Source organism: Centrocercus urophasianus, unplaced genomic scaffold, assembly GCF_019232065.1.
Source record: "Centrocercus urophasianus isolate 14NV4802_14NV808 unplaced genomic scaffold, USGS_Curo_1.0 seq_37, whole genome shotgun sequence".
Classification (NCBI taxonomy): Eukaryota; Metazoa; Chordata; class Aves; order Galliformes; family Phasianidae; genus Centrocercus; species Centrocercus urophasianus.
In genome coordinates, this window is record NW_024884944.1 from 822,638 (window position 1) to 965,688 (window position 143,051).

The following is a 143,051-nucleotide window of genomic DNA, read 5'->3' on the forward strand; positions in this document are numbered from 1 at the left end:
TTAAGAGGCAGCTAAGTGAACAAATCCCAGATTTGCAGTTAGCCAATGCATGCTAATAACCTGCTTTCCTGCTCTATCAGCACAGCAGGAAGCCCTGGCATATCTGCATGTCCAAGGGCACAGCCTTCCAGTGCCAAAAGTCACTGCTCTCTGCAGCACAAGATGCAAAACAGTTCTGCTAAGTTGTACCTATGTTGTTGGAAAAGCATCAAAACTGTTCTATAAATGGGTGCCCCTCTTCTAGCAAGCCAGAAGTTTCTGGGGCTGGAGATATGGAGGAGAAAGTGAAAAAAGGGTGGATTTTCAAAGTAAAGCAAAGAGTAATTTGAGATGTGGGTCTTTGGATGGTGGTGTGAAGGTGGACGGGGTGGTGCTATGACTGATGAACAGGGTTAGTGTTGGGCTGGGGGGGAGAGCTCATGTGTCAGTGAAGGGAAAGCTATTCCCACAGCTTTCCAATGTGTTATTACAGACAAAAGGAGGAAATCCTTCACCCTGATAGGGGAAATCAGTGGCTTTTGGTGATGGCTGTATGGAAAAGCCCGGTAGGGATTGTGATACATTCATTACACAGTGGATTTGTGGGTGGTAGCAAAAATGGAACAGGAGCCCCAGCCCTGAGCAGTGCAAAGCATTGCTGTCAAAGTGGCCAGAAGGGCTGCAAGGTGGGAGACCACAGACCAGCAGCAGAGCAAGCAAATGCAGCACTGCTGCCCATGTTGCTCCCCAACCTGCCGTGCGTACACCCAGCATCCTCCACACGTACACCATCCCTGAAGAATGACTTGCAGGCTGAGCACCCGCTGCAATGGGTTCGCTTCCCAGTGCTGAGGTGGGAGAGAGTGTAAGTTGCAATGCAGCTCACTCAAGTGATTTATTTTATTGCATGTGTGTAAAAGAGTCTTGGCACTTCACAGAGGGGTCACTGCCAACTTCAGGCTAGCCAAGCTATACCCTGGTGTAAAATGAGATGGATGAACAAGAACATTTTTCCATAATAACAGAGTGAGAGATGCAAGTGATACTCCTCAGACATCCATCCTTAATTCCTTGACCTCTGAGTTGTCTGGCAGACGGCCCCTGTGATGAGTTGAGGTGATAAAAGTGCTTGCCAAGCCCTCACATCCCAGCTCCATCTGGACTATCCAGCAGCAAGCACTTGTGTCCCCCTAGAGCCATGTTTCCAAGCCATTCCCAAATGCTTTGTTGAGACAAGCTGGGTGACACCTCTTGGATGAGGATCAAGTTGGGTCCAGCAAAAGTGATCCCCATGCTGAAGCATCCATTGCATCCTTCCTTCCTTGCTGGACACTCAGCTATTCTAAAAATAAAATACTGAATCTACTGAAAGCTATAGCTCTGAGCCTAGAACTCCTAAAACTCCTAAATTCCTACAGCTTACAAAATATCTGATGGATGAGACCAGCTGGGTCACCAAGGGGTTGCAGAAGAGCATACAAAGCCATGCATGCTGAGGTCTTCAAGGGCAAAGAGGAAATCTTCCATCACTGCACTGGCATGACAATCTGAGCTGTGTTGGCCAGAGAATGCCCATCCCCCTGTGGGGCTCCTCTGATTCCTTTTGTTTGCATCCCACAAATACTTTCAGGCTGTTCTCATGCCCTGGCATAGCCACTGCATCATCAGAGTGGAGGGGAGAAGCTCTGAGCAGTGGTGCTGTGTATGGGGCTGCTTGGGCTCTCCTGCTTCTGGTTCTTAGAAGCCTTGGGGTGAACAGTCAATGAGATTTAGCATCAAGGGAATGGAGGCTTCTGGGCAATACATGTTGTTTCCTGGTCTGCTTGAAGAGCACTTAGGGCATGGGTGTGTAATCTGGACCTAAGGTGCTGCTCCAGCTGGTGATAAACAGCCTGTTGATTTTCCATCCCCATTACACTGAGGTGAGCCCATCAGCAGCATTTTCTATCTGCAGTCCGCAGGTGCTGCAGAGCCCTTTACTACCTCCCTCTTTTCCTCTTTTCTGCCATTTTCTGCTGTGCATGGGTTACAAAAACTGCAAATGCTGGGTAACAGGGCAGGATGCATCCCCTGCTGCTGGCAACAATCCCATGGGTGGCATTGTCTTGCTGCACCCAGCCCTCATTTCATGCCACTGCCAATCTTAAGCAGCTTCAGGGCTGTAACTCTGTGTTAACAGGGCTAGAAGCTGGCAAGCACTTTCTCTTCTCTTTTTTTCTTTTTTGGCAAGATGCATCCATTCCCCTGGCCATGGGGCTGGGAGCAGCAGAAGGATCCTGCAAGTGGAGCCGAGCTCAGGGGAGGAAGGCATTAGGATGTGACAAGGTTATCTCTTTAACAGGTTTCTTCTGTCCTCCAAACATATGTGCAGTAACACATCTCTGGAAAATATGTGAGTGGGTGAGTTTGGACTTGTCTCTCTCCCAGATGGGACTTTACACAGCCCACATCACAAAACCATCAGACACAGTTTGACAGAGCTGCCAGCACACCCATCCCTTTATCAGAGGCCCAGAAATGTCCATATGATCCCTCTTCTCTCCCAAACCTCCTTTTTGCTCTCATTTACAAGCAGGAAACATGTTGGCAAAAGGGCTCGGCCAGGGCAGAAAAAAAAAAAAATAAATAAAGGAGAGGGAGGAACGAAGCTTCAAAGGGAGAATGGGGGTAAAAAGGAGAAAAGAGGGTAAATTACCACCGAGCATGCAGCACTGAAGCTGGTACCCCTGAAGGGCACAGCTATCTATGCTCACATCCAGGGCAACCAAAACCAGCTGGTTTTGCCCCATTTTCCAAGATCAGCTATGCACTGCAAGGCTGCTTGCAGCATTCTCCCAGTCCCCTCCTGCTGCAGACAGAGCACAGGGAGATGCTCATAGGTTGCACAGCCCCAGCAGGTCCCAACAGCATCCCCTAAGACAGGCAGGACTCCTGGCTCTCTCCATCACACAGCCCAGGCTCCTTAGGGCTGTTGCTTAATAAGAAGCACTCGACAGACTGAGCCCTTCTGCATCTGCTGTGCTGAGAGCAAAGTGACATCTGAATTCCACAGCCCACAGCTGGGAAGCATTTCACCAGCTCCAGAGATTGTTCTGGTGTAAAGAGCTATTTCCCTGCAAACAACCGAGCGTAATTCTTAGGAAAACCATCTGAGTCCTTGGCCTTCGCTCAAAACACATTAGAAAATCAAAAGCATTTATTTTATCCCATTTTTCTCCTGAGCTTTGTTCAATACTATCCAGAACGAGTAGGCTTAATAGACTTTGCCTTGTGACTGCAGACACCTTTCATAGCTTTGCTTTTTCATCACACATGAACTCTGATATTCATCATCTGAAATCTGGTTAGTAGCGTGTTCTCATTCACTAGTCCTCTATTTGTGTTTTGTCCACCGTTCCTTAATTAATTTAGTATGTCAGGGCTTATAAATCACTGAATTCATTAACTGTTCGAGTCTCACTTTGCCCCCCAAAACCTCTAAGTAGAAGTCCCACTGACGTCCTACCAGAGGTGGTGATGCACAGAACAGCCCCTCATGCTGAGGCTGGATGTGCTCTGAGATGCTCAGTTCCTCAAACACAGCAGGTTGTGTGGAGGTGGACGGGCTGCAGGAAGAAAACTGTTCACAGGCTCAGATCAAGCTTACAATTAGTCAAAACCTGGCAACAAAAAAAGAGTCCAGACCATCCATTCCATGTCATGCTGTTTTCCAAAAGAATGTTTGGGTTGTTTTTTTTTTTTTTTTGTCAACTTTCAAGGATATTTTGGTCTTAAAAATGGAGCCAGAACAGCAGGATTTACTCCTGCACCAAAAAAGTCCTCCTTAAAGTCAAAAGAACCATTTGCTAACTTCCAAAAACAAATTTATTTGGCCCATTGGCACCAGTTGTGTATGGTTTGACCTGAGCTGACCTCTTCTTGGCTCCTTCTCCCCTCACTGATGCTTTCCATCCTGTGGTTGGGTTCTCATCTCCCAGTGGCTGCAGGGACTTCGGCTGGCAGTGCTGGAGCACATCTCCAACGGGGGTTGGGAGCACCCAGATTTGAGGTGGGTGTGAAATCTGGCAGATTCACATCAATCTGAAGGCACACTTGGTCTTCTACACCTCAGAGATGCTGTCAGGGTGACAAGCATCTTCAAGGACTAAAAGCACCAGCAGCATTAAGCACAGCAGTCCATATCCAAGCTCCTAAAACCTCTTCTTCCCTATTCCCCTGTGTTTCTTAAAAAGCAGAATTGCACTGTTTTCCAAGAAGAGAGCAATTTTGGATTTCCAACCCCAATCTGAATAGGATAGATGCTGCTATTGCTGGCTTTTTCCTCCATAAACAACATCAAGTGAGTCCATCATAGATGTGATAGGAGCGTGATGGGATTTGTTCCATGTTTTGAGACACTGAACACCTTGGTGCTTCCCAAAGCAGGCAGGCTCCCTTACAGCCCCCTTCAGTCAAAAGCCCAAATTTGGAATTGAGCTCACAGGGATTTTTGGAGCATTCTTTGCTTTGGGGTTGGGTGGGGTATTTTTTCTACTCTTTCAGAAAATTATTAGTTTTTAACTAACTTGCCACCGATCAAAAGACAAATTTTCTTTGAATGTCAAAACAGGATGTTTTTGACAATTTCAGGACATTCTCAATGATTTTTTTTTTTTGTCTTTTTGAAACAGGAAGCCTATTTGAAAGCCCTTTCCTGCATGCAGTTTCAATTGTGACAAAACTAGCAGTTTTCTGACAAAGTTGTGCTGTTTTGGTTGCATGGTTTTTTTCCGAATAAAAGAAATTGCCACTCCCCAGAACGAAGAACTCTCTGCCAGGAGGCTCAGTACTACAGCTGGGTGTGGGTTTCTGCCCCTTTAACAGCCCAGAAATAGATAATATCAAATCTGAAGTACTGTGGCAGCTGGGTGGTGGGGAAAGGAAAGGTTGTCATGGGTGTATGGAGACCAAGACCATGGCAAGAAAGACATTAAATGTGCCCATGACATGTTGCTATCCAGACATCTCCATCGTGTTCCCCAAAGTGGGCAGGCAGCACCTTGTTGGGTGGAAGGTTCAGGAGGGAAAGGAGGTGGAGGTGGGTGGTGAGGAAGGCCCACTGTAACATGGTGCTGTTCAAAATGCTCAACTCTTGATGAGGAACTGAAACAGTATTTGCAAGTCAAATGCTTTCCTCTCTTTGCACACAGAGAAAAATGTGGCTTGGTGGATCAAGGAGGGCAGGGGGTGCTAAAAGAGTGGTTGGAGGGTTCCTGTGGCTAAACAATAGGTCTAGTACAGGAAGAAGAGAAATAGCCTGGTTTATGCATGGGCATATTAGTGCTAAGGCATCAGTCTTCTATTTGATCAGAAATGGGACCAACACATCCTGGCCTGGCTTCAAGCCACTGCCGCCTTGCTTGGTTCACATTTGCTCCTTGAGAGGACAAATGCTGAAAGCTTCAGCTGTGGAGGGCCATTTGTTTCCCTGAGATGTCCTTTCCAGAGGAGGTGTTACTGTTGAAGATGGCCTGGGCATGACATGCACAGGGCCATGGGAGGATGCTGTGAGCACCCAGATCTGTCCGACCCCAAGGTAACATACTGAGCACACATGAGCCTCTGTGGGGCAGAAAGACCTCAAAACTGATAGCAGTGAGCAAGGTAAAATTTCCACTGAATGTCAAGCATGTCTTCTGTATTTCTGGGTGGTCTGGAAGTTATGGTTTCAATACGATGCATACACAATACTTCGCATTCATCTTCTCTATTTTTGCCAGGCTTTTGTGGTGACTTGCAAGAGAAGTCTATGTCAGAAGGAATGCAGTGAAATACTCATTCCTTCTGTTAAGGAAACTCAGAGAAAGGCAGGAAGAAGGGACCAAATGTGTTCTCAAGACAGGAAGATATGCCCTGCTCATTGCATTTGTATTTCTGTGATCCAGCACAGAGAGGAGAGATCTGGCTCCTCACCATCAGTCTGAGACAGCAGAATTAGCAGAGCCCTAAAGGGCAGGGAGACACAAGAAACTCTACAAGGGAGAGAAATGTGTGGAATTTTGACAAAGGGAGAACATCACAACAAGAAATACATCGCTCAGACGGAGAGGTCGCAAAGTGGCACTGACTGACTGAATTAATGCTCCAATGCTCCCCATCAAAAATATCTATGGGAGTGCAAAGCACTAATAAAATTGTTCCCCAGATGGGATTTTCAGGCTCCTTTTTCCTTGTCTTTCATCTAATTTGATTAACTTAGCTCATTTCCTGTTCTCCCTGTGATCTCGCTTATGAGATGTGCAATCACAGGTTTTATTGCAGCCTGATTAGGATCAGTAAATGACAGGAGAGAGCTCTGCAAGCACGACCTCGGCCAGCTCAGTAGTGTGGTCAGCTGCTTCCATGTCTCCTCAATCCCCTAGCTATGTCTCTGCACCCCAGCTGGGAAATGAAGTGGCCCAGGTACCAGAAGCATCTCAGGGCTGCTACATACAGGCTATGGGCAGCTTACAGGATCATAGGCATTGAGGTTGGAAAGCACCTCTCAGATCCCCAGTCCAACCCCAGCCCACCCCACCGTGCCCAATGCCCACATCCCTCAATGCCACGTCCACAGGGATGAGCCCTCACTCCCTGGGCAGCTGTGCCAGAGTAGTACGACTCTTCCAGAGAAGAAATTGTTCCTAATATCCAACCAACTTGGCCATTGTAGGTGGGAATTCTGTCCCAAACAACACCCCAATGTGTTGGATACATCCCAAATTTCTTTCTCCCACTTTCTTTTTTGGGGTACCCATTTTACTCCATGCAGAGTATCAACGTGCAGAGGATGGAGATTGGGCACTGCTCCCAGCCTTGTTATCAGCTCTGACCTTACTGTTTAAACAACTTTAAGCCTTCAAAAAATAAATACACTAGGAGAGTTTGGCTTTATTCAGCTCCCTGCCTGGCAGCGCTCCTAAAACATCCAGGAGTTCTCACAGAGATATTTAGCATAATATTTGACACTTCTATCACTCCTTTCATCCTAAAGTGCTTCTCCAACACAAGACCACCATTGGAGTCAAACCTCTGGTGGGACAGCAGGGCTTTTCCCTAGAGACCAAATCCCACAACAACTTGGGAGCCCCAGCTTCTGAGCACCTCAGTGCCATAAAATCAATGACAGCTCAGCACACTGAACATTTGTGAGGACATGGCTAGGGTGATGCTACTAAAAAAAAAAAAGAAAGTGGTGCTGCTTTGGAGAGCAACTGGAGAGGTTCTAGAGCCTGGGACCATGGGCTTGAGGTTGGGTTTTTTCTGAAGGTGGCCTTTGTATTGAAAATGACTCAGGTTTTGTGCATTTCAGTCCTTTGGTTGTTTTTTCCAGGAGAACAGTGGCTTTAGGAATGGAAAAAATGTGTCACTGGGCAGAGTGAGCAGCCCACTCTATGGGCTTCAGGAGCAGTGTTAGCGCTGGAAGTGGCACCACGTGTTCAGGCAGAATCCTGAGATGCACATTTGCAAATTGAGGCAGGATTGTCAGAAAAAAATCAGGCAAATCTGTACAAGCTAAAGCTGGAGCTCTCTGCTGGAGCTCTTCTCCTCCTCCAGACATCCAGGTATTGCCCAGCCCTGGAAGCCATCAGGCATGTAGAAATGGGCTCTGGCTGATGTGAAGCCGGACAGAAGGGTTTTATGAGCAAAATGCAAACAGGATTGCAACTGGGATTGGAGCATGTGGAGTGGGAGAGCAGGACACAGAGGGGACAAGCCCTGAGGGTCTGGGGGAAAGAAATTCAGCACATTAATCCTTGCACCACTGAGTGGTGGAAGCACTGGAAGACCAAATTCCCCCCTTGCCCCATCAAGGCTCTCACTAGTTGGGTGCTAGAGGAGAAAGCAGTGTGCACGCAAAGCTATCTGTGCTGGAAGGTTCATTGGAGAAGGATGACAGCCCCGTGCTAATGGGATTGGGGATGGGGAACATGCAGTGCAGTCGTGAGCTGCCTGCACAGCCTGGGCTGAAGTTGAAGGGAAGACAATTATCTGATTATAGGCTAATGAAGGACAATTGAAATGGATAAGCCCTGCTGGAAAACCAAACAAGGCCGACCGTGGAGTTTCTAGGGAGAAAAATGAGAAGGACCAGGAGGAGAAAGGGAGGCTGCAGACCCCCACCACACCACAGAACCACAGAACAGTTGGGTTGGAAGTGGTCTTAATGCCCCCCCAGCCCCAATCCATGCCATGGGCTGGTTGTCCCACACCAGAACTGTCTGCCCAGGACTTCATCCAGTGCCTTGGGCACCTCCAGGGATGGGGCACCTTCACGCTTTGTGTACACACATGCTCACACACCTCTGACTCTTTTAACACAACACAACAAATTCTCACAGTCTGTGCAAAAAAATGGTGAATACAAATTGCTTTCTGCTCCCTTATATTTCACCTTCCCCCCCGTTGCATTTTTCCAGCCACAGCAACTCAGCCATAACGCTGAGATTTCTGAGCCCCCATGCAGAGCCACAAAATGATGCTTAATGTGTCTGACGTGGGAGCAGGTGATTAATTTGTCTGGGGGCACAGGGGTACAGCCTGCATTGCAACACAGCGCTGCTCCTTTCATTCTCAGCTGTGGAAGCAAATCCAACATGCCCTCAGAAGAAATGTTATCCACTTATTTGCTTTATTTAATAAATACGAATCATCCTTCAGCGTTGGCTGGCCCCACAGCCTAAGCTGACCTCCAGCATGAATAGATGTTATGTTTGGGAGAGGCCAGAGAGCTGTTCAAGCTCTGAATCCAACCCAGCAGCATTGCTACTTGCCTGCATTCTTCAGTGCAGGTGGAGATGCTGTGCAGTGCAAGGGGATGAGCTGGATGTCTGCTTGTGGGCAGAGGGATGGCTGAAAGCCTGGTCTGGGTTATCCATCCCCAGCCAGCAGCTGGGTTATTTCTGCTGCAGGGAGATAGAAAGCTGCAAACGTGTCCAAGCCAGGTGCACTGGAGATATATTTCCTGGAGACAGGTGAAATACTCACTGGTGGGAGCTGGACCTCACAGCCATCAAACACGGTGCTTGGAGCTGCTTGGGCTGCTCATTGCCACTAATTGGGTGGTTGACATGCAGAGGGGGAAATACTGCACTCCCATTTGCACCTTACAGCCATCCTTTTTTTCTGTCTTGAAGCCATTTCACCATTCCAAATGGAGGAAAGGTCCTCAGGGAGTATTTTGCCCCCCCCCCCGCCATGAGCATCCCTTTTCCCAACAGCAACACAAGCAGAAGAAGCAAACTTAGCACCCCAATGCAAAAGCTGGTGCAGCCGAGCCCTCGGGTGGGACACACAGCCAGGAGGGGGCTGTGTGGGGCTGATAACACTGCCGGAAACCCATCAGAGACACTCGGCCCCAGCCCTCTGCCTCTCATCAAAATTACCTGCCAAAGGAGGCTCCGCTCCAGCCCTGCACCTTGTCAGCTTTTATGGTAATAGGAAACAGCTGCTCGTGGGGGCTGGCGACACGCAAGTGAAAGCAGGGGGAGCCGGCGGGGGGAAGGAGCCATTCATAATTTTTGCTCCTTGCACAAGGCTGCAGCACGAGGCAGAGATGGAGAGGAGGTGGGGATGCTTCCCCCTGTCCTGGGGCTGGCTCTCACTGCTCATCCACCTGGTTGGAGGAAAAGGGTTCCCACCCAGCGTGGAGCTCCCCAGCAACAAGGTCATGTCCAGGAGATGGGCTTGAAGTTTTATTCTGCTCCAAAAAATAGGCTTTCCACACTCAAAACTTCCTACATCACCTCTCTACATGGGGTCTGAATGCCGAGGCTCATTTCTGGATGCTACAGCATCATCTACCTGCATCATCCTGAATCTCACCCCACAGCATCCCACATCCCAGTCCCACAGCATCCTGTATCCCAGCCACATAGCATCCAAAGTTTGTGAGTTCACAGAGGATTTACACTTGTGCCCAGAATGAGGTTCTGGGAAGAGCAGGACTGCTAAGGAAGCAGTTCCATAATCAGGTTAGCTGCGCTCATTTTCAGGAACAGGTTGCTGCTAACAAGTTTTAATTAAAACCATCTTCATGGTGTCAGCAAGTTGAAGTAAAGGGCAGCTATTAATATCAAAGGTTGCTCTGCCTGCTGCACCAGTGGATACAGAGAGGCCATCTTCAGGTATTTCAGCTTGGTGTGTAATCAAGCAAAATTTGAACGCAGGAGAGGATGGGCTGGAGTGTGTCGGGAAAGTGTGTCTCCCACAGCCATGGCTTAATGCTCCTCCAGGACTAAAAACCACTCATGGCAGTAAAAGGAGGAAGAGTTTTCCTGCCACAATCTCAAATTCACCTGGACAGAGTTCTTGGGCTTGCAAGCATGTTTTGGGTATGGAAAAAAGCCTCCATCTTCCTCCTCCTTGCAGCTGGATCAGGTTCAGGGGTTGTTTGAATAAGAGACACAGTTCACCAGCAAAGGAAATTCTGGTTCAGTCCACCAGTGGAAAATGAATATTGAACTCCAAGGGCTCTTTTTTGTGCCATTTTCCCACTTAACCCTGGATACAAAAAGAGCTTCAGTGCTGTGCTTCTCATTGTGGAAATGCAATGTTTCCATTTTTGCACCAAAACCATACTTCCAGATCTTTCTTCCTTTGCTCACAGATCTGTCTCCTTGCTTCTTCTGCAAGGCTGTGTGGAAAGAACTGCAGAGGCACAAATGCTGCCTGAAAGAACATAGGCATGAGCATCACTTGATGCCCAACGACATCACAGAATCATAGGGGTTGGAAGGGACCTCCAGAGATCGAGTCTAACCCCCCTGCCAAAGCAGGTTCCCTACACCAAGTAACACTTTGCTTTGTTATCAAGAGAAAAACCTGCTGGAATGATTTTCTTCACCCAAGAAGCTTTGGAACAGGGCAGGGGATGGGTTTTGTCCACACACGGTGCCTTTAAGACCCCGGACATCAACAAAAGCCCGGCTGTTCCCATCACTGGTGGGAGCAGCAGCAATTGGAAGCAGATGCTGGCGGCAGCAGCTCAGTGCCCGGGGCACCACAAGGGGTTCAAGAAGGAGGGGCCAAGCACACAGCCCCCCAGAATCCCAACCCAAACCAGATGGGAGGGGATGGCTTATATTTGGGCTTAGGCCATTAAAATGGATCATCTGCCGAAAGGGAGCTGAGATGTCCTGGGGAAGGAGGCTGGAATTGGAGCGAGAGCACCTGGAGATGGGGTTTGCAGCATCTCCTCTGCAGGGGTGTTCAGGCAGTGCTGAAAAACATGGGGCTGGCTCACAGGGTGCTGGCGTGCAGCTAAAACTCAGCAGGTTGAGCTGCTTCAAGGCCTTGCAGGAGGGATTTTGTCTGCAGCTGGATCACACCCAGCAGTGGGACTGCTCCAGGCATCTGTTTGGTCAGCAAGAATTGCAGGGCTGATTCCAGCCTGGGAATCAGAGCTAATCCACTCTTGTTTCCCAGCCCTGATGTATTGCAGGTTGATGGTAAGCAGGTCTGCCCGTGTGTTTGCCTCCCATTGCTCATCCAGGGAGCAATGCTCCTGCAGCATGAGCATCATCCTCCCTGCCTGCTGCAAGCTGTGATTACACATGGGAAAAAATGCAAGAAGTCCTGCTGCCCTCATCCTGGGGGAAAACTTTCGGGTTTTGTGGCTGGGATGGGAGGCAGCAGCCTTGCGAGCTCTGTGCCTTTTGTTTGGACACCCCAGGGAGGGTTCTGGGGCTGACAGATGTATTGCCACACAGGATGCTCCTATAGAAAGCTCCTCCAAAAACATGGTGTAATTTCCTCTTTTTACCTTTCTGTTCAGAAAAAGCAGAGGAAATGGTGTGTGTAACTACGTCACCACAGGGGCTGATCTCTATCTATGCCACACATGTTGCAGGCTATCTGTGGGAGAAGCTGCTGCTCTCACAGCGTGGCACGGTGCAGAAGCAGCAGCACACCTGTGCACAGTGGCTTTGTTGGAAACTTCATTTGGGGGCTCTGTGGTCCAAATCTGAAAATGCAACAAGAATGCAGTCTTCACGCAAGGTTTGTTTGTTTTGTTTGTTTGTTACTGACAGTCCTTTGGAAATAATAATAATGATTTTGCTTTGCCTGCACGAGGCTGGGACTCTGTTCCATGCATGCATGCATGCTTCCCGCGGCCCCCCCGCCCATCTCTTTCCAAACCAGTCTTGGAAAAGAACAAAATCATGGAATTAGCCAAGTTAATCAGGTGAGCTTCTGACGCACCTCATTTATCTTTCTTTCGAGGCTGAGCCTGGGAGACCCAAAAATGGGATTAAGTGCAGCGATAAACAAAAGATCCCAGACGGCCCAGAGATTTGTGGGTTTTCCCCTGGTCTGAACTCTGGGCTGTGCAGCCCAACATTTGCTTTTTATTTCTGAAGAAGAGGAAGTGACGGAATTGGGCTTTCTGCCACACTTCAGTGACCGATTGAAACAGCCTGGTTGAGAGGGGACGAAGGTCAGGCAAGGTGATGACTGCGGCTCTGCTCCGTGCTGGGAATAAAAGAAGGGTTTTATCCACTCTGCCTCTGCTCCTCCCTGTGTCCCCCTGACTGGCAAGGCAAGGAGCTCACAGCAGGCTTATACAGGGCTCAAGGTTGTGGGGAAAGCAGGGGAGGATGCTGCAGCTCTCACAGACTGCCTGCAGACACCGGTGGCCGCATCCATCCATCACCCCGGCCCCCGTGTGCAATCCATCACTTGCAGGAGCTCTCTCCACCAGCAGCATCCTCCTGATGCCTCGCAGACACACAGCTCACCCTTCTCCCCCCAACTCTGTGCCCTTAAATTCAGCCGAAACTGTGTTTGCTGCTAAAGAAAAGAATTCCTTTCCTTGCAAACTTTCCCACCAGCTTTTGGTATTGCTGTTCATTTGAGTGCTGCGGAGCTGCTGGCTGCACTGAACACAGCAGCAAGGCAAAGCTGATGCGTGTCTGGAGGTTGTCACATTTAATGGAAATGCATCCCCAGCCCTATCCTGCAGTCCTTATGGTTTGGGGATAAGTGAAAGTCCTCAGTGAGGATTATGAGACACAAAGACAGAGGGTTTCAAAGCCATCCAACTAAGTGAAAATATTCTAGCAGTTTTCTCTTCTTGCATTTGGCTTTTTTCCCCCCAGATGAAATATGGTCCTTCATCTGGAATTTCCTGAGAGGAGCACAGAAACCCATAGTCATGGTTTGAAAAATGACAATTAATCTCCTTAATTCCGTATTTTGAAGGAAAACCTGTTTTGCTGGATTTTTCAAATGATTCATTAAAAAAAAAAAAAAAAGAAGAAGAAGAAGAAAGGGAAAAATAAGGAAAGAAAGAAATTGCACATGGGCAGCAACAGCACCTCCCCACTTCTGGCAATCAGCTCCTGAGAGCTCCAGCCTTATCCCTGGGGTTCCTAAAGCAGCAGCCATGGGATTATGATTCTCCTTCTCCCTTGCTGAGGGTTTGGGCTTCACCTCTGGCAGTAGAGATGGGGCTGGAAGGCTTTCTGTGCTGTGCTGGCCCCAAAATCCATCTCGAAGGGCTTTGCTGTCAGCATGGATCCTCCACTTAGGCAAAACAAGCACAGAGCAGAGGAGAAAATCTTGGGGTCCTTTTTGGCATGGACACAGCTCTCCTTGCAGTCAGATCCCCTTCCTTCAGATTGACGTTTTCAACTTCAGCTTGTTTTAAAGGAGCCTTGGCTTGCACACCCAACCCAAAAGCAAGGAGAGGCATCTCCACCCCTGCAGCCACTAGATGGTGCCAAGAGAAAGAACGTGGGAGGAACAGGGGGGGAGGAAGAGAAGGGAACCCAAAAGTCCCCTGCCTCCTAAAAGCCACGGGGTGAGGAGCATCCTCAGCAGATGATGATGTGATGCATGGAAAGAGGGAGGTTTCTGCACCATCGCAAAGGAAAAGTGTGCAGGGATGGGACCTGGAGTTCGTGCATGGGAATAGGGTTGGGGTGTGGGATGTGTTTCTATGACATGGTACACTGGGTGGGCCTGCAGGTATCGCAGCCTCATTGCCTTGTGTGGAGTATAGAAAGATTCAGGGAGCATCTCAGTTGTATCTCCAGATCACAAGAAAATGTCATTTGGCTTTGTTTCAATGAAAGCTAGAACTTTGAAGAAAAAAAAAAAAACAACAACCTCCAAAGCTGAGTGAATTTTCTCTGTATCTGTCAGCCTGCCGAGTTTACCCATCTTTGCCAGGTCTTATGACTTTGGTTTGAGTCTCACGTTATTATTTCTTGTTCTTCTGACTGCCCTGATTCCCGGAATCCCACATGTGATAGAGATGAGACTCAGGGTTCTTTTCTTTATATCTTAATTTAGGAGGTTTCTAGACCTGTCCGATCTGGCTCCATCTCAAAAACATGACCTTGAGGCACCTCTGGGTCTCAGAAAACCATGGCTGTTCTGAGAGGATGCATAAAATGAGCTCATGATCTTTGGGTTTTCTCCGTGCCAGAAGGGCTCACAATAGGTTTGCATTTACTTTTCAGTGTTGATTTGCCCTAGGAGAGGCTCAGTACCCTGAGCTGTGCTTTTACATACAAAGACTCTGATTTCCAACCGGGCATGGGAAGAGCCCAGAAGAGCAGAAAAAAGCAGAAATATTGGATTTCCTGTGGTTCATCCCCTCCTGCACCTTAACAGAGGTCAACAAGCAACGTCACAGCACATATGAAGGTGGGGGATGGGATCCATACAATGTTCTCCTGTGGAAACTGAGGCACGGAGGGGTTGGGCTGCACTGAGTCACAGCTCCTGGATGAAAGCAAAGGGGGCAAAAACCATTTACCCACGTGTTTTCTACTTAATAGGGAAGAAAAAATTGCCTGCAACTTGAGCATTTCTCTGCTTCCTTTCCTCTTTATCACTTCCAGGTCTGAAAAAACAACACCAAAGCAGCACTGGGCCAGATTCTCCCCCTAAATATTTCCAGAATTCGAGAATTTGTTCCTTCTCCCTTTTTTTTTTCCCTCCCTTATCCTGTCAGTACCACGGGGGTGAAAGAGCAACACGTTTCCAGAGAAGAAACAACTTGCTCATCACGCCTAAGCGAAACCCTCATTCAGACAGAGCTCAACAAGGCATGGTGATGCACCACGGTTTGGCAGCTAAAGGAGCTCAAAGCCTATGTTAGGGCCTGACCTGAGGCGTGCTGCCGTGACCACGCTGAGCATCCTCCTCCTCCTCACCTCTCCATTACTGGGAGCCAGCTGCAGCGTGTAGGAAAAAATGCCCCTGTCACGGCTCTCTGCGCTGTGTTATTGTTAGTGTTACATTACAAATCCCGTTTCCATGCCGAGGTCCCGGGGGGGTCATAAACAGGGGAGGTCAGGACCTTGCCAATAAACAGGCCCCCAGCCCCAGGGCGGCCTCCCTGCCACACTGCAGGCAGCATTTACCTCCAGCACCCCAGCCCTGCATCCCAACCGTGCAGCACCCTTGCCATGAAGCCCAGAATCCTCCCAAATCCCCTTCAAGCACAGCACAAAAGCCATGCAGGATGGCTGGCATTGCTTCCAGCTCAATCTATAATTAACAACCTTGTGGAGATGCAGCTTTTAAAAATAGGCACGAGCAGGAATTGTTTCCCCTCTTCATTAGTGTATGTTTGGCTGGTGTTGCTTAGTGGCAGCTTCAGCCAAGCATTGTTGTCTAGAGCAGATTTGGTGCACAGCTTGGCGGTGAGTCGTAGGTGTGGAACGCACTCATGGGTGAAAAATATCCTTAAATAAAATCACTGGTGGATGGAAGCTCAGCACCAGTGCTCTGGGCTGGTCCTTCACACACACCACAGGGTTGGTTTGCTCTCCTGCTGGTACACGGGGTTTGGAGAACATCCCAATGGGAGCCAGGCTCCTCTTCCACCAAAGCATTTGCAACCCCAAGTAGCAGCCAGGAAAATGTTAACACAAAGATTTCTGGAGATGCAATGGAATAAGATCCCATCTGATCCCACCAGGAAGATGCACAACAGCGGATGGGGCAAATATTGGGAACTTTGTAGCCTGCAAATGCCTCCTCTCACTCTCCTCCCCAGCACTGCTGAGGATGTTTCTTATTAATGTAAATCTTTATTTTGCTGCACAGGGTGGGAAAAGACTGGAGAAGCAAAACTCACTCAAGTGAAGGATAAAACTTTGGCTCTGCTGCTTTTTATCCCCTTTTCCCACAGTCTGCTCCAGCATCTTCAGCCCTCCTGTGGTTTGGGAGTGCAGCTCTGGGTAGATATTGGCAAAATAGGGGTGGAGATAGAAAAGAAAGGGGACTGGAAAGGACTGCAGGAATGTCAGGCAGCTTTAAGCCGCTTGGGGAAAATGTAAGTGTAGGAGGGAGAGAAGACAGAAAACGATGCTATGAGAAGGCACAATTGTAATGACCACATTCAAGCTCCTGGAGGGAGCAGGAATAAAACCCCACAACAAATCACAGATTTCATGAAGACCGTATAGCACAAAGCATCAAGGTTTCAGGATGATTTAGGAGCTTGAACACCACTCAGAACTGTACCTCTGCTCCAAAGGCAATGAGGGCTTTTGCAAAATCTCCCACCCACGTGCCACGGGAGGGTTTTGGGAGGTGGTGGCACTCGGCTGCCCAGGTCCAAGAGGCTTTGATGGTGCCTCTGCAAACCCAGGGAGCAGCTTGCTGCAAGCCTGCAGACTGAAAGGCACTCCTGAGTCACACGTCCCGAAACCATGCTGCAGGTAACATGCTAACACACACACACAAAATAAAAGTGGAGAAAGAGAGAGAAGAAAGCAAAGCTCATCTGCATTGATGTACTCAGCTTGGGCTGGTGGTATCCTAGTGTGCAAGAGTGCCCTGAGCTCCAGCACCATTGCAATGTGGGGCTGTCTAAGAGCAAAGCTGGGGCCATTGCAAACTTCTGCTGCAGGCTGAATGTTTTCAGTCTGGTGCAACTCACCTGTGGCTCATCAATGTGCACCTAAAGGAACTGATCAGTCAGCAGGGAACTCACAGCTCTCAAAATATTGAGCCACCGCATTGTTGATGCTCAGCATCAAACCTCCCTCCTGCACTGTACCTCTCTGAAAGTCACACAGATGCAGCACAGAAATTTCTGTTGTCTGCCCAAGCCGGGGTTCTGAGTGTTGCCATGAACACCCAAAAAAACCAAGACAAACAGCACAGTGACTCAGAGTTACGTGTGAGGTTGGTTTCATGTCCACGTGAAAAGAGCTCCCCATCTCACTTCTGCTCATGGGGCGGGTTGAGAACGGCCCATGGTAAAGGCAGCAGCAGCATTTTGCTTCAGTTTGCTGGGTTTTGCTTTGTTGTGCAGGCAGCTCACCCAGAAGCTGAGCAGCACTCGAGATCAAGATAAAGGGCTGCAGAGCAATAGAGCCCCAGCAATAGGAAAAACTAAATAGGCAAGCAGAGCAGAGAACCGCAGCCGTTGGGTGGCAATACTCAGTGCTGGCTCTTGTAGCTGTTACACAGGGGCGGAAAACATGGAGCATGGCTCAACCCAAGGGCAGAAAATGACTTTACGGGCTCTAAGTCCTCCCTTCAAATCACGTTTGGAAATAAGGATGTGCCTTTGTGACAGATCAGGCTGAGAGGGGCCAAGGTCAGAGAAGAGAGCACCAGAGTCCCAGTGGCAATCTGCTTTCTGGAGGTGGATTTTAATCCATTTGTAGATCAAAGCCTTTAATTGCATCATTTTGCAGGACAGTAATAGCTAATGGGAAAGGGTAAATATTGTTTGCAGGTGTCAGGAGATAAAATAGAGGAAATCTCAGGCATTCCACCCATCAAGCCCCCACATCTCCCTCACCACAACTGGCAGCAGCAGGCATGGGAAAGGGGAGAGCAAAGTGTCTGAGACTAAATATTGTTTAAAACCAAGACCTGCTGCAATTAATCCACGTGCTCTTACATAAACAGTCTCCCTCCTGTCCGCATCTGCAATCCTTTTTTTTCCCCCCCTCCTCTTTTTTGGGGGAAGGCTGTGTATTTTGCTGCCCAGGGAAAACTATGCAGCATCCCTGATGGGTCCAAGCAGTGCTGCTGGTACAGGTGGCTGTAAACACAAATATAAAGCTGTTGCAAGCAGTCCTTGGCAACCATAAAAGTCAAGAGGTGCTTTGCAATGGTAAAAAAGCATCATTTACTTAAACAGAGAAACTGGGACATGGGGACACACCTGCTCATTGAACAGCAGCTGCAACATCTCACACCTACTGGGGGATTTGGGAGCTGTTCTCAAGGCTTCAGTGGACTGGGTGAGGGGTTGGTGAGTAAAATTAGTCAGAAAATGATTTTGTGTCCAGGGAAATTTTGAGTGAAAGTGAGGCGGGGAGGAAACATGCTGAAAAAGGTCAAATTCATCTCCAAAAATGCAGACAGCTCTATGCTTTGACAAAGTTACCCTTTTCAGAAGGAAGCTGATATTTTCCTGTGCATGATGGTGTGTCCTCCATTGAAGAGAAGCTGCCTTAGTGGAAACCATTCCAGCAGCCTAAAAAACATCACAGAGATGTTTGAGCAGACAGAAATCCTCTCAAATGCCAAATAGACAAAAGAAAAAAAAAAAAAAAGAGTTCTGTTAAAACCCAAAGATATCACAGACTTTCAGATGTGAAACAGCCAAAACAGGTGAACACTGACATCCCTGCTCCTCACCTGCCCCAATCAGACAGAGCCCTCCTGGGAGAACCTGAAGCCTCCACTGAAAACAAACTCTCCTTTTTTGGTTTGGTTCCCCAAATCAGCCTTCATTTTTTCTCTTCAGAAACCAAAAGCCTGCAGGATCAGATATGTAGAAGCCCTGTCTTCTGGTTTTGTTTGCTTTTAATGGGAAAACTTGGAAGGGAAGAAACCAATCCCAGCCACAATTTGCTCTCAATAAAATCCCCATTTTCCACTGATACATTATGGATTTCATACAGCCACAGAGGTTTTTCCCTCTATCAGAAAACATTCACAGCTACCGAAGACACAAGTGGCGCAGACTCACTTCCATTTAAATGCCAACAAAGAAGTAAAGCTCCTCTACCTTCCTCCACCCATTTCACTGGTGCTGAGCAGCCAGAGCATCCTGCTGGCTGGGATTTCACCTCCCTCCCACCACTGCACATAAAGCTGCAGTTTGTTAATGAAGCCCTTCTGTAATTGTATCCCCACCTCACGCTGCTGTAACCTTCACCAGTCTCTAAATGAACAGGCTCAGCTCTTTTGATCCCCATTTTGCCTCCAGCTCCATCCCCCAACCCCAAACTTCCTCCACGCTGCCTCGTAAAAGGATTTCTCCCCAAGAAACATGGTTGCTGTTTTACTGATAGGGTCAGGACCTTTCCTTTTTTTTGTTTTATAGCCCGCTGGGGAGCGAGGCTTTCCATCTGGGGAGATATGTAATGCAATCCCAAAATAACAGTGCAGTGCCCCATACACAGAGGAGGGACCAAAACATTCACCCCATGGTGCAGGACCAGCACCACACAAGACCTTCCAAGAGGAAGATTTATCTGTATGTGTGTGTATTTACTCCAAAGCCACTGTTCCTGTGTGCTGCACCTAACATGGAACTTCCCCCAGTTTCCTCCAGCTTATAAGAACCAATCTGTTCTTGCCCTTAAGGTGGGGGGCTGCTGGCATTGATGGAGCTCTAGCTCCCATCTCCCTTGTACATGGGAACACGACCTGCACCAGACATTCAAGGGCAGGCACTGGTTTTTCTCCTCTAGCTGCACGCCACAGGAGCACTGTGGAGAGGAATATAGAAGCACCAAAAGGAACCTCAGGTTACCAGGTCCATGGGCACACTCATCTAGGGAGCGCTGACTCAGCCTGAAATGCCAGCCCACAGAAGAAGTGGGTGTGCTGGCAAACCCACCCCAAGCACACCCTTTTTGACAGATCTTCCCTTTTTCTTGTCTTCCACTCATCCTCCCTTCCAAAAGAGAGGAAGCCTATAAAGGCACAATGCCCTTCAACACTTCAGCTATCTGCCTCTTGCTGTGCTTGGCACAGCCCAGCCACTTTTTCATTCACCTGTAATAATCATTACTACCACCATTACTCTTAGTATCACCCATTATTGTAATTAAAAAGACATCCCTCCATCCTCACACATCCAGGTCTTACTTTGTTACATTTTGACGTTGGCTGCTCTAGGTGGTTCCCAAGACTACAGTGCCTAAATCCAAATGCAACCAGGATGGTGATGTGAAGTTTCCGTGGCTGCCAGAGCAGCACAATCAGGCTGGTTTGCATTTGAAATCCATTAAAACCAGCAGGCTGTGTTGGTGAGGTAAAGGGTTTGGGACCCCTTATGCTTAGACCTATAGAGCAGTCAGCTGCAGCATCCAGACTTGGAAAAATTCAGCTGTGAACCCAAGGGGACATCTCAAGCATGGCTGCAACCTGAGCCATCCCAGGTAGGCCAACAGGTAAAGGAATGGGAGAGCATTGTTTAAGCTGAAAACTCAATATGGAGGGGGAGGTTTCCACTAAATCTATCCCAAGATCCCTGGAGATCCATCTTAACACCTTTGTTTTACCTACCGAACAAACCCACGAAGGTGTCAAAAATCCCAAAGAAAGGCTGGATGCCCAGGTAGTAAAGGGCAGAACCCACCCCAAGGCCTTTGCAGCTCATGCTGCCTCTGCCTACATCTGCTAAAGCCACCAGAAAGAGCCATTTCAGTCAAAACTCACAACCCTACTTGGCAGGGCACAAATCCCCAGGGCACACACAGCTAAGTGCTGGTGTATGGCAGGCAGGAAGGCTGAGGATGATGCTGTCAGCAATGGTGTACTCAACAAACAAAGCCCAAACACCTACAGAGGTCACTTTTCCAGCCACCTTTTCCCATCCTCCCCTTTGTTAAAATGTTTGCTGTTTCCAACATGGACAGGAAATCAAATTAAACGTTTTTCCTTCGCAACCAAATAAACATCAACTTATTTTAGAAACACAGCTTGGAAAGAAACACGTAAGCTCTTCCCAAATCCCCTGTCCCTTCCCAGCTCCCTGATAAGACCCCTGTGACATTATTTTCTTTACAAACCATAATGGGAGGAACAAATGGTAGAGAAAGGCACGCGTCCCCCATTACCCTGGTGTCCTCACCACGCATCAGCCCACCTTTGTTTTTTCAAAAGGGGTTTTCAGTTTTGAAATGAGTGTCTGTGTGCATTCGTTGGTTCTGAAGAGGCAGAGGGAGGGTTTTAACCAAACAGATGCACTGCTCCTTCCATAGCTGCGTTCTAAGAAGAATTTAAAAAAAAAAAAACAGACAGGGGGATTTGGGATTTTTCTCCTCATTTCGTGAGAAATAATGGGGTGTCTTGACTGGTTATTTTCGTGGGACAAAAGGATGGGTTTGGAGGCAGATCGGGCCCTCAGCACAGCACACCACTAGAGGGCCCAGAAAGTGCTTTTCGGTGATGCTGGAATCACCCTCCACAGTCACCTTAAAAACAGCATCGCCCACAGCCTCCAGAAAGTTATAGCTAAAAAAACCCAGCAAGAATAAACAGTCAGAATAGAGCCAGAATTAAAAAGGCACCAGTGGTTATTTGGTATTTCACTACAAGACTCCCTGAAGTTCATAACCTTGTAACACCAAATGCTCATGCACTCAACTGTCAGGGCATTTGCACCAATTTATGATGTGTGCTTCAGCTGTATTGGCACCCACCTACACTTGCTCTACTGGCACAAACGTTTTCAGCCATGGCAGCCCCAGGCTGAGCTCTGCCATGTGCGCCCCATCGGCTCCAGGCTGCCGTGGCTTTTGATAATTATTTCTCTTGGGCTTTTTAAATTGCTTTTCCACATTCCTCTCTGCAGCGTAAAGGGAGCAGCTTTTCCTGGAATTATGCAGTTTGTAATATTTAGCTGCCCATTCTCCTACAGAGAATAGACGATGATTTTCATGTTAAGGGGAAATAGAGGTAGAGAGACATTTTTCTTCCAAAAAAGGGGAAAAACTCCAAGTTCGGAATCATCCCACTGCCCACCTCTGCAGGGATCTGAGCAAATTCCTTGACTTCCATCTACAAGCATTTCCCCAGGGCACTGGTTCATTACTTGCCACAATTAAATCGCCTTCAGCCTGGGCTGTATTGATTGCAGCACACTGCAGGCCCTGAGCAGAATCTAAATCTCAATCTAAAATCTCCACATCCTTAGGGTAGGGAGGCTCTGAGATGTGACCCTTTCTCTGCATGCTCTTGTGTTTCTGCAAGACCAAATCGGTGCAGAGGACACTGTTTTGCCCCAAATCACTCCCAGGTTCCCGGGCCGTGGACAACCCCCTTAAACCATTCCTTGACACTACAGGAGCCAGGACCCATGTTTTTTTTATTTGCATTGAGGTCCTTAAGTGCTGTCTCCTGTTAATTGCCATCTCCTGGAACTGCACCTCCAGCCCCCTCTCAAATTAACCCCATCACTTGGCTAAGTCCTGAGGGAGCAGAGGCATTAACAGCAAGCAATGCCTCCTCAGAGACACCATCAAGACAGAGCTGGGAAATGAAATCTCTAATAGGGACAGTAATGAGGAGAGTGAGGGGTGGGGGGTGAGGACGGAGATCTCTGTCCTGGAGGAGAATGGCACATGGGCTCTGAGCTGAGCTGCTATCATGCAAAGCCCAGAGACCAAAGCAATGATCTCAGCCCAGCACCTCACATAAATAACATGATTCCAGCACCAAACTGAGTTCTCAACAGTGCTGCTCAAGCAAATAGAAGAGATTAGAGAGCAGAAGGACAGCAGATTGTTGGAGAGCACGCAGAGGAGGAGAGGGCTACAGAGATGGGGAGAAGCCTACAGGGCAAAGTACATGAGGGGCAGCTGAAGTCCTGTAGTTGGTTTGGCTCAGGTAAGAGAAGGCAGAAGGCAGGCATCACGGCAGCCCACAGCTCTTCACAGGGTTCACAGATGATGATGTTTCCTGCAATTCTGGCCATGACCTGACCTGGTTTTGCTATCAAATGAGGCTGTGGCTGCTGCTGACCTGCTCTGCACGCTGCCCGGCAGGCGGCCTCCCCTCCCTGCTTTGTCTGCCCATGGCGCTCACTTCCTTTGACGTCTTTAGAATGAGTGTGGAGCAGAGGTGGCTCCGTGGGGTGGGCCAGATGATTTTGCAGCCTCCTGAATCATAGCAGTGATTCCTTCAGGAACTGTGGCAACGCGTGGAGATAACCCAAGGAAATGCCGGATCAGGATGGAAACCTGCCTGCCTTCCTCCAGCACCGCCATGCTGAGATAACCGCATCACTCATCAGCAGCTCCAGTGCTGCCAAATGCACTTCTCTCATCACATGGATCTGAGATCCTGGCTCTCTGCACAACCAACCCCGCCAGGCACCCTGGAGATGCTCAACATGCAGCCAGCTTCCAAAAAAAAAATCTGTTACCAGAACTGGTTATGCGAGGGAGCAGCCTGTGCAGTGGGGCCGAATGCTGACTTTTGAACCTCAGTTTATCCCAATGCCCCAAACACCGTGTATAGGCTGTGTCCTTCCCATCCAGCCACAGGTATCTTAAATGATCGCTGTTCACTTTCTCCCATCCCACCACAGCAAGCCACCATTCCACCCACGTTTGAGAACGGGAGTGAAAACCCAGAGCTGGCAGTGGATGATCCTACTGCTAACCCTTAACTGCACTATGCCATGCTACAAAGAAAGCAGCTCAGCTGCTGCAGTTCCCCTCTCCACTCCACATACCTTACTCCCCCAAACCCCTGGAGCTGAGCTGCAGGGCAGTGTTAGCAGCCAGCTCTGTGGCCTTGGCTCATCCCTGCCGGCCTCTTCCCTGCTCCCTGTCCCTATTGTTCACAGAGCCTGGCCCTGACCCCATGTATTTATAACCCCCCCTTTCCGGCACGGCATTGTGTGCACCCCACGTCCTGGATGAGCCGGGGCTCAACTCCACGCTTCCTCGCCTTCCTGTTTACGGGGCTCAGGAGGATCCAGCCCTGCCCACTTCTCAGCTGCTTCCGTAAAACCCTCAGTATCCTTCCAGTAGAGAGAGATGGCTCTGGAAAACACTTCAGTTCCCTGAAATTTGGAGAGGGAGATAACATTGCCCAGTTGCAAACGTGGCATGCACACATCTGGCTTGCAAACCCTGATGGGTTTTTTCTGTCCCAAAACAGGGAAGAAAAAAAAGCAATGAGTCCTGCTAATAGCAGAGCATCTCCCACATTGCTTATCTATCTCCTGAATCAAGTTTTGTTGTGCTGTATTTCCTCCAGTACACACGTACTTCACACCAGGCAGCCTGGTCAGGGCTGTCTCAAGTTCTTTTACCTCCATGCAATGCTGTATAGCCCCAGCACAAAACCCAGACTCAGAATTGGACTCAATGTTGCCTTTTTCTTCCTTTCAAGATCCAACAAAGGGTGGAACCTTTTTGGTTCCAAATACATAGCCATGTCTAAACTAAGACAAGGTTTGTACTCATGGTTTGCTAGGAAAGAAAATCACCTACGCTCTTTGCTCTGATATCATCATCAAAGCCATTTATTACAACAGATGGGACTTTTTGCCCAAATACCTTTTGTTATTTAAAAGGCAAATCAGTAGCACTGGCAAAGAGATTATGCTTGCCAAGAGAGCAGGCAGGCGGTCCCCACAGTGACCTCCATGACAAAGCCAATCCCAAGCAAGACAGGGCTCAGACATCTCCTGTCCCCACTTCCATCCTCTCAGCACTGCACAAAGGGATGATTTATCCCAATTTTCCCCCTTTATTTTTTGCTAAACAGTAACCCCAGCACGTGTAAAGCTGATCCACCCTGTGCCTCACACAGCCACAACCGTCAGCAAGGTCCCCTCCTACCACGCAGTGGGAATTAAACAAAGCAAAACAAGAAACCTCCCAACCTTAATCTCACCCTTGCAAAAGCTGGGTGGAGCAAGCGCTCCAGGAAGCCCCCATTCAAAGCCATTCATTAGTCAAGAGCTGTACAAATAATTATCTTTACTGCTGGATGCCACTTCCCCAGCTCACAACCTCAGGGTCCAGGTGGGGACGTCACTCCCCACATCCAGTCATTGCTAGAGGAACACTGGGAGCTTTTTCCCTTCCAACATGCAAACAGCAGCATGCAAACAATAGCCTGGCGTCAGAAGACACAGCTGGGGCAGCCCCAGCCTCGCTGCCATTTGCAATGCTGCAAGGTTTGTTTTCTCCCCATCTCCCAGCCACCAGTGGATCATTCCCTCCTGTAATCCCACCTGGAGCCATCAGCTGGGAGAGGCTCATGGCCCCCCAGCTGTCACTTCACACTTATTCTTTCTCTGGCTTTGACAAAAGGCAAATATATTTCCAGATGTTTCCTACACAGAGCTGGGACCGTGGGCTTAGGCTCATGGGCTCTGGGCTGCCCATTCAGTCAATGGGCTTGACTGCCATGAAGCAGCAAACACCCATGGTTCTCATTCCTATACCTAGTAACCCAAAGCTTACAAGGTATACAAAAAGATTTCGTAAAGCTCTCAATGAAGGAGCAAGCAGATGGATACCACAAGCCATTAGAAATCCATGGCAAAGTTCTTTAGGATGGACAAGAAGTGCAAGCTGACAGAGAGCCCTTGCAGAGAGAAAAGGTTGTCTTCCAGCATTTCCTCCTATTTTCCAGTGCATTTTGAATATTGGATGGATACAAAGAGGACCTTGAAGTCCTTCCCTACTTCTGTTTATCCCTTCCAGTGATGGGAGTGTGTGTAGCACTGCACGACCTCCGCAGGTGGGAGATTTGATCTACCTAAATGGACAACAGCAGGTAATAAGAACAATTAATAAGAGCAAAAGATGCTCTGGAAAGAAAAAGTAGAAATTAGGAAATAGAGTCATACAATGCAATGCTCTGAATGGCTCCACAGGTTGGACTGTATCAGTACAAACCTCAGAAAGAAAGAGCCTAGATGGAAACAAGAGGTTAACTTGGGAGGCACAGGATGAATTTCCAAGGCAGGTCTCACTAGTGCACTGTATCCTCTAAAGCTTATAAATCTATTAACTCTGGACTGCTAAGCTAATTACAGCTGGTTACACTTCCAGCTAATAAAATATTTGTCATGTTTAAGGCACGTGGGAGTTTTTCTTCGGCTTAACCAAATCACCCTGACAATTCCTTGAACTAAAGAGATTCCCAGCAGCATTTTTGCCAGAGGTTGGAAAAAAAAAAAAAAATAAAATCAGATTATGTGCAATGATGAAAAGGAGCTCTCAGGCAGTTTTTCCAGCCATAGTGCACAGCAGCAATGCATGCACAACTCCAGCATCACTCCCCTCAACGACCCAACATCAGGAATAGAGGTGCATGGAAACTGTGGGTTTGAGCACAGTGTGACCCATCAGACACTTGGGTTCCAGAGGGTTCAATATTTTGGCATCGTCCCAACACCAATTTGGCATGATTTGTGCTCATGTCTTGGGGAGCCTGGGAGAATTCAAGTTCACCTTGCTGCTTCTTTGGTTCATCTCTTGGGACACTTCGCAGTACATGTTTAATTCAGCAAAGGAAAAAAAAGCCTTTTGAACACATTTCCTCATCTAAAGGCAGGTTTTTTCCTTCTATCTTTTTTTTTTTTTTTTTTTTCTTCTACCCCTTATTTTTTAATGGACTTAATAAAAGAGGAAATGTATTAGCCAAGTCCAGCCCATGTGCTTTTAATAACTCAATTTAATTAACATCCCCCAAACTGTCTTATTAAAACTAAATTAAATCCTTATTTGAGATCTTTAATAGATCACACAGACTTTGTGCAGAGACAACTGCAGCTGTGGGAGTGCCAGAAAAGAGAGCAGAGCTTTGCTTCACTCACCCTGCAGCCAGAAGAACCACTGCTAACTCACTGGGCAGAAATGGACAGTTGTCTGAAAAGAAGTAAAATTTGGTTCTGCAAGGGATTATGCAGTATAAAGCCTTTCCATGGTGCTTTACAATTATCTAAGGCATGGTTTTACACAATTAAATTGAGAGCATTTGGGTCTGTAACACCATAAAGCAGTGGAAAGCACAGCAGTGACAACAGTGCAGCAAAGTCACAGGCTGCAACAAGTAAGAATATGCTCAATGCAGCAGCTGTGGACACAGAAACAGGGGGGAGGGGGGTGGGAAACAATCTGCTTACCTTTAGAAGGCCTCAGGCATACAGGGATCTCCAGCATGATCCCCTCACCTCCATTGCAAACCCTTAAATGAGGGCTGGGAAGGGGTGGATCCTGGCTGCAGCCCTTCCATCACTCAGTGCATTGCATGCACCTGAGCTGCCCTGTGCTGGCCCTGCCTTCCCCCCATGACTCCTTCACCTCATCACTGCTTCAGGCTGTCACTCACCATTTCCACAACAGGTGCAAATTTCTGTCTCTCCCTTTTCCTGGGGATATCTTTGCTCTTTTACTTGAAAAATGAGGATGTTCATATTAAATAAGAATTGCCTTCAAAAATGCACCATTTTAAAGGCGCCCCACACAGGAAAGAAGTTTGGTTTTGGGTTTTGCTGGAACCAAGATATTCATTTTAACAGCTGATGTGGAGGAGCTGGTGCCATTTGGTGGGGGCTCCAAGGCTTCAGCACCTCACCCCCCATCTCATCTCTCTGTGCCTTTTTCTGTTTACCTTCATTTTTCTCTCGGTTTCCATTCCCTTTTCCATGTTTTTTGTCACTTTGTGTCTAGCTGCCTTTCCCCCTCACCTCACCCAGTTTAGATGCATGTTTGCATACCATGGAACTTCTGGGCCAGTGCTTCTCATCTCATTTTCCCAGCAGCACCTCCAGAGCCAGAGAGCCAATGGAGGCAGCGTCTGCTTTCCATCACACCTGCCAGGCAGGGCTTAGATCTCCTTCAGTTTAAGACATGTCAGTGCATTAAATATATCCAACCAGATTAAAACCATGTTCAGACAAGGCTGGCTTGTGGCCGCTGTGGCCCGGTGGGTTGGAGTTCAAAGGAGCTTGTTGGGGGCGATGGCCTGAGATTGCACAGCCCCTGCTGAGGATGCTTTGGGCAGACAGATGGGTTGAAATCATTCACTGGGGGTTTTAATGATGGGATTTTATTTGGCAACTACCAGCTCTTGTTGACCACTGAGGTGATGCTGAGCGCACATGCTCTGGATGGATGGGGTCGGTAGCAAGGCTCAGCTGCTGTGCTCACTGCAAGAATGTGGAGCTGCCCCAGGGCATCAGAAATGGTGGGAATGGGCTGCCCCAGTGTACAGTATCAGCCTGGGAGATGTCTCAACTAAATGTGGACAGCACTGTGTAAAACAATGGATGCAAAGAGCAGAGAGCTTGGGAGCAGTCAAGAAAGTGGGCTCAAATCCTTTAAATCCAGCTGGCCAAGAGGTCAGCACTCAGAAGGGCTGCAGATTCTCTCTCTGGGGCCAGCAGTGCTCAGTCACAGCCTGTATTCTCTGGGCAGCAGTGGGAAGAGGGTGATTCATCTGCTTGGGAGCCACAAAGACACCCTGTCCCATCAAAATCTGGAGCCTGGGGCACAAGAGGAAGGGCTGCCCACAGGGTTAAAGGCAGATCCAATACACATCTAATAAATGTGTGAGAAGCTCAATAACGTGAGTTAAAATGCCACCATTTCATCATTTTGCTGTAAGAAACAAAGAGCCGGCAGCTGGTCGTTTTGCAATTCTGTTGACCATGATTTTCCAACCCCAGATCCATTCCTGCTGACGTTAGTGGAGTTATATCACCTGGAAAACTGTTCCAAATGTGTCTCAAGCAGCACTGTTTACTGAAGCTTCCTTCATTAACAGTTTCTCTGGTGCAAATCCATGCTGAAACCAGAAAAGACATCTGTGGAAAAATTAAAATAATAATAATAATAATAATAATAATAATAAAAAACCAAAAATGTTTGTGAATGGAAGGGGAAGGAGATTTGAATCATCGGCTGCTGGAAAACTTCTCTCATCTATTTGTTCCTGGGCTTGACATCTCAGGAAAAAAATAAATAAATAAATAAAATACCACTTTCCAAACTCAGAGAAGGGTCTGAAAAGGTTAATCCCAGCAGAGCTCTACCATCAGCCCTTCTGGAAGCTGTGCTCCCGATGGAAAGTGTTCTCACTGGGGCTGGGATTGGAGGAGGGATTAGCCCAGCGCTGTGTTTGTGCTGTGACTCTTTAAAGATGGGAGATAAGGATCCTGTGATAATTGTCTCCGAGCAAGGAAAGACAAATGCTCGTGTCTTGTTTTCTGAATGCTCGTGCAACTTGCAGCAGGAAGTGCTTCAGCCTTTGGGAAAACCCATTTTTCTTATAAATCCATGAGAAGGGGAGGAGAAAACCAGCATGGCACCTCACAGGAGTGGCTCCAGGATAAAAGAAAACCACTGCCTGAAGTGCCGAGCGGCAGTGCAAAATGAATTCATGCAAAGAGCAAACTTCTGTGCAGTAGCTGACGATGTGCAAGTATCCTCATGGGTTTTATTTGTCTTTTCCCTTCCCCCTGTGCATTCCTTCACCCCGAGCATCCTTTTCATCGAGCCGGGTGTCCTCACACGGAGCTCTGCAGTCCTTTCCTCCACAGCAATGTGTGCACCTGGGGGAAAGCAGGGAGACATCAAAGCTGCAGGAGCCTGGCACACAGGAGCTGCGGGCTGCAGATGGCAAATGGCTGAACCCATCTCCAGCTCGAAGAGGAGAGGTTAATGTGGCCATTAATAGATGGGCTCAGGAGATGAGACATTGAAAGGGGAGGGGAGGAGGCACCAACACTGCGTTTGATCCCTCTCTGGCGTTCCCCAAAAGCCACCATATGCCCAGCACCTGATAAACTCTATTTATAAACCTGGAGGAGGAGAAGGCAGGTCGTAAATCTCCCTGCTTTTCTTTTCTCTGTGGATCAAGAGGAAAATTAAAACCACGTGCTCAGTTTCCCAGGGATGCCCCATCCTCCTGCCCACGTGCAGAGGTGGCCGTGGGATCAGCCCACGAGCTGAGGGGTCCACAGCTGGACTCTCCAGCCTTAATGATTCTGTAATTCTATGATTCTCTGATTTCACCCAGGTGAGACACTGAAGTCTCAGGGAGAAGAGATTGTGAACATGTTTTTGTGGGTTTTCATGAAAATCCAAGGCTCTGGGGCCATGAACTTGCTGCTGAAACTTCTTCTCATGGCTCCTATGAGGACCTAATTCCCTTATGTCGTTACCAAAGCTCTGTTACTGGGAAGCAGAAGGCTGATCACTTTTGGTAGGGAGCCAAACCCTGAACTGTAGCAGGCAGGAACAGCAGGAACCACAGTTACCAGCAGGCCTGTGTAACATGCAGTGGAGGTGCTCTCAGATCTGCTAAGGGGTTGAGCTTGCACTGCTCTCTACACTCGTGCCACATTTGGCTGCTGCATCTGAACTGCTGGGCATGAGGGCAGGCACCAGGCAGCCCCAGCAGGCCCAGCAATCAGTGCAGTGCTGTGCAGTACTGGAGCAATGGTGCTAATTCAGACAGAGTCGTCTGATGGGGAAAGCAATGTTCTTTGTGCCATAGCTGTAAGCGAAGGGTCAAAGGCCGCTGCCACCAAATGTGACCCACACGGTTGACCCCTCATGGAGGCTCAGAGCGCATCAAGATGCCAGAAGCCATTGCAGGGGCACTGAGGCGGTGATGCAGGGGATGGGGAGGGAGCAGTGCTCCTCGTCCCCACTGAGCAAGGCGGGGTGAAAGGCGAGCTGTGCCAGTGACCCAAAGGGCAGGGCAGAAGCAGGAGCAGATGTTAAACAGAAGCCTGCAGTGTGGCTGTGGCTAGCAGGAGCCTGCCCTGGAGGAAATGACCCCGCGTAAGATGCATTGTCACTGAGATTTCTTAACACGGGATGGCAGCTAAGTGATTAGGATGAGCTGAGCAGGGCCAGCAGCCGCTAAAAATGCCAACAGGCAGAAAAGATCTGCTCTCGGAACCACTCCACAGTTTGCATAGTATTGGAATTAATTTTTTCCCAATTTTTGCTTTTTTTTTCCCCCATTCCTCTGGCTTTTTGTACTGCGTTGTTCCCTGGGCTGGAAACAGAGAGTGGGAATGCCTCCTGCCAAAAATAAAAACAAAAAACAAAAATCCAACCTATTGATAAGCACTTTTCAATACAATTTTGAAAATGAGGAAACTGAGGCCTGGCATTTGCACTCCCCTTTGGATGAGATGGAGAATTGCAGGCTGGGCTGCTCTGTTCAATCCTGGCCAAAATAATCATGGCTCCCTGAGGACATGTGCAATGTGTGTCTGCCCAGAGCGATGCCACCCAGTGCTGTGCTGTCTGAACCCCTTCGTAACCCAAAGGGAAAACAACAACAGCAAAAAAAAAGAGAGAAATCAAACCAAACAAACCAAGTGGCCAAACTCCCTCCGAAGAGCCTCAGTTCTCACGGCCGGCAGTGACCGGCGGCAGCCAGGAGCCTCCATGCACTGCTCCCCCGCAGGGCTGTCCTGCAAAAAAAAACCTTGGGGTTTTATTTAGCATCATCAGAGCAAAGGAAAAAGGGCATATTTCAAAGCCACAAATCCCACAGGGAGGAGAAACCTGCACTGCCCAGCAGCCCTTCCAGCACGGCTCTAGGTAGCGTGGAGCTGGCGGCTCCCCGAAGGGAGGGAGCCCCACCATGACAGATGCATCCCCTGGGCACCATAAAAGCCAAAGCCGGATAGATTTACATTATCCAAACATCTCACTGCTCCCAAAGCCATCCGGGGGCAATGGAGGGAGGGAGGCTGCTCCGGTGCCCAACTTTTTCCAGCATTCTCCCCCAGTTAAACCCATTGATTACCCCAGGAGAGGGCATGTCATGGGCTCCATGCCCCAAGAAAGCTGCCTGCTTTGCCCAGAGAAATGAGCTCAACACAAGCCAGTGCCTGACTCCAGGGATTCTCCCACTGAATCTGCAGGAACCACACTTTTGGGATAGGATTGTGCATAAAAGGGAAAAAGTAGAAAGAAAAATAAAGAAGAAAAGCAGTAAAACGCAGCCCAGCACTGCACGTTTCCCAAGCTTCCAGCACCAACCATAGCGCAGGGAAACAGCGATCGCTCAATAAATGGGAGCACGATCTCAAGCATTGGGAAAAGCAACATCTGAAGTTTCCAGAAACATCCCACAGCACCTGCGTAATATTTTTTCTTGCTGCCTCCCCCTAATTGCATCCATCTGGGACAGAGGATCTCTTTCAGCGCCGCAGTGCGTGGGCAGGAACCATTGGTTTTTGCCCCATTTTTCTCACAGATCGCATATAAACATGACCTCTTCCCTCTGAGCGGCTCTTAGATGGCACGCTAATGCAAATAGGCTGTATTATTATTCGGGGTCTTTCAGCAGAGCCTTCAGTAAGGAAGTTTTTCTAAAATAGCTGCTTTCCATTCTTGTTTCTTCATTTCTTTTCAGGGGAAAAGAGGAAAGATGCTGGAAGTAGAAAGGAGGGGACGATGTCAGCCCTCCTCCCCCCACAAGAGCAGTGCTGGGGGAAATCACCACGCAACCCCATGCCTGTTTCCCTCCTTATTTCCAGGAGATGCTACAATCTTTGTCAGAAAAACATTTGAAGTTGTATTTCCATGTAATCATAGGGATTTTCCACGGTTCCATATGGATTTAGGTTGGGTTTTTGCCGGATTGCAATTTTCTTTTTGTGTAATTGGACCCCAAAGATACAAAATGTCCCAGTGACTCTGGCTCCTGAAACAGTTTCTAAAGCCGTCCTTTTGCATCTCAGCACCAGCTGATGAAACTGGGGAGAGATTTATCTCCCCACCACGACCCTGCATCGACCGCTTCCTCAACAGTGGGGAGAGGAGATCATTTAGCTGCCATTTCAGTGAAACCTCGTTAAGTGTTTAGAGGGTCCATCTCTCTTAAGTGCTTGCAGGGTCCCTGGGAATGCAATTAGTCATACAGCAATCCTTTGCTGAGCTCACCCTGCATAACAGAGCTGCAGGAGGAGGAAACCTTCCTCTCACCATGGGGTGATGCGACGTGTCCAGGGAACAAGGGCTTGGAGCTCACATCCTGGGTTACAGCTCTGCAGTTACAGCTGGGATGAGAAGTGTTAATGCAAAGTAAAGGGCAGTGGGGCTCATGGATGGTGCACCCATAGCCTCATCCTGACATCCTTTACTCCAGGGGGCCAAGGACCCAGCTGGACCTACTGAAACCACTTGCCAGATGGGGAGCATTTCTGTCACGGCCCTGAAGTCCTGCCCAAAGGTCCCCCAGCATAGCTGGACTTCGGTGTCACTGGTAGGAGTGGGACGGGGCAGGTGGAGACAGGAGGCTCGAGACCAGCAGGCCATTGGAGGACTGAGGTTTCTGCTGTTCGTGTTTCTATTTTTACTCCCTTTATGGTTTTCCAATTTTGAAATTCCACTGAAAAGAAGAAGAAAAAAGCCCTGTCTGGAATTTCTTTCATGCCCCGTTCTCAGCCTGCGTGCGTATTTCCCAACTCATTTGCAAGAGTTGCATTGACTCAGCGGGGACAAGAGCCAGCTCTGGTTTCCATTACCAGTGATTAATGCCAGGGAACATGTTTAGACTCCCAGGGCCTGCACGCTGGTCAGGGCTCGGGGAGTTTTGGTCCCAGCTCTGGTAAAATATCACCGGCTGACAGCAGGGCCTTAGGGCAGAGAACATCCCCTTGCCCTCAGCAAGCTGCAGCCAGCTTGAACCCATGCTTGAACCATTCTCTTCCAATAGGGTCATTCAATTCCATTTAGATTTTTTCATTATACTTTTCTATTTATTCAAATGGCAAAGGCCAGAACTGTTGGCCATTCTCAAATCCTATCTGATGGGGAGATTTTAAGGGAAATAGGGAAAGCTGGGAAATCTCCGGGGCCATGGGATGAAAGCAGCCCTTGCATCCCCTGCACACTGTGCTCTGGGGTATAGGAGCACAACCCTTGTTCCCTCCCACCCAAATTCACAGAGCACCTTGGTGGTGCCAACCATGCTCATAAAGCTATTCCCACATTGGGTTAATTGGATCAGCACCAGGAAGGACCACTGAATTCCTCTCCCAGCAGATGTTCAACTCAGGCTGCATTAAATAAAGAAGTCTCCTCCTGCAGGTAGCGCCGCTGTCAGCGAGGCAGAGCTGCCATTTATCTTCTTGCCGTTGATGGTATAAATCCTTCCCCGGGCTTCTGGCCAAGGCAGCTGCCATTGAGGAGCCTATAGCTGCTCATGGAGTTAATTCCTGCTGCTCTGCCAGCAGACAATGTGGGCTCAAAAGACCAAAGACCCACTGGGTTGCCCCATGTTCCTGGAATAAAACTTCTCTCAGACTCTAATGGAAGAATGAGGTGATCTCAGAGGTGCGTGAGTTATATGGGATGCTTCAGTGCAGGAAAGGTAGAAGAGAGAGCCCCTGTGCCATGCTGGGAGAGCTACGCAGGGTCCAGAGTCTGAATCTGGGAGATCTTTGGGAGGGAATGATGCTGAGGTTTTTCAGAGCTGGTCCAAACAAGTTTTGATTTAATTTGGTTCCCCCGATCCTCAGAAAATTGTTATTTTTCAGCTGAAAGTCAAAGTCCACGCAGTTTGTCTGCCACACAGTTTGTATTTCAGTGTAAGCCCGTGCTGACTTTTCTGTAATGCCAATCCCATAATTTCTATGGAAAACAGTCATCCTTAAGAAAAAAAAAAAAAAAAAAGAAAGAAAGAAAGAAAAAATGATTTATCAGAAATCACGTACTCCAACTAGAAACTTGACTTGAGGACTTGTTGCCTTTTTCAGGAATGCAATTAATGCCCTTCTCAGTCTTTCCTTTCATCCAGCAACTGCAGTGACCAAGGCTCCGAGCATCCTGCGGGGGAGAAGAGAGCATAGTGGGGATGCATTGGTCTGTTTCCCTCCACTTGAGGTCATGAGAACATCCTCCTCCAAACCTGGAAGGCAGTTGGATATTGTCTCCTCCATCTTGATTTTTGAGGCAAGCTTCTTGCTTCCAAGCCTGCCCCTTGTAACCCAAGCAACCAACTCAACCCCAGCACTGTTCTGCTTGTGACAGAGATGGAGTGCCAGCATTACTTCCTTCCAGCCAGGCTCCTAAATAATAACACATGCACATATAACCAGAACTTCCCACCAGCTTCGATGAGACCTCTTGTCTGCTTCCCCCCGTGTCCTTCATGGGGAGAGAGAAAGTGGTGGGAAAGTTTGTTCCCAGGGCACCCAGCTGGCTGCAGCAGCGCCTTCAGGCTTGGAACAATGCTTGGAAGGGAAGATGGGGAAAAAATAGACTGGGATGATAGAGTATGGACTTATCCAAGCAGCAGCAGTGCATAGTTTGCGGTGTCCTGGAGTTATTTCCTACAGAAATCTGGTTTAGGTTATGCAGCCCTACTAACGGACTGAATCTTCACAGTCCTGAGTTCCTTCACTGGACTTCCATTCATTTACCACCAGCTTTTCTGCTACAGGCTTTGCTTTTCCCAAAGGAAATCCGTTAGCCTCTCTCAGTGGTTTTCAAGGGATGTTCCCCAAACCACATTTGCTGGTGGATCTCATCCACTGGAGGACACCACGTCACACACAGATGCACCCCGAGACTGAGTTTTTGCTTTTGTCATCCATCATGGCCCTGTGCTGAGACTTCAAGGATGAGATGGGGACCATGCCTGCCAGACTGCATTTGGATGAGATGGACCTCGTGCAGAATGTGTTTGTCCAGCAGAAGTGGAGAGATGAGTGGTTTGGATCTCTGTGTGCCATCTGAGCATGAGACTGAAAGTAGAGGAACAGCTGAGTTGGGGTACTCCAGTGAGTCTCAGCATTTTGGGGGAAAACAGGGAAGGCAAGACCAGACCTGTCAGCACTTTCATACCTACCAGGACATGAACCACATCTACTGGGTGCTTTCTGAACAAGCTAACACTTGCAGGCCATCTTCATGGCTCATAAAAAGTGCAAACAGAACGCCACCAGCATTTTTTTGCATTCCATCTTCATGCATATCACTAACCCTAAACTCTTTCACACAGCTCCACCAGCACGTCCTCAGTTTTAGGATCCCACTTGGAGTGGCTTTAAGCAGCCTTGCTTTTCCCATATGATATCACCAGCATTCTTCTGTACTCTCAGAAGCATCTGGAAGTTGAGTGCACAGAAGTTGGTTGGTCAAAAACCACAAGTCATTTTTATCCACTACCAGAAAGTTCTGCGTTTATTTCTGTCGTTAGGGCAACTCAAAACGAAGATGTCTGTGGCTTAGAATGACTGAGAAAACTGTCAGCGTGTCTGAAAGTCCACCTGGGAGCAAAGAGAAATGGATGTGGATCCTCAGCAGCACAGGGCTGGAAAGCCATCACCCACCCTGTGCTGCTGCTTCTCCCGTTCCACCTCCTGCTGGTCACCATCAGGACAATATTTGGGGCTAAATGTATCAGATCTTTCTCCTACCCACTCTACTGATCTCATCCAGCCCTTATCTGCTGAGGGCCATGTCCATGCGTGCACACGAGCAGCGAGCTCTGGCTTGCAGTCCCATGCAAACCCATCCGGCGCGTGCATACCAGCTTACGACTGATTTGTATCGGCTTTGCCTGTGTGGTTGAGTGAGTTTGAATCATAAAGCAAATTGTTTATTAAACTAATTTAGCTAAAATGCGCAACTCCTGAAAGCAGCCCACTCTCTACTCCTTCCCCCCCCCCCTCCAAAGCCCATTGCTGATGGTGGGGGAACCAAGTCCTCCAGCTGCCGAGATTTCTAAATCCAGCCATAAAACTTTATTTGTCCTGTTTCTGTTTATCGTTTCCATAAGCTATCCCGGTAGGAATTGCACATTCCTTGTTGCTAATTTTAACAGAGAAGGACTGCACAGATCCCCAGGCTGCAGCTAGGAATGCTCCTATGGAATCACATTGCTTGCTGCCAACACGGGTGACTCTTCCCATCCGGCCCCTGGAGAAGGCACACAAATGGCTTCTTGCTGAGTTGCTGGGTTTGCCTCCTTTTTTGTTTTTCCTTTTTGCGGGTGATCAGGCAGTTGGCACAGCCCCGCCAGCCCTGAGGTTCCTGATGAAACACCACCAACTGCAATGGCAGCTGCGTTGCTCCAGCCTCACATTGCATGGCTGCTGCTGCTGCTCTGGGTGCGTGGGCAAGGACAGCTCAGTGCTCGCTTTGTGCAGCCCACAGAAGGGAAAAGGTGCAAAATGCCTCTTGTTCGTGCTGCAATGCTGCAGTACTGGGGTCTATGAGTGTCCCATTGGCACCAGGTTAAGTTTCCAGCCCAGCAAAACCTTCAGCTGAAAAGAAGCTCAAAAAGCCACACACAGACACACAGACACACACACACACACAAAAAAAAAAGCCCCCAAGTGGTGTGGCAGCCCCTCACATTCCTTTTTGGATTTATGCTGCATCCCCTCTGCCTTTCTCCTCTCCCCTTTGCTGGCACTCAGTGCCTACTTTCGTCAGTGGGGTTTGGATGTGACATGAAACCACTTGGACCTCACACAAGGAACACTGTGACCATAAACATGGGAATAGCAAAAAAATACATATACAGATCACCTGCACCAGGCTCTGAAAATGGGGTTTCTGATGGTGGGGGGAAGGCAAAAGGCCCTTCCTAGCCTCTGAGACCTGCAGCGCACTTAGCAAAGCTCAGCAGGGTTGGTGATGCCAACACCCGCACAGAGACTCCTACAGGAGCAGCTGGGATGGAGAAAAACACAGAAACCTCAAAGAAAATAAAAACAACAAAAAAAAATTGCTCATTGTGGGGATTTTTATATTTCTTTGCATTTCTTGGCATGCCTACCTTGAAGTGATACTGTTCCCCAAAGGAGCCCACTCCCAGCTCCACAACACCTCTGGGGCTGCTTGGGTTTGTGCTCACAGCCCTAGGACTGCTGGTGGTCTGCATGGTGCTGGCTGCCCCAGGTGCTTTCCAGCTGGTAAATGCCAGTGATGGAAACTGGAAACAGTTGGCAGAATTCCCGTGATGGGGCTGGAGCTGCAGCATCATTGGGATGCCAGGAGGGGTGAAAGAGAAGAGGATGGAAGGGAGAAAGGAATAAGACGGCGGCTGAGGAACAGCACAGGGCTGTGCTGGGAGTGCCTGTTCCCGCTGGGGATAATTCAAGCATGAGATGGATTAGAGCATCCCAGCATCACTCCATGAAATAAATCCAAGTCAGCACGACCATGGGCACAGTGGTGAACATCCTGCTCCCCCCCCCCATCCCCAAAAGGATGCTCTGAGCTCAGCGAGCATTCCCACGACACAGATGCAGAATCTGGGGAGCATCCCAGGTGCAGGGCATCCCCCAGAACCCCAGGAAGGTGTTTGGTGCTGGTGGGTGTGCGGCCCCTCCAGCTGCTGCCTCCCTCCAGGCACAATGGCTCATTGTGGGGCCGGCTTTCATGCAGGGCCAGGGAATGGCAGCGCAGGGGAAAGGCCGCCGGAGGAGCCGGAAAGTTGCTGTTGGACGGCGTTCAGAGGCCTCGGCGCAGTGGGAGGGAGCCGGGCGCGGAAAGCAAACAGCGGAAAGTGCTGACTGCAGGGGCGGCCCTGGCACCTCCAGCACCACCTGCAGCAATGCTCGGGGAGAGGGAGGACTGAGGTCCAAATGCTGTGAACTGGCCATAAATCCCCTGATATTCTGGGTGCGTCCCTTGCTGTCCCCAGCGGGCACTGCGGGCTTGGCTGAGCATCGCAGCGTGACTTTCGGGCTCCAGCTCTGCCCTTGCTCCCATCCTTCTCCATGACATTCTCTATATTCTCCCCTTCCATCACCTCCTTACATCTCTGTTTTCCTAGCTCAGAGATTTCTAGAGAGCCCTTCCCTTTGTTCAGTCCTCGCTGATTTCGGTTCCTCTTTCAGTCTCTCTTCTTTCCCTCAAGCACCCATTTCAGATGTCTCATTTCAAGTCAGACACCCAAACCAGGCCGCTTTGCTATTTGGCCTCTATTTCAAGCAGCATTCTCAATGCTTTGTATTTGCTTTTGAGTGCAAAGCTGCCTCCATCCCATCCATCCACAGTGCTGCTGGATGCAGCTCCAGCCAAACCCTGCATCTGAGCGCTGATGAAGAACAGAGTTGAAGTGTTGCTCCATCTGCCAGCCCCAGTGCTGCTGGGGGAGTAGGGGACATACATTGCCCTCTGCAGTTTCCATAGTGAGCAGCCCAGGTGCACAGGGGCTTCCCCAGCAGCCACCAGTGGGTATTTATAGTGCAAGCGCTGAAGTGTGGTCCCCAGGCTGTGCACACCATAGGGGGGACAAGCTTGCTGGGTCAGTGAGTGGCAGTGCTCACCCATCCATCCTTCAGCCCTTCCCCAGACTTCTTGCACGCCTGCAAGCCAAGGCTATAAATGGAGCTGTTATCAATATTCCTCCTCCTGGATTTGTTCACTTGCATCCTGATGCAATGCACACCGATGACTTGTCAGCTCCTCTTGGTGCTCAACCCATCTGATGCCTGCATTTGTGGATGCAATGTCTAATCAATCCACTTCGATGCTCATTTGCCTGAACTCGTGCCACAGCACTGTCCTTGGGGAACTCCCCATCACGTGATCTCAGCCCTATGGATAAGCAGCATCTGCTGGTGTGAAAAACCCCTCCAGTTCCCCAGCCCTGTTAATGAGCATCTTCAGCCCTCTACACCAGTCCCAAACTGACTGCATCGCTTTCCTGAGGACAGTGAGATCCTGAGCCAGAACCCACAGCAAAACCTCATTGGGAAAAAACCATCATGTGAACAAATGCACAATTTTTCAAGATTTAGTGGCGATTCGGGTTGTGAGAGTGCATTGAAATGGTGAATTTGCCCATTGGCCAACAGTGCTGAGCATCTGTGAGGAGAAGGAAGTCAACCCCACATGTCCCATCCTACAGCAGGAGGGAATGTTTGTGTCATCCCCAGGCACTGCTCCCATTTTCACCTGGCCTCGAAAAGCGAAGGCAACGTAAGAGCAAATTCACAAAGCAGCACACTGGGACTGAGCGCTATGAATTATTCTTCTTTTAATTTCACATGGTTTAAAATACAATATGAAATAAGGCTACAGTATATAAAAAACTCTCCAGCAAAATGATGTGCCAGCATCAGCAATTAAAACAAAACCAACCCCTTCCTTCTTTAAGTATTCAATGGAGGAGGGGCATTTTTTGTATCCTTTAAAGAAAACGACAACACAACACACGGACACACACACACATCGCTACATCTCTACGCTACCTCAGCTCAGTTTTTAAAAAGCACCTGCTTTTTCCTTGTTTGTTTTTTTTTGTTCTTTTTTTTTAAAATCTTGCTTTTAAAGTTTTTTTTTTTCCCACTTTTAAAAAATATAAATTATATGAAAATACACGTTGGAAAATAGTCGAACAGCACAATATAACAATCTCTCTCTTTCTTTTTTTTTTCTCTTCTCCTATGTTTATCAGCTTAAAAAAAAAAAAATTCCCATCTGTAAAAACAAAATGTAACAACAAAAAAAAACCCCATTTTTTTTTTTTTTTACAGTTGGGTTTTTTTTTTTTTTTATACTGAGGCAGTTAATTCCTGGAGATATTCCATTATAACATATATGCATACATAGATTTATCATTTATTTAGACCTCTTTGGAATGTAGACAACAGCTCACGGATGTTGGAAAGACCCCACCAGAGAGCAGAGCGCACTGAGGAACCCAACGTTTGTGATGCTCACAGCAACGTGGCAGCCAGGCCCCAAAGCTGTGCAGAAAAGCCCTCCAGAAGACAACGAGGCAGAAAGTGGAGATGCTTCCTGCAGCCTCTGCATTGTTTGGTGCCAACCAGGATTGCTTTGCGGATCCGGCGTTGGTTTGGGAATAGGGGAAGAGGTGAAACTGTGTGATATTTGCTGATTCTCACCGAACCGCTCTCTGGTTTGGTGGGCATGGTGAGGATGGGTTGGGGTTGGACATGGTGACCTCGTGGTCTTTTTGGATCTTAATGATTCTATCACTTCTCCGAAGTGACTTCATGTGTGATCGTGCCTGGAGCTGGATGGTCGTAGTGCGTAAATAAATGGATCTGCACTTGCACACACACGGCTCTGCACTGGTTATAGTCATCATACACAGAGATGGAGGATAGATCTAGGCAGATCTGCTTGCTTTTTTTCCAGCATTTTATATCTCTTACTGGGGCCTCTTTCCCCTGATCTTTGAAATGACTCTTTCTTTGGGAAACGCACCTTAAAAAACCTTTGGGAAAGGAAGGTCACAGCAGTGCAGAGAGCTGCACTCCTCTGGCTGGGGGACAAAGGGGACAAAAGGGACACAGCGGGTGAAGGGGATGTGCCCCAGTTGGTCAGACACCAAAAAACAGCAGATCAGAAGCAGGACAAAGAAAACACTCCAAATCACTGGAAATCTTCCAGAACAAGACAAACCCAAACACAATTCCTGAGTGCCACCTGGATCTGCCAAGGCTGGAGCTCACTGCCATGCAGAGCAGCCAGCAGAGGAGAGAGTCCCATCCCTGGCAGCTCCCTCTCAAACACATCCTGCTGGTTCAGCTTGTGTGTGAGTTCACCAAATTTTCATGGCCGAAAGTCAATGCGCAATTACAAAAGTGGGAGAAAAAAGAAAAAGAAACAAAAACAAATCCTCACATTTCCAGTGTATAAACAGCACACAGCCCTCTCTGGGATGGTCTCTAGAATGGGAATAAAGAGTTGAAGAAAACAGCAAACTGGGAGATGAGGGATTTGGCCTGGTGGAATGATGGAGTTGGTACCCAAAACTCTGACTCCTTCCATCAGAGTGGAATGTTATCCCTGTTTTCTGCTTGAAAAAGGCACTTCAGCTGCAGCAGGGCCAAGCAGGAGGCATTTCCTAAGGCATGGTGTGATGCCACAGGCAGGAGCTCAGCCACGTAGCAGCACGTGGGGCTGGAAGGGGGATTCTGTAAGCAAAGCACGCTTTGCAGTTGCATGCAAGAGAGCAACACCAAAAGCCTAAGAAAATCCTACCGAGTGCTGAAAACCCTACAAAGCTACCATGTCCTGCTGGGATGCCCTTTCACTAATCCACTGCCACCTGGTTCTGTGCCATTTCCTTGCCCCTTTGCCCAGCAGCTGCAGCAACCCTTGGCTCTGCCCCTCGGTGAGCCAGTCCCTGCTGGGTAAAGCTGTCGTGCCTGTTCCCACCCAGGCTCCCCAGTGCCCACATTGCCCTCCCTCCCCTCCAGCTCAGAGCTGCTTTCCCCACCTGCCTTTCACCTCCCAGCAGGCAGTTAGTGAAGGAGTGGGCCACCCCTCCTTTGGTGCACGCACCTTTCACTGTCCTTGCATCCTATTTTCCTTCCTTTCCATCTGTCCCACTACTTTTTGCACATGCTCAGTGGGACAACATGTAGCCCCAACGCTGTGAGCGTACCCAACATCCTCCCTTACCTACACCTCTATCTGCACCCCCTCCACCCGCTCTCCCAAAAGCCACCCTCCTCTTCCTCCTAGCAGTGCCTCTGGGTGGATGCAGCTGCACAAGACACTCAGATGGACGAATAACACACAAAAAAAGCTACTTTTGGTTCAAATGCATAATACTGTCTTTAAAAATAAAATGCCCAACAGCTCTTTGGGGCAAACACCCCAATCCCACAGCCAGACCTGCACGGGCTGTGCCCTGGGGTCACCTCCAGGACTGTTAATTTTTACCACCGAGTCTGCAGTGCCACGCTGAGCCCAGCCCTGCAGGGTCTTTGCCCAGCAGAGTGAGACTCACTCCAGTGCAGGTAAACGGGGTAGAAAAAAATCAGCACACAGGAGCAGCCCCTCAGAACTGATTGTGCTGCTCTCCTGCACTCAGGCAAGCACGAGATGTGTCACCAACCCCACCACCAACAGTCATGAGCTTCATGTTAATCACACCCTGACACGGTTTGCAGATCAGGCTCACAAAGGGCAGTAAAGATCCCATTTGCAAAGGCCAATTTCCTTTCTGCTGGTGCCCATGCTGGTTAAGACATACAGCAATAAAGACGGAGCTGCTCAAAACAGGAAGGAAGAAACATTTCCTTTTGGTTTTCCAATGTTTTCCTGATTTTTTCCCCTCACCAACTTCTGCAATTTTCATTTACATCCAGGGATTTCTCCCCACTCCTCTCCAAAAAATGAGAAAATTCCTGAAGGCACCCAAGTGTTCCTCATAGAATCATAGAATGGCCTGGGTTGAAAAGGACCACAATGATCATCTAGTTTCAGCCCCCCTGCTATGTGCAGGGTCACCAACCACCGGACCAGGCTGCCCAGAGCCACATCCAGCCTGGAGCAAAAACTCCTTTGGAAAAACACAAAAGCCATTTTCACTGCAAAAACCTCGGTAAGCTTTGGAAAGTCACTGCATACACAAGGAGCAGATGGAAGAGAGAGACTTATTTTGAACAGCAACGACAAAAAGGTGCTGTTGGAAATCTCACCCAGCTTTAGCAGCACACAGCAGAGCAGAGAGCAAGGGCTTCAGGATGGGAGCAGAGACCCCCAGCCAGCAGCAGCAGAGCTGAGGCTCCATCACATCCCACCCAAAAAGCACCGACTGCAGCGCTGCCCTTCTCCTGTGGGGTCTACAGAAACCATTTTCTCTTTTTCCTCACTGTGATAAAACTCTGCTGGCATAACAGAAACAAACACACACAATATTGCAATACTGAGACCATCTTAGAGCTTAAGACTATTTAAAAAAAAAAAAATAAAAATACTGGCACAAAATTTAATAAAATAAAATTTTAACAATTTTTTGTTGTTTTTTTTTTAAAAAAAAAGAGTCGTGATCCCTCCTAGAAAAAAAATCTGTCCTTTGTATAAAAGAAGACAATCGACAGAAAGGCGATGCAACAAGAACAACAACAGTTCTTGGGCTTTTTCCTATATTGCCCCTCCCAAAAGCAGGAAGTTTCCCCCACTTTTGTTTTCCCCCCCCCTCTCCCCCCCTCCCCCCCCCAAAAAAAAGCAAGTTTTAAGCCCTCAAATCCTTAGGAATACTGTCATTTCCTCAACTGTCAGTTTGTTGTGCCAATAGCACAAAAGCCAAAGGGTTTGTTAATATTTTTTCTAACCAGTGAGGGATGGGGAGGTTTTTCTGTTTGCTTTTTTTCTTTTTTTTTTCTTTTTTTTTTTTTTCTTTTTTCCTTTTTAAAGTGAGCTACATTGTTCTGGCTTTCTTAAAACTCAGAATCTTACCCAAAGAAACCTGTCCTGGAGCTCTCAGCAAACAAAGGCTCATCCTTCTCCGAACCAAACTTTTAAGGTTATTCCAACCAGAAGTTCGACTCACCCGCCACCCTCTCTCCCAACATCCTCCAAGCATCAAATCTGAGTTGCTCTCTAACAACAAAAAAAAAAATAACGAAAAAAAGCAAAAAAAAAAAAAAGATGAAGTCCCATAAGCTCTTCAGAATTCACTCGTCAGCATCCGGCTTGACGTCCAGCATGGCGTGCAGCTCCTCCGGCGTGTAGCCCAGCAGGCTCTGCAGGTCGCAGACGAAGCGATAGACGTAGCGCTTGCCGGCCGTCTTGTGGATGATGTTCTTGTCATAATAGTAACGCAGACCACGGCTCAGCTTCTCATAGTTCATCTTGGGCTTGTTTTTCCTCTTGCCCCACCGCCTGGCCACCTAGGAGAGGGGTAAGGAGAATCAGAGGGGATGGACGACATAGGGATGAGAGAAGGCTTTCTGGCTTGAATGGGCAGCCCTTGGACACATGAAAACCATTAAAGCTTGGGAAAACCGAAGTGTTCAACAGCAGAGCACAGAGAAGGACTCCATGAGGACACAGAAGTCAGGTAAGGTAACGGATACCCCATACATGGGGAATGGGACAAGGTTTAATGATCGTGGCGATGAAAGCTCAACAGTTGGACTACAAGGTCTCAGTGGTCTATCCCAGTTTTTTACGATGCTATGGCTCTGTGATAATCAATGGGAAGCCTCAACTCTCAGCTGCACACATCTGTCACTGTGCCTTTCTCTACAATGTTTCAGCTTCTCACTAACTCTGAGCATGAGTTATTGCTTCCTACACAACTTCAGCCCAATTTTTAACAAGACTTTAGCTGGGCTTCAATTCACTGCATTCCCCTACAGAAGACCAGAACAACAGGCCTGTCCTAATCTCAACCACGAACGCCCTCAAGCTGTACCAGGGGAGTTTCAGGTTGTATATTAGGAACAATTTATTCTCCAAAAGAGCAGTGCTGCACTGGCACAGCTGCCCAGGGTGTGGGGGGGCTACACCAGAACCATGGGGATGTGGCATGTGGGGAGATGGTCGGTGGGCACGGTGGGGTGGGCTGGGATGGATTGGGATCAGAGAGGTCTTTCCCAACCGTAGTTATTCTGTGATTCTACAAAGGACAAAGATGCAAGTTATCTTAAATATTTCAGCAGTGTTTGGGCTGTGGTACTTTACCTCATCTGGATCAGAAAGTTTGAACTCCCAGCCATCGCCCGTCCAGCTGATGAAGGACTGACAGGATTTGTCAGTGAGCAGCTCCAGCAGGAATTGCCACAGTTGGATGGGTCCACTGCCTGGAAAGACAAAGGAAACACAAAACATCAGTGCCAGCAAATCACAGCCCCTTCCATCCCAGTCCAGGGTGGGGGGGTTCACATGCAAATGGTGCTCACCGCAAAAACAGTAAAACCTTCTGCCAATAAAAAAAGAAAAGCATCAATGGCTGCAGGGTAAGACCTCAGACAATCTGGCAGTTAAATCCTGCAGGTAAAAGAGCTTCCAATCTGCAGTCAGAGCTGAATACTTGCACACTGGAATGCTTCACTCCGAGTTACATAAATAGGATTATTTTTCTGGCACCCAAACAGCCAGCAGTGCTGCCTTGGCACGAGAGCACCACCATCCCCTGTGTGCCAAAAAGCTCCTGGCCATTGCGTGAACTCCGGCAGACTTCTGCTTCCCAACCTTGACTCTTTGCTCTGTGCCTGTTTATGGAGATAAAGGGGACCCAGGTATGAAAATTATTTGGCCTCTCTCCAGGGCGTGTTGCTGCAGCTCACAGAGATGGGCAGGAGCTGCAGGGTTTGGCAGAGCTCTGCTTCCACCAGAGCAGCCGGAGAGGCAAGAGCATCCCTCGCTGTGGATGTTCAGCCTCTCTTTTTATCTCCACGTCTCCCATTTTGGTTTGGGTGCTAATTTTGGCCAACAGCAATTTGTCTCGCGGCGCTGAGCTCAACACACCTAACGAGCAGCAGCTGGTGCACTGCAGGGAGACTGCGGCTTCGCAGCCTGGTTTTGGCTGGATTCATGGTGTGTGTGGAATGATGTAAGAATTATCTCTTCTTTGCAGTTGTGTCCCAATCAAAGGTAGAGGAGAAGCCCTCAAGCCAAAACTCTTTGATGAGCAACTTTAAATGTGGCCACACCCAAAACACTGCGCTTAGCTCTGGGAGAGATTTTGACATGTTGTAAACGGAGCTTAGAAAATCTCAGCAATAATAATGACAATAACAGTCATAAACAGAGCCAGAGGTTAGAGGAAATGATTTATCACCCCTGAAAAACTGTGCAGTCTGGATGAGGATGGCAGGCAGGACGGGGCAAACCCGGTGCTGACAGCAGTGAGCAAAAGCTTCAAGCAGGGAAAAAAAGTTATTTCCTCAGAATAAAGAGATGGAGTGCAGCCTGTTTCCATGAATGACAATGGAGGCTGTCAGAGCTGCGGCTGTGGGATAACGCACGGAGGGAGGAGAGGGGTGTTCCCCCTAATCCACAGCATTTCAAATGACTCAAAGCAGACGGGCTGCTGGCAAGCAGGAAATGACAGAGCTGGCTCTGGGACAGGAGCATCAGGGCTGGGGAATCACTGCGCCCAATCCAGCCCTCCCCAGAGGGGAATCAGAGAGAAATCCCAAGGAATTGCTCCAGGTTTTGTGGGATCTCCTCCCAAACCATGCAGCACAAAGGAGCATCTCATCCCTGCTGTCTCATCTCATCCCCTGTCTCTATCCAGCCCAGGACAAAACAGACGGCTCACTGCATTGCCCCAGACATAAATGAGAAGAAGACGTTTGGTAGAGATGCTGCAGCCCCATGTCCTCAGCAGGAGCTTGCCAAGACACCAAGCCTCTGAGAGGGATGGGGCCAGAGCTGCACTGCATTACCTGCAGCGAAGTGAGGGAGGAAATTCAGATCGCGCCTTCACCTCTCATCTGAAACAGAAAAGCCAAAGCCTGGCCCAAATCAGCCCCACATCTTGAGATCATGGCCCACACCAGGCTTTGTGCACAGGGGAATCACTGTGCAAGTGGGTGCTCCAGGCTGCACGGAGCAGGACAAGTGAGTACAGGAAGGGACCAATTCTCTAGTCCCATCCGACTTTATACCAATGCTTTACACACATAGGAGAGCAACCGGTGCCCAAAGCAGACCAACAGTGCTGGGACACAAAATTGCAGCACAGCCAGATTCACCACGCTGCCTAGACAAAGAAGAACTTTTTACTCCTTCCCCAGAATAAAACACATGGAAAGCTATTGTTTGGATACTAGGTTCTAGGTGACTGCCTTCTAACTACCTGTGTGTGATTTTCAAGGCTTTGGGGACATGATGCAAGAAGTGTCACCATTCCTGAGCCAGGGGCCAGCACAGCTCACGTTCCATGCTTGCCACTCAGCTGCCAGCTGGCACAGGGTGGTGCTGGAAAACCCAGCAGTTTATCACCCACTTGCAGCAAACGAGGTAGGCTCCTTCCTGCAGCACTAGGAGCTGCTCAAATGGTTATTTGGGGATTTTGAAGAAAGCGGTGTCATCCGGCGACTTGTGCCTTGCAAGAGGGATTCCCAAGGTCTATTCCTAGCTGCCCGCAGGACTCGCGTAAAACCCCAAATTCCTCTGTTGTTGGACAAGCAATTATGTCAAGAATGTGTTTACCACACAGCTCGCAGGCATGTCTCAGCTCCTATAAACACACCCTGCCGGAGGGGAAGGAGCAGAGGCCCAGCACATGGGGCACGATGGTGAAGCAAGGCAGGCACTGCACATGGCAGGAATCAAAGCCAGCACGTGTGCAAGCCAGTAGGGCCCAAACAGCATGGGGAGACCACAGGAATAAGGGGAAGAGAAAACACAGGTGCTGGGGAGGACTGTGTATGGTCTACTTGGAAGAAACAGCTGTAATCAGAGCTGAAATTAATTCCTTTTGCACACTTTTCATGCAAAGCAAGGAGCTAAAAGGTTTCTCTGTGACATTCAACTTGTACAGAGATGTCCACCCACCTGCAACACATCCCCAGCACTACTGGGGTGTGACGCTGCTGGGCTTGTCTCTGCGCCCTGCCCCTCGTTGCCTTCCTCTCATCCCCTTCCACTGCAGGAAATACCCACTGAGACATCTGGTCCAGATCACTCTGGACCGCTGGAGTACCCCTGCAGCCCCAAGCATGGGGTGCAAGGACACAAGCCCCCCTTTATGGTGCTGGTCCCACTGCATGCTCCCAGGGATTTCCCACACCAAAGCACCCAGCCTCATTGTCCCCACAGGAGCTGTGCAGAATAGAACCCGCCTGAGGGGCTGGCTGCCCATTGGGCCACAATGGGGACCCTGTCTTGCCTCGGTACTACTGAAGAGGGTCCTTCAGCTGGGCTGCTGGGGCCTGTCACTGCACAGGAATTCTCCAACGTCAGGGGGAAAATATGCTTCTTGTGCCAGATGACAGCAGGCCTCTATTCTGGCTGAGTGGTGTCACACCAGGGCACTGGGTTTGGTGTCACACCATCCTTACACCGTCCTGCCCGGGATAGGGCTGGAGATCCCCATTCCTGCTCCATGTGCTTTGGGTAGGACTGGAGATCCCCTGCTGACTTCCCACCCTGTGGTTCCAGAGGTGGTTTTATACCAAAATGCCCAGTCTCCAACATTCATTCAGGTTTTCTGCTTCAGCACACCCCAGTGGGCACTGCCACCAGTGTGGTGATGCCAGCAATACCCCACTGCCTGTGCAGGCACAGTGCCCAGCCCTCAGTGCGTCACTCCCACTGTCTCTCAAGCTTGTTTCACACCCTCACCCCTCTCAACAGCCTCTGTTCGAAAGAAGAAAAATAAAACAACAACAACAAAAAAAGCTTAAAAAAAAAAAAGAACGAAAAAAAAAGGCACCTATGCTGTTCACTCTGTGGTTTGTGGTTCACACCAAACTAAACAATTGGACATAGCAACATCTCCAAAACAGCCCTCGCTTTGGTGACGTACCCACCCTACACAAACCCCATCAGCGGCATTGCAGGCACTGGAGTCCAAGAATCCCACTGCTGTGTTGGGATTGTGGAACCATCACTGCATGCCTTGCCTCCCCACATCCCTTACCCAGCCTGGTGCAGCCACACCATCACCAAGGGCTTGATTTGTGCAGGCAGCAGGACACTGAATTACAGATGGAAACATCTCCAAAAAGTGATCAGAGAGGGGAAAGACCCAAAAAGCCACTTCTTGCCACGTGGTTTTTGTGCTGCTTGCAGAGCAGCCCCTCCACTGCTGTTCTGCCATCCCCTCCAGGCTGCTGGGCAGAGCAGAGCTGCTGTCACGCTCGGGCAGCGTAGCGTGGGGCTGATTTCACTGTCATTTGCACACGTCTGGCAGGTGGGGCAGGAGCACTGAAGCAGCCCCACAACCCACCCTGCAGCTCCCCACTCTGCAACACGATGCTGCAGCAGGAGACGCTGCTGGTGACACAAAGTCACCCCACAAAGGCTGGCAAAGCACGGGACTCAAAGTTAGTGAATGAGCACCATCTCCTGCATCTCATGCTACATCTCCAAACTCCCCTAAACCAAGATACCAACAGCTACAAACGCTCATAAAGGCAGGATGCAGGGAGGAAAGATGCTGATTCTAGAAAAGCAACTGCACAGGATCTGGATGCCAAGGACAGACACCCACATGTCCGGAGCATGGCAGGGTCATGCTGGTGTGTTTTGCATGCCCAAATCTGGGAGATCACAGGCTGGAAGCTGAAGGCCAGCAGCATAGTAAGAGGAGGGGAAGAAGCAGCACACAAACTCTCTTGAAAGACACCCACTTTCTTTGGCATCAACTTTCTTGCAAAACAGCAGCTGTGTGCTTTCACTTCTGTCTCACTGATAAGCATCGCGCAGAAACGGAGGCTGTCGAAGGCACGTCTTCATCTGCACCACAGATGGTCTGGATGGGGTGGATGGGTTCACGGGGCACATTTGAGCCAATATCAATACAGTGCCATGAATGCTGATAGCAACCCTCAGAGCTGGATCCAGGGCACAACCGTTAGCTGTACAGAAGCGGTGCTGGGTGCTCAGGAGATAGCATCTCATCCCTGCACTGCTTCTGTCTTCTCTAAGGGCAGAGCGATAATGAAGATAGCATCAATCTGTCGCTAAGAGAGACAGTCAGAGACAGTCAGGGTGTGTGTGATACTAGCTGGGGCAAGGACATTAACTCCTTCAGTGCTGAGATTGCCTGTGAAGAGTTCAGAAACTTCCTAACTTGCCCCATAAGAAAGGACAACTTACAAAGGCAACCCAGGCCTTGCAGTCAAGGCGTCAAGGTGTGCTTTGCAGTCATCTCACCCTGCTCATCCCTTTCTCCTCCCTCCCCCCACCAGGCCCACGGGGAATCGCTGTGCTCTGCTGCTTCAGCTCTGAGGATCAGAGGCTCAGTGCATCACAGCTCAGTGCTGCAGGCAATGCTGTGAGACGGAAAGCCCCGGCTCACTCAGATGGTGCTGAGGTCCTTTGTGCCACAAAGCAAACACCGCAGCTTGGCTATGAACTCATGCAGGTGCTTTGGGGTGCTCAAGAAAAGCCAAAAGCAATTCAGCCTGGAGCAGCACAGGGTCTGAATCTTTGCTGGACCTGCACCAGTGGGAGGTCAGCAGGCTGGAAGCTGAAGGCCAGAAGTAGGTCAGAGCAGTGGAAAATAAATATAGAGCAAAAAGGCTGAAGATCAGTGTGGTCAGGCCCACAGCATGGGCAGCACGCTGCTCTGCTACAGCCCAGTGGTACTCATTCACACAGTGTTTGCTCTCAGGAAGGATGCAGGTTGCTGTGGTACCCACAGAGGCTGGCAGCTCGTGGGATCCAGCAATGCAGCCCCGCGGGTGGCACAGAGCTCCATTTGGCACAGCTGAGTTCAGGATGAGGGCTCATGCAGCCAGAATGAGGCACTCACCCGCACCAAACGCTGTGCTGAGGAGCTCAGTGCTCACTCAGATAACTCAGTGTGAGATCTCACACCTGCCTGCAGAGCAGACACATCCTGACGCTTGTCCAATTTTAAGGTTTGCATTCTGCCTTCATTTCCTAGGTCATTTCAAAAAGGAATAAGACCTGGCTTATAGTAAGGCTCGACTTGGCCAAACTCCAGAGAGCTTGCCCCCAAAAAGGTGTCCATGGACATCCTTCCCTGCAGCTATGGAAACTGTAGTTTACTAACTCCGGAGCAGTTACATTTCTCCTTCAAAAAAAAAGATAAGAAAATTGCATCAATTTCTATCTGAGCAACCATGGCAACTTGTTAAATTAGGTCAAGATGTGGGGGCAGATAAAGCAGCTCTGAAAAGCTGCTTGTGAGCTGTGTGAGGAACACATCAAACACAAATGGCGCTTCCGTCAAAATGCACCTCCTCAGCGCAGCACGCGCCTCCCGGGGCAGATATCATCAGAGATTGCCACAGCTGTGATAAGGCTGTGCCACCTCCCAGGGCCACCAGCAAAACAGGTCCATGCTGACAGAGCCAAGTAATATGGGCAGGTTCCTAACACAAACCCAGCGAGCCCCCAAGGTGATGGATGTGGTATTCCACACCCACCTTGGCACGTCTGCTGGGCGCTGCACTGGCTGGTGATGGGGTGCCAGTGTTGGGTGCGTGCTCCAGGAATGCTCTGGGTGAGAGATGGAAAGCTGTGGGGCCATGGGCTGGCAGTCCCCTGCTCTGCTCTTTTGGAGTCTCCACCTCCTCAGCAGAGCTGTAGAGAGCTCAGGCTTCGAGTTCCTCAGCTCTAACCACCAGATAGCACTTCCTCCCCTGAGTAAAGTAAAAGTAAAGCAAAGCAAAAACAAGAAGCCAGGACTTCTGTCTGAGAGTCCCCACCGTCCCTTCTCAGCTGGCCAATGAGAGGTCCTCACTTCTCCATGGCCAGCCTTACTTTTTTTTATTTCTTCCCAGAAATAAACTACTGCAGAACAGTTTCGAGAGGGCCAAGTTCTCCTACAATTCGTCATACAACATGTTCTCACTCGCTCTCACTGTGACCTGCTTTCAGAACAACCTGGCTTCGCCTTGCACCCATGCTAGGCTCCCTCTACACAGGAAATATGAGGTGCTGACAGGTCAGTAGACATTAAAAAGGGATGGAGGACATTCCTAGAGTCACACATTTGTAAAGCTTGTCAGTCCAAAGATCCTTCCCCATGGTAAATGCAGGCAGGGGCAGTTTCAGCTCTGAATAACTACTCAGCAGCCTCTGGAGAAAGAGGTGCTCTGACCGAAGGATTTCCAAGTGATTGGTGTTCCTGGAAACCTCTAATTTTCCTCTGTTTAAAGTTTTTCAAGTAAAGCAATGAAAAAACTTATTGATCATGTCAGAGTGCGTGGGCCAGGGGATTATCTTCCCAGCTCAAAGCAGGCTTTGAAACGAGGCAAGGGAAAAAGTTATGCAGAGAAAAGCATTTGGAAGTGTGCTCTGGCACTGCATAAACCAAAGCCTCACTTTCCCTGTGGCAAAAGCCCAAGGACACACTTTGGGGTGCTAAGCTCCTTGGCCAAGCACCGGGTCCAGCCCCAGCTTTGGTTCCTCGCTGCAGAGGGAGCTGGGAGTGCAGCCTCTCCGCTTCCATGAGCAATAGCAAACGTGGAGGGAAACTTCCGACCCCAGCAGCCAAGCTCCTTCCCAGGTGATGGGTGCCCTGCACGCTTCCACAGCCCCAGTGAAAGGTGTTATCAGAGGAAAAGAGGAAAAAGGAATGCAAGTGGCACTCCTGGGCTCTTCTCTTAGGAACTCCAACTTCTGTGGCTGGGGCAGAGCCCCTCCTACCACTCACGCCTCTCCCCACCACAGCCCCCAGCAAAAGCCATTCAGGAATGGCAGAGCACACTTTTATTTTGCATAGACCTGCTCAAAACAGGCTCATTCAGCAAGGCCGAGTTGAGCTTTCTTTCTAACTAAAGCTGTAGCAACAAACCACTTCCTTTTTTACACATCCTAAAATTATCTCTCCACCTCTCCTCCCCTCTGCATTTACCCCCAACAAAAACTCAGTCTCAGCCTGAAGATGAGCTGTGTGTGGGAGGAGATTTCAGGGACAGTCACATGTCAGGATCTGCTCTGAACCTTTTGATGATTTTTATCTGCACAGCTATTTCCACTGCTTGGCTCCTCTGGGCCACAGCTGCTACCAGCTGAGAAGGAGGGATCAGTGTGAACCAGGGAAGGAGCAGGCAGAAGGCTGCCCTGCAAACATTACCTGTCTTACAGGGAAATGACATAGCACAGAACGATTGGAAAGGATTACCTCGACATTGGCTTGAAGCCTGATCCCATGTTTCTCTCCATGAAAAAAGGAGGTGGCCAGATTGCAGGGGGGACTATCATGTAAAAACACAAAGTTCCCATGGTCTATCACCTTCTCATCTCTCTCATTGCAGGGAATGGAAAATGCTTGGATCTACTTTGGCAGTATCCCATCCCTGTCTCGCACCAGCACAAAAAGCAAAACAAAGTTCCTTCCTCCCTGCTGCAAGGGGATAAGATCATTCTGCATCATGCATAGCAATGCTGAAACACAGCCAGTCCTGCCTGAAGTGGGAAACCACAAGCAAGAGGCCAGTGCACTGCATGAAAGTGGCAGTGGGGAAACCAGGGCTCTCTTTGAGTTCTCAACAAAGCTCACCAGACTCCAGCTCCTACCAAAGTCAACAAGGAGGCATCCAGCTTAAACAACACACAAGTGCCCAGTGCTCAGATCCTACATGAGGGTCGGAATACCTGCTCCCAAAGCCTTGGGCTGACCCCCTAAACCCTCACTCAGAGCAACCCAGAGACCCTGGAGGCTCTGCCCTCTCCTGACTCAGAGGCTCTCCATGAAGTGCAGAGCACAGAGCTGCTTTCCAGGGACCGCGACCCTACCTGTGTAGCCGGCGAGGGCAGCGGCAGGAATGACAGGCTTGTCCTTGTTCATGTCAGCCCGATCTCGAACATAGTCCTTGAAGGTGCCCTTGGGCTTGTGGTTGGGCAGGGCGGTGGGGTAGTCCTCCGAGTCAAAGCTATCGTAGGAGGGGACGCGCTGCAGGCTCTGGAAGGAGGACTGGCTGCTCCAGGACTGCGTCAGGCGGTCGCAGCTGTCGTAGCTCTCTATGCTCTCAAAGGAGTCCTGGCCACCCAGTTTACCTGGTGAGAAGGAAGGCAATGTGAGAGGTGCCTGGCCGACATAGGGATGCTCTCAGTCAATGTGGTCATGAGAAGGATGCTTTGCTTGCCTGCAACAAGGCAGCCAGACATTGCTATCGGGCTGTGTCTCACCATGCAACTCAAATCCAAGCCCTGAAACAAGGATATCTTTGTTACCTTTGTAATTCAAGAGCAGGGCTCTCTGAGCCCTAGAAATCAGGCAGCAGAGCAAGGCAGGCAGAATTAGGGAAAAAAACCCAGAGCCTTGACTCTCTACCAAAGACAGGTGCCTGGGGCCTACTGAAAACTGTCCTCTGTTTCCAAAAGGCAACGGCAGAGAAATAATCCACTTTAGACAGATATTCAGGGCCTAAACATGGGCCCTCCAAGGTTTCTTGCTGCAGAAAGATACGGGTCTGCAGTGATTGCCATATTATAACTGCCAGTCCTATGTAAGCACTGCTCAGGCTTATTAAGGGCACTGGACACCCGGCTTCTTTGCTTTTCATGTTTCCTACAAAACTCCAGAGCAGCCTTTTATTGCCATATGTTACAGTCGACTTCCACCCCCAAATCCCCAAACAGCAGCGATTTGATGGAGGAAGGGAGCAAAAGTCTGAGAGCTCAAACAGCTATTTTTCCAGTTCTGGTAAGGTGAGCACAGCTGGGTTGTATCAAGACTACTCTCCAGGGTATTTTTAGTAAAGACCAGAACTTGAGAGGCCAGATCCTCAGCAGCACCATGCTGATTTACACCCACTAGGAACGGCACAAGTATACCCTGTGTACTTAAAGCAGTGAGCTAAAAAAGGATACAAAGAACAAACTGAAATTGCTCTCTCTGATCTCCCTCACGCTGCCGATTGCTCAACATCTTTACTGACAAACTGAGAGCATAACAGGATCATTCAAGTTCACTAACTTCCCAAACCGGGCTAAAAACAGCTGCTGGGATTGTGCAAGAACTCCTGGAGAAATTTCCATTGGCAGAGCTACCCGCAGCTTGGGCCCAGATAGTAAATCACAGGGGAACGGGATCGTGGAAGGACGCTGGCACGCTCCCGCAGATCGTTGTTGTGTTGTAGTTCGAAGAGCACTTGCTGCAAAAAGACACAACTACCGTGGGTGTGGAGATATGCCAAAAAGGCAGCTCTGCCCTGACTGCTGGCCTCAGCAACAGGCATCTCCCTCTTCATCCCACAGAGATGCTCCATCTTCAAGCAAATGAGCTGGTCTTACAAGCTGGGATTTCCAGTTTAGACCCAGCTTCTCCTTCACATGACTTCATGAGACTCAGTGCAGCCTGACATCCATCATTCCCCCTTGGATACCTTGTTAGTTACTGCTAGAGAGTCCAAGTTACAAAATGATTCTCCTGGCGATATCCACACTTCAAATTCTTTTTTTTGTTGTCTTCTTTTTTGTTTTTTGAGAACTTACAAAATGCGCTTCGACCAATTCCTGAATCCTGGGAGGGGAAAATATCACAGTTCTGTGCAAGTTCCTTCATTGGTATAACCACTTCTCTGGGAAATACCAGGGCACAAGCTCTTCTAGATAAAGAATTAGCAATCTGCCAGATGAACAGCTTCAGCATTAGAGCCATGACTTCTGTCATTTCATTGAAAATTCACCCAAATTTGACCTAGCTGTGAGCCTTTGCAAACCATGCCTTGCACCTACTCAGGAGAAATTTGTTAAGGAGTTTGACAGCCCTGTTTTCCAACCAGACACCTTCACTGATAAGGCAGACAGAAAAACCTCTCTTGGAACCACAAAATCAACTTCTAATGCCCACACAAAGCAAGGCAAAGTGCGACTGTCTGGAAAATCTTCACCCTAATGTCTCTCTTCCTTAAGTGCTTGACTTCACGAATGATTAACCTTATAATAGAGTGGGAGGTGGAAATGTCTGTAAATATAAATAAGCTGGACTCTGGTTTACGTTAAAGCTTCCTTATAGCACTCTGGGAGGATTTATGCCACCCGAAGGCCATTCTACATTGCTTATACGTAGTGCCAGTGTGAGCATATCCACGATGTGCTGCACTTCTTCGACAGCAATCAGTAGCATTAGCTAATGCCAGGGCCTTTGGACCCCAGTGCTGGGTGAAGGGCTCCTTCTTCACTCCCTGGAGCCTTTTTAGGCTTTTTGTAGGTACACACTCAAAATACAATTGCAAAAGCATCCCCGAGTCATTGCATTTCAATGAGAATTCGTAGGAAATCACCTGTGTTAAGGAAAAGTCCAAGAAGAGTGAAAGACACAGATGAAGGAATGATAGAAAAGAGTTGGCTTCAATGGGACAGATCACCAGTTCAAGCAAATAGCCATCAAAATCAATGGAGGTAATGGAAAAGAGTTTGGATCATCGAGTGTAAAAACTTCCAGAGCTGTAGAGAGTAATTCCTAATGAGAACTTGTGAAGGATTTGTGGGTTGGTTTTTTTTTGCCTTATTTTCTAGGAAAGTGAGATTTCTACAACCACAGAGCAGTCTGTCCTCCCTAATAACCAAAAAGCACATTTCAGCTTCACTCAAGTTTGATATCAAAGTGCAGGGCAAGAAATGCCACATTTTTACAGATGCAAAAGCAAGCGGCGGAGTGGAGAAGAGAAAAACCTTCTTGTTTTCCCCAGAAAGAAAGGCAGGAAAGGTTCAAAGCCTTCAGAGAAACTCTAGGGGAATTCAACTCCAGAAATGACACATGTTGGGAAACAGCTTCATTACTGGTATCGCACGGCTCCCTGTTGGCTTTGATCCTCATGAAGGACCATCTCCTGCAGAAGGGAAGGCAGCACTCATGTTCATGTAAGCAGAGACAGCAAGAACTCAAGCAAACCATGAGAGATGCCCAACCATACCTCGACTGGCACGTCCCATGCACATGTTGTCCGGCGTCACCACCTCCTGTTTGATCGTGAAGTAATCTGTCTGCAGGGAGTCCGTCTGGACGGGGTCACGCAGGATGACTGAGGGATAGTCGTTCTCGTACTTGAGGGACAGAAGCTCTTCCGAGCTGATGGGATGGAGGGTCTGGTAGGACTCTGTGATGAAGCTGGGCTCGGAGAACTCGGAGGGAGGCACGCACTGTGCGTGCTCAATGCCATAACCTGGCGGCAGGATGAGAGGCTCAGAAAGCAAAGCAAGCAATCCTCGTATGATGCAGAGACACCTGTAGGAGGTGGCCCTTCTATGCCTGGAAGCACAGTAATGATAACAATAACTGGGACTTACTAATGAAGTAGTCTGAAGTATAGCGGGATTCTGGATACGCTGCATTCACTCCATTTGCTGGGTACGGTTTTGCCTCTTCTGCAAAGAGAAAAGGAAGCAGCTGTCACATGCCCATAGACGTACCAAGCTTTGCAAAGCATGCTGTAACACACAGAGGTCTAAACGTCCTAAAGGTCTCCTGCCTGGGTTAAATTGGGCCGCTCAAAGGAAACGTGCAGTTAAGAGCTGATATGCCACTGAAACACATGCTTGATACATTCAGTCTCCTTTGGGAACTGTTGCTGCAGACGCACAAATTTAAACAAAACAAACTAACAGTTCTCTCTATCCACGGCTCCAGGTGGTTCTGCAATGCTTGTTACATAATTTCCTTGCATCCTTTATTTCATCAGTTTCTTTCTTTACAAAATTGCTTCACTTGGTTACATGTATGGTTTTATGAAAAAGACCACCGTTCAAGGACAGCTGTTGTCCTGGAAAACTCTCTATTTTTAGGCCAGGTAGATGTAAGTCAGTGGGTAATGCAGACCAAAACCAGCCCCTACGATATTAAATTAAAGCTACCTTCCCGTGCACACAGCACCTTTCACCTTATGGAGGCAGAGGATCCCAACTCAAAGCTTCGCCATCCTCTCCTTTAACCAGCCCTAACACACACTGCTCAGACTACGTATGGGCAGCACCACAAATGTTGACCTTTCTATAGGCGTGGTTCACTGGAAACAAGCAAGCATCACATCAAAGCAGACTGCCCATTTTCCACTGCTCTTTCTGAGCGCTTTCCTGCTCCCAGCCTCAGCACTGACTTTGCTTTCCCACCTAAAAGCCACACTGCTCCTCCTGACCAGTTTTTCCAATAACACCTTACTCGTTCCAGTATGGCACGCGGGCAGCGATAGCAGCATGGGAGATTTTTTTTTTTCTTTGCAGAGGGTAGCAAAAATAAAATGCACTAACAACTCTGGGTTATATTTATTTCTGCTGAGGCTATAAAGAAGCAAACTGAAGATAATGCACGTTCGTTTGCAAGGAGCCTAATTTTGGCCCTCTCTCCTGGGGATTGCAGGGGTGGAAAATATCATCCAACAAAAGGAGGTTTTGTGCAAACAGAGAGACCTAATGAGAAATGCTCTTTTTCTCCCCATGGAGTCTGCCAAGGGGCAGGGAGGGTGACCACAGGGAAAGAGAGCAACCTTCAGCTATGCTTACAGTCAAGCGGAGTGCACTGCTGACTGCTGGTAACTGAAGAAGCTATTTTAGGAAGAAATTTGGAAAAATAGGCCCGAAAATACCCAAATCCATGCAGGGAAAAGTCGCCCATCTGCTGCCATTTTTAAACCCTGAGCAGGCTGTGGTCCGTGAGTCACTCCCTCAGAAAGAGCTCACAAGGGGAGGAGTGTTAGCAGGAGGACAGCAGGGTCACAGTCTGTCCCAGCACGACCCCACTCCAGCAGTCACACCACCACAGGTAATGGCAGGCACGTCGGGGTTAGCCACCACCCTCAGCATCACCAGATCTGGGTGATGATGGCAGGTGACCAGGTGATGGGTGCCAGAAGTGGGGATTGGCGAGAGGACCCTGTGGGCTCACCCTTAGTATGGCTCTATAGGTGAACCTATGGGAATGGTGATCCCTTCATGCTTCACATCTTCAGCTGCAAAGCAGAGAGAAACATCTCATCTCACACAGGGAGAGATGTTGTACAACACCAGCACAACAGAACCTGGATTTGACTGGGCCTGAAGATATGAGACCAGTACAATGAGTCTCATGACTTTCAGGGAAGAGGAATTAATCCTTGGAGTGAAGCTGGTTATTTCTTGGAAGCTCTCCTCAGTTACTCTCCAAATACTTCATACATATTGCCCCTCTGGGAGATGTGTAAAGAACCCACCATCCAAGCTATGGCTCAGACGACTTAAGCAAGAAGTGATGAAGTCAGTAACAAAGCTGAACACAGAATGGGGATTTCTTGGTTCCCAGAGCTACATTAGTGGTGTTGAGACAAATAAACTGTGTTTTATTTTTTTCATCCTCTTGGAAGAAAATCTGCAGTAGGTACAAAAGATTTCCAGCTTCTTTGTAATAGCCGTTATCTATCTCACACCTTTTGCATCCTCCTGACCGTGGCATCCAAACATCCATCTGTCAGTGCTGCAGGAAAACTGGAACCCTACTTGACAGCGAGCAATACAGCACCAGGTTTCTCACTGTACCTTAGGGAACGTGCAAGAAGAGCAGAGCTGGGACCAGACCCAGCCCAGTGCCTCAGCCAGAAGCTGCAGCACATTGCATCCCTCTCCAGTGGGTTGCAGGAAGGCTGAGCTGTGTTACAAGCCATGGCTTAGAGCAAATAGAAATAGGATTGACCACAACGTTTTGCTTTGTTTGGTTAAACTGCATGCTGTTGACATAACCACTCATTAAAAATCATGCAAAACGAGAAGAACTGAACAGATACAGAGTCAAACAAAGAGCAGAAAAACAGCCCGTCATACCCTGACCCTGGGAAGAGCCATGTTTACCTTCTGCAAACCACAGGTAGCAGTAAAATTAGTAATCAGCAATTAACATCCATTTGTCAATGGTTTCCTGGAAGGCATAACTTTGTTCCCCCTCCCCTTCCTGCCACCAGCTCAGGCCTATGGACAGGCACGCAGGGTCAGCCCAGCAGCACTGGGGGTGTTCCAGGAGAGCACGTAGCTCTGCACAGAAATGAGCTACAGGAGATCTTCTATTAAGGATCCTAAGATTTCTCTCTTCAGGAACCATCCGAGCTGGAAAATGCTGCACACCATCAAAATTAACATCCAAAATCAACGTGTGACACCCCCCCACTCCTTGCAAATAAACCAAAATTAATTCCTTTAAATGCGCGTATGCAGGGACAGGCAGATATGATTTCCACCATTCCCTCCTGTGTGGGATACGACCACACTTAACTGAACGCCATTACACTCATTAGACAAGAAACAAAAGCCGCTTCCAATTGCAACTGGGAAGTCAGTGTGGGATTTTGGTGATGTTGTTGTACCTTGCTGCACCGGAGGAAGTAGTAAAATTCACAGTGGGAGCTAAATGAACTGAGGAAGAATGCTTTGGAAAATCCCACCGCCATTTCCAGGCAGGCAGAGCGTCCCTGCATGAACAGGGTGTTCCCTTCCTCTTTCAACAAGCGCCAGGATTTGCGTTGCCCACTACTGGCTGCGATGCCCATTTGAAATCTTACGGGAAAGCTGAGCTTTCAAAGCTGCTTTGACTGGGACTGCAGCCCAAGTAGGACGTCATACTCGTTGGAAAAGCCCATCAGCAGAGGAACCAGGAGCACACAAACTATCCCCCTTGGAGACCCCAGGACTCACCTTTCTGCAAGATCTCCAGGTGTTCCCAAAGGATATCTCCCACAAAGTCGGGCGCTAGCTCCAGGAAGCACTCCTTGCCCAGGGCACAGAGGGCAGCTCCGTTCATGCAGAACTTCTGGAAATCCACTCCCTTCAGGCTGAACTCATTCACTGCCCACATCACCCAGTCCCGCACGTGTGTCTCTGTCCACTGCTGGGGATCTGCACCAAGGGGTTGCAGAAAAGATCCGTCAATGAGCAACTAACAAGGGGTCGTAGAAGAGATCTGTTAATGAGCAACCACAAGCCTTTTCCCCAGGAAAACAGGACACATCTACATCTGTCCCAGTGGATAAGCACCTGCACAGCATCATTCTCTAGAGACTGACAATCTGTTGGTGAAAAGGCAATACGTGGTGGGGGAATACTGTACGCAGAGTAAGCTTGAATCAGCCATGTTTGCAGATATATTTCATAGCAGGAGTGAGCTTTGAGACTTATAAAAATCCTGGCAGTTCTCTGACCCCTTCTCCCACACACTCCTTCATCTTGTTGCTTTCCCCCCGTTATCAGCCTCTTGTAAAGCATCCCAGCTGCTTCCCTGTACAGTGGATGTGATTTGCAAACACAAGTCTCGCAGTCTCAACAAAGCTGCAGAGCAGTCTGGCAGTGGAGGTTATCTCACTTTGTTAGCAGGACAGACAGGCGCAATCTGTCGGGTGGGTGCAGTCTGTAAGTGGTACTGAAAGGTTCTGCCTGTGTGTCTGGATTCTTCCAGCTTCAACTGCCAAGAAACAAGGCAGTACCACAGTATGGGCACCACGTGTTGCTGTGGCATCATGGTGGGGGATTTGTCCTCTGTGCCCACCACAGCTGCGCTGCCTTCTCTTACCTTTGGGGATTCCCAGCCGCTGCTGCTCCTTTGCGAAGCCACTGAAGGTGGCTTTCAGTGCCTGAGACATCATTTCCTTGCTGCTGGGGGTTAACAAAGGCACATCTGCACATTCCATATCTGAAAGCATCAGAAGAGAAAAACAATCATAAGGGCTGGGAAAAACAACAGAATGGTTTGCACAGTATTGAATTGTCAGAAAACAGGCAAACCCTTCCTTTGCTTCTTTTGAAATTTTTCACACTCCAAGTCTCTAGCCCTGAACCTAAACCTGCAGGTCCACAAGCAGACCAGCACACAAGCCATGTCTGACAAGCTTGGCTACATGGTGCGTGTGGTCTCTGTGAGCCAGCCCTGAATGTGCTGTTGGAAATTTGATGGTGATATCAGACACCATCACAGACAACAGCTCACTCAGCATCACCATCACCCCTGGCTTCTGAAGCCTGTGAGATAGCTGGGTCATGAGTCCTATACAAGACTGAACAAGAAAGCACGAAGGAAAGCATCTCTGAATGCCTGCCTCAGTGCCGGGCATCCTGGCCCAAAGCAATAGGAAAAGTAATTTTGAAGAATTGCAAGCAATCCCAGAAAAAGGAGGGCCACAGCAGGATGAGGCGGGATGGAGAACCAGCAGAAAAGCCGTTCAAGGATGGGAGAGAAAACAAAGAGCTGGAAAATCCCACATGAGCACAGAGTTACATCATGCAAAGCCCAGGCGCTCCGTGAGTCACCGAACAATGCACAGCCGCCCCATGGGATGCATGGGGCCAGGCCAAGGGCCTTGGAGCCAGTCCTGATGAGAAGCAAAGGTCTGCCTTCCTTTCTTCCCTTTCGCTAATTTATTTGGAAGGAGGTGGTAATTTGTAGCCAAACAGTTCCATAAACAAAAGCAATCGTTTGAAAAAAAAACCTCAATCTGAATAAAGGTTTTGGCTCTTTTTCACATACTTCAAGCATTCCTGAAAACCATCATTTGTGGTGAAGGAAAGCCTCAAATATTCACCATCTCCAACAACTGAACTTTGTCAGTCTTGTTGTAAATCCTCTGCCGGAGGCCTGCCTCACTCTGCAGCTTATCAGGAATTTTTCAATGAAAACTGTTCTCAGCGGAAAAATGACAATGAGCACAAATTTTTGGTGTTTTCATCGCAGCCGGATGTGAATCTCAAAAGCCCTCAAAAGTGCTCTCTGTGCTGTGCAAAGGCACCTTGGCTCACTATCGTTCTGCATTAAGCTCTGATTTAATGCTCCACATATCCTCAAAGTGCTCCTCCCTCAAGGATCGCTGAGAGCATCCCGAGTGCAGCCCAGACCAGAGCTGCTCTCCTGCCTTCATCTTTGCACCGCCTCTCACCCCCAAGCAGATGTGCAAAGCCATCCACGTGCCCAGCTCCCAGCTCACTGCTCCAAACTGCCATTCTTTTTGTCCAGGTAGCCCTGCTCAGCCCCAGCGCCCCATTGCTCTCCCAGCCCTGCTGTAGAAATCAAGGCCTGCCTGCCACGCTGCAACCCTCAGGACCTTCAAAAGCAAATAATAATAATCAAAGGCTATTTGGCAAATTACACTTCATTATTTACTGGATTTAGCTGAGGAGGGCACAGAAAAACGAGCAGGCACCCTGCATATCTCTGTTCTCCATCTGCTGGCTTTGAGATAATGCTGGGAGAAAGTGGTTTGGTGCCCTTTTCCCTTCATCCTCATGTTACACGTTAATGCTCTGCTGGCTGTGCTCTGTGGTTATGGGGACCACCCATGGATCTGCTCCCTCACGGCCGCTTCAACAGCAGAGCGCTGCTCCTCGGCCATGGGAAGCTGAGTCAGAGGCAAGCTCAGAAAACGTTTCCAACCCATTTTGCACTGAATCACTTGCAAAAACCTGCACACAGATGACCTCCTTAGGCAAGCCACAAGCCAGGCTTCTGCTAGTGCTAAATTCTTCCTGCTGCCATGCAAAGGAGCATCTGTCACTGATGGGTCCATGCATTTGGGTTTGCACAGAGCCAGTGAAGCAGTTTTTCAGTAGCACTGGATAGGGTTTCAGTTCCATAAGGTGAGCACCAAAGCCAAACCAAAACACACATCTCGAGGTTTCTCCTTTAAAACAAGATGCGTTGGGAAAATTCAGAATCGAAACCTTTTTCTCTTGTTAAACTATAGCTACTGCTTAAAACTTCTTCAAAACACAAGGCAGCCTCAAAGCCCCACACCTGCAAATGTCTGCAAAGCCTAATTTTAGTCAGCAGCATCCCGCCTCTATAGAAGAGCTCGCGTGTGCAGCATTAAATGGGTTGGTGAAGCTGTGCATACGTGTTTGTGGACGAGTCCTGGCTGCATGATCTGGGGTAGAACGGGAGGGGGGACAGTTTGTACTTCAATTCTGGCTTTGAGAGATACTACATGCACTGAAAGGTCACTCTCTTTGTTAATTCCTGGGAGCACGATGGGCTTTACCTGCCCTCCGACACAGCAGTGCTTTTCTGCAGGACCTTTCAGGAGGACACAGCCGTGGTTCTGTCCCCGTGCACAGCACACACCGCCTGCAGCTCTGGGTGGGCAGAGGTCAGAGCAGGGCAGCATTTGGGTAACAAAAGCAGGCCGGGCTTCACTCCCCTGGTTTCAACTTTCACTGTCATCTGAAACCCCTCTCCAAGATTTTAATCAAATCTTACACAAATAAAACGTCCCCTTTGTGTACCTCCTGCTGCCCGCAAAAGCACATGCGAAAGCGTGCACGCGTGCACACAGGAGGGCTCGGAATGCACCAAACCCAGCACCAAACTCAGCTGCTGTACCCCAGCTTCGTTGGGCAATTTCTTATTCAAACCTAAAAACCAAGCGTGGACTCGCACTGCAGGCTGGGGTTGCTGGATGGGTTTTACAACACCCATTAAAGCCTCGTTGACACGGCTTGCACGTGCAGAGTGCTGCCAAGATGCCACATCTCCTGCTGCTGCCGCTGCACTGACAGTGAGCAGCATTTGATTTTCCTCCTGGGACACCAGGCAGGGTACGATGTTTTGGTTTTTAAATGCTAACAGGAGTTGCAGGCGCTCTGGAAAATTATGTCACATCATCTCCAGCATCTGTAGAGCAGAGATAAGCAATTTTCCTTACACGGTAGGAAGGCAGAGGGACGTTGATGCAAGAGGCTGCAGCTCTGCAAAGCAAAGAGAGATCTGGGGGCTCAGCTTGAGATCCTGAAGGCTTCCCAAAACCAGTCTTTGTTTTTCCTCCTTTAGATCCCTGGGAACCAGATGGACGTAAGGATGGCAATGATCCTGCCATAGCCAACAGGCAGCATCACATCCCTATGTGGCTTTCAAGCTTAAGAGGATGCACACCAAAGCTACCATCCCAGGTAACTAGTGATGGGAGATAGTGCCCTGAAGTTGTGCCAGGGGAGGTTCAGGTTGGATATTAGGAACAATTTCCTCTCTGAAAGAGCAGTGCTGCACCGCATGGCTGCACAGGCAGTGGGAGTCACCATCCCTGGTGTCCCAGAGCAATGGGATGTGAAGTGGGCATGGCGGGGTGGGCTGGGGACCTCCAACATCCTTACCAACCTTTATCACTCTATAATGGCACTGTAGCAAGTAGGTGCTGGACAAACAGACACAGAGACTGTGAGAAACGCACAGAGAGGCCAACATCACCAAGTTCATCTCCCAGACAAATTCGCGTTCTGCTCTCCACAGGCTCCACATGTATAAACTACTTCTACGCATCTGATCTTTTTAAAGCACTACGATTTACAAACTTTAGGGATTTTGACCTTAAAATGCAAGTGACTCTGCTGCATGTCAAAACATTAGCATCTGATTGCATAAGCAAAATAAATGGCAGTCAAGAAAAAAAGCTGGAGGACAGGAGCAAAGTCATTTTTCTCCCTAATTTCCACTTGGAGTCAATGCCCCCTTTAAACTCCCCTCAGCCACTCACTTTGTTTCCCATCAAAAGCCTCAATGTGTCCTTGTTTGGTCCCCACTGTTTTACACAGTAGCCTGCATGCAGATGGATGCCCAGCAGGTCAGAGCAGGGCCAGCTGACCCCACAGCCCCTCCTGCCCCTGCTCTGCTGGATGCACACCGGGTCAGGAACCCAGCACACCATTCTCAAAGGTGAAAGCCCTCCTGGGACAGGGATTAGTCCTATGCTGTGCTGACATCACAAGGGTGTGGGACACACTGGCTGCTTGAAGGAGGCATGGGATATGTTCTGGAAAAGGTGCAAGTTGGCATGGAGTCAAGTCAAGAAAATAATCACTCCAGGACCATGCATCCAACAGCTGCATGAATTTGTGCCCAAATATCTCAGAAGAGCTCAGCCCTTGAGCCATAGCTGGCTGAGATGCTCCTATGAGCACCTGTGCAGGGCTCTGCTGGAGGACAATTCAGCCAGGTCACAGCTAGGAGGCTGTGTCCCCTGGGACCATGCTCACCGTGCCAGCTTCTGCCACTCCAGGGACATCCCAGTGCTGCCCCCAGAGTCCTATTTTCCTGTGATGGAGCAAGAGGAGTTTCTCAGAGATTTGGCAAGAGAGGCAAGGACTCATTTGCTCTCCTGCTTTCCCCTGTGCCACCAAGCTGCTCCACCCCACAGGGAGCCCACCATCACCTCATCACGTGGCACACAGACTTCCACCCCAGCCTTCCCCAGGAGCAAAGCAGGGCAGGGCTAGCAATGGGGAGGCTGAAAGACAATTCCCAAAGTCTCCCAGCTGGCAGGGTTCAGCTGAGAAATCTTTCTCAGGAAGGGAGGAGGCTGCAGAGAGGGGGGCCGGGAGCTGAGACCCTTCCCACGCTCCCCAATGAGGCATGGCAGAGGCACTGTCTCCCACATCTCCCATTTCAGGTCCCTTTCCCTTAGGGCAGATTTGCCTTTCCCAGATGCCCCGCACAGCATCGGGGCAGGATCTCCTGGGCAAATAACCCCAACTGAGCCCCACTTATTTAGGCAGGATTAGGCAAAAATTTGTCTGCACTTTTGAACTGTTTTCACAAGCACAGCCTCTCACTCCCACGCAGGAAGCAGGAGCAGAACCGGCCTGTTCCAATTAGGGCTCCTCAAACCAAAAGGACAGCGAAACTCAGGGGAGAAAAGGGGAATAGAGGGAAAATTGAGGAGGAAGGACAAGCAGGAGGAGATGCTGGGACAGAGAGCACTGAGATTTCTACCCCTCCCACAGCACCTCATCATGTTTCTCTCTCCCAGGCATGGCACGAAAGGGACTGACATTTGCTATTTTAATTTTAAATAAATACATTTTTAAAAAAAGAAAAATAAGCTGCTTCTTCTTCTTTTTTTTTTTTTTCCCTCAAGTAGTGAAAAATAAATACTCTGAGATGAAAGCGGGGTTTGAAGAGAAAAACAAGAGAGGAAACCAAAAGCCCGCACTGCTTAGCGCTGCAAAAAGAACAACAAAGCCAGCTTTCTTCCGGCATTCAGCAGCTTTCTTATGGAGATGCAGCGTGTCATGGGGGCGAGTTCTCCCACTAAATAAAGGGCCTGGAAACTTGTCCTCTCAGCACGCAGATAAAAGGGTTTCTCCCGAGTTTGTACTTGGAGCATCACAGGGAGCAGGGAATGGGAAAGGTTAAGAGGAGGGTGGGACCGGCTGTCAGGATGCTCTTGCTGTTCAGCCCTGGGCTTTAAGATAAACTGTGTTACCCACCATGTAAGGGGTGTGAGCTGCTCCGGGGTGCGTGGTCAGGGCAGCTGTGCCCACAGCCCTGCAGCACCCTGTGCTCACAGCAAAGCCTGCCAGCACTGCATTTCCAACCTGCTGGCACCGCCCTTGCTCTGCTCACAACACAAAAATATACAAAATATGTAAGAATATCCCAGCCACCACCCCAGGTAAAACCTGGGACAAAGGTCCCTCTAGTCCACAGGGTCACATCCCCATAGGTCACATCCTCACACGCCGTAGCACTGAGGTGTTTCATCTCATCAAGGATTACTTTGAATGGGACCAGCTTTGCAGCAAGAAAAGAGAGGAAAATGGAAAATAAAGCAATCCAAATGTCAGTGCTGGCTTTGGCTCGTATCTCTTGGCCATGGACCAGGCAGCAGCACCGACAGGTGAGAGGATGCTTCACCGCCACCCAAACAGCAGCACCACCACGCTGACCTCGCCTGCTGCCCGAGTTTCTTTCCATTCCCTTAGTCACAGTTTCATGCTGTGGGTGTTGGATGTGGACCCTGGGAAAGCAGCATCCCCTGCACTCACAGGGGCTCGCTGCTCCCTGGTGTTTGTGGGGGTGAGAAGGGGGAGAAGCACGAGACAAAGCCCTGGATTGAAGCTCAGCAAAACCACAGGGCTTGAGTCAACGCTTGTTGCGATGATGAGAAAGTTTCCCCAGCTCAGCAGGCAGGACAGGACCCATGGCTCTGGAACTGGAAGTCAGGCTTCCCCTGGTGCAGGGCTTCACTGCATCCTCCTTATCTCAGCTGCTGGAGGGATCATGGATGGAGCAGAGGGAGCACCCAGGACTTACAGCCACCTCCGGGCTTCGATGTGGCCACTGTTTAACGACACTCATCAAAACTATGCAAAGCAGCCAGTGAAGGCAGCAGAAAGGTTTTTCCACCGAGATCTCAGTGGTTTAGATGCAGCAACTCTGCTAACCCAGTGAGCCCCCTGCAAACAAGTACCCATGAATCAGCTTTGCAACGGCTTCTCTCACTTCACATCTCTGATCCTCACTGCTGAAAACTTGTGTGAGCCCTTCATGAAGGTGCACACCCAAGCACAGGGGCTGGGTTTAGTGCAACCTCTGCAAAGCCCACGTATGTGCAGGGTGAGCTCCCAGCTGAGCACCAATCACAGAATGGTTTGAATTGGAAGGGACCCCTAAAGGCCATCTGGTCCCAGCCCCCTGCAATGAACAGGGACACCCACAGCTCCAGCGGGTGCTCAGAGCTCCTACAGCCTGACCCGGGGTGTCTGGAGGGATGGAGCATCCATCAACTCACTGGGCAACCTGAAACAGTGTTGCCCTAAATGAGGCTGCAGCCAGCAAACCAGCATTGCACAACATCCACGTGTCTCCAGGCTCCTGGCTGGGAGTCCAAGACTCTTTTTTGGGCGGCCAAACCCTTCTCCCCCTGCTTCCCCATACAAACATCACATGAGCCGCTGAAGATGGTTTGCCTCCTTTGCAGGGTTGGATGCTCTCTACCTCCAATGAAACTGCTCTCTCCTATAGGAAATTCTTCCCCCGTGATAATTCACTCTAATTCCCACTAACCGTTTTGCTAAATAGCTCTAATCCCATGCACAGGCACACACACTAATGGGAGAATGGGGAGGGCCCAGCAAAGCCTGTAATGGACACCCAGCCCTGGCTGAAAGGAGGTCAAGTGTAAATAGCGAGGCCAGGTCACGCCTGTGGCAGCCGCCTTGCATCAGTGCTTCAGCTCAGGGAGATGCTCCTCCGCAAACAAGCAGCAAAAACCCAGCTTCTCACACTCCGAGTCTCAGTAGCAAAGCTCTAATTGCTCAACAGCAATCGGGGGGGAGGGAGGGAAACACCCTCCCCCAAACCCAGTGATACCGACTGAACAAACAACAGGTATTCATCTGCTTCTTGGATGGCTGCCTGAGGTATTCGAATGGCTCACGCCTGGGCCCAGAAGCCTCTTGAAATTCCTCACTCTCTGCTGGTTAGGGTGGAAACCCCGTAAGGTTGAATGACCCCTCAGGTTCACGCAGCTGCCCTTCCCAAGGCAGACCAAGGCTGGGAGCTCCAGTGAACAGACAGTAGCCCCTGTCTCACACATCCAACACTTCCCTGCAGGAAGCTGCTGAACAACTTGTGCTGGTCTCATCCCCATGGCAATGTCACCTGGGACACCTCTGCTGCAGTGACATGACAGAGGGTTCATCCCTGGAGCAGGATGCTCAGGCATCATGTACTGTGACATGGTTACTCAGGACAACAAGAGCACATGCAGGTTGAATCAAGATGCTACATAACCCCAACCTAGCAGCTCAGATTGCATATCTCCCTATCCAAGCAGTCTCTCCTTCAGATATTAATCTCGCTTTCCTTCATCTCTCAGACACGTGGATGGACACATTATAGACAGACCCATCTCTGTTGCTTCCAGCCACTCGCTCTGGTTGCTGCAGGAGGCACAGCAATGCTGCACTTCACATGACAATCTCCCAGAAGACAGCCAGCAGCGATTTTGCAAGTCAGGGTTGAGGTTAATCAGCAGTACATTGTGTGAGGAAGATGCTGTCAGGATAGGAAGTGTGAAAAGGGAAGGCTGAGATATTTTGGCAGGGCTGTCCCCCCGCTGCAGGGATATTGGCCAAAGATACTTTTGGTCATGCTTAGGTCTTTCATCACCCCAGAAACAGATCCCAACCCACCAAGCCTGCTTAAGCACACCTGAAGAACGTGCTGTGCCAACATTCTGTAAGCAGCTATGCATGACCTCACAGCTGGAGATGGTTTCACTGCATATTTGAAGTCACATGAAATGACTCTGTGCCCAAACACCATTAGCCCTGTCCCTCATCATGACACAAAGCACTTCTCATGAAGATGCTCTACACGGATGTCCCTGCTGCTGGGACTCCACTGCCAGACCAGTCCTAAAAGGCAGCCGGAGTTCTCCTGGCCTCAGAATGAGATGAGGCATGCGGCTGCTCAGCCAAGTCCCTCCTTTCTTTTCCTTCCCCTCCAATCTGTCCCAAGGAATTCCCCAACCTCTTCTAGATTATCAGCCCAGCCCAAATTCTGTGTAAACTCTGTGTGCTGGCATCAGCCCTTGCCCGCAGGCTGCATCGATGCCACGTCACACCAGACACGTGGGGACCACATGGCAGGACACAGACTGAAGTGCCCTCGAGCCAGGATGATGCTTAGCCCCCAGACTATCCCTCTCCACATCAAAGCTGCTCTCCTCCACTCACCAGCTCTTTCTCCATAAACCAGCATGTTTGCTGAAGCAGAAAAGACTGGACCTGCTATGGGGAGCCCTTTGTCAGTGTACACGCAGTAAGAAGTGCCCATAAGTCACAAGCAAAAAGGGCCTCAGACAGCACCACGGAGCACAGGACATCTCCGTGTGATACAACGATGCAGAAAGCACCGAGTTGCCAGCAAAGAAGGCAGCAGCAGGTCAGCTCCTGGGTGCTCACGCTGCCCGGGGCGACAGACTCTGGGGGTGAAGCTTGCCACATAGCTCTGCAGCTGCAGATTCCTGCCTGCTGCCCATCCCACCCCACCTCCGCAGCCTCCCCAGCCAACCCTTAGCTCCAGGGCAGCACCAGGCAGACACAGAGCCAAGCCCAGAAGAAACCATTGCTCAATGCAACGATGCAAGTCGCAGCGCATCACATCCCCTGTGGATTGCGCAGGGACGGCCGCTGCCTCACCAGAGAAGGCCCTATTTCTAATATCAGCCTCTTTTTTTTCTATGCAGCAGGGAGTATTTCAGCTCTGCTCAGCAAGCAGAGGACATGGGGAGGGGCACAAGGTGTGCAGTCACCACCGATTCTCCATCGTGCTGTGTCACCTCCTCCTTCTCTGCCTCCATCATAGGACATGAGGATGCCAGGTCTGTCCTTTTGCATCAGGCTGAGCTGCCCAGCTTTGCAGTTCAAAAAGGAGGAGAGGAGAGATGAGCATATTTCTCTCTCAAATCAAACAAATAATCACACAGACTTTTGCAACCACATTAAGTTTGGGAGGTCGGAGCACAGCTGGTTTATCTCAGCACTGGTTGCTCTAAATCACATTAAACCAAAGACAGTCAATCTTTGTAATCAACAAAGTTATTGTCAACTCTTTAGAACAAACAGCCAGCTCTGCCAAGAGATGAAGGTAGCACAGCAATCCATACACCTCTCATCCCCCTGCACTGTGTATGGATTTATGTCTTTGCAGCATTGGAAGCACTTCTGATGAAGACTTGCATTTGCAAGTGCCCTGATGGCTCTGAAGGCATCGTATCCTTCCTCGTGAACATGGTTCACAAACTGTACATAACAGCCCCCCGCAGCTGAAATAAGAACCTAAGCCAGCAACATCCATCACACAGCCCACGCATCTCCTCTATGCTAACTGCGTCTCTCAGAGCAGCAGCATTTAAAAGAGAGGAGAAAGAACTACACGGAAGGGGTTGAAAGTCCTCAAAGCAAACAGCCTCTCCTCTTCCCCGAACAGCACTCCATTAATGCAACCCTACAGGCTGCAAGTGTTCCCAGGCACCTCCAGCTGGCATCTCCACAGGCATCACCCATAAGCACGAGGTCCGCACTGTCTGCCCCGTCCCACAGTCAGAAACCACACGTGTCCTACACTCACCTCAGTTTAAACATTCCCAAGGGTGAACTCTTTCAGCTCCTCCAGGGATGGAGGTCAGAAACAGCCCTAGGAAAAACCTGGGAAGCAAAAATCTGCAGACCATGCTGGACTGAGTGCATTGGAAATATTGCTGCCAGACCAACTTCATTTCATAACTTCTCAGGAACAGTTCTGCTGTTCGTGTTTGGAAGCAGACAAGGAAACAAAAACAAGGAACAAGTGGATTTTCCTAAGTACAAGAACAGCCCTGAGATTAAGCCTCCTCCATGCTTCTCAACAGTTTCAGATACCAGGGCCCCCAAAAAGCAGGATGATCTCAGAGCTCTGCACCATTCAGTCTGCACTGTGAAGCCTCCAGGTGAACAATCAACCCCACTGAGGAGAGCTTTCCCAAGGAGAAGAGTTTTCCCAAGCGGCCCCAGGAAGATTTTCTCCTCCAGCTCTGACTTCTAGGAATATTCCCACCAGGGACCAATGTAGCAGTTGGGCCAGACAAGCCTTGGGAAGAGGAGGAAGGTGGGAGTGAGCAGAGGAAGGCAGCCAAAACCATGCTGGGCTGCCCCATCAGCTTCAGCCATCCCCATCCCAGCACCAGGATGGTCAAGGGGAGGGTAATGTCACCTACTGGCCTCAGATGGGACAGCAAAGGGATGGCAGGGATAAGCTGGGGGCTGGGGGTGCTCAGAGGAAGCCCTGAGTTTAGAAACCTCCGCACAGGCTGTGGCGATGGGAGGAGAGAGGCTGAGATGCTCACAGCCCTCGCATCCACTCAATGCGCAGCATCCGGAAGCTATTAAGGAATTACAGCCTCGCTGGCCCTGAGCCTTCCCCAGCAGAAGTGCCTGGGAGCAGATGGTGAAAGGGCTGATTGAATTCGGCTGCTCAGGCCAAGAGGCTGTTAGGAGAGATGCAAATGGAGAAGGGAGTGGGGGTGTCACTCGGCTACTCAGGAGCCAGAAGCCCTTGCCAGGAACTTTGGGAATCCTCCACTGATTGTAACGAGCCCTGGGATGCTGCAGCTTTGGGCTGGGTCACTGCTCCTGAGCCACAATGCGGGTTGATGAGGCTACCACCCACGGGGCCAGGCTGCAGAACTGAAGTGTGCAAAGAGCAACCTGGTCTAATCTCAGAGCATCCCCAGAGACAGCAGGAAAGCTAGGGGCACAGACTCTGCACTCCTCTCAGAGGGAATGGGGCTCACATGATGCTCACTGGGGAAATGGCCTGGAAAGAGAGGCACATAGTATGGAAAAATGAAAAAGCAGGCCAAAAAACATAAATAAATAAGTCATCCATGGTGCCATTTGAAGGTAAATTTGGTGCCTGCAGCCAGCAAACACTGACAGAAGATTCCAAATCGCCTGCAGGCAAAAGAAGGGTTTTAAAAACCCTGGGAAGTGGGAGAAGAAAAGGGATGAATGACCCAAAAAAGCAACACAAAGCCAAGCTCTGGGCTCCCTGCCCTGGCAAGTGGCCCCACACCCCCGTGCCCTGGGGAGCAGGCACTGGCTCCACGGCCTCGCTGTCTCAAATCTTTCTTTTTTTCCAAGCAAATCTTTCTCTTTTCCAAGCAAGAAACTTCCAACAACTCCCCAGGCTGGCCCCGCTCCCCCAAGTTGGGCAATCACAAAGCTCGTCAGGGCTCTGACGAAGGCGCGGGCATGGAGAGCTCCATGACCGTAAGGGGATCTTTTTGGAGCAATCTTTTCCGAGACAAGTCATGAGATTGTTTCTTGCCTGGAATTTGCTCCCACGGCTCCCATCGGCCCCTGATTGCTGAGTCAAGAGATCGCTGGGCTGTGCCCTCCAGATGAGTAAATTAATTGCCTGGGGGGGGGGAGGAGGGCAGGGAGGGGACAGGGAGCACACAGCAATGACTCTCCGGCCCCGCGCACGTCTTGGCAGCGGGCTCTGCTGCTGCTTTGCGATGCATGGAATTAGTCACCCCATTAGCAAGAGCGGTTACACACAGCTGTTTAAAGGCACATTATCCCTATCCATCCCTTTTGCTTTTCTTCTGGATTTTTTTTTCCCACATTTCCCCTCTTTTGATTTTGTTTCCTTTTTTGAGGATATCCAATGAACGCCTGGGACCAGCAGCTCCCAAAGCAGACACAACCCGGAGATGCCAAGCAGCTTAGGCTCACCCAGCCCCGCTTCCCCATCCCTCCTCGCCCTGTTGACGTAACCCATCCCTCTGCCGGGTCACTCTATAGGATCCATATGGCAACGGCTGCTCGGGGTTGAGCCGTTTGAACGCAGGAACACGCGAGAGTCATCCAGCTTGAAGGCAGAACACACGCACGGCCGGGGCCTTTCAAGTCACAAGCTCTCGAGCCAGCTCCAAATCTGGAGCCGCTTAAAGGGATGGAAAACAGCGCCAGTGACTCAGTGCCCCGCTGGGCCACAGCTACCGTGACAGCCCTGAAAGCCCATTGATGACGTTGGAAAGCGAAACTTTCCCAGCCCCACAGCAGGAGCAAGCTGCCCAGAAGCAGGGACAGCACTGGGACAGCACGCAGTGAGGCTTAGCCTGGATATCTCCATATCCCATCCTGGAGAACACCCCAAGCAATGCCAAGGGGATGGAGGAGTTCTTCCCATGTCCAGCTGCAAACCAGGATGAACTGTACTTGGTGACCTCAGCCAAGCGGTTAGGAGAGGCAAGAGGCTGCATAACAGGCCCTGAGTGTTTTAAAAGAGAAAGCACTTGGGATTGTGTTGGGAAACCGCTTCTCACAATGCTGTGTAAAAAAAGCTTGAGCTTCACGTGCTCCGCTGTGGCTTTTTCAGTTTTTTCAGTGGAAAAAGCCAATGGCGCTCAGCTTTTGCTATTACTTCTGATGATGGTTCACATTTTCGGTAAACAATTTCTCAAAACTAAAAGGTAAAAACAAAACAAAAAAAAACTCGCTGCTCTACAGCTTCCAGAGCACTGACCAAAATGGAGCAGTTTTGCACAAACACACGCAGTCTACCTATAAAAAAAAACTTTCATGTGGGTCAAAAAGCCACATTTTGATTACTGTGATAGACGATGCTGACAGGAAAGAAAAAGCAACACAAAACAAAATGCTCCCAGTATCTGGATCCAGTGGCCTGTGCCTCAGTTCCCCTACGTTAAACCTTTCCCTGCCTTCTGTTGGTGTCAGAAGATGGGATCAGCGTCCCTGAAATGTTGGGACTGAGCACCCAGAGCGTGATGCAGCACACGAACAGCGGCATCCCACTGGTTTGCTCTTCTCGTGCTCCCCAGCAGCCATCTGAAGAATGCCCTGGAATCGAGTCAAATATTTTAAATGAGATGGGGGGAGAGGGGGCACGGGGCGGGGAGCAGTTCGGGGGGAGCGCTCAGTTTTGACTCAGTGTCTGGCTTCTTTCATCAAACCCACATTCCTAATCATGCCATCACCCTCCGGGAAAGTGCGACAACATACATAATCCATGTGGAGCCAATTTAAAATCCCCTCCGTGGAAGAAAATGCATTTCATTCATTAACAAGCTCCGAATGCTTCACTGGGGTGAGGAGCCGGCCTCAGCAGTTCCAGCTTACCCATATGGGCAGAGCCACATCCTACAAGAGAGCAATCCCTCATGAACCCATGCACGGCACAGGGCTCAGCCCGCAGCACACACTTGTTGAATTACATCGGGTCTGTATCCACCTGAGGTGGATGGAAGCTTCCACTCCTTCTGGCATCATTACAGGAGAAGTGGAACATCTGGAGCCCTGCCTCACTGAGCTGCACAGCTGAGTGCTTCCTGCAGAAAGCTGCTGCCTTGCTACGTCAGCCCTATGCTTCCATCAAGCGTCCCAGGCAAAAAGGAAGCCCTCCACCCAGCCTTAAGCTGAAAAGGTGCTTCAGAGGGAATAGGGCTGAAGCTCCAAGCAGCCACTCAGCCCCTGGCCTCTACAGTCATCACTGCCCACATAGAGCTGCCAACGGGCAACTGCAGGCAGCAAAGGCTGTGAGGGAACCATCCCTGTGCTGCCCAGCACCTGCAGCCATCAAATTCCATCAAACCATGATGCAGCTCTGCATGCATACAGGATCTCCAATATCCTCCAAAACCTGACATCTCCCAAAAGGAGCGACAAAAAAAAAGGCCTTTTCCTCTCTGGGATAGAAAACTGCTCTTTATTCCACACATGTGCAAGCCACTGTGCTCCAGGATGGTATTTTCCTGGTAGGCATTGCTCTATGGGGAGCAGATGCAGGGCTGAACAGCACAACATCCTGGCTTCTTGCAAATGCACAGCGAAGCTGGCATGCGGTGCACAAAGGCGCAGAACAGTGGGCACCAGGCAGCAACCGCAGCTCGAGGCGTGCCAAAAAACTGTGCACAATCAGCAAGATCAGGGAGGTGATGGGGAAAATGCATTGCGTGGTCGTGCTCAGACAGACGTCGTCCCAGCGACTTGACGCCGCTCAGGTCACCGAGGACCAAACCAAGGCTCAGACTGCTGCCAGTTGAGGAGAGGGAAAGAAAACAACGCACAAATGTGCAGTTTCATTTCACAGTTCAGACAGGAGTGCTGGGTTTGCTCCCCATGCAGAGCTAAATAAGCCCGAAGTTACTCCGAGCCACCCATTGCATGCAAAAAGGAGAACAGCACAGTTTTGAGCACTTATGAACGTGAGCGCCGTGAGCTTTGCTGCCGTCTGAACACACGCAGCTTGCAGAAGCTCAGGTTTTGCATGCAAACGTTTGCAGTTTGCTAATGTTACAAGCACATGCTCTCAGATCCAGTGGTTCTCTACAGTCTAGATGTGAAAGCGGAGTCCCTGAGTCAAAATACTGAAACCACCCTGATCTTTTATTTTTTAGTTTCTTTGTCATCTCTCTGGACCCAACATTGAACCTTGTATCCCCTCTGGACACCAGCCGCTCCCTGATTCAAGGAGATATTCATGCAGATAAAGTGTCTTGCAGATTTGCACATTTTCCCATAATTACCACCAGAGCCTGAAGCAGCCACAGGCACAAATCCTGGAAACTGGGATCCAAACAGAGCACAACTACAGACCAGGGACACAGAGGCAGCCTGCAAGGCACCCAGCCCACAGCAGGGCTGCTATCTCTGCAGCCATCTCCCAATTTTGTCATCAGGAGGAGCAAATTCCACGCAAACCCAACGCAGCCACTTCAGCTAAATCACAGGCCTCCTCAAGGCTCCAGTGCCCCCGCTCCCAAATTCCACTGCACCTGGGAAAAATGTAGAAGCTTGTAGGAGAATCAATAAATATTTATTGTTAAACCAGCAGTATTTTGACTGGAGATGTAAGCATGGCCTGATGCCAGTGTAACCAGAGCCTCTTGGCCAGCCCTGCAAACAAATTTTCTTTCTGTATCTAGTTGGGAGATTATAAACTACACAATGAAGGGGAAAAAAAGAAACACAAGGCAGTGAGCAGCTTAGTCACGGAAGAGGAACAAAAGAGCTCAGATGTATAACTATGTCGTGGGTTAAAAAATAAATAAAGGGACGCAGGGCCAATTTTTGGCTGTGGGACAGCTGCACCATTAATATCAGCTACAGATTCTGTCCCACTGGCTTCTGCAGCAATGAGGCTTTCTCCCGGATCAGAGCATCCCTGCCTTCAGAAGAGCTGTGCCGATTTGGACGAGCTGCAAAGCAGCCCTGAGCTCACAGCCAGCAAGTGGTCTGGGGGAATATCTGCTGGGATCCCCAACTTCACAGTGCAGAAAATGGGCAGTCTCTGCTCTCAGCTCAACCATAGCAGATTGTCCCTGATTTTGTTGTGTCAGTTTGCACCTCCCTACCCAGCACAGGTCTTTCCCCGAGCTGAATGTGAGATGCCAGCAGCTTCATCCTTTCCATTCATTCCAAGGATAGCAGTAACACTTGTCTCCCAAAGTCATGCAATTCTCTGCCTCCAGGCAGCTCATGTGCCCAAGCAGTGCCAGCTGATGGTGCTGAAAGGAAAAGAATCCCTTTAATCGTCTACGACAAATCCACATGGGTTTGTTTTTTTTTCCTTCCCCCAGATCCCACCACACTGCAGACAGTCACTCAGCGTGGCATCCCTGCACATTTACATCCCTACAGTCTTCTCTTACACCTGCATCCTCTTCAGGTGCCGGAGACGGATCTGCTCTCACCCAAACACCGCTCTTCCATCTTACCCTCAGCATCCAACTGCCATCTCGAGGTCTAACTGCAGGGATTGGGCTGCTAGAGGTAAATGGGAGCTCTGAGTCTGCAGAGCCCAGAGGCTGCCATGCAATTTCTTTCCCAGCTCTCTTTCACATCCACCCAGAATTCTGACCCCGGGCGGGGAAAACAGCACCTTTGAAGCCTAAACCTGGACCTGATGCTTCCCCAGCTAAGCCACATGATGGATCAGTCCAGATAGAAATCCCCTAAGCCATCATCCTGGTAAAATCCAGCATGCCAGGGTCCCACCAGAGAGCACAGGCACTGCTTATTCCTGGAGCTTATTCCTGCATGAGACTGTGTTATCCCTTCGTTTTATAAGGCTCATCAAAGCATAGCACACCATAATTACATGGCAAATTAGAGGCCGCTTCGTGTAACTATGCTGTAATTGCACAGTTGTTACATGCTTTGTGGACGGCGTGATGAAAACGTGGAAGGAATGGGGCTCTGCTCCTCTTTCTTGGAAATCCTGCTCGCTGTACCAAAGTCAAAAACACTTTATCCAGGGATGCACTTCAGGGTGTTTATCCCCAAGGGAGGCGGTGAAGGAACGGTTGCCCTCTTTCCAGCTCTTCTCACAGCTTTGTTCCTCAAGCAGACGCAAGTTGACACCGAACAAGCCGGTGAAAGCCAGGTGCAGCCAGCCCCCTCCCTGCTACGAAACTATCATCCCCCCATCCTTGCTGGATACCACAGTGATGGGCATTTTGTAAGTGCATAGAAAGATAATTGCTCTTTTTCAAGGGAAATTCTCACCTCTTACAGCGGCAATCAGCACTGAAAATACTGCAGGAGCCCGAAGCCCTCATTTATTGAGCCTCGCTGTCGGCTGATGATTTGTGCCCACACAGAACAACCCACTGCCAAAGCGGAGCTCTCACCTTTGCTGTTGCTGCAGAGGCAAAAGCAATCAAAGCATTCTCCGCTGCCCCGAGATCATCGAGACGCTCAGAACAGCAGCTGACCCCGCCGCAAGGACCAGCCCCGTGTGAGTGCTGTGCAGAGGTAACCCATCAAACCCATTTTGCAGAAGAGCGATCCCCAGGTGTGCTCCTTCCTATTCCTACCAGCTCCCAGACCGATTGCCTTGGGTGGGATGCTGCTGCACACATACATAAAAACTACGTGGGAATTAACGATGTGTGTTTGGATATTTGTGCTCTCCAGGATCTCATCGGAAGGCTGCGACAAAGAAATGCTCAGGCTTGTAAAGCACTTTGCCCTTTCCCTGCAGCAAGGCACAGCACAGGAGGGAACACACCCGACAGATTTGCTCAAATACGAGCTCCCTCACTTGTGTGCACTAAAAGTGAAAGCAAAGGACAAGAGGAGATAACCCTGGCTCTGGGAAGGGGAAGCCGTGTGCTGCGGGCAGATCCTGCATCCCAACACGCTGTGCAGAAGCCGTCTGCTTCCCTACAGCAATCGCAGCAGGAGAAACCTCGCTGATCCCAAACACTGAACAGAGGGAAAGGCTCTTGCCAGATCAAACACCACCCCCGGGATGCCACCCACACACAGGCCAGTGGAAATACGTGCCTGTCTCCCAGCTGGCCCTAGGGTACATATGGGAAGAGCTTAAACGGATGGGTCCTGTTGGGATTTTACAGCCCGCTCCTATTTCTGTGCTGGGCAGGAGGATGCCCACCACCGAGATGCACCCAGAGGGGAAAGAAGAAAGAGGGGAGTGGATGCAAAGCTCAGCACCTCTGCCTGCACTTCACACCCTGCCCTGCGGGAAGCCCCGAGGCAGCAGGTCTGCAGCTTTCTTAGCAAGAAATGCAGTTCTCTCTCAGCACTGGGAGTCCCAGTGACACACTGCCAGCTTCCAGCAAGGGCTGCAGGGCTGCTTTAAACTCCAACCACAGAGACCAAACAGAGCTCTGCAGAACTGGAGGAAGCAAAGCGATTTGCAGAGGGCAGCGTTGCAAAGTTCAGTTCGCAGTAAGGCTGATTTGTACCTGGTTTGGGTTCTTCCCCCAGTGGATGAACTTTGAAATATCCACCATAATAAAGCTGGTAAATTAAGTCTGCTAACCCAAATTGGTGGATCGGATATATATTTGCAACTAAAACTATGTTATCATACACTTTTTCATAGCATTACAATGAACACCCCCTCCTCGCACAACTTACATATGAAAGGAGAAGATCACTATGGGGTACTTTGGCTCCTGACCTCATCACCCTCAGAAGTTCTGGCTGAAAAGAGCAGGGAATTTGGCTTTGGACACCCTGTAGAACTTCACATCCTTTCCGAGTTATTTTTAAACCCTTTGGACACATTGTAAATCCCATCCCATTTTTGCACACCGAGGCTGCTGCACGTGTGGCTCAGAGCAGGCTTTTGTTTTGGGGGAGAAAGGGGAAAGCTGCACACAGCCAACGCATCTCTGCAGCTTTACGGGGCACCGAGCACCTGGCACATGAAATACTTTGCACAACTGAAAACCTCTGCCTGTAACGGCTCTCTCTGCCTAAGATTAACCCTAAGGACACTGTAGAGCAAACCTGCTTTACTGGCATGTAAAAGGATGAGTGGCTCAGTTCAACCAGGCTATACCCATTTCAAAGGGCAACGGGACACGTTTGATGGCAGGATCCACAAGAAGATACCAAGGGCTGAGCAAACAGGACCCGGGCAGCTGTCTGAAATAGATTGGAGCAGAGAAAGTGTGGCGTCCTCTATCTGGGGCATCTCTGGATGCCTGAAACAGAAGGCAGCAGCATCTGCACTCCCTCTCTCATCATCAGTCCCAAGCACGCAAGAAAGCTTCAGCATTCTCTGAAAAGTTGCAGGGGAAATGAGGTTAAGCCAGCTAATTGACAACATTGACCTTTCTGGCTCAGTGTTAGCACAGCCACCAAAACAGAAGCGACTGCAGCTGAAGCCGACAGGGAGTCAGCTCTTTTTTACCTTTTTGGTTTGTGTTTCTCAGCGCTCTTCCTGCCAAAGTTTAAACTTTGGGTCAACGCTAAAAATTGCTTGCTGACATAAGCTGCAAAAGAGCTTGAATTGAAGAAAATGAACTGAAGGCAGCACGAAACAACACGTCCTCACTTGAGGCAAAAGGCAGCTCCATTGATCCGCTGCTCAAACACCTGAACTACAAAGACACCTCAGTACCTGCTGCCACCCATACCAGGAGATGTTTAAATTTAAACAGATATTTGGTCTGATTGGAAGACAAACAAACCCTCCCAGCCCTGTGCCCATGAGCCAGGTGTTCCCATCCCATTTGCTTCACCTGCAAGCAACAAGACAGCAGTCGTGACATGAAGTGTACAGACAAGCCTTGGGTAAATGTTCTTTCAATCAGAGCTGTAGGAAATGGGAACAAACAGATCCTCAGCTCCACCAAAGCTTCTCAGTTAACCAGCTTAGGTGCTTTGGAAATTGTCCTCAGCATCCCCATCGCAACTGGAAGCCCTTCAGAGCCCACACAGGAAAGCCAGGCTCAGCCTTGTTAGGAGCACTGAAGCAGCTGTGATCACTGACTGGGTCCTCCATGGATCACACACGTCAGGCTCCCTGCAAGCCCTCAGACACCCTTCTTGATTGGGAGCACTGAGTACTGATTGGTTCCCACCCACATCCCAAATCCCATCACCTGGCGGTGCAGAGCCCCCGCCTGGGATTCCCAGAAACTTGTGGAACAGCAAAGAAACACACAGCTCTGACTCGGTTTCCTTCGGTGCACAAAATCCAGCGACATCTCCTTCAGCACAGCGGGAATATTTTGGGGAGAAAGGAAGCAGTGGGATTGCGCTTAACCCTCCCTTGTAGCCAGAAGGCAGAGCCGTGTCCCTGTAGCCCCTGCTTCAGTAGCGCCCGGCTCGGCAGCGTTGCGAGAGCAGCGCTCCTTCTTATGGGAAACGCTCAGCTCTGTACAGCCGGCACCAAAACTTAGCGCTAGGAGAATAAAACAAAAAAGCAAAAAGAAAAAGCGCGCCTAGCACGTTGACACGCTGCTCCCAGCCTCGATAGCTCCAGCACCCGTCCTCCCCGCGTTTCAAGGAGGGAAAAAAAAAAATCAAACTAAGGAAAGCAGAGCCGCGGGTTCTCCAGATGCAGAGGCGGTGCCGAGTCGCTCCACTCCCGATCCCGGCCGCGCTCGGACCGCGCAGGGCCACGGGGAGGGGGGGATCCGCCCCACGGCCCGAGCTGCGGCCCCGCCTCGCCCACTCGCGGCCGGGAGCTGCCCCGATCCCACGGCTCGCATCCCGCCCCGTGCCGCCCCGCAGCGCTGCCGGCGGCGAGAGGAGCTCGGGGTGCGGCGGTCGCCGTGCAGGGCAGGGAGGGGAAGTCTTCAGAGCGCTCCGAAGCCAACTTCGCCTTTACCCCGCCGGGCAGAGCTGGAGGCGGCGCCCCCTCACCTCGCCCTTCCCACGGGACCCCCCAGAGACGCATATACTCCCAAACCTCCACCCTCGAGGAAGCGAGAAGGGATTCCCCGCGACGCGAGCGGCTCACCGGGGGACGGGAAGAGATCGATGTCCACCTTCTCCGTCTTAATGATAGTCAGAGTGGGCTTCAGGTCCACCGCCGCCTTCATGGCTGAGGCCGGAGCGAGGGGACCGGGAACGAGAGCTGGGGGGCGGCTGCTGCGCCGGGGCAGCGGCGGCAGAGCGCCTTCCTCCTCCTCCTCCTCTTCCTCCTCCTTCCTTCCTCGCTCTCTCCCTTCTCCTTCCGCGCTCCTTCTCTGCTGCTCCGCTCCGCCTCGCCCCCCCCGCCGCCGCCGCCGCCGCCCGGCCGGGCTCAGCCGAGGGGAGGGCGCTTGGGCGGCAGTGACAGCGGCGGGGAGGGACCCGAATGCCCCCGCCCCGGAGGCGGCCCCGGGCCCGACGCTGCGGGGAGCGAAGCGGAGCCGCCTCGGGGGGCTTTGAGCTGCGCGTTGCTGCACCGCGCGTCCCGTTTCCACGCGGGGAAAAAGATCTCGAGGCGTTATTTTCTCCCTGCTCGATGCCCTGAGATGCGCGCAGCGCGGAGCCCTGGCAGCCCAAGGGTGATCGCGACACGCTGAGTGCCAGCCCGGGGTGTGCAGCACGCTCGTGTGCCAGCAAAGAGGGCTAGCTCAGGTGGGATTTGTGCAGGTGGGAGGCCAAACGGGTTTGGGAACGGATAGAAAGATGCAAGGTGAGTACTGTGCCAGAGTGTTGTGAGCTTAACAGAAGAATATCGGTTTTCACATAAAATACGTTTTATTATATTTGGGTAGCAAAAACTTCAGACCACAAACGGCAGAGCAGAAAGGAGATTATGACTCACAGATGTCAATTTACCGGTACAAGTGTAAAAAAAAAAATAGCAACCAGCTTTTGTGGTTCTCTATCTCAGAAAGTCTCAGCAGTTGGTGACACACTGGCAGGGACACAGCAAAGCTGGGCCCTGGGGCTGCAATGGGGTGAAGGGTGAGTTTGGGGCTGCTCACTCCAGGATGAAGCAGGGCACATGCACACATGTACAACAGGAATCCCCCAGTGTGTTTCAGCTGCAGATGCAAATGTTAGAGCTCAGAAGTGTTTCTAGCTCCTTTAGCACTGCCTATCTCATTCACTCAAGGTGTATTTATAGAAGAAATGTCTTGGAAATAAAAGAAGCTGTGAGGTGCCGGGACCAGAAATGCAGAGATTGATGCTTGCTCACACAACAGCTGTTTAACCAAGGCAGACAGCTCAGGCTGTTTGAACACCAGCAAAGCGCAGCGGGCAGAGATGTGCCTGAAAGCTCAGCCTGGGTGCCTCGCATTTTTATTTCCAGTTCACCCTCCACTTACAAGTTCAGTTCCTCACTTTTACAGAAAACCAATACTGGTGATTCTCTGTGACCAGCACCCAATCAGCCTCCTGATTTCTGCATGCTTTTTGAAGCTCTGAGCTGTGCTGGGTGCTGCAGGCAGGGCACGAGGGCTGTGCACCCTCATGTGCAACAAACCACACTATCTGAGAATGGCTGCAAGAATAAAACTGGGTCCCTATTGCACCCCCTTGCACAGGATGAAAGACTTGTACCTGTCCTGTCTTGGTGTTGTTTATGCCATTATACAATGGATAGTAGTGATTGGAGGAAGAAACAGTGGAGAGGAGTCTGAGCAGAAAGGCTGGCTGCAATGCACGGTGGGGAGCAGGGAGAAGCTGGGAGAGCGCATGTGTGCTGCTGTGGGGGGAGCAGCCCCACAGCTGGCTGCAGCCTCCTGGCCAAGGTGAAGCCATCAGAAAGCATCTGTGGCCCCTATGGCCCCACTCTTCCCCCTCTAGCTCTTGTGAACCCGCGTTGCTCAGACTGAGTGCGGCCTCCTGCAGCAAACCACAATCCCCAGGCTGAAAGAGCAGGCACACAGCGAGGCCGTGGTGCCGTGCATGAGTGAGAGCTGATGGGGACGAGCTGCTGACACCATGCAGAAGGCTCCCATGAGTGGGGATGCTCCTGGATGCAGCAGAGGAGCTGCTGCTGGGATGAAAGAGCTGAGCAGAGAAGAGCATCAGCTGCCTCTCAGGTGTCTGTGCTTTAGCCCTGCTCCCGTGGGCTGATACATTTGGCTTGGCCTCTTCTGTGAGCATTAGAGACTGGCTGAAGTCCAGCACACCTGTATTGAGGCTCCCTCTCTTCTGGGCCAGTACAAAGGCTCTAACAAAGACTGTTCTTGCAGCTTGTGTGTTTTTTATCAGAGAAGATGCACACACTCTTGGCATGCCGGCTCAGTGCTGATCCTGCAGATCTGATGACACGAAGCCACAGCTTGGTGCTGCATGGCTGTGGGGGGCTCTGAGCTCCCCAAACTCCTGTTTTGATTTGCAGGACAATGAGGAGTGCTTCTAAGAGCAGCACTGGGGCAGCAAACCTCAAAGCGGAGGGAAGGTTGGAGAAAAGAAGAGAGAGGCTGTGGACAGAAATTTCCTCCCAGGGCAGCCGAATCTCTCCTTCAAACTCGACTCAATCCTAGCGACTGCCTTAATTTGTGTTCACTTCAGAGCCTGCAACATGAAAGCCCTGGCTCTGAACTCCAGCTGAGCCGTTCAATGGCTCAGTGTTCACAGAAGGCATGGAAGGAATCCATTGATTAGTTTCTTCAGCTGGGATGTGACCATTTGTAGTCCAAGACCTGCCAAACATGACTTTGCCTCAGCAACTGGTTCCTATTTGCTGCTTACAGGCTTCAGAAAAATCTTTCCTCTTCAACATCCAAGACTCACCCTCCTTTTCCATTCTGTTGCTCTTCAATGTTAATATCTGTTCATTTTCTCCCCTGTCGAGGGAGGATGCTGGGCTGTGGACAACAGCACTCCTGCCATTAATACAGTCAAAAGATTTTGCTGTCCATCGGAGATAACCATCTGCCCTCCCTCCACAATGCAGCCCGATTGTTTTTCAACAGTTTGGAACAAAGAAAGGACAGGCAATAATGCCACATTGTTCCAGGGATGCTGACTAACCTCGGTTTAAATGAATAATTATTATTCATTTAGAGCCGAGGAAAGGTATGAGGACATCAGAGCCCTTCTGCAGGGTGGACACAGGCTCTCCTGAGCTGGGGCCGGCCCTTTCCATTAGCAGGGCCAGATCCACTCCTGCTGAGCCTTTGCAAACTGGCAGCTGTGGGCTCTCCTCCAGATGTTGTGTCTGGGAAGACTCCTTGGGTTTGCCCACCTCCTTGCTGCTGCTCTGGGAGCCTCTACTGCTGGCTGAGCAAAGGTGCTTTGCTAGCCCCAAAACACAGCCAGCTTTGGGGTGAACACAGCGGCTACGTAAGAACGCAGAGTCACACCACCCAGCTGTTATGGACAGGAAATGAAGAACACCATAACCAATTAAAACTGCAGGGGGATATTTATGGCAGAATGTAATTAGCCAAATTGGAGCCTTCCCCAAAACTACCATGGGATTTTTAATGACTACGAGCGGTCAGGGCCTCAGTTTGATGCTTTGTCAGGCAAACAATAACCAGAGGGCAGGAGACAAAAATCAGGAGCAAAGAGGAAGAAAGAAAAAAAGTTTTGTGCAATTCCAGGGAGAAACGGAGACATGAAAGGGCTTACGGCAAAGGGTCATTGTTGGAAAGAGCAGCAGCCACCACTCCAAGAAAGGAAAGAGCAGGGAGGTGGCTCTGGGCGTGGAGGTGGCCCACTGCAATGAGAGGAAGGAGCAAGCAGCTGCCACGACTTTTCCCCAGGGAGATACCTTTCCTGGAATTTAAAATTATATGAGAAATTCTTTCAAGCACCATAATAGCTGGGAAGCATTTGAGCGAGTTGTTGTATGCTGGTAAAGAGAGGCTGGGTTAGCAGTCCTGGTGACAGCAGCCTCCCCCTGTTGGCTAAAGCAGCCGGCATGCAAATAGAGCCCGTTAACCAGCACGTGTTGTGTGCCCTGCACTGCTGGCTGGGAAGGCTCTCACATCTCATGTGTGTGGGCAGGAGATGGCGACCATCATGAAACGCTGGCTTCTCTGTGACCCAGATGGCTGCAGCCCCCGGGGTCCCATGGCTGCTCCATGCCCAGAGTCAGGCAGGGTCCCCATCCTTCGCACCACCTGCCCTAAAAGCAACTTTCTGTTCGTGCCACGGAGCTGCAGAATTCAGTCCTCAGCTCAGCCCAGAACAGCCCAGACGCTGCCACAATAACGTCCTCTGATTGCCCTCCGGGTGCGAGCGGAGGAAGCCGCCTCCGAGCCTCCTCGGCTCCTGCTCTCATTAGCTTCCCAGCGGAGATGGCTCACAAAAGCATCTTTGTGGCCAGCGCGGCAGCAGGAACCCAGCGCAGAGCCCCACAGCACAGCGCTGGTCAGCGCGCCGTGGGTACCTCAATCAGCGCTCTCACAAGCTGCTTAAGCATCTTCCAGTGTCTCCTGCTATTGGCTTGCCAACGATCCCATGCTGCTTCATAACCTGATTAGCTAATGTGAGCTGGAGCGATGTAATTCTGCCTTGAATTTCGTTGGTGGGGGTGCTGTCACTCACTCGGTGCCTTGCTGGAAGAGCTGGCTGATGGAAAATCCTCGTAAGCTGCTCTGCAGTGCTGTTTTTTTCTCTCGGTACATTTTTCCTTTCCTCCCTAAGTGACAGCACTGAGTTTTTTGGTAAATGGGACCCGATGTTTTTGCTGTTTAACTCGTGATACTCACAGTTGCCCCCAGCACGCACAACTAAAGCACATCAAACCTCATTTGTTGCACCTCTTGTCTGGTCAGATCTCAGGCAGTCTCCTCCGCAACAGAAGTAAACAGCTGAGACTTAAGGAACACATCTCTGGTCACCTCATATTTACTGATCTCCAGCAACAGAGGTTACTGAACCCATTTTGGATGGTACCTGAAATCCCCATCCCTGGGAAACAGGTGAGGTATCACAAAGAAGAAGCAATGGGATTATCACTAATACCCCAGCGAAGCCAATCTGGACAGCTGGATGCTATTCACCAATATTTCTGTGTTCATTCAATGTTTCAGAAACAACAACAAAAGCCAAAACTTCAAGAAATATCAAGCAACAGCTACATTTTGTTTTCACGGAGGTGCCAGGAGCCTCAAAAGCACCTCTCAAGGACCAGCCATGCAGTGCCAACCCCCAGGGTACAAATTCAGAGCCTGAGAAATGGCACGCCTGCACACAGATGGTTGGAAGCAGTCAGCACAGGGGAGTCAAACCCTGGAGTGCAGTGACCCTCAGGTTAACTCTGTGGCCAGGACAGAGAAGCTCAGGAGATGGGAGTTTAATTCCTGGTCAATATTTCCACACGACCTCTTACAAACTTCTGTGCTTCCATCTCCCTTGTTTAACAGAAGGATGTTCACTTCACAAAGGGACAAGGACAGGGTCAAACCATGGAGAGAGTTGAGGAGACAGCTCAGGGCAGACCAGGATTCCCATCTCCTGGTGTGCAGCACTCCAGGACATACAGACACCGTATCCACGACGGCCAAGGGCTCTGCAACCCAAACAAATATCCCACCTCAATCACAACAGGTGCTTAAGCAAAATCTCTGGAGATCACTCAGAGATGGGCACAATTTGCCCACGTACACCATGCTTGCAGCACGTGTTTATGGGGAATTATGGGATGGAGCTCCCAGCAATCAAGCCCTGGAGCTGCCCACCCAGATACGACGCTGGCAGAGATGCTCCTTCGGTGAAGGACTCTCATATGAGTGTTTCAAAGAGGAAAACCCTCGCCGTGCGTTGGAAACCTCCTCGCTCCCAATTGTCTCAGCTTGGCAGCCGGGCCTGATAGTGAATGAACGACAGAGAAATATTCCGCTCTACACGTGTTTGGGTTTTTCGGGTGGTTTTCTTGGACAGCGATCCTGGCTCTACAACAATGCCCGTCTTGTTCTGCCCCGCGCTACAGAGCAGGCTTGAATAGATCTGTCTAAAATTATAAGCGGGCAGCCCCTGGGCTCTGCGAGATCACAGGCCACATGCTGGGGCTGAACAAAGGCTCTGCTATTTCCTAACAATTAGCCCAGCTAAAAGGACATCTATCTCCTTCTATTAGAGCCACCACGTGCCTCCCAGTCAGTCCATTGTGAAGCTAATTAAATAACACGCCTCTCTCCCCATGAGGGTCTCCTGATTAGCTCGCCTCAGCCCTAAATCCTCGCTGGTGTAAATGGGCAAGAGACAGCTGGTCGGTAGGAGCCTGCGACTCCGAGCATCGTCACTCATTATGTAGCTATCATCATCACCAGTTATTTCGGTTTTTTAATTATCTCCTGAAAGCTGTTGAATGGAGATGGAGAGATAGAGGGGGTTCGGCACACAAACCGGCTCCTTCCCTCCACACTTGCCCCTTGCTTGCAGCACAAGTTGTGCAAATAGCTGATTTATTTGTGTTTTTTCTGGCTTGCTGGTAGCCAGAGGGGAAAAAAAAAGAAAAAAAAAGGAGACATAAATATTTTTTCTAAATACGTTCTGTGTTAAAGCAAACCATTTTCTTTTTCCACACGTTTTTCACTGGGCTCACAGCAAAAAGAAAGTAAGCAGGGAAAATCACGCGTTGCTCAACCTGAGCTTCAGCTTCTCACTTTCGTGCTTTTCAAGTTGGGGTAGAATTTGAAAACTTAAACAAAACCAACAAAAATAACCTGTTAACAAACCCTCTTTGCACTCAGATCAATGAGGCTCCTGCAGCAGGGGTAGGGCTCAGGTGCAGATGAGCTGAAATGCATCTGCATTTTCAGCTGGGAGCAACGTTGAGATGAAACAAAAGGCATCTCTGTGTTGTAACACAGCGCTTGGAGTTTCCTCCAAGTCCGAAAATTCATTCTGACCACTCAGAAAAAAATTCATTCAGCATCACTTCAAACATCCCAGGAGCTGAATGAAGTTCCCTTGGTGCTCAAGGGAAGCAGGGCCGTCGGCACCCATCCCCTGTCCTCGTGATGTCAGCTTGTCCCCATGGAGTCAACGCTGCTCTTCTGCAAAGCCCAACGTGCACCTGCTCCAGCAAGCAGCTTCTCTCCTCATCACTCCATCCCAGTTCTTCAGGGCCAGCTACGTTTGCAGCACCATGAGCACACAGCCTCACACAACGGCACAAAACTGCTAAATCACTCCAGATGTTCAACACCTTCCCCTCACCGCTTCCCACACGCTCCCCAGACCCGGAAGAAATACAACATCCCTCTGCCAAGTCTACAGTCAGCAATAGTTGCAAATACTACCTTTACCTCCTTTAAATCATTATTTTCCACTCTTGGCTATTTAAATCATTATTTTCACACCGAGAACATGGCTGGAAAGCTGGAATGTGGGTCAGAAGACTAATGAGCTGATTTCCTGTGGACCTTCAGCTCCAGGACTGCAACAGCTGGACCTGCTGCTCCAGCCAGAGCTAATTCCACCCAAGGAAAACAGAAAGACCCCCATCCTCAGCTCTGGTCATGGAGAGGCAGTGGGAGCAAGGGCACGGAGGAGGAGACAGATCTTGGTTTTGTTCTGATGGGAACAAGAGGAGCTGACTTGAAGCTCGCTCCTGTTTTCCAAGCCCACCAGCTGCCCTTGCAGCTCACAGCAATGCTGGGCAGGAGCTGCTGCTGGAGCCTGGGTGGGAAAGTGCTGGGAAGCCTTAGAAGTGCATCAGATCTTGCCAGGAAATATATTAATTAGCTCGTATGTGTGTGTGCACATCCATAGGGTTTTATTGTAAAAAGCACAGGGAGAAACTCATTGCTGTCAGAACCATATTCCCCCTTTGCTCAGAGAATGCAAACATTTTTCATCAGATAATCAAATTTTACAAGGATGCATCAGCAGAGCCAGGTAAATTGTCATTCAAAGGCGCTACATGACTTGCTTGAAGGCCTACCAGGGGCAAGTCCCAGAGTGAAGCCCAAAGCACAGCTTACGTGTAACCTAAGAGCACAACACACAGCTCTCCAGTCACACTTTCAAACCCAAACAGCCAGGTCTGACGGCTTCACTCATAACAAATGTACACAAAAGGGCAAAAGCCCCCTGTCTCCCCCCCAAAAAAAGCTTTTGTGTTAACTGCCTGCCTCCGCTCACCCACTAGTGCCCTTTATCCCAAGGGGATAGGAATGGCTCTGCAAGCCACTTGATTAATAAGAACCCAGGGGGGAAAAAATCGTTTATATAACCTCGTCTTCTCTAAACTTCCTAAGTGCTGCAGAAAGTGGCTGCCCTGGAAACCCAAACTGGAAATGAAAAATATTATCTCTTCCATTTATAAACATCTCCAGTGCTAATGAAGTGAGGAAGTGCAGCACCAGGGAGGGGAGCGTCAAGATGCACTTGGCAGGCGTGGGAGAGCCCCACTAAAACTGTTTTGTCTCAGGTGGGTGAGGAGGGGAGAGTTCTCCTGCCACTGTCTGCTGCTAACTGCAGCCTGCAAGGCCCCAGGGAAGGATGTTGGAAGACTGATGGTTATGGAAGGATCTGCTACACCAAACACAGAGACAGACAGAGAGCCTTACTAGGTGTAAATGTGGGGGAAAGGAAGACAGGGTGATGTGCAATGAGACAGGGAGCAGATTGATGAATCCTAAAAACAGCAGTTTCTATGGCTTGAAGCTGTAGCTCGAATGAAGCTACAGCTTGGATGAAGCATTACAACCTGACAGATGGAAAGGAGAGCACAAGAATCCCTTGCAGACACTTTATGGCTCAAACCGGGATGCTTTCATATGCCAACAGAGCTGATTGAACCAGTTTGCTAAGTAATTCCTAGGAGTGATCCAGGTTGACATCTTGGGTTCAACCACTCTCAGCCCTGAAGCCCCTCAGGTCTGAATCTGAGAGCAAAGGAAGCACTCTGCAGAGCAGCCCAACATATTTCCCCATTTTCTTTCTATGTTGGCATTTCCCACAGAGATTTGTTTTTGCATCAACACAGGCAGCAGCAGAAAAAGCTGAGCTCTGCCTGGAAATGTTTGGTTTTCGCTTTGACAAAATATTGATGATTTCTGCAGAACAATCCATCACTTTTTGCGGTTTCAAATGAATAGAAGAAAGTCAAAGAGCTGTGTTTCATTTAGATAGGGCTTGAGCTGACACCTAGCCCAGAATTCAGCACAAGTGTAAGGCAAAGCAGGCTACCAGGCTGCCTCGTTATCTTGTCACTTTGATTACTGTGAAGCAATGGAAGCTGCTACTACTTTCATGTAGTAGCTGTTTGTCTGGATAGAAACACAACAGGAGCTGCCAGACAAAGGGAGCATCTGGCCTGGTAGGGCTGGGGAGACGCAAAGCAGAGAAGAGATTTTGTTGTCCCTGGAGATGTCTCACAGCACACAGGTACCCCAGGCTCACAGCATGGTGAAGAACTGGTCCAGGGCAGGACTAAGATGCCAGCTTTATTTCTATCACTGCTTTCCATAATTATTCATGCCTCTTTAGCCTGCAGAACTAGGCTGACATGCCCCAAGCACAGGCTCTTCCACAAGATGTCTGGAACTGACTAAATTAGAAGTTTTCCATGAGCAAGCTCCCTTGGGGCATCTCCTTCTTTTTTTCCTATTCTACCTCAACACTGACATCAGTCTGGCCAAAATGAGTGCCCTCTGCACCCCTTGAACTTAGGATGTGGAGAGTGAATCATACGATCTGGAGAGAAAAACATTTCAGATGCCTGAAAATCCTTCACTGATGAGAAGTAGCTTGGGCCATTACTTCCTAAAATCACGTCTCCACTTTGGTTGGAGCAATTTATTCTGCTCCATTGCACTTGTGCTACGGAAAGCACAAATAACTAGAAGTGTTTTTGCCATGTACTGCTGCTCACACAACGTATGCCATGTCAGCAGCCTCGTTTCCCTTTCCAGGAAGGGAAGTCATGTCATGAACTGTTGATCTGTATTATATGGCTTTTCAGTGCATGTACCCAATCCTCTTGCTGAAATCAATGGCAGCATTCCCACATAGCGGGGCAGAGGCAGCCCCTTTCCAGTCAGGCTGTAGTTAGCTTCAGATTTAAGGTTGGATTCTGGCCTGGAATCCTCACCTGCCCTTGCAGCATATGGTGGAAGAAGGAGAAATCCCAGAAGAGGAGCCCTGCCTCTGGGAGATAAAGGGACCACAGCTCTCCAGACACAGCTCTCTCAGGGTTGACCAGTGCTGACTGGGAATCTCCCAGCATCAAGAACAAGCCCATAAGCAAATCCACCCCAGGCTTTCCCTACACCTCCTGCAAGCCATTCGGAAGCCAGCGAGCCTCTCACTATTCCATTCTGCATCTATTCCATTCACTGCGGAGAAACCCTCTTCCCAAGGTTCACGCATAGCCTCGTTAGCTCTGCCTGCTGCCGGAGGCAGCTTGTATTTAATTCATTGTGAAATAGCCAACAATTGACCCACTGCAACAGTTTCAAAGCCTATTGATACAAAACCCCACAGGGGGAGGCCCATCCGGAGGGCTGTGTAAACTCCAGCACGTGTTCAGCAGGCTATACATAGGTTCAAGGGGACAGTCACACCAATGGCTTGGGATTGGCTAAGATGGCTTTTTGCTGTGTTGGGTTTTTTAAAGCAATATTGAGCTCTTGTACAATACTGTTCTCCAGAGACTTCCTGCTACTTGCCTGACCTCAATGAATTAAGTATTGTCATAAAATGTACAATTAATTATCATCTGCATCTCCAACACGAGAAATTGCCACACAGTGACTACAGACAGCCTTGTAAATGGTGTAGACATCACTCTGGTGGAAATGAGCACACTTTGGGTGTCTGAAGACTTTCTGTTAAGTTGTATAGCCAAGGTCTTCCAAACCTCAGCTGTTAAACCCAATGGCCTCAGTCAGACATGCTAAGGGATGCCATCTCTTATAGGACTTCTGTGAATACTGGACCTAATTCCATCCTTCCTACCACGTGGCTCCAAGCACGGTCTTTCTCCTTCCTGCTCCACATCTACCAACCTGCATGCAAGCTCTCTGAGCTGCACGTGGAACAGGATATCTCAGTCCTCCTGAAGGTGTCTGTCTGCTTGAAATACCAAGAAAGACAGACGGGCCATCCTCAGACAGCTCGCTCCCCTCCCCAAGTGTCTGACAGCATGGTTTCTCAGAGTGTAGTGATGCAAATAGCTCAGATAAGACTCAGATAAAGTATCTAAGCTCTCCAGGGCTTATCTGAGCTGAACACCAGCTCCAAAAAAATTCTGAAATTTGCCCTGTGGGACGATCTCCTTACAGCCTGATTGCCATCTGAAGCTTCAGCCTCCAGAGGCTGCAGGAACAGCTCCTGTTCAAATGCATTCTTGAGATAGAGGGGGTGGGACACAGCAGGTCTGCAGTGTTCCCCTATCGTTGCTATCTGGGGATTTGCCTTCTGGTGGAACACTGCAAGAGCCTGGCTGATGGCTCAAGGAACCGGTGATGGCACCTTTCACCACCAACACTTACACTGTAACAGATGAGGTAGAGCTTTCTTCAGCAGCATCACTGGAAAGATCACTTTACACTGACTACAAAGTAGTCAGTGCTTTTTTTTTTTCCCTTTCAGCTGTGTCTCTTTGGGGTAGTTGCTAGCAGAGGGAAGGCCTGCAAGGAGAACGCAGGCACAGGGTGCTGAAATTCAGCTACGAGTATCTTGCTAAGAATGAGATTCCCAAAGAAGCCAAGGAACTGGGTGTAAAACCCATCTGGGCTTCACTGCAGATCTGTGCCTGGCAGTATGCAAAGGGGTCAGCAATCACAGCAAGGATGAAACAGACTCACAGTGATAAACGTTCATGCTTAGAGATCCAGCCTGCAGCAGTCTTAAGACATGTGAGACCAGATAGCAAGTATCCATTTATAGTGGGCAACTAATAGGAGACAAGGCAAGTCCAAGGCCAGGCTTAGAGAGAGTAACTGGATATCTTTGTAAAGCTGGTACAGAGGGCTGTGAACTCACCCACACCTGGGCTACAGCTATTCTTTGTCCTGCAGGAGCACCAATGTCCCCCATTCCACACACAGATCCCATACGCTGTGTTCAACAAACACAGGAGTAAAAGAAGGAAGGATTCCATCCCAAAGGGTCTGCAACCAAGTCAATGGTAATCTTACAATTGTACACCCAACACAATTCTAACAAGAATTAAAAGCCCTCTGAAAAAAACTTTCAAAGGTCTGCAGATATTACCCCCAAATCTCGCTGATCCAAGCAGAGAAAGATTTCCTTTCTGTAGATGTCTGCAACAGTCGGAGTTCTCAGGCAAGAATAGCTATGAAATTCTATAGGATGGCTCATAAACCATGAGGAAAAAAAAAAAGCCCACTTAATTTCTTACTAAAAATTCCCAACAACTCATTCCCAAAGGGCCAACATGCCAAAGGGCCCCTGCAGAGCGCTGGCTCCCCTTCTGCATCAGCACTTGGCTCTGGCCATAAACCAGGGAATGAGGGAAAAAGCACGTGGGCAGGCTCTGAGCTCCTCAGCTCAGCTGTGTTGGCAGCACCAGGGTTAACCACAGCAGCACCCTGTAATGCAATGATTTCTGGTTTATTTCAGCAGGGGAAGTGTGTCCCAGCCTGATTAGCCCAATGGTTTCCTCTTTTCCCATAACCTCCAGACCCCCATGGCCTAAGTGTTTACTTTCTGAAATAAAAAATCTGCTAGTGTTTTTCTTTTTTCGGGGCATGTGTATTTTGGGAGGATTCGGGGGGAGGAAAGTGGAGAGGGGGAGTTGAATGGGATGGGAGGCTTGCATACACCTCCCTTCTCTCTCCCACCCCTCACCCTCAGCTCCTTTCCAGCTGCAACCTCTGAGCTGAGACTTCTGGCTTCAGTGCAAGAGAGGGAGAGAGAAACGTATTAATGAGAGTTCAGTCTCTTGCTTCAGCAGCCATAAACACAGTGAACATCTGGAGGGAGAGAGAGGTGCTTCGCGCTGCCAGGAGCTGAAAGAAACAGGCTGTTTGCAGAGCCCCAGCCCCCCATGTTCTCCACATCCCCTTCTGCCTGTCCTGCACAGACCCACACTGCATCGCCCAGCCACAAATAGAAGCTGGCTTCGTGCTGCCCTCCCAGCTCCACGTGAGCACAGAGCCTTCCGAGGGCACTGCGATGGGAAGGACTGGCCACGTGCAACCTGAAGTCCCTGGAGAGGTCCTCAGCTGCTCAGTGCCCCCAGAAGAAAGCACTCATGTGTCCCTGCACGCTTCTTGTAGGCAAACAAGGTTGGGAAAGCACAACGAGGCATCTGTGCTTTGCGTGGCCTTGCTTGAGAAAGAGCAGAGTGTCACAGGACAGCCTAATCCTCTCAATAAACACGTGTGCACTCATTTCTACAGAGGGACCTGTGCTACTCCAAGATCAACTCAATGCAAGACATCCACAGTTACCCTCAGGACACTGAGGAATAGCCCATCACCCCATTGCTTTCCTCTTGGACTCTACAGCAAGTGAACCCTTCCCTACATGCCAAAGCCATCAATACTACAGCTCACATTTCTGATGTTTCTGGCACAGTGTTTTAAGAGCATCTTGAGTTTTCCCCCTGAGCTGAGCTCTAAATCCCCTTTCATAAGGTGGCCCCCCACAAATCTGTAGGTATCACCCCCCAAAAAGTATAACATTCTTCCAGTTTTCACCTAGCACCATCCCCTGCTCAGAGCACAATTCATCCCCACGCAGCAGCTGATCTCCAGCTGACACAAGTCTGCAGCTCAAGTGGGAAAAGAGCTCAGTGCTCATTCTCTGGTGACAACCCAAAGTGAAGGGATCTCCCTTGGGCTTTGTCTCTGAGAGTCAAGACAGGGATTTTTCCAGGGCCAAGCAGGAAACAAATAGAAAAGTGAAAGTCTGGATTTTTGTCATTCCCTTGCTTCAGTGCAAATAAACCTCCCCAAGTCTTGTCTTGCAGCAGGTTACAACAGGGGATGTAGAGGGAGCATACCTAGGTATCACAGGGTCACCTGCACATGCTTTCCTCACCTGCAGAACAAAGATCTGCACGAATCAGGTACCAATTACTCCCCACTAACCTGGAGAGCAAACCAGTAGCAGCTCAGCATCCTTCAGAGTGCCCTTGCAGAAGTGCTAGGAGACACAGACAACCCACAGCTTTACAATTCATTCACAAGACATAGAGGGATCTTTTCTCTGCCTTTAGGCTGAAGAAAGTGCCATTGGTGGAGAAAATTGTGTCTGCCCTCCAACAAACCCAGAATGCCCATTTATAGTAGGTGTGACATGACTTGAACTGTAGTCAATGAAACACCCAAAGACTGCCAGGAAGAAAAAGGGTCAAAGAAACTCATTCTAGCCAGGCTATAAACAGCGCCAGACCCCAAGGCTTATGAGAGGCAGCACCGCCACACCGGCTGGAGGATGACAACAGAGCCCAGCAGAAAGGCTTCATTCATCCCTTTGCAGAGATGCAGTGGACATCAGATGAGAATCGGGGTGAGCTGTGAGTTTGGAGGAATGAGTGGCAATAGGTCGGGCAGAGGCATCTGCACAGAGGATTTTGTCTGTGCCTTTTATTGAACCTGGAAGCAAATAATATCTGCCTCCTCGTCCCTCTCGGGAGCGGCTCACCACTTTTTCCACCCACTGCTGTTTCCCTTCACCTTCTTCCACGTCCTCCCTTGCCCACTCCTCATTTATTAGGGAGAGAGGACAGCCGGGCTGTGAGCTGCCTGAGAAGTCCTGCAGGGTCTCACAGCCGCAAGCAGATGTGCGTGCCCTGCGAAGAGACGCCCATTCATCTCTGCAGAGAGCGTGCGGGGGAGGCAGCAGCACAGGGGAGGGGGGGGGGGAAGTGTTGGAGGAGGCTGAGAAAAGGAAGGAGGCCACAGTTAAAAATAGGATAAAAGGACATGAAAAAATGCAGATTTTTTTTTCTTTTTTTTTTTTCCCCTAAGCTTCACTTGGAAAATGTGCTGCAGCTGGAGAAGCCATTGGGCTGAGCCTGGTCAGCTTTCACCTTCCCCCTCCCCAGGCTCCCTTCCTCCATGCATGGGCCTGGAAGACAGCCCAGAAAACGCTCACAGAAAGAGCTTCCCTCTGGGGATCTCCATCAGGACCCAGAAGAGTAAAGAGCAGGTCTTGTGGCATAGGAGGACAAGATGGGGAAAAGCAGAGAGAGTCTGTGATGGATGCAGGAGGTCCCCACATGATTTCTGCCTGCAGTGCACTCCGAGCTGAGAGCAGGGCTTGGAGAAAGATCACAGCCAGAGTTAGGGGGGGTGGGTACAAAGGAGGGCATCTCCACATGGTGTGGGGCAATGCAATGTGCTGCAGTGCTTTGTTTCAGCTCCAAAGGCTTTGCTTTCCTGCCAAATCCAGCAGGACACTGCTATGGCCCAGCCTGTAGGACCCAAGACAAGATGTCCATCGAGCACCAGTGAGTTGGATGCAGGGCTGCATTAGGGAGGCACACTGCCCCCAAGCTAACAAACCCTTTTTTGTGGGCTGAGAAATAATGTGCCCAGACGATATCAGCCACAGACTGGGTCAAATTGTCTTCTGTGCACTGTGGCCTCCTACAGCCCTGGGTGCTGGGGGTCATCCTATGGTAATGCCTTCTGTATGTCACAGTGTCTTGGTGCCAAAATCTTTCAAAAGCAGCACCAGCCGAAGAAGCAGGGTCAGACCCACAGCTCTCATCTCTCCTCTAGAAAACATTTTAATTTCATTCCTTGTCTTGCAAAATTCAAACTCAAATGCATTTGTTTGAAAGAAAGCGAGTTCACTTGCCCAAAGGTTCCTCTTAGTGTCCAAAGGCTGCAAGCACCTTCAGTTCAAGTGTGCTAACTCAGCACAACAATCAGAGCAACTTCTTCCGCCAGAGGCATTTCATCCTTCTCCTGCCATTAACAACAGTTTTATCTCCCCTATCACTAAGCAAAATAAACCAGTTCATAGAGAAAGGGGTTGTCAAAGTGACCTTGGCTCAAAAAACAGCACAGCCAGGACAATGTCAGTGCTGAAATTACTATGCTGCTATCAAACATTTTCCTCCTCTCCATTTTTGTGCCTAAACATTTATCCACTAAAAAAAAAAAAAATATTACCAGAGAGTAATATGAAGATACTATTGCCCTAAGAATTGGAAATCCCAGTGCTCAGTGTGACAGCATCTTTTCAGTGCCTTTGCTGCTTCACGCAGACTCACAGCACCCTTGATTTCGGGTCACCAGATAATGCAACTAATGAGCAAGCCTCTACATCCCTATTGCCACAGATGCCAGCTTTCATAGGCAGGCAGTTCTCACTGGTTGTTTTCTAACACCTTTGGGTGAAGCCCTTTTACTTGCTATGGACCCAAACGTAGCTGACTCTCAGGGCAGGCACAGTCCCAACCCATGTACTGCAGGTTGTGACAGCAGGCTAACAAATAAAAACAACTACACATCACTTCCAGTTCTTGTTGTAATAAAAATGTAAAATAAAACCCACCTCTTTTCTCATCCTTATCTACAAACCTAATCCACATCAGGCTTTTCTTTATACATATCACCAAATAATCTTAGCAGACATCAAGCACCATGTAAATAAACTCACCCAAGCTTCAAAGGCAAAATATCTTTCAACAAAGCCAAGCAGTTCTAAAACTTCTAGAAGTGTTGCGGGTTTCTGTTGTGAGAGGATATATTCACACTTGCATTTTCCTTGCTGACTTGTTTCTTTCACCAACATCAAGACCATGAAAACCAAAATAGCCTCCAGTATAGAGAAGAATAGATGACAAATGGCTTTCATGCACACCCAAAACACAAAGGAGAAATGAAAGACTGTTCCTAGCAGTATATACAAATGAGAGTTTCCTCTCATTTAAAATTAGAAACTGCTCTAGACTCTGAAAAAAAAATGGCAGAGCATTAAAATAATAGTAATAATAAGAGAAAGAGTACCACACACTGCAACAGGAAGAAATGAAATGTAATTTTTAGGTACTGCAAGAGAATTAGAGGCCTGTCCTACAGTCCCAGTGTATTCCAAGTTGGACTCAAACCTGCTAAAGACAGCGACATCTTTTTTTTCCAGTGAGCTTTGAACCAGGCTCCAATCTCTGCAGCAAGAAATTTCACAGACCCAGCATGGGGTAATGAAGATGTGGGTTACAGATATGCTGGTCCCTGGAGAGAGCGCTTTCACAGAAAAGGGGAGAGGGTATGGAAAAAAAACAAAACAAAACAACACACAAAGAAAACTTTCCAGGCACAGATTTGCAAAATGTTTGAGCAAATCCAAATGCTGCAAGAGCAGATTTCATCAGAGCAGAGCTGACATCATGCTGAGAGAGGTCACCCACAGGAGTTGAGCAAAATAGCTGAAACAAGAGCGGCTGGGAATAGACAGCGGAGTTTTTCCTCCAGCCACAGCTCTCAGTTCATCTCCAGCTAACACACAAGTGTTCACCAAAGGAAAAAAGTTGAAATGCCTGAATATTTGCCAAGGAGAGATTTCAAATTGTACGTTTGACCGCAACAGTCACTGGTTCTGCTGAACTCTTTAGCTGCAAAGAAGTCTCCAAACATCAGGGCTTTTCCCCTCCCAAGGGGCCAATGTGCATAACTAACAAGCCGGGAACAAGTCACAGAAGACCAGCACATGCCATGCAAAAGCTTACATGGGATTTATGTGCTTCACGATAGGCTTATGTGGGACTTAAGTGAAACATAAACTTCATATTGGCCCTTTGCAAAGGTCACATTCGTGCAATTTGAGCTCTTTCACTTCGTTTTGCTGTTGGCCTGTGCCATGGTGTACCTGAGCCCTCCCTTCTGCCACAGAACAGCTGGGAAGTGAGACTTGGTGGCACCTCTTCCCAAAGCTGAATCACTGTGCTGTGGGCAGGGGAAGCCTCCAAGATGTGTGGCACAGGGGCAGCAAACACAGCATGATGCAGTGGAAACAGGGCTTGCACTAAAGCCCAAAACTCTCTGCTCATGTCACACCATTGGGTACAGACCCAGAGCCCTGCACTGTCAGTTACACAAGCAGCAGCCCAAGCTGAAGTTCTGCTTCACAGGTTGAACAAAGTACAGGGCAAGAATTAGTCACCGGTGATTTTGTAACGACTTTCAAAGTATGAGTGCATCGCAGAGCAGCATCATTTAGTCAAAGCCAGGGCATGAGCTTAACTGTAGGCTGTACCGCAACCACCCAACCCTGACAGCAGAGCATGGCCATGCCTCCACCTGCAGCCATATAGCACTGAATATCACACCACCATCCCCAGGAGGAAGGGGACAGTGACCCCAACTCAGTGTAACAGCAGAACTCAGGCTCAGGAGCCCAGGCTCCCCTTCACAGAGGCCTCGTTATCTTTCCAAAGAAACGAGTTCAAGACCATACACACGAAACCAGGACATTAAAGCATCCCATCTCCAGGATGCACCTGCAGGGAGGAGCAGACAGGCCCTCCCCACACTCCACATCCCCCAGAGCAGAGTTCCTACCTGTGCTGTAGTGCTCCAGGCCGGTGGGCACCTCTTGGATGGCTGCCTCGTCCCACGGTGGGCAGCAGGTCCTGGGTGGGCAGCAGGCTGACTGAAGCCTGCACGGCATCCAGGGGTCCTCATAGCAGCTGCCAGCACCTTGCTTCTGGGCAGGGGAGGGAGCCGTGTCACCTCAGCAGCAAAACAAACCCAGAACCAACCCTTCCTATCCTTCCAGAACCTATCCCTTCCAGGATAAAATCACAAAGTACTTACCTGACCCGGCCCAGAGGCGCCCCAGCTGAGCAGCCAGGGGTCAGAAAGCCCCTTATAATATAAAGCATGTCATTCACATACATTATCTGCATCTACTTGTGTGTACTACACAGGCAGGTAGGTACATGGATGTGTCTAGTTCTAGCTACAGCTCTCATTATTGATATTACACCTCTAAATAATACATATATACATACAGATACAAGGAAATAATCCCAGGGTATCACTTCCATTATGTACACACACACTCATTACATTTATCTTCATAGATATATCCACTGTACATAAATACATACCGTATGTGCACACACACATAAACCACATTACAGATTTTACACATGTGCCACATACATGTGTACATCAGTAGAAGAATAGCAACATATGCATACATGCAGTCATACACGTAAATAAACTCAGGATGTTTGCATCCATTCTTTTTTCATTGTTAGTTCCCCACATGGAAACAGTTTTGCTTCATTTCCAATCAATGTTTAAATGCCAAATACATTCTTGGAACCATTTAAAAGGAAGATACTGAGCTGCGTTAGACATTTTTCATGTGTCACAGTGGCCTTTCTTCCTAATTTGGTGATAATTTTGCTTTCTAGCAAGTCTTCTGTATCCCCTGGTGTCCCAGCTCAAAGATACAGCTCACATCTGACCTTGTCTAGGGTCTTTAACACTAGCTGTCATTTCTTTGGAGAAACGTCCATTGATGTGATTTCCTCAATAAAGGTCATATACAAACATAAGGTAACCAGCAGCACAAAGAGCACAGCTCAGGAGCAGCACAACATACTGTCAGACCTGCCCCACAGCTGCTGATATCCACATAAACATGCCCAGCACTGCATTTTAATCCATATTTTATACAACTACCCAGCAACTGCCCAAACAAAAAGGAGCTGCCATAGAAGAGGAAGCCCAATATTTATCAAAAAACTCCAGCCAACGCAACCGAAGCTTTTCCAAAGCCAGGTCTGCTTTGTGCTGATGCTGCTGCATTCATCCACAGCAGGTGAAGGTCAGCGTGTGGAGTGGAGGCTGCAGGACAATGGTTACCCTAACAATCCTCCTCTGACAACAAGCACAGGAAATCCGATGCAACAATCCTATTTCCAGCTTGGGTTTGCAAGCTCGAGAGGTTGAGATAAGCTCTGAGCAAACACTCAGCCTCTGGATGCCACTCTGAACTACATGGAACCTCAGGATGATTTAACAGTCAACACCAAGCTGTGTCAGTGAATGGTCTGCCATTGACACAGCAGCCAAAGAGAAAAGCCACTGCTAGAGATAGCAAAATAGCCCCCAGCCCCTTCTTACCATCGCTCCAGGGCGAGCCAAAGGATAAGGGCCCGTGTTGCCAATGGTTGTGTCCATGTAGTAACTCATCATCTTTGAGGTGCCTGCAGAAATGAAAGCAGACATCAGATGCTCTGCTGCAGAAGTCTGGCGTGGCGTAAAAATTGACAGCCTCAGTTAGACCTGCTGTAAAGCCTGTGCTTTCTCACAGCCATGTAAAGGTAGCACCAGGCTGCCAATCTCAGCAACTTAAGGCAGGAAAAGTAAAAGGGAAAAAAAAAACTGCATTAATAATTGGTTTTGTGATTGGATGCGTATGTACATCAATGATGGAAACAAATCCATTTGTGTAAACTGGTGGGAGCTGGACAGTGCTGAATGGATTATCACCTAGAAGCTGATGGAGCTGCTGAGAGGGTGGGTGAGATCATATTTCCCTTGCTGTAAAATTGATAGGGAATAGTTGCCATTTTCCCCCCCTCCAATTCATTGAGATCAACAAATTTCCTATGGAAGTTTCATCAGCACCAACCCATTTCACCAAAAAAAAAACCTCTTTACTCAAGAAAAATCTTCTGTTTGCCTACACTGTCATTGGTTCTCTGTGCTGGAGCTCTCCCTTGCACTGCTGAAATCCAGGTTCTCATTCTCTCATTCCTATCATGGGATGTACTCTTCTGAGCAAGTCCTCCCACCAGTGCTGCTTGCTAGATGCAGTTGTAAGCCACTAGTTAGCCCATGTGCATAGCTGAGGTCTAGTTCTGTTTCATAATAGGTAGATGCTTCTCATCCTCTCCTTCAAACACACAACAGAGAATGCAGAATGCACGTTCTGTGTTTGGAAAGGTATAACTTAAAGGTGCTGGAAAGAAAAACGGCAGTGGCCTGAGCTCAGAAGGGCTCACTCAGGTAGGGTACAACAACTTGGGACCAAAGGGAATCACTGCTCTCATCACATTGATACACAGCATCGCCCAAGAGCCAGAGGAGCTGCCATGCTCCAACTTTTCTGAGGACACAGCAGCTCCAGCTCCTCTGAAATACACATCCTTGTATTTCTGCTACCAACTGTGACTGCTGCAGATGCAAACATTCACCCAAGCCATCCTCCAGAGCCAGCACACCCAGGTTTCCTTCAGCCTCTGTCTCTGCTCTGCACCCATAGCTCCTGTGGGCACTGCAGCCCCACTTCCCTGCTCTCAGAGCTGGGGCTGCTGTTAGCAAACAGCCAGCAGAGGCAAAGCCTGCCCCAGCTGTGCCTCACTCATCACCTCAGCAACCAGGGACTGCAGATAACGTCTCCCACCACGCAGTGTGACTAATGGCCAAATGTGAAACACCTGCACGTATATGTGTATTAAATTATTATCATCATCATTTCCTGCTTGTTATTACTAACTTTTGCTCCAACACCAGTATTATTGTTATTATTATTTTTTTACTTCTCTTTTTAATTCACAAAACTGAAAACTACCAACGTGCTGAAAGAACAACGGACCTGTTTCTCCTTGTGCTTAAAGCAAACCCAAATGCACACATCTTGCAAGTTACTGTGGCTGAGAAGCCTTAACTGATCTTAGCATCAGAGCACGCCCTACCAGGCGTTAAAACACACTGTCTTAAATCTCACTGCAGCTGGGGAGGATAAAAGAGGGTGCAGAACAGCCATCTCTGCAAGTCAGCCAACAGAGGAAAGTCACTCTACCCCATGCAGTCACACACCTGTCCCTCTGCCCCTAACCTTAACAGGGTGTAACTGCATCACTTAACCATGACCCTTAGCCCTCGTGCTCTGAAGTTAGGATCTATGCTGCTAAAGTGCACCAGCACAAGGCACACACTGTAGAAACCATCAGGCTGACCCAAGTGCTCCAGCAGCACACAGGGCACGTGTGAGAGCAAGGGGTGACAGCAGTGACACAGCGGTACCACGAGCAGAGCAGCTCGCTTTTCTGCTTCGCAGCTCCACAGCAGGCAGTTGGGGCTTGGCTTTGTTTTTTCCCTTTGATCAAGTCACCTACGCTGCACACTGCTTACAAACTGCTTTCATGCCTCGCTGAGCACAGTTTGCATTTTTCTCAGGATGCTGTTGCCAACAAAACCTTCCAGCACAGCGCCACATATTGATACTCAAAGCTGTGGTTGAAGCCTCCTACGCCCAGGGCAAGGCTTCAGGCAATGGAGAATAGGAACAATCAGAAAACTCAGCATAATGGAATAGTAATAGAAGAAGTGTAACAACAGAGGGACCAATGCAATAGAAAGGGGTTATAAGGGAAGGAAAAAAGGACTGCTCACCCACTCCCAAAGAGCTAGGAAGGAAAACTCTATGAAGAAGAGACCTCCAGAAAGAGAGCCTTCCCCAGGGGCAGTCAGCCCTTAAATGGGGGGTCTAAGAGAGGTGCAGCCACACTCCACCCCTTCCAATCACAGGTAAATTGCCTTCATCTGTGCTCCCAGGGTTGACCAGGTCTTTCCCCAGGTGCTCAATCAGCAGTTCAGGCCAGGACTCAACAGTTTCCATACAACAATATTAGCACAGACCAGTAACGCAGCACCAACAGCTCCATCCCAAGTCCCGGCCAGCAGAAAAGGAACCAGCAGAAGAACTGTGTCAGCAATGAGGGGGCAAGTTAAAAGCAGACAAGGAGCTCAGGAGGATTTGGTGCAGGCTGATTTTAACAGAATTTCCACCACTTCCCATAGGAAACTACTTCACAGCCCAATACATCTCTTGCTGTCAGCAAGTTTCCCTGATGGTTGAGCCATATTTTTCTTCTTTCGAGCTTCCTCTAATAAGAGCCTAAATAGCTCCTCTCCTCCCCTTGGATGCCATTAGAGAGCTTTAATGACCACTCAGGAGCTTGCAGCTGAACTAAATTCAATGACAGCATCCCTTGTGTCAGGTAACTTGGCCAAAATTGAGGAAATCACTGCAGATTTACACCAAGATAATTGAGATCCGCAGCTTGCTGCAAGCTGTTAATAAATAGAGGGGAATCAGAGCCATTTGGTAAAATCCTTAATGACTGAACATCTTGATTCATCTCATTGTTTGCTCTTATTATTCCTGTCTTATGGTGAAAACACGTGTGGGGGAAGCAGAGCTTGTTTTGGGGCTTGATCAAGTACCAGCCAAAGCTATTAGACTCTTCAGTCATTTCTAAACATAATTAACATTTTAATTTCATTTCAACATCCATCCCTCCTTTTTTACAAGAGAATTTCTAAGAAAATAATTACCAAACTTTGAACTTTAAAAAGGGAATAACGCTTTGTCCTTATGATAAACTCTTATGATACCCCTGTAGAAATTAGGAAAAAATTAAAAATACGTATTAAATGAAGATGAGCTGTATCTATGGGATGTATAAAGACCCTTTAAAAGGCTGCCTTAGAACGTTTAAGTGCTTTGTTGTTTTAAGTCTGGGGAAAAGGAAGCTGAATGAGACTCAGTGATTTCCCTGCAGCTCCCATCTCTCCCACGTTAGCACCCTGCACACCCATAGTATGACTGGGACAAGGCAGTTGGACAGCTTTCTGCATCCCTGCAAACCAGCAAGATTCCCTTCCCTTGGGGTTGGGTGGGCAGCCAGGAGCAGCATTAGCAACCTTATCAAAGTGTTCCTAACCTCAAATGTGGGAAGAAAGACTTGAAAAATGCAGAGGACACAACCGTCCTCCATGGGCTGCAGCACAGGCAGCTCCTGCCCCAGAGTTGCTTAGTGATACCGTTTTATTTTTCATCAAGCAATAATTTATCATCTTTGAGGGGGTGGAGAAAATAGCTCATGGAAATGACTTTGTTCCACAGGGTTTTAACCCTTGGTACCCTGGCACTTTCCAGGCTGCCTGCCAATTCAGTTCTCAGGGGAAAAAAGTGTTTGCTGATCTGTTGGCATGTTAAAAACCCATTCAATTCATCAAACCCTGGCACCAGCTTAAAATAAAAGGAGCATCCCTAATGCAGGGATACAAGCGATAGGAAGAATCGCATTTCTCTTGCTGCCAACTAAGCACAAAATGTGCTCCCTAACAGATCGGCCACCTCCTGTCTCTGCTTCACATCAGGAGCTCCTACATTCATTACGCTCTTAAAACTTTGCAGCGTTCTCAGAGGTAACTGAAGGGAAGCCAGGCAGGGCAGTAAATAACACAGCCATGGGAAATAGAGAGATGCACTAAGTGCCCTTCTGCATCCTCAGTAAATAGTCAGAGGTTCAATGTGCTGCCTAAGCTCACACGAGGAAAGGGAGGCTGAGTGGCTGAGCCCTAAGGCACGACCATGGCTCCATGCAGTGGCTGCAATGGGACGAGCGTGGCACCACCAAACCCACAGGTCGTGCTGAGGAGTATTTGGGTGGGATGCTGAAGCAGAGTGGCTGCTGCTTACGGTCACGCTGCTCCCTATTAGATCAGAGCTGCTATTTGCAACTGCAGGAAGATGTGAATGGGTGGGGGGGGTTAATTAGGTCATCTGTTATTCCACTCACGTATTTCCCTCTGTGAAATAATAGACCTACAGTACAGCAGCATGGGCCAGATCCTCAGCCAGGGCAAAGCAAAGAGGGAAAGAGTAGGGATTGAAAGCCCAGCTATATTTGGTGTTTTGCTCCACACTCCCCATATGACCTGTAGAAGGATGCTTGGGACCAGCCTGCCCAAAGATGCTGGTGTTTCAAAAATCCCACTAGGCATTAAGTATTCAGCAGCTGTAGAAAGTTAAGAGAATCCAGAGTTTCTCTGTGCCTTCATATGTCAAACATAAAAAGGTGATGATAGCAGGGGGGTGCTTTCTGGTTTGGAGATGCACATGGCACCCTGCAGTTCAGGGCAGGAGCCATGCACAATCCCAGTGCTGGGTGCACAAAATACACAGCAGTCCTCTATGGAAATCTCACCCCCTGGGTTAGCAGGGCCATTCCCCTATGCAAACGTCTGGGTAGCCCTAAGTATCTGGCTTACCAGAAAATTGTTTACAGGACAGGCAGGGGTGAGGTCAAAACCCCAGCTGGATCAGAGGCAGCACGAACAGGGCTGTAACCAGGAAACAGCCCCGGACCCAGCCCACAGCCCCCAAAGGTGTCAGTTGACAGCACAGCATGGGAAGTTGATGGTAACTGTAATACCAAGAGAGTGGCTGCATGCAAAGCAAGGATTTAGAGGATAATGGGAAGGGGAAAGGCCTTGGCTGTGCTGCTGGGGGCCACACGGTGCCTGCTGGCCCTTTTTTGGCTGCGAGAGGGCTGCAGGATTTTGCCCATCCCAAGGAGCAGCAGCAGCACAGCTGCACATTGCTGTGGCTGCCACACTCAGGGCTCCTGACTCCAATTCCTTCCATAGACAAGCATGCAAAATGCTCACCTGCGGCATTTTCTGCCCTTTGGGGATACCATTGCTATTAGAAAACATTCAGAGCTGAGGCAACAAATTCCACATAGCATCCCTCCAAAGACAGAAAGCAGCCCTCTCTGGGTGGGCTGGTCAACCTGCCCGCTCCCTATCTGTGCACCCAGCTGTGCTGGAGGGGCTGGGGGAGCATCAGGGCCTGGGCACCTCGCTGGTCTCCTGCCCCATAGCGAGCACAAGCAAACCCCCACCCCACAACCAAAGCCTCCTCTCAAGAAATAGAAGGAACTGCAAATGTAATCCACTGCAAGAATGCCAGGGCGCAGCCTGCTACCTAGATGAGGGAAACAATACTGTTCTCCTAAGCACACATATCAACTTGATATTCTCTCTATATATGAAATTAAAAGGATTTTTAAAGGGAAGCATCAGCTCAGACATTCGTAAGACACTGCAGAACTATTAGCAAGCACACGAATCAGCCACTGGGTGAAACTGGGAATGGAGAAAAAGAGTAAATGCCCAGCAAAACAAACCTTCCATCTATCCTGGAAACGAACACAGGTACCTACAGCCCACAACAGCCTTTAAAGAGACTCTCTCCCCATCACCACTTACTACTTATCTGGAAGACCAAGGAAAAAGCTTATGTCCTCCACGGCTCCCCACACTTGTCTCCGGTCTCTCTCCAACTACCTGGTGCTATCCTCTGCGCCGGAGCTGGGGAGGATGGAAATACCATAGTGTTTGCAGCAGGGCCGCCTATTCAAAGGGAGGGGGAGTGGTCAGCCCCGCACAGGCGGTGGGGAGGCGAGCCCCCCGCGCTCCGCTCTCGCTGGCAGATGTCGCACTGTGACCCTCACCACGGGGTGTGAGCCTTATCGAGCCCATTCCCAAAGCTCTGCTGGGCTGCCCCAGCTTCGAGGTGCCTGCTGCCAAAAATTGCTTTTTCTTCCTCAAAAGTCCCCTGGGCGCCTCTGGCTTTTCTGCTCCTTTGCGCACAGCAGGCACCGCGGTGCATTTGGATGCCCACCTCTCCCCCAGGCATTGGCAGGGTCCAGCCGCCAGGCTCCCACTGCCCATTTGCAAACCCCTCGGTGCACGCCTGCTTTCTTTTACAAGCACAAAGGCTGCAGTGGTCTCCCTTTCACAGGGTACCATCGTAGGGAGAGCACTCAGGCAGCGCTGGCTCAGCCCTTGCTGCTGGAGGCCCCACTGCAGCACCATGGGCTGCTTTGCCCCAGAAGGCAGGGGTGCGTGGTGGCTGCAAGGCTGCAATGTGCAGGGCTGCAGTGTGCAAGGCTGCTAGAAAAGCAGGGAAATGCTCTCCCTGAGCATGGAAAGAGATGGGGACGGAAACAAAAGGCTGCTGCATCTCAGTCCTAAAATGTGGAATTAAGTTCCTCATTCTGTCCAAACAGCCCTGGAGCACGCAGCCCAGAACTACGCGGGCCTGGATGCAGGAGGATGTGCCCGTCTTGCAAAGCTGCCTTTTCCTCCAGGAGGGGGCTCCAGGCTGGAAATGTGCCGCACTCCAGCACATGTCCCTGCCACGCAGGAGCTGTCAGTCTGCAGAAAGTTTGCAGCATCTTCACAACGAAACAAAATTGCAGTGTGTGCATCTAAGAGCTACGGCTGGAAGGGCAGAGTAAAGCATTGGTCAGGTCCAGGGAAAGAATTAATTCTCCCAGTTTATAACCTGGCATTTTGGCTACTCCCAGCTGAGTGGCTACTTAAAAAGCATAGGCTGAAACTATATTATATCAGACACATAATTTCTGTCTGCACTGACTTCTGTGGCATCTACTGCTGCCAAATGCCCTGCAGAGAAATCAAAGTACAAAGCTGCAGTGCATGAAGGACCCTCCTGCCCCTCACCTCCCAGCCCAGCAGAACCTGCCCCTCACCTCCCAGCCCAGCAGAACCTGGTCGCTCAAACGCACATAGTGACAAGTAGCCACAAAGACTTCCCCCCCAAAACACCAATATTTATGCACGTAAAAGGTATTAACATGTCCTTCGAGGGTTTTCCCTAGCTCCTAAGAGAAGAATGAAGCTCTGTGTCAGCCCTTGCCTTCGCTCAGAAGCACACAGCTGCAGGTGGCATGAGTACACGTTACCTGTTGAACTCACAGCCGTAAGGCACGGATCTCTTGTGTAGCTATTTTAACTCAGGAAATTATTTACAGGGCTCCATCTTCTCAGGAAGGTTTCCAGCCTGCTGGGCTTTGGTACAAAGGCTCGGTCACGTCTGAGCGCCAAAGGAGTGGAATGCATCCAGCAATCAATTTTTATCTGGGCAACTCTTCCCAAGGCTGCAGGATAACCCCACGGGCATCTGTGAGCAAGATGTCTTTCTTTCCCTAGGCTGGATGCTGTGCTCTGTGGCAGGGAGCCTTTCCAATACAGTAATCTATGTATTAATTGCCTCTGCATTATGGCTGTCCAATCGACTGTGTGTCTGCAAAATAGAGAGGCTTCTGGTTTGAGCTCCTACAAGGCAGCACAGTGCCTGCTGTGTGCAGGTCACCTCACTGGTTTTGGGGTTACTGCTGCTTCAGCCACCTGGATCCATTGCTTCAGCCAGCAGCAAGAAGTTGGGTTAAATTTAGGGCAGTTCATTCAGCTTATAAAGCCATGGTGCATAAAGAAGTAGTTTCCATTCCAGATGGTTTGAATTTTCTTTGTACTCATAAATAAATAAATAAATAAATAAATAAAGATTCATTAGTGTCTAATTAAAGCAGTTATTACTGCTTTTACCAAATCTGAAATGTCCCGTGGATGGTTCAAAGGCTGTGCACAGGTTGAATTTAGGGCACACAAATGACCTCTGTGCTCCTGGGAGGCGCTGGATGTACGTGTCAGCACACACAGCCCCGCTCCCAGTATGCTGAGAAATGCTTATCTCCATTTTGCAGTCAGAGGAATGGACGGAGAATGGGGTTAGCATCACTTCAAAGATGGCTGTGAGCAGGGAAGGTCGTGGCTTGAGCCCTGGAGCTGGAGAATGAGCTCCGCTTACCTAGAAAAATCCATCCCAGCCGGAGTGCCCTGACTGCACTGAATGTCATCATCCATGATTCACCCCCACAGCCCCTGGGTTTCTTGACAGATCCTTTGAACCTGAGGTCCTCCTGAGGGTCATAAGCCAAGGTGGGCTGCGTGCAATGAACTTCCAAGTCACTTGTTGGATCTATAAACATCATCATCTCTGTACTACAGCAGGAAAACAGAGCAGGAACTGATAAAACAACCCTGAGTGCTGGGGTGGTCTGCTCTTAGCTGGCATCACACGGTGACCCAGCAGAAGGGAGCAATGGTGGGGAGCTGTGGCCTGAGGTGTGACTTCCCCACCCCTCTTTGTGCTGGGACAAGGTGATGTGGCCAGACCAGGGTTCTGCCTGTGCTCATAAATGCTCCAGTGGGTTTGCCCAAGCTACAGCATTCCCTCCTGACCCTCCTGGAACTCCAGATGAAGACACGTAGCTGTGCCACAGATGGCCCAGCAATGGTCCCTTAGGAGCCGTGCACATCTGGCTGCCAGGTGCTGAGGCTTTCCGTTGCTGGCTGCCCTCAAACATGAAGCAGAGGCACAGCCAGAGCTCATTGCTTCTGGCCCTGCTGCACTGGGGTGAGGATCCCACTCACTGCTCCAGGGGTGTGGACCACAGATGCTGTGCCCTGCCCCAGACTGGGGGAAATACTTGGCCCCAAAAGCCAGAGAGCAAAGCTTGCCTATCCTTGGGTCAAGCAAGAGCTCAGGTCTGTCGTCTTGGATACAAGGAGATGGATACAGGATGTATGTCTGGGTGGGACACCATGCCTTGCAAAAATTCCTTCATTCTGCTTTGAGTTTTCATTTTTAGCACGATCTCCCTCTCTACATATGACTATAAATACAGGTATGTATTTATATATGATAAAACCAGAAATAACACCCAGTCCCATCCATCTTTTCATTCTGGAAGAGGAAGTGAGAAATTTCCACTCAGCTCTAAGGGTGATGTGAAGCAACATCTCTAGGGAAGTTGTAGCCATAACAGTGCCAGTCTGCACCCTTCGTATGCAAATGGGCATTTTTTGCCTTGTAAGCACAAAGAGTAATCAGTTCTCTAAGAGCTGACATAAATGTTATCATTGTAACCTCCTTTGTGCAGGTGCCTACCCCTCTCCCACCATTAAGTGACACAGCAGGTAGGTGCTCTGGAGCCCCCAAACGCCATGGCATGAAGATGTATCCATTATCAGTTATGGAAATGTATCTGGAAAATCTGCTGTCATTTGCCAGTTCTCATGTCAAGAATTAGGGCTGTTGATTGGGAGGGGAATCTTTTATTAAGCTATCTGATGTACCTGGAGAAAAGCAGATCGGGTTGTGTGATGAGTGCCCCTCTTCAAACGTGTGAATGAAAATCCTCACTCCAAATCGTTTCATGCAGGGCCGCTCTTCTCCCAGGCAGATGTATCAATAAAGATCAGATTTACAAAATGCCATCAGCTAACAATCCCTGCTCGAAATCTGGGCAGATCTCCAGATGGATTCAGCAGCCAGTTGATTAGTTGGTCTTTATTACTCAACTTGCTATTAGCAAGGGGGCAAAGACTGAGGTTTTTTCTTTTATTTTATCCAATAAAATGTTTCCTGCATAGTGCTGCACCAACATTCAAACCACCAGTAAAGATGCTGGCATCCTTACCAGGTGTGGCAATCATAAGCAGCAGTGCTGTGCATGCAGCAATGGGGCCAACACAGAAGGACGTACAGCTCACCAATATTTGTTGCTACAGAAGGAAGAAGGACCAAACGGTAGCAGAAATGTGAGGCTTGGTTTCATGGAAATGAGTTATTAACCTATCCTTTACCTCTCTGTTTGTTTCCCATCTGGTTCCAGGTCAAGGAAAGTTTGTCTGTGACGTTGGGAAGAGATGGGCTGAGCACAGCTGTGCCTTTCAGATGTAATTTCTGAGCCTGGGCTCCTGCTGTGCCCTCCATCCCTGCTGGGGACACGGGTGGCATTGCTGGGGGCCTCTGCTGGGAGGGCACCCCAAACTATGGCAGGAGGACGGCCCAGCCCTTACAGGCAGCTGTAATGCACAGTCACCTTGCAGGCTGTTAATGGAGGGGTTATTTATGGCCCCTCTCTGGATCGCAGTGCTGGGTCCCACATGTGAAGTGAAAGTGGAAGTGTGTGGGTGGGAGGGGAAGCAGCAGCGTCTCATTTATCAGCGGGGCTGAGCAGGTTTCCACCCAGACACGGGCTCCACATCTCCCGGGGCGTTTCTCCAGCTGCTGCTGGAGCTCATCTGGGCTCCAGAGCCTAGAGCTAGATGCAGGATCCTATTGCACTGTGGTGCAATGAGAAGCATCCCTGTGCAATTTGGATGCAGGCAGAGCATCAGCGGTCAGACCACACTCACATTGCTCCATCATCACCTGCAGCATCGCGTGACCCCAACGGCATGAGCACCTGTCCTGCTGGGAACCAGAGGTGCATCAACTTCCCCCAAGTTAGCAGATCCAAAAAGGCTCCTCCAGAGGCTGCCCCAGCACATGCAGAGCTCCATGGAAGGGGCAGGAGCCCGCTAGCTTGGAGCAGAGCAAGGGGCTGATGGGGAAAGGTCACAGCAGGGTTAGCACTGAGTAGCAAACCATCCTATTTTATGCAAAAAGCAGTCTGGAGAAACTGACATTCATGATTGTCTGCATATATAATATAGAGGATGCTAAATAAAGGAGCCAAAGATGTTCCTATGAATCAGACCTTTATCCTTCCCCCATCCCGGAGTACAGCCCATGAATTTGGGTGAGTTTGCCTTTTTAATTGCTCTGTCTTTCTAATGCAGGCTATTTAGAAACGGCACCAGCAGTGCCCCGTTGGAAATCAAACAGGTCATTCGGGCTACAACTTCTCTCTGGTTTTCCACCATCTGAGACAACAAACAAGCCATTAATGTCTGGAAACATTGCTTTGATTTCAAACTGTAGACCACAGCACGGATCACTGTGGTGGTGCCGATGTCACATTTGGGGCCAGCCCACATCCCAGCACCAAATAATTCCTCCCTGCTCTCCCACCCGGGTGCGTCTCCCATCTGCTCTGGGTTTGCAGCCCAGGAGATAACATTACAGCCCTGGGAATAGGAACTATTCTGATTCAGAGCTTCCAGTGGCAAAAAAAAGTGAGGGGGTTGCTTTTGGTCCCAGGCTTGGCTCTGCACTGGGCGAAGGAAGTGACCTCCAGGCTAAGTCACAGAAAACAAACTGTATTAAAACACATCTTACGTGCTCTCAGCACCTGGTTTCTTCTAATGATGATTCTGCAACTTCTGCAATCTGTAGGGTCTCTGCATATCCCCCCTAGGAGACCCAGGACTGAAGTCCTTCTGTTCATAATCTGTGAATCTGTGGGTTTTCAGAACAAAATTGGGAAAACTGCGCCCTGGAGGAACTGTTTGTTCCTGCTTCCATAGCTGAGGACCCCATTTTTAAAACATTATTTTTTTTTTTTTCAATTTTGCCCTTCCATGCCACCACCCCGAATGTGAATGCCACACACTGCAGGGATGTGGGCACAGCTTCTCTCACCCCAACAAAATAAGATGGGAAATTCTCTTTTCCAGTCCCACTCTGAGCATCTGTGGGCTGCAGGGACCGTGGGGAAACACAGAGCAATCTGAATCCACCTCTCCCCAGACGTGCTGCATTCGCTCCCTCAGCCAGCTCCAGATTTTCATGGATGCAGTGAATGGGAGGAACAAAATAATTGCTACAATCAAAGTGTTTAAAACCTATGCCTCGCTTATGCCAACACAAACCCTGAATCGGAGGAAACGTCAGGCTAAATATAGATCCCCCAGCAAAATCAGAGGGCTGATATTTATTTATTTATTTTTCTCTAGGTTCATGCTGTAAAACATCTGCTGAACAGTTTCCTATAACTGTTTTTGGCTTTTAAATCAAAGAAAGAAGAAACAATGTCCCATTTTGGTAGGGAGAAAAGGAGCTGGGGAAGAATAGATCTTCCTCTCAAAGCAGGATGACAATGAGGATGGAAATAGAAAGGGGGGAGCTCTGAAACATCTTGAGCACAGACGAGAAGTGGGTGGGGGGCAGACCCAGGTACCTCTGCCTGGTTTCCCATCTTGAGGCAGAGCTGCTGAGAGCCGAAAGAGAAACGGAGCTCCATGCAGGGGGAAGGGAGATAGGGGCAGAGGAATGGGAGCTGCCACATCCACACTGCTTCCCACTGGCATGGCCAATCCCTGCCTGCTCCACGAGCTCACCATGCCCATCCCTTATGGGGTTGTGGGGATGGGAGATGTGCTGTCACACCTCAGGGACCACCGGGCACAGCAGTGCCTGCACGGAGCCCTTCCTGCCCCGCCGCAGGATGCGATGACGGCACGGCTGAGAAAACTTCAAACCGGCCCCAAACAATCGGAGATTGTCTGCGAGTGCTCTAAAATTGGCTCCTTGGATTTGCACCAGGCTCACCCCGGCCTTTGTCAGAGCAGCGGGTGCAGCGCTGTGACGAAGGGCTTAATCTCGCTTCCCATCTGCAGTGCGGGTTGCACTGAGCCCTGCTCGTCCCACCGTGACCTGCAGACAGAGCCGCCGGGAGCCGCTTCCCACTGCTGGTGATGCTGTGTGATCTGTGTGACTCAGGAGTCTCCTTTTTATTCATTTCCCCCCGAAATGTGAGTTGGGAAGGCAAAAGCATTGGGTGAACCCATTCCTGGGCATCTCTGATGAAAGGGAGTGCAAGAAATGCTCTATAGCATGTGTTTGACTCTTTTTAGGTATTATCCCCGTTACCAGTGGTAGAGATCCCCCCTGTCCCCATTGTATCACTGCAGCAATGTGACACAACTCCTCAACGTTTGGCAGCCAGCAGAAGTGTGGGCATGCAGTGCTGCACGGGTTGGGGCTGCTCAGCACCGTTCGGTCCCCATTGTGAGGATGCTGTGTGATCCCCACCCAACCCCATGGAGAAAATCCGGGACAAAAGAAGCTCGAAACAAAAACCAGGAGTGGGGAAGTGGCAGGCGAGGGGCTGTGGCACAGCAGCCAGATCCCCAGGAGGAAATAATTGAAACAAGGCTCCAGTTCGTGCTGGGGATGGGAGGTGCTGGGAATGTGCTCATGGCCGCCCTGTGAGGGACAGGGCACCAGAAAATGGAATTTGGGTACAAAAATTCTCTGTCAAATAGCTTCTGGAGTCTGCATGGAAGAGGCTTTGCATTCCGGAGAATTTTACCCCCAAACTTTGCATAGAGACAAAATGATACTGTATGGGATTACAGTGCACCCAGAACCACTTCTCATATATATCTCAACTACACCTTCTGGACAAGAAGTGTGCCTTAACCCTAGCACCATGCTTCAAGGCCCATCTATTCTCACAGAGGGGACTGCAGAGCTCAGGGCCAGCAATTATCCTTCCTTCTGCTCATACCTGATGCCACAGGGCTCACAAGAGGTGAATGTGCAAAATGCAGCTCCAAAGGCACACGAGGGACAGTGCAGTCAGTGAGATCTTTGCCTTTTGGAGAAAATGAGCTCCTGCATGCATAGGAGAGGGGCAGCAGGAATTGGCAGCAATACGCTCAGCCCCAAAAAGCACTGGGAAGTGCTGGAGGAATGGGGTCTGCAGAGTGCCAGGGCTGCACATCTTCCCCACATTAAGAGGCACAGCCCCAGCACGTCGGCTGTACACTGCATTGATTGCAAGCTTCACAGCTTGGAAACTTGGAAGGACCGTCTGTTTGCACTCCCTCTCTCCCAGGCTCTTTCATTCATGCTTCCTCTCTCTTTTCCCCTGTGCATTTCTCACTCACGCTCTCATTCATGCTCGCTCGCTCATTCGCATTTTCCTGGCTGTATTTTTAGCTCCCTCGCCATTCAGAGGATGTGAACATTATCCCTGAGTCATGACTTTGTGAGGAAACAGGCGGCCAGGGCTCCCATTACAGCCCGTCAGGGCTCTTATCAGCTGCAGCACAGCCCTGCGGGGCTGGGGCTGCTCTCCCCCTCCTCTGCTCTCCTTTGGCAGCACTGATAGAGCCCCAGACGCTCTGCGGGGCCACGAGCAGGGCTCAGCCCTCTGCCTCATCGTGATGCAGAGCTCCACGAGTTAAATGAAGATTGGCAGCCAGGAAATGGGAGTAAACCATGAAGGGCCAAAGAGCATCCTCAAGGCTCGGGTGGCTGCTGCGAGAATTACAGCCAGCAAAAAGGTGTCTGGCAGCTCTGACACGGAGGGCTGTGGGTGCTATTCCCAGCCCGAGCAAACAAACATGAGGTAATGGCACCTGGGGCTCAGCCCTAAGCTCACTCTGGATGTGGAAATCACAGAGCCCCGGAGCATTTGGCTCACAGGAACGTCCAGCTTTTGTTGCTGCAGCAGTACAGAATTACAGAGGCTCTGTTCCCACACGTGGATGAGGCACTGAGACAAAATCCAGCCCACACGAGGAACGACCGCAGCCAATCGTTTGCGCTTGCTTTGTTCCCAAATACCAATGATGTTTTGAATAAAATGAATAAAATGTCACCCCACGCGGGCGCTGTGCCTCCACACAGCCAGGGCTGTGCACCAGCACGAGGACCTGCACACAGCCAACCCCATATGCTGCTCCTGAGTGGCCCCGGGGGGCTGGATGGGGATGATGGCAGTGTATGTGCACATCACTGCTGTATCTGCACATCACTTTGTGTCGGTTTCCTCATCACGATGCTCTGTGCTGCTCGTGAGGCTCAGCTTCACCTCTCTGTGACATTCAGCTGCTTTCGGCTCACTTCCTCTGACTTTCCCCTCTAACCTTTCTGTTATCTCCTTAATACTCTCTCCTCCCTTTTCCACCCTCCTGCTTATTTTAGCAGCCTCTTCCTGCCTGCACGTGGGGTGCGCCCTGCCCGTCTCCTCCAGTGCCCCATCTGCAGCACCTCTGACCGACCTGAAATGGTTCTGGGCCCCCCCCCTCCCAGCTCCTGGGCACAGTTTTGCCTCATTTTCCAAATGCTGGAGCTCAGTCCCTGCTGCACATCCACCCTCCCCAAATCGTACAGTGGCTGAGTTGGAAGGGACCGTAAACATCGTGGATTTCCAACCCCCAACATGTGTGCACAGCATCAGAAGTGGGGAAGTTGGAGCTGGTGTTTGTTGTCTGCTGCCCTTGCAGCCCCAGGACACTGTCACATTACTGCACCCTGTGCAGATGCAGGGATGCTCTGCAGGATTGGGTCCCTCTGCAGACATGGGATGGGGAGAGATGAAAGGCAGCGCTGGGGCCAAAAAGAAGCTAAAAAATTCAAGGAAGACAAATCCATTGAGGGCCACTAAAGAAACCACTTTGGGCTCAGGAAATCCCAGCACTGTGGTTATCAGTAAGGACAGCAGGGAGGGACCAGGCCCTTTGCTTGTGCTTCCCTTCTGGCTCCCAGTGCGAGCCAGCAGAGCCACTGGTTTGGCTCCTCACAACTGCTTCATTGCACAGCCCTGAGCTGGTGGCTTTCTGGACTCATTCCTGGAGGGGATGCTGGGTGGGAAAGGGTGCAGGAAGGGAAGCAGGGAGATGTTTCTTTCTCATCTCAACCACTTCAGGGCACCCAAGGAGGAGCCTCATCCCTGCAGACACCCAGGGAACAGGGCTCTGAACACCCAATGGAGCTGGGTTGTCCCAGCTCATTGCAGAGATTGGGACCAGTTGGCCTCTGAGGTCCCTTCCAATGCAAAAGTTTCTGTAATTGTGCAGTTCTAAGCAGGGACATGGATGCTGACAGAGGAAGCACTGAATCCACAGGGTTCACCTTCAGACACAGGGCAGCAGGAGCCCCATGGTGCTGCGTGTGCACAAAATGAGACTGTTTGCAGTCCCAGAGCCAGACAATTCCAACAGTGGGAGGCAGGACTTCCTGGGCTGAGCCCCACTGCTAAATATAACACAAAGAGAAGAGTAATTAGCTGCCATTAATTGTTGTTCAGAGGAGTTTTGCTGAGCTCTCTCAGGAGATGCCTTATCCATCCCGGCTGCAATGAGGTCCTGTGCAGACTGGGTTTATTTTAAGCAGCTCTGGACATTTCAGTCCCCATATGATTTGAATATGGCAAAGAATTCTCAAAAGGAAACAGAATAGTTCTAATCAAGGAACGTGTAAATGATATCAAAATGCTCACACTGCTTTTGTCTGCACGATGTCTGAGGGAGCAATCAGGATTGGTCCTGCAGTCATTAAAAGGATGCTCTGCCCTTGTCACTTACCTGGGCTCTGGCTTCTGTGTTTTCCCATTAGAGTTTATTCATGCTGATGGCTATTATTTTGTTGGATGATGAATACAGCCCTTTCGGCAAGCCTTGGGACATTGCCTAGAATTACAAGCAATTGAATAACAAGAAGCTGAACACGCAGGCCCTGCTTTCACTCCTATATCATGGGTTTCATATAGAGGAGCTGCAGCAAAGACACCGGGACCCCCCAGCTCCATTTGAGCCCCTCCATGGCTGTCCCATGGCCATGGGGCATCATAGAGCTGCAGAGATGGGGAAAACAAGGTGCACCAATAGGGGGTGGGGGCTGAGCCTTTCTCCAGAGTACCTGTATTTGCATCCAGCTGCACTCAGGAGCTCTCAGTTCCCATCTCTGCAGGTGTGAGAATGGCACCCCTTTTGGACACCCTTTTGGACACTCCCCCCATGTTGGGGCTTTGCAGCATCCCACAAGCACCAAGCAGAGAGCTCTGCTCTTCCCCAGTGCAGTGACATGTTATGCTGAAGCCCACAGCGTGCACCCACCTTGGCACCCCAGAAGTCATTCACTTTTTGTTTGGTTGTTTTCAACTGCAAACCTTTGTAGTTCACTGTTTTTCTTTTAATTCACAATATCTCCTGCACTGAAGGTGCTGTGTTTGAGACATTTTTTCCACAAACGTGGCATTCCCTCTGTGTGCAGCAGAAAGGCACCTCCTGAAAGCAGCCCTCAGCCTCCCAAGGGGCAAAGCAACAGCTCAGGGTTCTCTGCCAAAGGAAGGTCATTGTATACAAACAGATACTTGCTTTGGTAAAAAATCATGGTGCTGCACTAAAGGAAAAACGAGGTTTAGGGCAATCTGGATGCTCAGTTGGGGTGGGTCCCACTCCTCTGCATTATCTCTGCCTCCACTCGCCCCCACCGCGGCATCTGGAGAAGCTCACAGCTCACAGGCTGTTTTATCTTCTCTGCACATCTGTAGGGCAGGGAAGGAGGGAATTGACTTTCCAGACTGCCGGGAGCTGAGCTATAGCAGGAGGTCAGACGGCCTCTCCAAAATCAGCAGTGCCAGCGTGAGCACTGCGGTGTGTGGGGGGATCTGCCCAAAACACACATTGCCTTGGCCAGGTCTGTGCTGGGACCTCAAGCCACATCAGGGCATCATGAACACACGTGTCCATAATGCAGTCATCACTTGTTCTTCTTTTTCTTCCTTCCTTTTCTCTTTCTTTCTGTTTGGGCAATGAAACAAAACATCTTCACCATTTCAATGCCACTGTTAAGTTCTCAACTGTTAGCACGTGGCTGCAGTGCTCCGGTGGCAGTTATGAGGTTCGCATTTGAATAGAAAATTGGATGAGATGTAGAGGCGTTTACTTGGTAAGGGAGAAGCTTCTTTTTGTGCCTGAGTGCTTGGAGGCTGCTTCTAAGCTGTCACCTGGAGCCTTCCCTTGAAATGCAGTTACCTGAACCAGCTGAGTGCAGCAAGTCTCTGCAGTGCAGCTCACCTCCAAAGCCTTGTGCACGTTTCCAAGCACTTTGCAGCATTTCCTCTTCTTTTTTTTTTTTCTTTTTCCATTTTTTCTTTTTTCTTTTTTTGCTGTCTATCCTTTCTACTTTGCTCTGATTCCCTCATTTCCCCTGAGCGCCTGGAGCTGCCGGACAGCCCCGAGCTGAGGCATCTCTGGGAGCCGCCTGCTGCCTCTGCTCGGCACTGCAGACAGCACCGCGCCGTGCGCTCGGATCGCTGAGCCCCGGTGAAGGAGGACTCAAAGCCTCCGTGCTCTGCATCACAAAGCTACGAGATCACGAAGCCCAGCAGGTGCAGACAGGCGAGAGAAGCAGCCCTCCTCAGCCCACTGCTCTCCTTCAGGGAGGCAAAAGTCACAGGGCAGAGCGCCTTTTCCTGTTAAATCAGCTGGAAAACTTGTGCGAGTGTTGCAAGCTCATAAACTCTCCTTTGGCATTCATTCTTTTCGGTTCACCTTTGCAAGATCTGAAGCACAACATCACTGTTAGCAGATCTAGATGACATTTTTCACATTAATTTCGCACCCAGTGGGTTCACCCAGCTCTGACTTTCCTGCCTGTCTGCCCCATTCATCTCCTGAACACTGAGAAGAGATGGAGCCAAAACCTCTGAGCCCCACTGCTTTGGGCTGCTCGGCTCAAAGGGCCAGAGGTGTTTTGGTGCAGAGCATGAAAGGAGCTCAGCAGTGCCCCAGCACCTGGGTTGGGGCAGATATGGGGTGACCACAGCAGGGCCGGGGCTGAGACAAACCTCCCCACACTGCGACACCGCTGGCTGCACCCAGCTCACCCTGAGTCATTCCTGAACCCGACCCTGCCTGCCTGCCCTCCTTGTTCTGACTGGTGAAGCCTCAGTTTCCTTATAGTTCTACTGCAGCAGACTGTGGCAAACCAAGGAGCTGAGCCAGACACACAGCAGCGCTGGGGGAGATGCCCAGCATCACCATATGGTGAGCCCTCAGCAGCAGAGCCGGGTGCCCAACCTCAGCAGCCTGCACAAGCTGTGCCAGAGCAGTTCTGCACATGGCATCTGTGTGTGCTGTTGGGGATGGTCGCTCTGACAGCAGTTACCTCCCTGAGCAGAGCTGCACCCCACGGAGCCCAGACCCTGCAGTGCCCTCCCAGCTGTCCCCAAGCTCTTCTCCCACCTTAAGCCTGGAGAGAAGGGAATGCACTGGGAAATGGCACAGCTTCAGGTACCAGTGGAAGTGAAGCTGTGGGTACTGGGAGCCTTCCAAGCAGTTCAGAGGCTTTCCTATACCCTGCAGTGCTTTTGTTTGAAAGGCACGTGAAGAGTCCCACACTTTGGCTGCAGATCTGAACTTTCGTAGATCTTAAAGCCAGAAAGGACCATAGATTATCCAGGCTGACTTCCTGTCTAACACAGGCCATATGAGTCCATCCCCTTATTCCTACAGTGAGCCCAATAATTTCTCCTTGGCTATACATCTCTTCCAAAAAGGCATCCGGTCTTGATTTAAAGACTTCAAGAGATGGAGAATCCATCACTTCCCGTGGCAGCTTGTGCCAATGGTTATTTCTAATAAAGGAGGAAACTATTTAGAGCTGGGCTTACATCTCAGAAGCCTCTCCGGGTAGAGAAGTTCTCAGCAGCTGTCTCCTGGTAAAACAAAAGCACAAAGCAGATGCATCTTGCCCCAAAAGTGCCTCTGCTCTTTCCTCCCATTGTTGTTGGCCTATCTTCTGTTGATCTTTCCTCTACAAGCGTCATCTTCCGTAGCCCATCACGGCTGTGAGAGTTTTGCTTCAGCAAACCTGCCCTTCATTGTAAGTTGGTTATCTTTCTCAGAAGCAACCCAGCATGTTTTGCAAATGCACGCATTTCACAACCCTGGGAGTGTTCAGCCACCACCAGCTGTGACACGAGGTGATGCTAAGTTGAAAAGGTCTCTGTGCTTTGGGGTGCTTTCCTATCCTCCTGTCCCTAAGGCACAGAGCCACAGGAGCAGGACGGAGATGGCTGCTCACACACTGCCCGGTTATTGGGGCAGCTCTAAGGACACGTGTCCCCATGGCATGATGTAAGTTCTGCCTTGGAGGCAGAACGTGTCCACTTGTGCTCCTGGCTTATCCTCACTGCTGGACACCCATCACAGCTGGATGCAGATGCTCTTGGACTCATTTTTGGGTAGATTCTGCTGACACCCAAATGCTGCTTCCCATGGACAAACCATTTTCTATCTCTCCATTTCTCCCCCGGTGCCATCAGACTGTGCAGGAGTGTGCAAAACCAGATGTCTTTGTAAAGCCTTTCACTGAGTTATGTGGAGCATCTCAGGCAGCATCGCAGCACTGGGAAAAGTGGTGCTGGGAGAGCAGTGGAGGAGCAGGAGGGAGGGAGGGAACTGCTCTGCAGCTCTTGACAATTTAATGCACTGAGATAAAACCTTGTGCTTCTATAGGAGGGCTGTGAAGCTGCTTAGTGAAGAGATTTGGCACCCGCTGAGCACCTGTGTGAATCAATCTTAAACTGCCCCAGTGGGAACTCGCTTGTTCGTATGGCTGAATTAACCCTTCCTTTGCCAGATTAGGTTCCCAGTGTTGCAATTGAGCTCAGCTGAGTCCATCTGGCAAAAAAAAAAAAAGGAGTTCAAGCAGACCTGAACCAAACCCATCGATACTTTTACTCCACAATATATCTGTGCTGTACATGCTGGCCAGTGGGGACAGAGCTCCTATCAAATCCCAGGTCTTCAGTCTTCCAAAGTCACATGAGAGCGATCCCTGTGATGAGGAGAAACACCTCATGTGGCCTCAGTGATTCACACAGACTGCCAGCCCGGATACTCCAGGAAGAGCAAAGTATGGCATGGAGGAAAAGTTAGGGTCAAAACGTATCTGGGGAGTTTGAGAGGCCAATCCTAAGGAGACTCATGCCAGGGCTGCTGCAGGAATAGGGTGAGGAGAGCAGGACTTCCACGTCAATAGACGTGCCCAGTTTCTCCCTCTGCTTATCAGAATCTCCTCTCCAACCTCCGGACCTGGAGGAGCAGGGAATCGATGGCACAGAGCAGCCCTGGCCCCGGCTGCCGTGCTATTTTCCAGGCAGCCAGCAGGTGCCAGCAGCTCAGAGCGTTACAGCCGCGCGGTGCGGGCTCGGCAAGGGCTGAGTGCCCAATAAGGATTCTGCGCGATGGAGGGAGAGGATGGGGAGGGAGGAAGAAAGCGACTTCGTGGGGAGGGGGAGATCGTTGCTTCTTCCTGCGGTTTCCCCTCCGGCTTTGGGGCAGCTTTCAGTGATGAATCTGCTGCTACCCTGTGCTGGTGCGCATTGGTGCAGGAAGGGCACCTGCTCCCCCCAGCAGCTCCAGCTGGGCTGACACTGCCCAGTTTTGCCCTTAAAGGAAACATAATAATTCTCCAGGGCCATGCAAACGCTGCTGCTGGAGCTCTTCATCAGTATCTGCAGCACTTTGCAGGAGGAGATTTCCTTCTCACTTCTCCAAAATGGCAGAAAGAAAGACGAGACACTTCTCCATTTTCTGTATCAGTTACCAGGGGACGTTCCCCAGCCAGCCCTGGGGAGCTCACAGCTCTTTCGGTTCTGTTGGTGCCCATCTGACCACTGCCTTCGTCCCAGCACTGTTGGGCCCAGACCCACGTGGACCATGGCAGATGACCACAAAGAAGGAGCATCTCTTGGGACTTCTTCAACTCAGCTGTGTTTTTCCCTCTCCTGAAAAGACAGACAAGAAATACAGCTTCTCCATCATGCTGATAACCTTCCGACCCCTTGCTGGCTTGCCAGCAAGCTTTTGGTAATTCCTCTAATCCCCAATATATCCTGACCCCCAGGTAGGCACTAACATTGCCCACCCTCTGCACAGCTGGGCTGGCACTCCCAGGATATGGGACAGCACAGCCAGTGATGCAGGGCATCCTCTCAACTTCAGCCTGGAAGTCTCTAAAATAAGAGCTGTCAGTCCTGGACCTCAGCCCTCTTTCTCTAGCCACACCTCTGGAGATGGAGAGATGGGAGAATCATCACATTTGTCTTTATTATAATTCCTTCTTGGCTCTTTTTGTGGACCTTCTTCCCTACGCTGAGAGGTAAAGATAATTTATCTTGATGGGCAATATGGCAAAAACACAAAAAACCCTTTTGGAGCCAGGTAGGACAGGGCAGCCAGCTGCTTTGGGGCTTTATCATCAAGACCACAACACACGAGGACACTTTACTGGAGAATTTGCCTCTGCAGTCACAAAATTCTCTCACCTCACTGCTGCAAATCTGTACTGATGTCAGCAGAGCGACCTCAATTTTCACAAACCAAAGCCCAGGCCAACGACTTCTGTACCTTGAAATAATGTTTTACACTCTCAGGTCTCCCAGCACTCCGCTCTCTGCGGCTCCACAGAGGTGTTGGGCAAATTTCCTGTCTCACTTGTAGAGCAACAAGCCACAGCTTTATCAGCGAGTGCTCCTCGAGACAGACCCTGCTCCCAGACAATGCTGTCTCCATAAAAAGAGAGCTGTGAAAACGATGCTATAGAGTAATTACTTTCCTGCTCACCGCAGGCCGGCGGTTCAAAACCACAGCTGGAGAGCTGACAGACGGGGGATGCTCATAAATGCAGCTTGTCCAGAACGCGTGCACGGCTTTTCTGCCCCCACACACATATCAAATGAACTTCTCTGTTAAAAAAAAGTGGAAAGACGAATGTTTCATCTCAGGACCTCCAATATTATTTTTTCCTTGGAAAAAAGCTCTTCTCTTGAAATGACCTAAAATATTGATTTTCCTACTAATATTTCTGTTCTACAGTCGAGGAAAGCCCACGAACTTTTCACTTAGAAGATAAAATAATGTTTTATCATTAACTTTCCCCAGGGAAAACTTGCAGCCAGAACATCCCCATGATGTGTTACGTGGCACTCAAAGCTTGTTAGAGAGGCACCTTCCCCAGGTCACAAAGCAAAGCCAAGCCTCAGACCCAGCCCTGCAGGTTATTCATCTCCTCCTGGAGCACACCTTGGCATTGGGTTTCCTGGTACAGGGAAATGCTGGAGGTTGCCCATTTTAGCAGGGGCCACAGGAGGAGAGCCAGGGGATGTCACTGGGACCAGCAGCAAAGATGCTGAAACATCTGAGCTGTGCAGCAAAAAGCTGTGACGGAGACATCCCTGCTCCCTTTGCTGCTGTTTTGTCACTAACATGTTGCAGAAGGGCCAAAAAAGAAACATGCTGCCACCAGATGTTCAGAACATCTGGTCAGACCAATAAAGCAAAAATAACAACAAAAAATAACTGGAAAATTAAAAAAGAAGAAGAAGAAGAAGAAAAGAAAGGAAAAAAATAAGAAAAAGAAAAAAAAAAAAAAAAAAAGGCTCTTCATAGAGCCTGAAGGTTGCAACTTTCTTTTTGATATGCCAAGGTGGAACTCTGTGATGTGAGCATCTTCCCCAAGGAGAACACTCACATCCCTGCTCACCAAGCCTGTGGGATTTGGATCCCCACCTCCCAAGGGCAGCCCCATGCAGATCTGAAGCCCTCCTGCTGTCTGGGTGTCTCAGATGGACGTTTATGGCCTGTTTCATCTGCACATGACATAATCTGTATTGTATTTATAGCATCCCTGGGTGGTAAGGAAGTGTTCTCATCCCCATTCTGCGTACTCATCCCGAAGTGCAAACAAGCACCGCAGCGAGCTGTGGTTGGGATCCATGGAGGTGCAATTAGAGAAGTGCCAGCAGAAGCAGAAGTGTGTTGGGTTACAGCAGGGCCCTGGGCTGGTGCAATCCTGCATGGGGACATCCTGCCCTCAGCTCAGAGCCGTTTGCTTTCTGCTCCTGTTGACCGTGAAGCAGAGCTTACAGCCAGTGCCCCTGTCCACCTGCAGCACTGCTGCCACATCACTGCTTTAAACTCAAACATCAGTTCCTCTGAGCCTAAAACCACTCAAAAACCTCCAACTTTTCCCCAGCCTGACTTTGCAAGTTGATGCAAGGATACCAGAACCCAACCCGACCGGTGCACAGGTGCTCACTGCAGCACTGGCCACCCGAAGAGCCCAACACCGCACACACTTCTCATGCCAATGGACACAGATGCTTAAATAAAGTCTACTAATCACAGCCTAAAGGTGGTGACTGGGTCTGGATTGCTTTGTGCGACATTTGTACCTTGGTTGAGCTTCCAGATCTCATCTGCACGTGGAGCTGTGGTGCTGGAGTAGTATGTCTGCACTGGTGGGAGCTTTGGTTCTCACCTGATAATCCTGCTCAGGTCATCTGCCCTTGCTCTGTCCCACTGTGCATGTGATGTCTGTCTCAGCCCCAGTGGGGGACAGGGATCCCTGCGAGCAGGGGACAGCATGCCACCAGAGGGCACCTCCTCCTCCCAGACACGCTGCGGTAGGTTGCACATACATAAATATGTACATGTATGTGTGTGTATATATATATATATAACGTCTGAAGCCAGGAAGAATGAATCACTTGGCAGAGGTGGAGCTCTGCCTTGGTGACAGGCTCTGACTTGTGAGCAGCTCTCCTGGTGAGACCAGGAACTGGCTGTGCAAAGGCAAACACTGCTGGCGGTGGCCGGCTGGTGGATGGATGGAGCCACAGGCTGAGTGCTGACCTCAGTAGGCAACAGAAAGGCAAAGCAGTGTGGCTTCCAAGCTAAATAAAGACAGAGATTCCACTCTGCCTTCAAACACCCGCTGCTTACGCTCATTTCTCCGCAGCCGTTCTAAAAAGTCTGTACAGCAGCAAAACTGATTTACTCAGAAATCAACCCGGGTTTGAGCTCTAGCCTTTGTATCACATCATTGCCCTGGAGCAAAGGGTTGAGCAAAATGCAAGGAGAAAGTGAGAGCTTTAAAGCCCGGAGTGCAAAACCTGTTTTCCATCCACGAACAACACCTCTTTCTCTGGGTGGTGCTGTCCTGCCTCTGGTCAGCATGGGAAACTTCAGCATCTTTCTCCCTTCTGCCAAGATTGCTTGCCTTCAACTTGTCCATCTCATGTTGCTCAGTGGAAAATACCATGATGTACATCTTTCCTTGGCAATTTTGAGGTGCATCAGGGCAGTGCATAATCTAAAGCCTTGAAAAGTGAAAATCTTTCTGTGTCTTGTGATACTACTGTGAATGAAAGGATGATTCTGACCAAAGCAGTCAACAGCAAGGTCTTGTCTTGATCAAACTATTCGCTGGTCTCTCCACTTGCCACTGAGTAAAGCAGCTCTTTCTTAGTGACTTTGTATTTTCTTCAACACAAAGAGAAATGCAACTATTTACAGAAGAGCTGGTGCACGGACAGGAGACCAATGTTTTACCTCAGCAGGTGAACATAGTGGAGAAAAAAGTAAAGGAATGGTGTAGGGAAATTTAAAAATGACAATGGTGTAATCTTGGGAAAATCTGGGGTTTAGAGTATTTCAGGCAGCCCCAGATTAGGGATGCTTTTTGCCCTAAGTTCTGCTGTTTCAAATGTTGCAATCATTCCCATCAGCTCAGCTGGAAGCTATGACCATTTTTCTGATGCAGAAAAGGAAAGAGGACATCAGGCTCAAGGGATGGCTGCAATTATTACTTTCCAAATCAGCCAGCAATCACAACACCCAGGACATGGGACTGTGTTGAGCCAGGATCTGCTCCTTGGGCACGCACACCACTCACAGCACACAACCACCTCGTGGCAGTCAACACAACTCATGACTCCACTTGCACCCAGGCTCTCCGCAGAGCCCCAGCACCAGTGTTCTGGCTGTTACTTTAGCAGTATATTGAGTAATAGGAATAATTTGCCCTCCTCCAGCTACTCAGCTTGTGATGTGGCCGCCTGCCCAGAGACAACGTTCCTGCTGGATGAGGAGGTGTTTTGGATGGCGAGCTTTCTAGGGCAAGGCTTGTCTTTCTCAGGTGTTTAGGAGACGCACAGAGAGCGCTGGAAACTTTAATAAGCACCACAGTAAATCCTCAGAGGATTTGATCTTCTTCCAGGACAAAATCTGGGGCACGGCTTTGGAGAGGAATGGAAAGAATTCTCCCCCTCAGAGGCAAAACCACGGCATTTCACAGTGTCACCTTTTCCTGAGGAGAAACAGCAGCTTTCCACTTGCCAGAGAGGTGCGGGGCGGAAGGCAGGAGGGCGATGGTTTCCTTCACAGACCCATTAATCTGCACGTGTGCTGGAGAGGGACGACCGCCACGTTGCTTTGCAGCCTGCTCATGCAGAATTTCATGCTGGTGAATGTAAATCTCCACCCTGGCTGACATCACAGCTGTCTCTATAATTCCCAGGCATCTGGGCAGGAAACGTACATGCTCCACTCAATGCCCAGGCACAGCTTGTGCATCCCAGCCTCATGCCTCATCCCTCAGCCCAGTGCTTGCAGTGCGATACTGAAGGTGCATTAGCAACAAATAAGCATTTGGCAAACTGTTTATACACAGTAGCACTTTCTAGCTTTCAGATATAAAAATAGACCAAGTTTCCAATTGCATCTCTCCTCTGACAGCTGTGTCTTTGTCCTCTGGAAATCAAAAACAGTGTTGCAGTGAGAGTGGGATGAAGAGCAGTAATGAGATGGAAAAGGGGAGAGAGAAACGTGTCTGAGTCCCTGTCTCCTCTAAGGAGCTGTTATCAGGGCTTTTCAAACACAAGGAAATGTCCAAAAGTTTTGCAATTCAAAATTCATGATGAATGAGGATGGGGAAACTGAGGCACGAGGTCTTTTGGTGTACCTTCTGGCAGAGATAGATGTCCTGATTGCTAGGAAACGTCTGCATAGTGTAGGGGGGAACCAGTCAAAGAAAGAGGCTTGAAGTAAAGGAAGCTTTTTCAAATATTTTTGCTCTGAAATCTGGGTCTCAACTCTATTGAAGACAGTGGCTGCTGTGCCATCCATCCTGGTAGGATCACACTTGCGAGAATTGGCCAGTGAAAAATGGGTTCTGGCTTAAATGAAGCGATCTTATCTTTGGCCTCTCTTCCTCTCCCTGAGGGGAAAACGAATGAGTGTGGCTGCCTGGCTTAGCTTCCATTTCCCTGACTGGTTACGGGTGGTTGGGCCCTATGAATCAAAGTGTCACAGCAGGAGCCAGGAAATAGGCCAGGATGGAGAACAGGAGCTGAAACCACTCTACCACGAAGGGTGTAGGCAAGGTAGAGCCCTGAAAGGCCTTCCCTGCCTTCACCCAGGACATGGGTGGTGTTTTGGCAGCTTCCAAGATTAAAGATTTTTGCCACGTATTTTCTGGTTTTTGAGAGATTAACCATAAAAGCTGGGCTTTTGCAGCTGCCATCTGCTTTCATTGCAAGTTTTTTGGCACCGTACAAACATAAAGGAGATTAAGGATTTTGACTGAGGTCAAAGACAGCATCGTGTGGAGTTGAGAGGGTGTGATGGAGTGAAGAATCTGCACGAGTTTGCTCAACAAATAGGAGAAAAACTTCCACTTTCTTCTCCCCTAAAATAAACTCATGTGATCCTTCAGCCAACCCCTGCATGTCAGACCTGTGTGGTTTCTGTGGGAAAGGACCAGTGCAGTTCGGCTCTGCTGACTTGCTTCAGCCTTTTCCAGCAGAAGGCCAGGCTTGACACAAGCCAGTTCTCTGCCTTCACATCCTTCTCTATCTTCAATATTACACAGCCCTTGTTGCCATAGCATCTGAGCATACTTATCTCCACAATGACTCTATGTAATGGAGCACTGCTATTATCTCTATTTTGCAGATGGGGAACCAAAACACAGCAAAAATGAAGGACAGGACTGCAAAGTACATGGATTCTTAAAGTGCTTATGACAAAGCGCATTAGTACTTAATTCCAGTGCCTTTCCTTGGGACAGAGTTTTGCAAGCCCTTCTAGAACCTCAAAAAGTACAGACGCTGTTTTATATTTGCCTTGTTGCAAGTCAAGCAGCTGCCTTCATGGAGCAATTGGTCATCAGAGGAATCAGCAGCTCATCCTCCTCCCTCGGATCCTAATGCTTCATTAGAGACTCTCTGATCACAGGAAATGAGTTGAGTTTTCCAACTGCGGCATGCCTGGGCCACTGATAAAGAAGGCGTCAATGGGCAGCTCAACTTCTTTCTTCTTATGCCTGACAATTCCTCTCTGCTTCTGGCTGTTTCCAAATACAACTTCTGCAGAGGCAGCTGGTCTGCAAGATGCTGTAAAAATGTGGGTGTTTCCTGCACAGGCACCTTCCAGCTGTGTGCAGGGTGCAGGATCAGCCCCTCACACTTCCCTGCATTGGTTGTACCCCTGCTGCAGCCCAGCTTCTTGAGGAATGTGTGCCAGAGACTCCGACTTTATCACAAAAAAAGGCTCTGAATCTTGCACCCAGTGGAGTCAGCAGCAAGTTTTATTGACTTCAGCACCATCATAAATTTACATAGTGCTTTCCATGCAGGGATCACAACTCTTTATCATTCCCTTCAGGCCCTGGCTGCCACGGACCCACAGTCATTATCTGATCCGTGGAAGTCGGGATATCTTTGGTACCTTGAAGATCAAAAGGAAATTTTGCACGGTTCAGAGAGAAGCATTTTGGGGCTGCTGGATGTGCTTACTGTGAGCAGATTTCTCTTCATGCAGGAGCCAGGAGGAGCTTTGTCACCAGGACCAAAATCTATGCAAGAAAGTTTTGTGCTTTAACTGCAGCGATCCAGTCAAAGGAACCATCCCTGCCTCCTATAGAAACAGTTGTATAAAAGTGTTTATAGCCACATCACTCCAGAGTTTTCCCTCACCTCAAGCATTTTATCAGCACAGGTGTATTCAGGTAACCCCCAGCACTCCCAGCACAGAGCTGCTCCCACTATGCAGTACAAGCACAATACAGTACACAGTGTTGTGCAATACAAGCACAACATGAGCAAAGTCAGCTGCACCTGTAATTGTACATTTTTCCCAATAATCATCACAGTAGTGTTATTCTGTCAGCTGAGCTCTGCTGGGCAGGATTCACACTGCTTCACAGGTATCAGAAGCACTGTGCTTAGCAACATCTGCCATTAGACCTTGCCTCATCTTGATCTGGGAAGTGAAATAAGTTAGATCTGCTGATGTGAGCTGTGGCTCCTATGGACAAGCGACAATATGTCATCTGGTGCTGCTGGGATACATGTGACCCTTTTCATGCATGCGGGCAAGGGAAAATAAAGTTTCCCTACCATTTTGCTGTTCCATTTTGAGCACTGAGTATAAGTGGGATTGTTATCAGTTTGGTGAACAAGTCACTCCAGTATCAAGGTAGCTCGGCAGAGCTTCTCTCATGTGGACAAAACCTGGAAACCTTCCCATGGCTTCAGCAACTTTCCTCTGGGTGTCACTCCAGCAAAACTTGGCCTCAGAGTGCCTGGAAGGAGATGGTCATCCAAGCACTCTGCTGTGGAAACACCACCTTCCCTTTGGGAATGGTCCAATGTTTAGGAACAGGCAGGATAACAGGAGCACATGGTTTACGAGTGCCTGTTGCACTGGGACCTCCACTGAACTTTCTTCATCAATCTCCATCAATCCTCCCTCTCATACAACCCAATTTGGTCTCCAAAACAGCTCCCTTCCTCTTTTTCCCTCCCCTCTCTCATTGCTCCCCAGCACACACATGCACATTTCCTTTTCCTTAAGCAAACAATTTTCAGATTTAAAAGTGAATTCTCGGTGCAGGCTGAAAAAAGACAATGTGGCCTCACTTCTTATCTCCTGCTATCTGCTGCTGCTTGTACTCACAACAAGCTGCGAGTCCAGATTGGGTTTACAGTAGATTTCAAGTGTTTATGAGCCACAGGAGGGAGAGAGGAGGGAAATCTGGTCGATGAGATAAGTCCAGGAAATAGTGCTGGTGACTGGAGCAGAATCAACAAGTTGAGTGAGCAACCGGACACCTCTAAAGACCCAAGGCTGCGTGACTCAGTGTCACGATTTCAGTTCCCGCAGCAAACAGGAGCACTTAAAGGAGATTCATTTGTAGTTGTTCAGGGGCTTCATGGCTGGGGTGAAGAAGGGAAGCAACTTGATCTCTTTATAGGCTCAGAATATTTTCCAATTGGGAGCCCAGATTTAAGCTCCTCCATCCATAGCTTGGCTCCTAATATAACCGCTTGGTTTTCATGGATGCGGAGCACATGCTGGTTTCAACAGCAGCTCACGGGTCACTCCATCATACTGCAAGGTTTTATAAAGTGTTGGGTAAATCTAGAAGCTCTCTAGACCCAGAGCATCATCTGGTCTTTATTCATATGCCACCTAGAGAAATGTGGCCTGGTACCAACAGAACGAGGTAGTAGCTGTTCACATGGTCGATAGGATATTTTTGTAATCACCTTTTATCCCCATGTGGACAAGGTTTGTGACAGTAACTGGAAAAGTGTGTAGGCTTCATCTGCAATGTATTTCAAAGAGAAAAATATCTGGGTTAGTTTTATCAGGGAATAGTAATTCACATTGTTCTAGACAGCTCAAAAAACTGTTTCCAAGTATGGCTGTTAAGAAAAAAAAGAAAAAAAGTGGAGTTGTACACTCTTCCCCTTGAAGCCTGAGTAGAAGATGTCTCCATGCTCTGAAGGTTATTTCTAAGCTGGAAAAATATTGCAAACCGTGTCCTTCAGGAGAGATGGCTTTTTTTTAACCTTAAAATCTGTAATTTATTACATACTTTTCATGTCTTAGCTACTGAGTGGGAAACACCAACTGATGTTCCTATAAAACAGAAGAAAACGCTCAGGAAATGTTTCTCTCCGTTGTTACAATGTACATCTAAGTAACTCACACCAACTGCCCAACACAGGAAACAAATCTAACCATTGCTGCCCCCCAGAATGGTCAGGCCAGGTCCACGATAAGCTGCACAGACAAGAATTTGGTGCCAGGACACCAGCACAGGATGTGGCATAAAGAAAAACCTTGTCAGAGTAGTACACAGAAGGCCTTTTCTCTACTTATTTACTCTGTATTTCCTCCAAAATGTGCCTGAATCTGATCTCAGGGACACCAGTGTACATCCAAAGTAATTCCAATGAGCTGGCTTTGGATTCAAAAGACGATAGCTGAGACTAATCTCACCTATATAAGAGCTGCGAGTTCTTTTGCAAGAATTCATTTCCTTTGACTTTTGGAGACCACAGTGACACAGATTTCTGACGGTCACCAGGTACAGAAAAACCTGACTCCTTTTTCACCTGCACGCCTTCCCTTGTGAATCTTCTTCAAATGCCTGTTGCATCCCTTCCACTCTATTATGATCTGGGGCAAATTTGCTTTCCTTCCATCTCCTTTCCTTGAGCAGGGAAGAACATTACTCTCTTCCTGCCTGAGACAATCTCTGCCCCAGAAACCTCAGATCAAACCAAAGCCTGTTGAGCTCAACAATTTCCACTGTCTTTGTTCTGGTAAGGATGTCCTGGAGCCTCCCCAGCAAATGGGGATATGCACTGACTTTGAGCCATTTCACGACACACAGCAAATGCTCACAGCAAGCACTTCATAATATTAACCAGAGATTTCCCAAATCATCACTGCTTTCCATATGGGAATAGTTATTTTCACATAAAGCACCTTTATACCGAAAGAGCTGCAGCCCTGCTCGGAAGGAGCGGGCACTGAAATGCTTTAATTTGACTGGTGTACTTCAAGCTGTCTGATGATAGTGCGTAGACAAGGCCTAAGGTATAAGAACTCTTCAAGGGAAAGCCTTTTGTGGAAAGGGCTGTAAAACACCATTTTACTGTGTTGTTCTAAATTTCCTTTTTATTTTATGGTTCATCTAATTCGAAGAGAAACCTTCTCTGTAGAGAAGTGGAATGGGAAACATGCCTCCATGTAAAAACATTTGGAATCAAGTCAAGCTCCTGTTTTAGCCATTTATTTTTCTTTAATTCCATTTTTTTCCTTTTTTTTTTTCATGCATTCAGCTGCTTGCATTGCTTTTTGGTGGAGCTGACTGCTCCTTGGTTTCTTCCCTCCCGCTCCCCTCTTTTACCATCCCCACTGGTACAAATACGAGGTGAGATATTTAAAGAAATCAAGCTCAGAGAAGAAAGAACTGGCCCATCTGCATGTTTGTTTGTTTTTCTGCAGACACCAGAGCAGACGGAGGCCCTTTAGACCTCCACATGTGTCCTCACAGCTGCCTGGTCCCTCCTGTGCAGCAGCTACTCCAGGAGCTGTGGCCAAAATTAACTGGGGAGGTTCTCAGGGAGCTGCAGGATCCCACTAGCCCTGTGCAAGCTTTAAGAACTTGATAGGAAGCAAGATAGGAGAGTGAAACAGACAAAGTGGGAGCAGAGGGGTTGGGGTGGAAAGTGGGAAATTATGGAAAAGCAGCATGGCACTTCCATGGTTGCGCGGCAGCCATGTTCTGATGGGCGCGAGGAGCCTTGCACTTCCTATTGGCTGCTCGTGGCCTGGGCCCGCCCTGTGGTGGAGAACAGCCAATCACGTGCGCCACCGCCCAAGGCGGGAAGACTTCTCACATCTGTGCCGCCATTTTGTGCGACGCAGTGATGGCCGCAGGGCCCCCCGTCACGCTCCCGCTCACTCTCCCCTCATCCCCAAGGGGTCACAGGGACCTCGCAGCACAGACCTCTCTCCTCTCAAGGGTCACAGCTCTCCCCGCCTGGTCTCCTTGTCCCTTAGCAACTTTGAAGACATTCCAGCTGTGAGAAAAAAAAGAGGCTCCAGGCATCACCCGACGCTGAGGCTTTTACCTCAGATGTACCTGCAGCATTTGCCTCAGGAGTTCCTGCCTCAAAAGTGACCTTACTATGACCAGCCTGTATTTGAGGACCTTGTGTTGGGTGTAGGATAGGTGGCAGCCCCTCACAGCTTGCTCATGTCTGCAGACACAGCTTTGGCCAGCTGGTGTTTGGTCACTGCATGAACCGAGACGGACCTGAACACAAAAATTCCAGCAATAAAAACATCACAGGGCTCACATCTGCAGTTACGAAGTCTCAGCAGAGCCGAGGATCCACACGAGTGCTGCTGGGGACCAGCCAGGATGATCAGAGCCTGCATGGCATAACAGGTTTGCAAAGATCTCTGTCCCACTTTCTGACACCAAGATGCTTTCCTGTGTCTTCAGGTCATACCATCTTGTTCTTAAACTTTCCTTCCTGTCCTTTTGTCTATTACACTGTATTGAGGTCAGGAAATGCCTTTTGCTTTAACATTTATATACCCCTTAACCTGCAGGAAAGTAGCTCTCAGGTCCAGTAAGAAAATCAAAATAAAACCATACAGTTTAACTAAGGAACATACAAGTCCATTCACAACAGGAAAGTTACCAACAGATTGTAGATAATTTCTCCAAAATATTTACAAATGATAGGTGAACATTCAATTGTTTTTATAAATGATCATGCTTTTAAAGCCAGAAAGCAAGACCACTCTTTCTTCTGGCTTCCTAAGGAACATCAGTCACACAGCCCGATGAGTAACACCGCTCAAACCAAGACAGCTCAGCAAGTGAGAGGCTCTTGTTCCCACTGAGCAGAATGTTGAACTCCTGGGAGACACGTGAACTTTCACCCAACATTCCTTTTTCAAGAAAAAGACGTAATCTAACAATTATGCCAATTCCTTCTTTCCTAACCCCTCGTTCTAACTCTGTAACTAGAACCTGCTTGTTGCTGTGATCATGATTTTATCAGTTATGATTATTTACTTTAATGTACTAATAATGACAACCATCGTTAATACAGGACCTGAGTGAAACACCATTTTTTTTTAAATGTGTTTTTCCTACTAGAAAATGATTTAGCAAAGCTGAAATGTTTTCCCCCAAATATTTATAGCAATCGTGATGATTTCCAGTGGAATTTATCCAAGTGCTTTTAGTTGCATTGGCTGTTTCCAATGAAAGAGCCTGTCTTCACTGCAATGGCTCTTGCTGATTTCTCTGAAACTGTTCTGAGGTGATCGCTTCCTTTCTCTTAAATCTCACAGAAGTTTCTTCTCATGCTAAATTTCTGGAGTTGACCTGCCTGTTGACTGTAGGTGAAAATAAATACTGGCAGGTAGGAATTGCCTGTAGAATTAATATTTTGATTTCAGCAATGGTCTCAATATGGCCACTGATTATGACTGCTCCTCAGAGTTCCAACCATGCACAAATACCTGTTTTGTCACAGGTTGCTTAAAGATACCAAACACGCACACGCACACATTTGCAGTCACAGAGGGGTTCTCATCTCATCCAAACACTTCCCAGCAATACACAGGATGAAAAATCAGATGAACATCTCTCCATGGCAGTTCTCTGTTTCAGCCTTTCTTTCTTGAAGAGAAAATTTGTGCAGCTACCTTGGTTTGGTCTCTTGGACCTATCTGTGAGATGCCTCTGCAGCAGCAAAAGCAAGTTCAGAGAAACACTCACTGATATGGGAATAGAAAGTGGGAAGATGTGTTGAAGTTTGTCATACGTGTGTAATTTTGCCTCTTGGTCTCAGGTGGGTCTTTAAGATCTCTCCAACCCAAACACAGGCTTTTCTGGTGGCTGATTTCACTGGACTATTAGGAGAGAACCACAGCAGGCTTTGGTTCATCTGCACACCTTGGGCCCATGCTGCTAAGGGCCTTCGGATTTTGGAGCAAGACCATGAGAAGAATAAGGGGAAAAAAAAAGTTGTTGCCATTATTTACTCATAGCATGTGGAAATGATGACGGCCAGTTAAAAATCACCACATTTTCCTCTTAGGAAAGAGAAACTGAAGCACTGAAGTGAGTGTGTGGTTATATGTCAAGCAGTGGAACTCCTTTTGACTTCACATACTTTCCCCTTATTTCTAATTAACATGTTGAGGAATTTTAAAATGTAATAAACATTATTTCCAAACAACCAGAAAGCAAAGCTTGCTTATTTCTGGTTTGATGTAAACATTTATAGCACAGCTCCATCCTTAAACAGTTAATCTTATAGTGACCTATTAAAATAAAATGAATTGTGTTATAATTCATCCTAAAGCAACCTCAGGGTTAGTGTATCAGGTAACTCCTGCTTTTGCAGTCCTCATGACGTTTTTAATCAAATTCAGCTGTAATTGCTGGAGCATACACATGCCTCTTTTAATACTCTGCCTACATTTGGGACTCATATGAGTCTGTTTTCTCTTAACATATCTAATAAATAGAAAACATGAAAAGAGCACATTTTGCAGGGCTCTGAGCTTTTCCACCGTTTCATTTGTTCTAGCAATTGTCCAACAGGCTTATGAGAATCGAGCACTTGTCAGCTTTCCCCCCCCTTGGATAGAATTCTTTGCGGGTTTCAAGTCACTGTTTGTGTTGCTAGCACCCCGTTAAAGGGGCATCGCGCAGGCAGGAGCAGCTGCCACAGAAGTGAGGTGGAAGCACGGATGTGCGAGAGGGAGAGATTTCATAGGCGTCTTTAAAAATCACTGCCGGTGATGAATGTTGAAATGTTGCTTACATACAAGTCACCTAGGGTTTGTTGATGAAAACTTGAGATGTCGTGTCTGCATTGAAGCTATTTGAGTAAACAAAACTGCTGTAACTTTCTCTGCTCGGGGGTCGGGGGGGGATTGTTGTCCCATGCTGCAGCTGTTTCCAATTTGCCAGCAATTTTCTTCTGGGCTAGTAAAGCTCCCAAGATGACTACAACGAGGCACACGGGTTTCTCGGCTGGGCTGCGGGGTTTGATTACAAGGAGCAGCAAAAACTGCTCGGGGTTCACTGGAAGTGTTTCTCTCAACTTTTAGGTTCTTTACATCCCGACTTTTTTTGTTAACACCGGCCTTTAAAGTTTATTTCGCTGCAGTTTAATAGGTGCTGCGCCCAGCGGTCCCGTGTATTTCTCTCTGTCGGAAGCAGGCTGCGATTTTGAGCGCGTTTGCTTAAAAATGGGGGAAATTGAAGGGGAAAGAGCATGAGGGAGAGATACGGGCGCCCGTTAGCTGCCCCTCGATAAAAGCACTGGGAAGACGGGTTTGTTGGCACAGCGCTACGCCCTCGGGGTTCCTCTTCAGCGACGTGGTTTTTGTAATTCACACGCGGAAACGTGAGAAAAGACTGAAAAATGACTTTGAAATGTGATCTGATTCGGTCGCGAGCTGGCTCGCCTGTGAGGGCGCACAAAGAGGTGTTCGCGTCCCCGCCGAATAATGAGATTAAGGCTCGTTTTTAACCCGATGCGTGTGATTTCTTTAAAGCCACCAAAAAAAAAAAAGACAACGCCGGTGTTGTGTGGATGCCCGCAGGGGCTGCTTCCCCCCCCCCCCCCCGCACACCTCTCCGCTCCCCCCGCCGCGCTGATTTTCCCCTTCCCTCGGATGTTTTCTTCCTCCTAAAATCCCAGGTGCTTACCTTACCGTGCCTAGGAAACTCTCTCGCGTAACAAAAACAACAACAACAATAACAACAAAGAATCCGAAGAATTTCGATATTAAAAAATGGCTGTGGCGAGGTCCCTGGCCACTAGGTACGGGTCTGAGTCTGTTTTCCTTGGAAATTGGGAGGAATGCTAAACGGCTCGTCTAGCAGAGAGTAAATTGTGTGCGGAGCTCTAGGCACGGCTCCCAAGTTGCCCTTTCACCCCTTCACTTTATATGTTCCTCTTATTAAGGAGAAAAATGTTTCAATATGTTGGAATTTGGGGCAAAGACGGGAAGGAGAGAAAGAGAATAGAGAGTGGAAGGACATTTTCCAAATAGTTTTGGTAACCCTTCTGGGGTTACATTGAACATCGATACCTTATGAAAATCCTGGGAAGTTTCTCCCCCAGGTTAGTGCAAAATATTGCACACCAGCCCTTCCGAAATGGCAGCGTGGACCAGGAGCGTTTTCACCGCTGGGAAAACACATCCCTGACTTGAAGACGTTTTTTTCCTTTTCTCCCTAAGATTGTTTCTCTTTGATGGGGATTATTAAGTAGCTCAGAGGGTCTGGAGGTCTTGGCTTGCAGAGAGAAATTATTGCTGTGGTGCAGAATAGGCTGGAGATGGTTCCTTCTCGCTTCTCCAGCCGAGTGGGGCTGCACAGCCCGCTGAATGCAGCCCGTGCTGTTTGCAGTTTTGCTTCAGAGGGAAACGGGTTAACTGCTCTCAAGGTAAGAGTCAGGGGGAAAAGCGCAAAGTAAGGAACGATGATTTTAAAACGGATATTTGAAACTTCCTTATTTAAAAGGGGGATTTAAAGTAGCACTTGAGCTCCACTCAGCGTCTCTTTTCGGCTTGACTCCTCAGCAATATTTTTTTAAGAAAGTTGTGAATTTTTTCTTTTTTTTTCTTTTTTTTTTTTTTTTTTTTCTCCTTCTTCTTTATAGTCGCAAGTAGCTCCAGGCAGGCTCAGTGGGCGAAGATGTCACATAGCCGTGATTAACCTGGGGGAGCAGCTGAAATATTGATAAGGGGGAAAACGGAAATCAAATGAAAAGTAGAGGGCACAGAAGAGAGGGAAAGGGAAGCACGTACTGGAGCTGCGAGCGCTGCAGAAGCCCCCTGAGGAAATGCCTGGTTGATGCAGCCTGTCTGGATGGGCTGGGAATTCTGACTCCAGCGCTGCTTTGGATCTAACAAGTTTAATCTCTCCTTTGCAAAACTGCAGCGGCAGGGTAGTAACCCACAGCTGGTGGGGAGTTTTGGTTTTGGTCTCAACCTGGATCTTTACAAACTGGTCTGCCACTGGTTGAGGGGAAAGGGTATCAAAGGTGAGTCATTTAAATAATAGTAATAAGGCTAAGCGAGAGGTGGATCTAAAAGTAGTTTAAGAGGCCCTTTTATGTTTCTACCGATGCTGGCAGGGTAACGCGATTGATAAATAATCCACAGCAGACTTCTTAAGGCTGGTTCCAAATATGCAGATGTATTTATTTATACGAACACGCGTAATTGTAAGAGGGAGGTGAGCGGGGGTGGGGGAGCGCCGACGAGGGGTAAAGAGGGGAGCAGGGGAAACTGAGACGGGAATCCTTGACCCTAGAAAATTTACTGGCTAAGGCAAATTGCCTTGTCCCTCGACTCTGTCTACCCCCACCCCCCTTGAAAGTTCAGAAGCAAAAGAAACTGGAATGTGTTAGGAGAGAGGACGACAGGAAAAAAAAAGAATTGTACTTATCAGAAACACATTGCCGATTTTATAATCAGTTGCCCTTCTGTGCCAGCTGGCCGCGTAATAAATGCTTTAAGAAATCAATAAAAGGGGGGCGGCGTGCAGATAGAGAGCTGTTATTTTCCAGAGCTGTTGGGCTCTTTGCCTTTTTCCACCTTTCTCTGCTGCTCCCCCAAAGCAGCAGCCGCTCCGCAGGGAGCGCCGGCACCGGGAAGGGCGCACCGCACTGCGCGCCCATCCGCAGCGCCCTGCGCCTGTTTGTCGTCCTGTAGTTTTTCCTCGGTAAACCCTGGCCGCACCGACCGACCCCACGGAAAAAGCGGCAGGACGGCAGCGCTAAGAGCTGCACGCTAAGAGGGGGGTTCGTGCTCTTAACGACGCACTAATTACTGCAAGCTAATCGTTCTCTGGCGCGTTCAAAGGGAGCTGCAGACCCTGAGTAGAAAAAGTTGTCAGACCTTGCAGTGGCTACAGATTCATTTTCCCGCATAGCTTTTCGTTTTCCACGGCCGTAGTTAATCTCTGCAATGATGACCGGGGGGGTAAGGGGGAGAGGCAAAAACCTGCTCGTCGGGAGATCAAGTCTTAGAAATACAGCGTATACAGACACACAGCAGACAGATGCACTGCGCTGATGTAAGGCTGAGATAAAGCAGCGCCGTGTTTGAGAAACGGCACTCTCCGAAATGGAAGGACTGGGGATGACATCTCTGGGTTTTTAGCGCTGTGCGGAACGATATTTCCGTTGGCTATACTTAAAATTTATTGTTTAATTATTGTTGGTGAGAAAGGTTCTTTAAATCAATAGAGGCCGGCAGGCTAATGGCTCGGCATGGTTTCAATGAGCCACCAAAGGCAACTGCCCTTCGTTCAGCCAAGTGAAACCCTCGGATACAAGTCAATAGGGTTAACTAGTCTCGACATGAGAACATGAGTATTTCAGATGGCTTTTAATTGTTGGCTAAGAAATTCAGTTAATCAAACGTCAGACGTTTCCCTCTGCTCTGGCCAGAAGTGAAGAAGGCACTTTTCCTGAGGGGGCGAAAAATCCAAATGCAAAAACAAACAAACTGTTGTTGAACATGGAAACAAAGCCCTGCTTTGTGAAGTTCTGAAGCCCAATAGTTGACATTTAGTTACTGCGGTGGAAGCTCATCTGTGTGCACTTAAACGCTCGATGACTTCTCTTTAAGTAGTAGTATTAGCCTTACTTTGTAAACGTGCTTTGTTTCTTTACTTTTCCATGCAGATAGATTAGACTTTCTTTTCTATTTTAATTGCAGATCAATTTTAGGACCTTTAAAAATCTCTGTTAAACACGTAAGGATGTTTCAGACTGTACCAGACACTTCGTCTTACGTCAAGGTAAGACATGACAGCATCTTTAAACAGGTAATGTCCAAAGTTACAATCCTTCAAAAATTTGCAATTGTTTGTATCGATTGAAAGTTTCATTCCCATTCCCAGTGAACTCAGTTGGGAAGAAAAAGAACCTTTGGTGGGAGAGGGGTTAGCGTTGCAGTTCTGGTTCTGGGAGTAGGCAGTGCTGAGTCCAAAGCTGACTCGTAAGAGATGTAACAAGACGTCGAGGTGCTCTTGTCCTGCACAGTGCACCGACGGTCGGCTTTGTGGGTGATGCTGTAACCACTATTAAGTGAGGTGTCCTTAATCGCACGATGGTCGCGCCTTGTTCCTCTGCAGTGGGTGTGATGGTGGTGGTGTGCTACTGCTAGCACAGCAGTTTCGTCAATTGGCTTCCAACTGATTTCCTAGGTACCATTTAGTATTGATCTAAGGCTAAACTTCATTTGGTGTAACTCTACTTCTCTGCCACCACTGAACTCGATACGAAGATGAAATGAAAAGTTCTGGCTTTCAATGGTATGTTTCTAAACAGATTCGGGAGGGAAAAAGAGTTGCATGGGTTAAAGCAAAACATCTCTTTCAGTTGCTGAAGAAATGGATTGTCACAGCAGGCAATGCTTTGTAAAACTGGCATTTCTTTCACAGCATCACTTATAGCTTTCCTCAATCAATTCAGTAGGAAAACTGACTTCAATTGGTGTTACTGGTAATGGATACTGCCACACACTGCTGGAACTTGCATTCTAATCCTTGATAATATATGTATTTTTATTTTTTTTTTCATTAAAATGT

At 49.2% G+C, this 143,051-nt stretch overlaps 2 protein-coding genes across 6 annotated transcripts in view; one reads left to right on the forward strand and one right to left on the reverse strand.

Annotated features, from left to right (window-relative positions):
• Positions 1-43,892: 43,892 nt before the first annotated feature.
• Positions 43,893-108,809, reverse strand: ETS1 (ETS proto-oncogene 1, transcription factor). 4 transcript variants are annotated; one of them, XM_042831985.1, is made up of 10 exons: positions 108,764-108,809; positions 102,740-102,822; positions 101,162-101,306; positions 61,798-61,917; positions 60,927-61,127; positions 57,564-57,641; positions 57,191-57,439; positions 54,066-54,326; positions 45,360-45,478; positions 43,893-44,563 (listed from the first exon to the last, which is right to left on the reverse strand). In XM_042831985.1, the coding sequence occupies exons 1-10, from the start codon at positions 108,807-108,809 to the stop codon at positions 44,348-44,350; spliced, it is 1,518 nt and encodes a 505-aa protein (XP_042687919.1). In that variant the 3' UTR covers positions 43,893-44,347. The 4 variants fall into 4 exon arrangements, with proteins under 4 accessions (XP_042687919.1, XP_042687921.1, XP_042687920.1 ...); XM_042831987.1 differs by having other exon boundaries at positions 101,162-101,303; positions 108,686-108,796; XM_042831986.1 differs by having other exon boundaries at positions 108,686-108,790.
• A 31,312-nt stretch (positions 108,810-140,121) lies between these two features.
• FLI1 (Fli-1 proto-oncogene, ETS transcription factor) overlaps positions 140,122-143,051 on the forward strand; it is an 82,167-nt gene continuing 79,237 nt past the window's right edge. The window contains exons 1-2 of one of the 2 annotated variants that reach the window (XM_042831991.1): positions 140,122-140,493; positions 142,178-142,286. In XM_042831991.1, coding sequence (XP_042687925.1) covers positions 142,221-142,286 — 66 coding nt within the window. In that variant the 5' untranslated portion in view covers positions 140,122-140,493; positions 142,178-142,220. The remainder of the gene's footprint in view (positions 140,494-142,177; positions 142,287-143,051) is intronic. The other variant, XM_042831993.1, reaches the window with a different exon arrangement.

Excerpts from the sequence above, each read along its gene's own strand:
- ETS1 (XM_042831985.1), bottom strand. The coding sequence starts at position 108,809 with ATGGTATTTCCATCCTCCCCAGCTCCGGCGCAGAGGATAGCACCAG. Across the intron at positions 61,128-61,797 it reads GCGGCTGGGAATCCCCAAAG|ATCCCCAGCAGTGGACAGAG; the intron begins GTAAGAGAAGGC and ends CCCTTGGTGCAG. Across the intron at positions 54,327-57,190 it reads CATGGGACGTGCCAGTCGAG|GTAAACTGGGTGGCCAGGAC; the intron begins GTATGGTTGGGC and ends CCTTCTCACCAG.